Source organism: Psammomys obesus, unplaced genomic scaffold, assembly GCF_907164565.1.
Source record: "Psammomys obesus unplaced genomic scaffold, mPsaObe1.curated_primary_1811, whole genome shotgun sequence".
NCBI classification, from domain to species: Eukaryota; Metazoa; Chordata; class Mammalia; order Rodentia; family Muridae; genus Psammomys; species Psammomys obesus.
The window spans coordinates 306,179-450,357 of record NW_026596225.1 but is presented as its reverse complement, the minus strand read 5'-3'; the positions used below and the strand labels follow the sequence as shown (position 1 = coordinate 450,357).

The 144,179-nt window shown below is 41.0% G+C and overlaps 1 protein-coding gene across 5 annotated transcripts; it reads right to left on the bottom strand.

The window, feature by feature from the left end:
- Nucleotides 1-48,167: 48,167 nt before the first annotated feature.
- Nucleotides 48,168-137,682, bottom strand: Nnt (nicotinamide nucleotide transhydrogenase). Of its 5 annotated transcripts, none has more exons than XM_055595766.1 (22): nucleotides 137,441-137,682; nucleotides 132,471-132,673; nucleotides 126,131-126,360; nucleotides 123,797-124,014; nucleotides 118,344-118,431; nucleotides 114,796-114,884; nucleotides 110,000-110,187; nucleotides 94,253-94,386; nucleotides 93,501-93,692; nucleotides 92,686-92,839; nucleotides 89,847-90,008; nucleotides 88,694-88,804; nucleotides 87,698-87,843; nucleotides 84,985-85,180; nucleotides 83,415-83,648; nucleotides 82,204-82,364; nucleotides 80,090-80,269; nucleotides 69,212-69,371; nucleotides 66,140-66,221; nucleotides 52,474-52,592; nucleotides 51,145-51,260; nucleotides 48,168-49,088 (listed from the first exon to the last, which is right to left on the bottom strand). In XM_055595766.1, the coding sequence occupies exons 2-22, from the start codon at nucleotides 132,619-132,621 to the stop codon at nucleotides 48,939-48,941; spliced, it is 3,261 nt and encodes a 1,086-aa protein (XP_055451741.1). In that variant the 5' UTR covers nucleotides 132,622-132,673; nucleotides 137,441-137,682; the 3' UTR covers nucleotides 48,168-48,938. The 5 variants fall into 5 exon arrangements, with proteins under 5 accessions (XP_055451741.1, XP_055451739.1, XP_055451740.1 ...); XM_055595764.1 differs by having other exon boundaries at nucleotides 137,455-137,682; XM_055595765.1 differs by lacking the exon at nucleotides 137,441-137,682 and adding an exon at nucleotides 137,224-137,318.
- Nucleotides 137,683-144,179: the final 6,497 nt, after the last annotated feature.

The window sequence follows — 144,179 nt, the reverse complement described above, 5'->3', positions numbered from 1 at the left end:
ATTGAAGAAAAGATGGCCCCTTAAATGAACAGTGCTGGCAAAATTAGACGTCCACATATAGAAAAATTAAACTTGACCTCTATATTCCACCTGACGCAATTGATTAAAAAAAGATCAGAGACATTAACAAAAAACCTGAATCCCTGAGAATATCGGGACACAGACTGACTTTCTCTCTCCCAGCAACTGTCAATTGTCAGTGGCTTCTTAAGTAGGGCTAAAACTTTGTGCCTCTCGATCTCTCTCTCTGAAAATGAGATGCCAGTGGAAGACATCGGAGAATTCACCCACTAATCTATCCATTTATTGATGAAATGATAAGCTTAGAAATAGTTTCCATATCAAGCAGAAAAATAGAATCCAATTGATCCTTTCAAACAAGACTTACATACAGTTAAAGAGATTTGAAGACAGCATCGACTGAACAACTACTTTATATTTGATAAGTTTACGAGTTTGCAAAGTTGGAGGGTTTTAGTGATTGAAAGCTGATATTCTAGCCACCCATGCAGAAACACACTTGTTAGAGTTGTGATGCCATTGTTTTTTTCACTGTAAAGTGTAGCTTTTACAAGAAAAAAAAAAAATGTTGATCCCTCTGGGGAATCAAAATACATAACCATCACATATTTCATTCTTCCAGATATGTTAAGATAACTTTAAAATCTTTCTACATTCTTTCATGGCTTTCTTCATTCCAATCTTAACATCAAAGGTGAAATTCCTCACTGTGTAAGACTCAGGTTTTTCCATCAAGTCTAGCAATACCCCTACACAACATTTCTAAATCATGTCTGTCTTAAGGTTCACCATTGGTCGTTCTTTCTGTGAACAGTGAAAGGCATGGTGTTTTTGCAGTATGTCCAGTATTCTAGTGGAACACATAGTGCTAAGCCTCATCCTGTCTGCCTCTGGTTTGTATCAAGCTGACAGTGTATGGGTCAGCTCACTCACCCGCAATACATTGTCTAAATATACGGTAAAAGCAATATTCATAGAGTAGTATAAATACCAAACCTCAAATCAGAACCCTTTTTTAAATACTTCCATCTCCTACAAAACTCATGGAGAGTTCAATGTTTCTACAACTTAAGGTCTAAACAGAACAAAAGAAATGTTGAGATGAATGATAGGAAGTCAAAACATGAAAAAAGTTTGGCTCCTTTTTATGAAGCTACTTTTCAAGCACATTTGCAACTTTGTGGTTGAGCACTAGCGAGCATATGGAGCACCCTAAGAGGTAAAGCTCACTTTCTTTAGAATTCTTCTATTTTACGATCCTTTCTCATTGGGGAAGTCATGGTAACCATAAGACTGGTTGATGGAACAAGCATACTAACTATGATCATCATTAACAAAAGATGAGTAAGACTTAAGCCTCCCCATATAGAACTAAACCATCGAGATGATTAAATTGTTATGATAATTTCACACATAGGTGAATAATATGCCATAAGACCAAAAATAGCACTATTACTAGCCTCCATCCCCAACCACTAAGGAACCCTTAGTGCCTTGACTTCTCCACAATCTAAATTCACAGACATTCTTACAGTCTGCAGTTCATGTTGGGTCTAGGAAACACTGAGAGAGGAAAAAAATCTCCATCTGTATTCCTAAGTAATTGCTAGATAATTGTGTGACCTCACTCAGAAATGAGAGAGCAGCTTTCTGAGATTCCTAAAACTCTTCTATTAGATATTTGTCAAAAACAACTTCCTAAACCCAGAAAGAACAAAGTATTTCCCTCCAACATGAAACTTCCTAAGCTCAGATTCCTCTGTTGCAAAGATTTGATTATAGCATTTAATATCTCACAGAAAGTAGATTTAACTCAGAAATACAAGAAAATTCAAGATAATTGTATATTTGGTATTTTACCTCATTTTAGCATCAGTGCTGAATAAAGTATGCCTCTTTTAGGATAGTTCAAATGAAAATGCTAAAATGTACACAATAAATGAGTTTGGCTAAACAAGTCCCATTAAAATATTTTTTCTTCTTAAAGGAATGCATATGTAGCATTACACATTGATCCATGAAGAGCTTCCCGGCATGAAAGATGGAAACAGACAGTCAATAGCACAGAGTAACCCTGAGTCATACCCCAGAGCCTCAGCTGAGAGCTTCAAAGGCTACAAGAATGACCGGTAAATAACACTTAAATCCATTGATATGAGAGGAATTTTAAGTATTTTTGAAATGCAGCAGCCTGTAAAATAATAAAATTCGGGGAAGACTTGACTTTTATTGAAGACTTCACACACACACACACACACACACACACACACACACACACACAAATGTCCACTAATAATGATTAAACCCTAAAACTTAGAGAAAGCAAAAAGTTGTCTCCCTTCTGTCTCATAGTTATGGGCAGTCACTAGAAAACATTTTCCCGTGTGCAAGCCAAAGTTCCAGCTGTTTGTCCAGCTTCAGTCTTTTCCAATTTCCTCTGACATCGTCAATCCCTTTCATAGGAAATGAGGATGAGCCGCTTGTTCACCCCCTGAGCCAGCAGTGTGCAGAAAAATCTCCTTTCTCAGTAGCACACTGTCTCCTACCTGACCAGATGCGTAGTTGAGACGCAGCTCTTGAAGGCATTTGGCAGCTGAACTAAGAGAGCAGCTTCTGCGTTTCCATTTCCATTTTCATCTACACTTTCCATGCCTGGTGCTGAAATCGTTTTTGCCATTACTCTTATCGACTCTGAGTAAATATTTTAAAAATACTTAATGAAGGGGACCACACTGACATGCCTGCCATTTGCTGGAATCTGCCAGTGGTCAGTGTACTGTTCCTATCATTCTGAAATCTACTCCCCATGCTGACAAGGGCCTGCTCTCAGTTTTAAATGATCAACTATAGAATTGTAGTATGGTGAAGACTTGCCTGACAGACAGCTCCTAAATACCATGTAAGACCGGACCTAGGCCTCAGCATGTAAGCTTTTGAAAAAGCAGGAGGGAAAGGAAAAAGAGGTTACATTTTTCTCCTCATACAAATTACCTCTGATATAATTTCCCTGCACTTGCTGGCAGTTTCAGAAGCAAATGGACTATTTGTTCTTCCATGAGAATTTTCAAAGCCAAAGTATAATAGTTTCAAAGAAAGGGAGAATGATGAAACAGCAGTGCCCTTACCCTTGCAATGAGGGAAAGAAATACCAGCATGGGTCATCTGGGTGGTCCAATTATTACTAATGAATATTTCTGCTTGTTGGTTGGTAGTATAACTTACTGTAAAAAGGATTTAAGGCAGTTTCAAAAGAAGCATATAATCCAGTAAGATACAATAACCTTAAAACATATTTGAGGGAATAAGATAAACTAAAAGGAAGAAAAAATGAGAGGAAGCCAGGATTCAGTAAATAATATTAATGCATGGGAAGTCCTCTTCCCTGCTGAAAGTGTGTCACTGATATTTTTTTCATCATTAACTAAATATAGCTAATAAATTCATCAGTCACAAAACCACGGAATGCAGCATAGGAGTGTAGGCGTGGAGAGCCTGAGAGCTGGTTTTCTGATGAAGACTGTAGCATTCTTGGTACAGCAGCCATTGCTACCACTAAGAGACTTATTATGTTGGAGACAATTAGGCATGTGCTAGCAGCGAGATGCTCCACCACAGTTCTAGTTCTCAAGGTCCTAAACATTATGGCTAACCTGAAAAAAAAATCTTTAATGGGAGCTTGTACTTATCTTTTTAGAGATCATGCCTTGAAATTTTCCCCCACATAGAAGGGCTCCTGGTTTGCATCCTGAAGCTGATTTCCCAGCATGTCATAATTGGTGCTGCCAAGCAGCACATGTAATCTGGATCTAGCTCCCTCTAATGGTTGCCTGGAAAACAGTTTCTCACATACCTAAGGACAAAAATCCTTTTGTGGCTTAAGCAATAAGAAAACTGTCATATTAGGTTCATGATCTGTCAGTATATTCCTCCATAGTTCTACATAATTCAATAAGTTGTGTTTATTCAGTCCCCATGAAGTTAAAAACTAAATCACTAGTCGCATACACACACCAAAAAACATATATACACACAGAGAGACACACAGACATATACACACATACAAACATAGACACACATTCATACACACACATACAAACATACAACTGTTCTAGTCAACAATCATGTGTGTGGTGTGTTCTGACATGGAAGGGTGATTTCCAAAGCCATCTGTATGTTCTGATGCTAAATTCATGAAACTCAATACTTTATAAAGAAAAAAAAAACTCAGTTTTGGAGCCTGAAAGGTCAAGCCTGGGCTATCCGGTCAGCCTCTGCTAAGGGCTTCCTTGGCTGTGTCACATCACTGTGGACGGTGTCTCAGTGGGGAGCACTGTAACAGGGATAGATTAGTCAGGGGATGATTGGATGATTCAGCGATCACGCTCACTCTTCGAACACACTCTCACAGGGACTAATTAAAACCACATAAAGACTACCATAATTCTTCCTGAGGACTGACCTTCAGTTACCATAGGCTAAGTCCCACCCCACTCCCTGGAAGATTCTAACTTCTCACAACATCACCACAGTCAGATCAATATTTCACTATGAAGATTCCAGATGAACCACAGGTGACGTATTTAAACAATAGCACCCACTTTTACTTTTTCAGTGAATGGCAGAGTTGAGAATGTCCCTGGCTTACTACTGCTTTCTCTGCTGCCAAACTCATTATGTAGGGGGGTGGGGAATGGGCATAACGAGAAATGAAAAATTAAAATGTCTCCTGGGGTTTCTTAATGTTACTCTATCCTTCAATGACAACAACATAGCAAAAGAATTATGGGCCTTTCCACACTGGCCAAAGCATTGGCAGCATTTTAGGTTAATGTTAAATTTTTCATCATAAGACGTACATGGTTTGTGTTGGCCCAGTCCTGTGGTCAGATGTGGTCATGTTGCAGTGACTGTCAACAACTCACTGAAGCCCTTCAAGGCAAAAGGAGGACTGAGATTTCTAAAACTTTTTCAAGGTAGAACCCAGTGAAAGTTAGAAGAATCTGAATGAAAAAATAGTCTTCTTGCTATGAGTCAAAGTCCATGGACACTGGGAAATTAAGAAGGGTCTAAACATACTCTTAGAGCCTCTTGATACCATTCCTAAAGACCCTTTTGGTGTGTGAAGAGTCAGAGTGAAATAACCTGTATTTCTTTCATTTTCATGCAAATTCATTCCCCTATCCCTTGCATCCACAGAAATAGCCAATATCGTCATAGTCAAAGCAAGGATAACAGCAGTAGGACTTGTTCACAGGAGGCCTGCTATGTACCTGGTATAGTCCTATGTTTTAATTTGCTATTATATTGAATCCTTGTTATAACAGGCTTCTGAATTTGAAATTATCACCCTTATTTCACAGAACAAGAAACCAAAAGACGGAGAAGTGGGCTTATTATGCAGAATCACCCAACAAGCAAGAGGTTGGGTCTCTGAAGTTTGGGGAAAAGCTGCTAAATGAGATAAACTGTCAATTACTTGAAACTTAGCAAATGCTTTCTGACACTATTTATTGACCAACAACAAGTTATTTGGAGGCACTGTCCATCGAACATACAAGTTGGCATTAGTGGCACCAGACCTGACTCCACTGCAAATTACCCAAACAGGCTAACACCATATTTTAGGGTCTGACAAAAACTGCTACTTGTTACCATCCCAAGAGACATAATGGTCAGCTAAGTGTCAGTAACTTTCTGATCATCCTGACCACATGGACTCAAGTGGCGCAGTCATTCCTCATTCGTAATTCACCCAAATGTTCAAACAGGTCCAGACTCCCCGCAAACACCCTATTTGTTTCAAAGAGGCCAAAAAAAGTCTGTCCAACTGAGACTTAGCAAAATGCCTCCAACTAATCCATGGCCTGTGGGTTCACTGGGAGCTACTTTGAGAGGTCAAAGCTTACACACAAGGGAAATAAAAACGTGCAAACATAGCTGAATCTCTCCTCCAGCAGCATGGCTGGGAAACTCATGTAAATATACAAACACACTGAGTTGTGTTGTGAAAGGAATCGTTTGTTTGACTAACACAAGTTGGTATGGTGCAAGATTTTTCTTGGCAAATAAACAGAACACAATAGAAAAATTTGTAAACAATAGGGATTTCTGGCAGTTTGTTTAAAAAAAAAAACTGAATGAACAGCCTTTCCAAAAGGTAAAAGAGAGGGGAGACCTTTTTCCCCTTCTCCCATGAGATGCTATTCACTTATAATCACTTTAAATGTCAAAGCAGATGAAGAAATATGGCCCAGTGATCAACAAGGCTTGTTAAAAGTACCATTAGGTCAGCAGTCAGCTAACCTGCCAAATGCGCAATGTGAGGAACTCTGTAGGCCAAGAGGGCTAGCCAGAATGAGCAGCCTCTAGGTGGTGGATGCCATGAGAGTTCAGAAGGTGAAGAAACCACTCCCCTTCCCAGAATTCCTCTGATGGAGGTTCACATACAAGCATTGTTCTAATTACCAAATGTTACTTTAAAGCCTGGTGTTCTTGCTTACATACATAGTTTTCTAGGAGAACTATTAGCAAAAGGTCGAAACAATTCTCAAAGATGAGGTATATAATGTTGGCTTAAGAAGTCTGAACCTGGGCTACAAGGATGACTCTGTGGTTAAAAGCAGGTATTACTCTTGTGGAAGACCCAAATTCCATGCCCAGCACCTGCACAGGGCAGCTCACAGCTGCCTGTAACTCCAGCTTCAGGGCATCCAACAGCCTTTTCTGTCCTCTGAGTACATGGCATTCATGTTCAAGTACCCACACTACAGACACACATGCATATACATAAGTACATTTCTAATTTAAAAAAATCGAAGCCTAACGACTAGACTAAATGAATTAAGCCCATCTTTAACAATGTATATGTCTCTCTTTTTTTTTTCTTGATTATTCAATGTAACTGAAAATACACTCACACGCTCTTCAGAAGTCAGTATCTGCTCATTTCACACTAGAATCCTCAGAAGTAATATGCTCACACATGTGTAAAAGATTATAAATTCAGTCTTTTCTTAGACTTGTCTAAACTGAAAAGATGTGTGGTGTGTGTGTGTGTGTGTGTGTGTGTGTGTGTGTGTGTGCTCTTACAGATGCTAATGTATGCACAAATACTTGTGCACACGAAAGTGTGGAAACCAGAGGTCAACCTCAGGTGTCATTTCTCAGAAGACACACATCTTGCCTTCAGGCTCTCTCACTGGGCACTAGACCTCACTGTCAGGCTAGTCTGGCCCTCCAGCAGCCCCATGTTCCTCCTGGCTCCTCTCTCCAGAGCTGGCTTTAGGGACCCAGCCTTTTACTTCATACTTGCAAAAATGAGCACATTCTCTTCTCAGCCTCCAACACTGAAAAGAATTCTAATTCAGTCTTATACACATTTTATCATGCAAAACATGTAGAAGATATACACTGGGTTTTGGCATCAAGCTCCAATTCCTTCTCTTTACAGAGCTCAGACAATTCTTAGTTATTGTGCCTGAAGTGGCTATTTCTCCTACAGTTACAGAATCTTTTATCTGTCTCACACTGGGCTTATTCCATCATTATGGAGATGTGTCCTTTCTCATTAATTGACATTTGTAGGTGCCACTTATCACTTTAGGTCTGTTCTCCACCAAGTTGTGAATATTAACTATTTGTTAACAACACCTTATACCCACACTAACTTCATATATACAGATATGCATACCTCAAATGTGCTGTGCTGCAGTATATTTGATCCCATTGTGATCTCTGAGATTGTGAACTGTAAAAACCTGTTTCACGTTTGGTGTGGTTGAGCCCTAACAGAAAGCCAAGAGCTTTCTGTTTATTGTAAACAGGTGATTATGGTGTGCTTCGGCTCTAATACACACTTTTAATCCTAGAGCTTTCTGTACCCAGGATTTAATAAAGTTTAACCCTACCTAGGTCAAGAGGGAGAGCAAGTACCAGCTGACAGGGGTTAACAGAAAGGAGGGGCTTTAAGAGAAGGTTATTTAAGATGGCATGGAGAAAAAGAAAAAGACTTTGAGCTTTGGCTCTTTAGCACTTTAGCTCTCCAGCTCTTGGGCTTTTGGCTGTTGGCTTTTCCTCCTGGACTGTTGGGTCAGCTAGCAGGCTTTTTCTTCCTGGGCTGTCAGCTGAGATAGCAAGCTTTTAGCTTTGGCTTTTGGACTTTTCCTTCTGGGATGTAAGCTGAGTAGGAAGATCATCTGGGTGCTTTCTCTGCCTCTCTGAGCTAGAAGGTTTTCACCCCAGCCTCTGGCTCCTGTGTTTTCACAGATAAATCAATTTGGATTTTCTTTTTTTTCCTAACAGCAGTACTGATTATGGTGGTGATGCTTTCTTTTCAAGAGTGAGACTACAGAGAATTTTCAAGTAGTATGATGGCCTTGAAGCTTCCTGTGTGCAGGGAGAGGGTCAGAATAAGAAAACATTTCCAAGAGAAAAAGAGGAGAAAGATGAGCTTGAGAAATTCCAAAGAAGTGAAAGGTACCTGAAAATCAAATAAAACAGTAGCTTTGAAAAGGGGAGGGACAGAAAAATAATCACACAACCCCAGCCACGCAGCTCCTTGGATGGGAGAAGGGTGGTGGAGCAACCTCCAAAAGGTAAGCCAAGTGAGAAATGGGGCTTCCCCTCAGGACAAGCCACAACTCCCACAAGCCTCAGGAGCAGTTGCAGAGAGTGGTGAGACTGATTCTAAATGGCTCCGCTTTCTAATTGCAATCTGAAGTCTATGACTCAGAGGGCAGCAGACAGATACTATCTTGAAAGAGAACCTATTATAAAGAACTTTATAGCCCTGTAGACCTCAGAACAGGAAGCAAGGGCAGGTCAGGAGCCTCCATGTGGAAGGCCACAGCAGCGTCGGGGTTATGGACTATCCAGGGAGGTCGTTGTGGAGAGCAAGAGAGCATGATGAGCCCAAATGTGCAGGTTTTAGGAGGTTCAGCTCAGGCAGGGAATAGCATAGGAAAGGTTAGTCTCATCTTTGATGGCCAGGGGCAACATTTCAGAGACTGGAAGTGTCCATGGAGTCCAATGGCCTTGAGCCTGAAGTCAGTGGCTGGATCCGCCCCTGGAGTACCGATCGAGCATTCAAAGGTCGGAAACACCACCAACATACCTGCCATCTACAGATGCGTCCCGCCAAGAGTGTGATTAATATTCAGGGGGGCTTAAAAGTATGAAAACATGTCATCCACCTGAACAGATTTCAGAGTTATGGTTGCTTTCCCCACTCCCAAGGTACTTGAGAGAGACAACCCCTGGCTGGGTCATTTACCACTCCAGGAAGTGTGTCTTTAAAGGGTGGATCTACCCAGTTCACAGGCTGCAAAGGTAGATGTGGCCAGCAGGGGGGGCACGAGTGCAAAGAAGGAAAGCTCGTAAAGTGGGAACAACCAGTTGAGTCCTCAGAACCTGTTCAGTACTAGCCCAACACTGGCATAAACAGTAAGACAAGAGCTTACAACTTCAGCCTCCATGACCATAACCGACATAATCCCATTTTCAAAGACATAAAACACTTCACTCCAATATTTGAATCATTTTTTAAATTTTTTTATATTAGCCAAAAGAGATAAAGCAAGGTTATTATATGTAACTAAGAGCAACAGTTCACTGAGATGGTTTAAGAATTGCACAAATACCCCAACGTTGGAGCCCCGACTTTCACAAAATAAGCACCATGAATGTAGTCTGTCAGCTAGGTTCTGATGCAATAATAGTGGATGATTACAATAGCCAACTCCTGTCTCTACCTAGAACTTCAAGTTAAAAACCATATAACTAAAAGTATTAAAGACCACGTGTGTGTGTGTGTGTGTGTGTGTGTGCGCGCGCGCGCGCGCGCGCGCGCGCGCGCGTGTGCTGTTATATGCACATAAGTGCAATTGCTCACAGAGGCCAGATGTGTCAGAACCCACTGAAGGAGGAGTTACAGGTAAATCTGGGAGCTACCTAACGTGTGGGCTGGGCCTCAAACCTGGGTCCTCTGTGAGCACAATAAGAGCTCTTAACTGTGCTAAGCCATATTTTCAGCTTTAATGGGTGAATTTTAATATAGAAATCTGAGTCAGAAGAAAAGAAATTTAAGCAGAGGTTTGGATCACACAGGGAGGGTTTGGAGGCTTCTAGGGAAGGAGGTTTAATGTATATTCTGCATGTTGGTCTGTGTGCACAGAGGGCAGAGATGGGTGTCAGCGCTCACAGAGCTGGAGTTACAGATGATTGTTAGCCGCCGTGTGGTTGTTGGGATTTGAACCTAGATCTTCTGGAAGTGCAGCCAAAGGCTCTTAACTGCTGAGCCATCTCTCCAACCTGGTTTCTTAGTATTGTTGAGCAAGAGTAATGAAGAGAAAACAGAGAGCTGATTGGCTATGGGGTGTCAGGGGGTGATTTCAGTTATCAGTGGTCTAATTGCACAGAGCTTGGTTAAGAGAGTGGAGGGTGGGAGGACAGAGGCCTGTAGAGAAAAGAGAAACTGAGGGTGGAGGCATCTCTGTGACAAGCTCCTGGGAGGATATGAGGGGACTCAAGCAGAGACTCCTGGTAGCAGAGGCCGTAGAGACTGAAGAGGACACCTAACTAGTCTCCTAGCAGAGGGAGGGGAACACCAACCAACCCACAAAAACTTCAGCCCAAAACTTACCCTGCCTACAAGATGTGCAGGGATAAAGACAGAGCAGAGATTGGGGGAATGCCCAACCAGTGCCTGGCCCAACCTGAGCCCACCCCTGACACTATGGAAGATGCTAAACTTTCAGACAGAAGCCTGACAGAGTTGTCCTCAAAGAGGCTCTACCCAGCTCTGCCTCAAAACAGATGCTGAGACTCACAGCCAAACATAGGGCTATGCATAGCGTGTCTTGTAGAAAAGTGGGAGGAAAGAAAAAAAAAAAGGACCTGGAGGTGACAAGAACTCCACAATAAGACCAAGAGGGCCAACTAACCAAGGCCCAGAGGGACTTGCTGAGACAGAAGCATCAACCAGGGACCATGCATGAACTGGACCTAGGCCCCTACAAAGATGTAGCAGATGGGCAGCTTAGGCCTCATGTAAGGGAAGTGGGGACTGCATTGGACATGGACTCACTTGCCAGATTTTTGATCACTTCCTCCTGGAGGGACTGCCTTGCCAGGCCACAGGGAAAGAGGTCAAGTTCAGTCTTGATGCAACTTGATGAGCTGGGGTGGATGGGAAAGAGAGCTCCCCTTTTCTGAGAAAAAAATTGGGGGAGGGGAAGGAAGGAGGGAGGAACTGGGAGGGGAGGAGGTATGGACTGTAACATGGATGTAAAGTGAATAAAATAAAATAAAAAGTCACCCCTTGTCTTGGTCTATTTGTCTTTGAGTCACTGACATAATAAAAACGATGCTACGATTTGTTTTCTTTCATTAGAATGTAAGTGCGATGCCTTGTCCTCTATGTTGGCATCCCCACCGCCCCCGAACCCAGCATTGCATGGGTAGATACTACATGAATATAGGTAAATGATATTAAACAAATATGTAATGTTGGCATCCTCAAGAGAGTTCCACTTGGAGGCATTTTTGCCTGGATTGGCTATAGCACACATTTCATTTTGTATTAGTCCTTTGTGATACTAAATGCCCTTCATAAGCAGAAACTTTTTTTTTTTTTGTGAAGGCCGATAATTGCATAATGATCCTAAGGATTCTTTGTGTTACTTGTTCTAGTTCAAAGAGTTGTCTGAGCTTCCATTTAATTTGACTCTTTGGGTTCTCCCTGGACGTGAATGCACATCTCTTAGAGACCAATGACAACACTGAAAAAGAGACTTGTGTGGTGTTCATTTCACTTTATGCTGCAGTGTCAAAAGTAATGTTGGGAAAAGTGAATGTCAACTTATATAAGTTGCTTCTTATTTTCCTAAGTCCAAAATAACTGTAAAGACACCCAGTCTCATTAGCTCCTACTCATAAATTCTCAGAGTCTGCATGTAGATTTGAGTTTGAGTCAGTTGAGGTAGTTAATCAGTCTCCATAAAACAGAATTCAGTAAAGAGGTTAACACTATTATAGCCTATCTGATGGCTTGTCATGTTTTTACTTTATGTTCTGCTCCCAGGATATTTCTGAAATTCATGAAACTGAAATTATCACCTCCACCTCAAGCTTTGTGGGATCCCACTCCTTACTTTGCTCAAAATCAGAAATACTTTGTAGAAGATGAAGAGGTCTAGTTTCAGCAGATGGTGCAGAGGCCTACCATTTGCATAAGAACAGGAGGACTGTGAATCCCTTCAATACCATAGTGACAAATATAGTGAAACCTGGGTCTTTCCAGTATGGCTTCCTCCCTCTATTCTTAAGCCAATTTAAGGCCTCCTTGGTGTAGATCCTAAACTACCTTCATTTCCATCAAGAGGTGACAAAGAGTATAAATTTTAGTATGTTTGTCCTATATTATATGTATAATAACCACTTATGAGTGAGTAGATATACCATGTATGTCTTTCTCCTTCTGGGTTACCTTCCTCAAGGTGATCTTCTCTAGTTCCCACCATTTTCCTGCAAGTTTCATGATTTCTTTGTTTCTAATTGCTGAGAAATAATCCATTGCGTAAATGTACCACAATTTTTGTATCCATTCCTTTGTTGAGGGACATCTAGGTTGTTTCCAGATTCTGGCTGTTATGAATAGAGCTGCTATGCACATGGTTGGGCAAATGTCCTTGTTATATAACTGAGCATATTTTGGATATATGCCTAGAAGATAAACAACAAGGAAGACCCTAAGGAAGATGCCCAGTCCTCATTAGAAGGGCAAAAGGGATAGACATCGGAAGCAGGAGAAGACAGGAACAGGACAGGGGTCTACCACAGACAGCCTCTGAAAGACTCTACTGATAGAGATATTGAAGCAGAGGCTGAGACTCTTAGCCAAACTTTGGACAGAGTGCAGGGAATCTTATGAAAGAAGGGGGAGATAGAAAGACCTTGAGGGGACAAGAGCTCCAAAAGGAGACTAACAGAGCCAAAAGAACTGGGCCATGGGGTCCCTGCAGAGAACATGCATGGAACCTAAAACCCCTGCTCAGATGTAGCCCACAGACTCAGTCTACAAGTGGGTTCCCTAGAAAGGGGAGCAGGAATTTTCTCTGGCATGAACTCAGTGGCTGGCTCTATTATCACCTCCCCCTGGGGGGGGTGCAGCCTTGCCAGACCACAGAGGAAAACCTCCCCTATCAGTGGACTAAGGGAAGGGCATAGGGGAAAAAAACAAGGGGGGTGGGATTGGGAGGAGATGAGGGAGGGAACCACAGCCCAGATACAAAGTGAATAAATTGTAATAAATAATAAATAATTAAAAAGGAGGTGACAAGGACAGTACAATGGGGCATACAGCTTTCCTTTTAATTCATTAAATGATGTAGCCAAGTATTTGTCAAATATTGAACTAAACATTTTAAATTATTGTCTCATTTAATGCAACAGCCCTATATTGGTGTGCACAAGGATCTAAAAGACAGTCAAGCGTGGCTCACACCAGTGATCCAAGCACTGGAGAATCAGGCACAAACCGATTCCTGGAGATCAGGCACAACCAGCCTAACCAAATTTGGCAGCCCTAGATTCCGGTGGATGACACTGACCCAAAGAACAATACCCAAGGCTGCCCTCTGGCACACACACACACATGCGTACATACGTAAGTACAGAGACCGCCACACACCTACACAGAGAGAGAGAGATTGTTTTGTTTTGTTTGTTTTTAAAAAATGAACTAACAAGCACTAACAAACCCTTGCTGTATTAATGCAAAACTACCACATCAGCAAAATTCAGCTCAAGGAAAAAAGACAGAGATCAAAGGGAGAAAAAAAAAAAAAAAGAGTGAAATATTAGCGCTTAATACTGTAGGTTATGTTACAGCGCAACTATGTGCCCGTGATAATTTCACTTGCTCCAGAGAGTGGTTCTTATTTTAAAAAGAAAGAGTGCTCCAGAAAGTGCTCTACGCCAGAGAAATGCACACTCATAAGCCTTGTAATCTGTGGTTATGTCCCATAGCGTGTCAGTTACCCTGACTTGTCCAAACAAAATTAGGTTAGTTTTGTACAGCATACATTTGATTGTATGAAATTAAGAATGCATAAGCTCAACCTTCCTATTACATCTAATCCTTTCTAACAGTTTTTGGAATGCTTTGATTATGAAGAATTTGTTTCATGCAATGCACCGTGAGGCTGAAACTAAAAAGGACTGTGTGCTTTCTGAGAGGAAAATGTTAAGGAAAAAAACAGTTTTTAAAATACATAAACTAAAGATGATGTGTTGAAGAATTTCATCCAACCAGCTTTCATTTTATAATTCCTCTCATCCTAGGATCTGAGATCTCAGACAAAACTCTGACACTTTATTCCAAGAGAGAAATTTTGGTCACTGGTTAGTGAGCAGTGAAGTAAGGTGTAGAGTCAGTCAGCAAAAGAAAATTGCCTGCTTTGTCCAAATCTTTCACTTTCTTACAAAATCAATTTTAAAAATACTCTTGCATGGTCAGGACTGTGGAGAGCTGTGGGACACAGCTACAGACAAAGCCAGCCTGAGAGACAGTCCCGGATGCTCCAGGTATCCTCCTGCACCTGTATGCAAATGGCCTCTTGCTAAAGCAACACACCTGTGGCCAAGCTTGATGAGCTGAGCTGGATCACCAGGACTCACACTGTGGTGTGGAGAGCTGCTTGTTAAGCTGCTTTGTTAGGCTTTCACCTGGGGGAGTAGTTTTTGAAAAGAAGTTAGGCATTTCCACACCTTTTTCTTTTTGTATTGATGTGACTTGTTTTTGCTTTGCCTATAAACAATGAACCCTGGAATAAACCCTCGCTGCTTCAGTCAGACTGACAGCCCTCTCAAGCCGATCCTGTGTGAAGTGTGATTTGTCCTCATTCCCCGCTCAGGTACTGTTCGACTCTGCTGGCGGGCTCCAGCACAGAACAATATTACACAGCAAACAGCTGAAAATAACACTAGGCCTTATTCTACAACCTAAAAAACCTAGTTATAAAGTTTGAGAATAAGATAGAAGCAACAACAATAAACAATAACATAAAATCAAAATGACAAAAATAATCAAAGCTACATCAAGGTATATGTCATATATAAAATAAAATTGGCACATCAAAAATATAAATTGTAAGGGAAGATAAGAAGCTCTATTTTCCTATGTATCTGAAGGTTTTGTCAGCTTAAAATTACCTGTTAACACTGTGAGAATTTTTCTATAAATATCAAGAAAATCTCAAAGCAAACACACACACACACACACACACATACATATCAGCAAATACACAAATAATAAAAAAAATGAAAGTTTATCACCATAGAAAATGAAAACATCAGTAAAGCATATAATTAGCAAAAGGACCTTTGTTCTATAAAACAATCAAAAATACATTACAAAAGAGCAGGAGTAATTCCTCATGTGTCGATGAAACTTGTACTATGAATACAATAAATTCTCCATCAGAAGATTGACTAAATAAATAAGACCCAAATATGAAATGTCTATTACATTTAAGAAAAACTATATACTCTGCCTGCTCTTCCAGGGCTCAGCTCCGCAGCAGAGTTCCCTCCTTGAAAGCTTTTTTGGCTTCGGAACATGGCAGCACCCAACTATGCAGGGTATCTGAACAGCAGCTCAGCAGGGTGCCCGGTAGGCTGTACTGTGGACCCCAAAATCCTGAAGTCTGTGTTTCTCAGGTGAGAGCAGAATCCACGGGATATTTGAGGTCCATCTTCAGGCTACCTGGCTAATACTGGAAAAAATTCCCGGGCTCCTGCCCAGCACTGCCACAGCCCTAGGCCACTCGCCCAATCCCACCATCTGTGGCTACCTTCAGGGACAGGCAGCGGCGGGGCACGTATGGTTCTGACCCCTCAGCCTTAGGCCACCCACCTCCCAAGCCCACTTTCTGTGGATGTCTTCCTGAGACCAGCGCCTCGCGCCTCAGACCTTGGGTGCTCACTCTCACTGCCTGTAGAGTGGAGGGTGAGACTCCAAGCCGGGCTCCCACTCTCACAGTCCTGTGGACACCTTCTGGGTACTAGAGGCTCCTGTTTCCAAATCCGGAAGACCACACTCAACATCCTGTGGACACCTTTCTGGTCGCAGCTGCTAGTGGCACATGCTCTCACCGCCCAGTGGAGAGGATAGATTCTGGTACTGTGGGGGAGGCTAGGCTCCATTCTGCCTACTCCCCTCCTCCGGGGCTCACCCAGGTCAGAATCAGCGAGCACAGCACAGACAGTTAACACAGCAGAACTAGGCTTGGGACCCAGGTTCCATTCCCCACCATCTAAAGGAAGCCTGTGGGACTGGAGCAGCTCCAGACAGAGAGATCTATCTGCCAGCACCCCATCAGCCTAGCTCACATAGGCCAAAATCAGGGAGCCCAGCACAGACAGCGAACCCAGCTGAGCTCAGCTAGCACCTGACCCAAGTTCCATTGTCCTCCTCCCCAAGGAGGCCTGCAGTGCACTGGAGCAGCTCTAGGCTCAGAGATCTTTCTGCCTGCTCCCTAGCAGCTTAGACCACCTGGATCATAAACAAGGAAGCCAGCACAGCCAGTGAACCCAGCAAAGCTGAGTCAGGCGTGGGACCCAAATCCCATCCTCCACCATCTTAAGACAGCCTGTGGGACACTGGAGCAGCTCTTGACGCAGAGATCTTTCCACCTGTGCCCCAGCTACCTGGTATACCTGAGTAACAAAAAGTGAGTCAGCAGAGACAGTGAATCCAGGGGAGACTACCCAAGACCCCAGAGACGGTCAGCAGTACAGGCTCAGGGTAAAGGGCTGAAAAAAGGTTTTCCAAGCAAATGAACACAAGAAGCAAGCTGGAGTATCCATCCTAATACCTAACAAAACAGTCTTTCGACCAAAATTAATCAAAAGAGATGGAGCTTCATTCTCATCAAAGGAAAAATGCACCAGGAAGACATCACAATCCTGAACATCTATGCACCAAACATAAGGGCTCCTGCATTTGTCAAAAAACATTATTAAAGCTTGAATCACACATTGGTCCCAACACCTTCATAGTGAAAGACTTCAACACCCCACTCTCACCAAGGGACAGATCATTGAAACAGAAGCTAAACAGAGAAATAATGACACTTACAGAGGTATTAAATCAAATAGTAGATGTCTACAGGACTTTTTACCCAAACACAAAAGAGAATACTTTTTTCTCAGCAACTCGCAGAACCTTCTCCAAAATTGACCATATAGTTGGGCACAAAGCAAGTTTCAATAGATAAGAGAAGATTTAAATAATTCCTTGTATCATATCAGACCTAAAACTAACCTAAACAATAGGGCTAAAACTAGACCTCAACAATAACAGAAATATCAACAAGCCTATATACATGTGGAAACTGACCAATTCTCTACTCAATGACAACTGGGTCAGAGAAGAAATTAAAGACTTCCTAGAATTCAATGAAAATTCAAGTACAACTTACCTTAACTTATGGAACACAATGAAAGCAGTGCTAAGAGGAAAGTTCATAGTGCCAAGTGCCTTCAGAAAGAAATTTGAGGCATCTCATACAAGCAAATTAATAGCACAGCTGAAAACACTAGAAAAAAAGGAGACACATCCAAGAGGAGAAGACGATTGGAAATAATCAAACTCAGGGCTGACATTAGAAACAAAGAGAACAATTCAAAACAATCAACAAAACAAAGAGCTGGTTCTTTGAAAAAAATCAACAAGATAGACAAACCCTTAGCCAAACTAACTAAAAGGCAGAGGGACACACTGTCCAAATCAACAAAATCAGAAATAAAAGGGGGGTAATAACAACAGACACTGAGAAAATCCAAAGGTTAGGTCCTACTTCAAAAGCCTATGTGCAACAAAATTTGAAAATGTAAATGAAATGGACAAAATTCTTGATAGATTCCATTTACTAAAGCTGAATCAAGATCAGGTAAATAAATAGTCCTATATTTCCTAAGGAAAGAAAAGCTGTCATCAAAAGCCTCCCGTCCAAATAAAGTCCAGGGCCAGGTGGTGTCAGTGCAGAATTTTACCAGACCTTCTAAGAAGAGCTAATGCCAATACTCTTCAAAGAGTTTCATAAAATAGAAACAGAAGAAACACTACCAAACTCATTCTATGAGACCACAGTCACCTTGATACCTAAACCATACAAAGACCCTACAAAGAAAGAGAATTTCAGAACTATCTTGCTTATGAACATTGACACAAAAATACTCAATAAAACACTCACAAACCAAATCCAAGAACACATAAAAGATATCATCCACCATGAGCAAGTAGGCTTCATCCCAGGCATGCAGGGGTGGTTCAACATACAGAAATCCATCAATGTAAACCACCCCATAAACAAACTGAAAGAAAAAAAAAAAACACATGATCATCTCCCTAGATGCCAAAAAAGCATTTGACAAAATTCAACACTCATTCATGTTTAAAGTTTTGGAGAGATCAGGGATACAAGGCACATACCTAAACATAGTGAAAGCAATATACAGCAAGCCTATCAAACTAAACGGAAAGAAACTAAAATCAATCCCACTAAAATCAGGCCAAAGGAAAGGCTGCCCACTCTCTCCTTATATCTTCAAAATAGTACTTGAAGTCCTAGATAGAGCAATAAGACAACTAAAGGAGATCAAAGGTAAACAAATTGGAAAGGAAGAGGTCAAAGTGTCACTATTCACAGATGATGTGCTAGTATACATGAGTGACCCCAAAAACTCTACCAGAGAACTCCTCCAGCTGATAAGCACCTTCAGCCAAGTGTCTGGATACAAAATTAACTCAAAAAAAAAAAATCTGAAGCCTTCCTGTATACAAAAGATAAATGGGCTGAGAAAGAAATTAGGGAAACAACACCCTTCACAATAGTCACAAATAACATAAAGTACCTTGGTGTGACTCTAACCAAGCAAGTCAAAGACCTGTATAAAAAAATTTCAAGTCTCTGAAGAAAAAAATTGAAGAAGATATCAGAAGATGGAAAGATCTCCCATGCTCAAGGATCAGTAGGATTGATATACTGAAAATGGCCATCCTGCCAAAAGCAATCTACAAATTCAATGCAATTCCTATGAAAATAGCAACACAATTCTTTACAGACCTTGAAAGAATAATTCTCAATTTCATATGGAAAAACAAAAACCCAGAATTGCTAAAACTATCCTGTACAACAACAGATCGTCTGGAGGTATCTCCAGCCCTGATCTCAAGCTGTACTCTAGAGGAACAGTGAATAAAAACGCATGGTACTGGCATAGAAACAGACTGGTAGATCACTGGAATCAAATTGAAGACCCAGTAATAAACCCATGGAATAAACCTATGGAAACTAATTTTTGACAGAAAAAAAAAAGCCAAAACCATTCAATGGAAAAAAGACAGACAGCATCTTCAACAAATGGTACTGTTCTAACTGGATGTCTACATGTAGAAAAATGCTAATAGAGCCATACTTATCACACTGCACAAAAGTAAAGTCCAAGTGAATCAAAGATCTCAACATAAAACCATACACAATAAATCTTTTCAAAGAAAAATTGGTGAAGAGTCTTGACCTCATTGGCACAGGAGATAACTTCCTGAGCAGAACACCAACAGCACAGGCTCTAAGAGCAACAATCAATAAATGGGACTTCATGAAACTGAAAAGCTTCTGTAAAGCAAAGGACACTGTCATCAGAACAAAACCACAGCATACAGATTGGAACAGAACCTTCACCAACCCTATATCTGACAGAGGGCTAATATCCACAATATATAAAGAACTCAAGAAGTTAAACTCCAACAAACCAAGTAATCCAATTAAAAATGGGGTACAGAGCTAAACAAAGAATTCTCAACAGAGGAATATGGAAAGGCAGAGAAACACTTAAAGAAATGTTCAGTGTCTTTAGTCATCAGGAAAATGCAAATCAAAATGACCCTGAGATTCCACCTCACAGCCCATAGCCTGCTCAGTTTCCAAATGAGTACCGTAGTAAGAGGAACAGGGACTGTCTCTGACATGAACTCAATGGCTGGCTCTTTGATCACCTCCCCCTGATGAGGGGGAGGTACAACGTTGCCAAGCCAGCCCTGATGAGACCTGATAGGCTAAGGTCAAGGAAAAGGGGAGGAGGTCCTCTCCTATCAGTGGACTAAGGAAGAGGCACAGGAGGAGAAGAGGGAGGGTGGAGGGAGAGGACTACACCAGGGAGACAAAGTCAATAAATTGTAATAAATAACTACATTAATTAATTTAAAAAAGAGTTTCTGTAGTCATGGTGTTTCCTCACAGCAATAGAACATTGGCTAAGACAACATATTAAAAAGGAACATTTTAATGAATGAAAATGGAACCTTTGCATAATGTTGGTGTGAATGCAAATTAGTACAGTCATTGTGCAAAACAGTTTCTTAAAAATTTTAAAATAGAACTACCATATGATTCAGAAATACCACCCCAGGTTATTCATATTCAAAAGAAATGAAATCAGTATATTAATAAGACATCTGCATTTTTATGTTTATTTCAATACAATTAAAAACAGTAAAGGAAAAGAAAAACATTTATGTGTCTGTCAACTGATAAATAGATAAAGAAAGGGAGGATGAGTAGGGTTGGGAGAAGGCAAGGGAGGGGTCTGCAGCAGGGATACAAAGTGAATAGATTGTAATAAATAAATATATAAATAAAATCAAATTTAAAATACATAAAGAAAATATATGAAAATAAACATAACCAACCCCTTCATACACTCCAGCAGTTCATTGATAGGGTAGGTATTGGGGTGGGCCAACTCAAAGACTTGAGAGGTATCTGAGCTGGTCAGCCCACCATCTCTCTCGAACCCACACCATCAGGGTGAGATCAGCAGTCCTGACCCACAGCTAGGTCATCCAGTGCTGCAGCCAGACAAGGGCAGAGCCAGCTCTCCTACTCTCATGCCCTCAGGTTCAGCTCGTTTGCACCCCAACATCAGGGCCAGCTTTCCTGCCTGCCACAGATGCAAAGGACAAGACAAACCGGATATCAGGCATCTGTGAAGCCACCTATGGACCACCTGGAACCACCTGCGCATGCCCTGGGTCACCTTATAAGAACTCGAAGCTCCTCCTCTCTCTTTCTCTCCTGCCATGTCCAGAGACGGTCTCTGTGACTCCTTTTCCCTTCCCTTCCCTTCCCCTTCCCCTAATAAACCTCCCACATGGAGCCAGTCGTGTGGCGTAATTTGTGAACCTGCCCTGTAACTCTCATCCTGCACAATTTCTAACATTGGTGCATGGGCCGGGAATAGGTTCACTGGCACCCCACTGGGAATGCTGGAGACCTATTTTGTTCCAAATCCTCCTGTGACCCCCACGGTCTGGCAACCAGATCGCTACTGAGACATCCAACACTGGCTAAATTGGTAAGTTTCACTGTTGGTCAGCATAAACGTTTTTCTGGGCAAGGGAGGAGTGACCGTTGAGAGTCCAGCACCCTCCCACTGCCCTTTGAAGTGGATCAGGTAGGACCTATCATTTGAGTCAAACCTTGCCTCTGGGATGCCTCTGGAAGCTCACTGACTTCCCTGCCTGCCAATGGGAAACGCCCAGATGTCCATTCCTCCAGCATCAACACTGGGATGTCTTCTGGAGAATTTTAAAACCTTATACATGGAGCCTGAGTTAAAGGCTTCTAAACTCATACTCCTCTGTAATAAGACTTGGCCTACATACTCTTTAGGTAAGGGTTCAAATTGGCCGATTAACGGCACATTAAATCCCAATATTTTATGGGATCTTCTTAATTACTGCCAGCTATCTGGTAAATGGAAGGAGGTACCCTATGTTCCAGCTTTCTCTCTTCTCCGCTCTAAACCTCCTCTCTGCTCTTCCTGTCCTCCTACCCAACTTCTTCTATAAAGTCTCAACCCCAGGAGTTCTCTACCTTTGACCCTGCAGATGAACCCCCACCCCGCTGCTCTCAACCTCCAGCTTCTCCAGAATCCCCACAAACTCTGATGCCTTCTCCTTCCTCTCCTACCCAAGCCTCTCCCCCTCCAGCTCCTCCGGAATCCTCACAACCTCTGGAGCCTTCCCCCTCCCCTTCTACCCCCTCCTCTTCTCCTTCGGTTTCTCCAAAATCCTCACTCCCTCCCCTGGCAACAGACTGTCCTAGTCGACTCACTCTGGCACCCACTTTCACCTCACCAGCAACTATTAGCCCCCTGCTACCCATTCTCACTCTATAGCAAAGTCCACTCCCTCTACTCAGCAGAAGCCAGCCTCCTTGGGAAGTAGCTGGTGTAGACGGCTTAATTAGGGTGCACATTCCCTTCTCATTAACTGATCTTTCTCAAGTAGAAAATAGATTAGGATCCTATACCTTTAATCCATCTACTTTATTAAAGAATTTCAATATCTCACTCAATCTTATAGTCTCACCTTCCATGATATATATATGATTCTTACCAATAACCTATTACCTGAGGAATGCAGGCAAGTTTGGGAACAGGCTAGAATGCATGCAAATGAGGTTCACCAAACAAATACTTCACACCCTATCGGGGCTGAGGCGGTACCCGACCAGGATCCACAGTGGAATTACAATACTCTGGGAGGCATTTTAGCCAGAGATCAGTTCACGACCTGCCTCCTGGCTGGTCTCCGCAAGGCTGCCCTTAATCCAGTTAATTACGAAAAGCTCCAGGAGGTCATTCAGGACAGAAAAGAAAACCTGTCTCAATTCCTAGAGCACCTTACAAAGGCCCTTTTGTAACACATTAATCTAGACCCTGAAAGTACAGAGGGAAGACAACTCCTAATGACCTATTTTTTCTCCCAAAGTTACCCCGACATCAGGGCTAAGCTTAAATCCTTGGAGAAGGGACCTCGGACTACACAGGCAGAAGTCTTACCACTGACCTTAAGGTGTACCATGGGAGAGATTAAAAAGCCCAAAAGCAAAAATACCCAATGCTGGCTGAGGCCATCTGACCGGCCTCAGCCACTACCCAGGCTCCCTTGCCTTCTAAGGCACAAGGACCACCGGATCCCTGTCTCAAATGTGGTCAAAAGGTCATTGGGCCTGGGCTTGTCCTATGCGGGGACCACCAAGCCCCTGCCCCAAATGTGGTCAGAAGGGTCACTGGGCCTGGGCTTGTCCTAACCCTTGCAAGCCATCAGGGCCATGTCCAAATTGCCACCAAGAGGGACATTGGGGTGTCGAATGCCACCATTTCTCCCATGATTTGGGGGCATCACTCCCAGATCGCCCCCCAGCCGATATCCTAGGCCTGGCTACAGACAACTGAAGGTGCCTAGGTTCCCTCGACCTGACCACTGCCATCACTAACAGGGAGCCACGGGTAATCATCATGGTATTGGGGTGGGCCATCTCCTTCCTTGTGAACACCGGAGCCACTTACTCAGTCCTAACGGAGTACTGGGGACCAACCTCTCCTTGCAGTTCCTCTATTGTCGGGGTAAGAGGACAGCCTTGCCAGCCTTGCCGGACTCCACCACTTAATTGAATTTTTAGGGGTGTTCCCTTGACTCATTCCATTTTAGTAATGCCAGCCTGTCCAGCTCCCCTAATGGGAAGGAAGTTTTTAGTCAAAGTAGGAGCCTCTATTTCCTTTACTCCACCCATTTGCTTGACCCCAAGCTCGCCAGAGTCCTCTCTCCTCCTCCTTCTAGCTACCCTACCTACCAGTTGTGACACGTCGGTTCCTTCACCAGCCTCTCAAGTGGACCCCCAAGTCTGGGATGTCCAAAATCCCTCTGTTGCTAGGCACCATTCCCCTGTGGTCATTCAGCTACAGGGTCCCACCTGGTATATTACCCAATCCCTGGGGATGGAAGAAGTAGAGAAGGTAATTAAACACTCCTCTAAGTGTGGAGAACTGCTTGTTTATCAAGCTGCTTTGTTATTTATCGAAAAACGTTTTCACCCTGGTTTTTACCTTGAGACAGAAAAGAGGAAGTTCCTTAAAACTTGTTTGTGTGACTTGTTTTTGCTTTGCCTATAAAAATAAGTCGTGAAATAAGCCCATGCTGAGGATTTTGATGGGAATTTTTATGTTGTCTGAAAAGTAAGAGAGAGAGCAAGATACTGGGATATTAAAAGAATAGCTTTTCTAAAATAAGAATGTCTGGTTAAACCAAAAGAACAGAGCTAGGAAAAGCTAACCTGAAGGTACATAGAATGTTATGGAAGGTCAGTGTCTGAATGGAAAGCCAGAGGGCATATAAAGTGTATTTGCTTTGGTTCTTTATACCTGCTACAGGGAAGTAGTTTTAGAAAACAAGTTTGGCAGTCCCAGGAATGTCTTTCTTGTATTAATGTGACTTGCTTTAATTATTTCAATCCTCACTCCCCACCCAGGAACTGTTTGACTCTGCTGGCGGGCTCCAGCTTCTAAGGTCATAGCCTAACTAACATCCCCTCTCCTAAATAATACAAACCTGTCATTTCATCTCCTACTTCAGACTCTGACCTCAGCCTACAAGCTCCTTAATGTGACCCAACCGGGCCATTTTAAAGCTTGCTGGCTGTGTGTTCCACAGGGGACCAACTCAGAGGTACCGCTGACAGCCTCTGCAGTGACTGCCAAGCAACCTCACCTCACCATTTACTAACTGCCCCGACTCTACTGTTGCCACAACCCCCTACCTTTCTCATATCACCCTCTTTGGTGTGGCAAGCTGTTTCAAGGCATCTGGGACACACTCTGTAGGAATGCTAAGTTCCCTAGACTGTAATAAAACTGTAATCCTTGAATCCTCCTCTCAACCCCAATGCCCTACTACTAATAATACCTCGATTCTTTGTGGCACTCAGGTCTACCACCGTCTGCCTGCTCATTGGTCAGGAGTTTGCACTCTGGTACTCCTCTTCCCTGAGGGGTGATAAACGAAAGAGAGCCCCTACCAATCCCAGTCATGGATTCAATAGCTGCCCAGCAGGATAAGAGGGCAATTCAAATCTTGCCCCTCTTGGCTGTTGCAGGAATCACGGCTGCTCTCGGGACCAGGACAGCAGGACTAGCCACTTCCCTAACTTTGTATTATCAGCTTTCTTCCCAGTTCATCCAGGACCTTCAGCAAGTGGCTCAGACAATACCAACCCTCCAAGGACAGATTGACTCGCTGGCAGCAGTAGTACTTCAAAACCTATTCGGATTGGATCTCCTCACAGCTAAAGAAGGTGGCCTCTGCCTCTTCCTCCAGGAGGAATGCTGTTTTTATGTCAACCATTCCAGTATAGTAAAAGACAAAATCCAACAACTCCAGACAGATTTACAAAAACGAAGGGAACAGCTTGAGGCCTCCAGCTCTTGGGCCTCTGAGAGTCCCATATGGAAATGGATTCTGCCCCTTGTCACACCTCCTCTGCTCATCTTTCTGCTTTTGCTTTTTGCACCCTGCTTAATTAACTTCCTCTCTACATTCCTCCAACAACAAATGCAAAAATTCTCTAACCCAACCATTAATCAGTTACTCCTATAGGATTATCAACCTCTGCCCACAGAATCAGATGACAATGACCCTGATGGTGGGGACCAGCTGTACCCCGAGAATGATAACGTCCCTAACCAGAAGGAAGTAGTTTGAAGAGCAAAAGTCGCCCCTATGCCCTCCCCCCACCATCACCCCTTCCTAGCTCCTCACTTTTTAATAAAACAGACAGGGAGGAATGTTGGGATCTGTAAGCAGGCATCTCTATGGCCAGCCCCAAGGGACCTGACAAACCAGATATCAGGCATCTGTGAAGCCACCTATGGACCACCTGGAACCACCTGCACATGCTCTGGGTCACCTTGTAAGAACTCGAAGCTCCTCCTCGCTTGCTGCGTCCAAAGACGGTCTCTGTGACCCCTTCCCTCCCCTTCCCCTTCCCCTAATAAACCTCCCACGTGGAACCGGTCATGTGACGTGATTTGTGAACCCACCATGTAACTCTCATCCCGCATGATTTCTAACACTGGTCTTCCACCACCAGCTCTTCTGTGCTGCCCAGGCACCCACTCTCCTGAGTGCTGCAGCTGCTGAGGGACAGGGACAGCTCTCCTGCTCTCCTGACCCTGGGCCAGCTCTACCACCACAGGTGGCAAGGGGTGAGGGTGGCTGCTTTTTGCTCCAGTGATATTACCATTGCCATTTGCTCCTGCCAAGATACCACCATTGGATCTTCTTTGATGTAACCACCTCAGTTACAGGTACTTCCTATTATACATACAAATTAGTTGCAAGTAATTAGAAAATAATTACAAACTAGGAGGCTTCAAAAGGGAAGCTGAACACCAAACCGAACCAAAGTTTTATGAAGATAGGAGGGGTGAGTTACAAAACTTCTTGGAACTGCAGTGCATGGCCACTGTGTCATATTTTATGATTATCTTAAATGTGATGATAAGAAATAAAAAAACACAGGACCATGCATGGAGATAACCTACACCCCTGCTCAGATGTAGCCCATGGCAGCTCAGTCTCCAAGTGGGTTCCCTAGCAAGGGTAACAGGACTATCTCTGACATGAACTCAGTGTCTGGATCTTTGATCACTAACCCCTGAAGAGGGGCTACCTTATGATGCCACAGAAGAAGACAATGCAGCCAGTGCTGATGAGACCTGATAGGCTAGGATCAGAGGCTAGGGGAGGAGGACCTTCCCCATCAGTGGACTTGGAGAGGGGCATGGGAAGAGATGAGGGAGAGAGGATGGGACTGGGAGAGAATGAGGGAGGGATCAGCAGCTAGGATACAAAGTGATTAAACTGTAATTAATAAAAAAAAAAAAACTAAAAATTAAAAAAATGAAAAACATAATAGTTATACATGAAGAACTGGTAGTTCATACATGTTGTGTTTTAATGAACAAGTATGTGTTAAAAATGGACTGTCAAGGAATCTTGTACAAGAGGGGAATGAAGGATTGAAGGAACCAGAGAGGTCAAGGTCACCATAAGAAAACCTACAGGATCATCTAAACTGGGCCTAGGCGCTCAAGACACTAAACAACCAACCAGAGAGCATGCATGGGATGGGCCCCTACACATATGTAATGGATGGAGCTTGGTCTTCATGTGGGTCCCCTAACAACTGGAGCAGACACTGTCACTGACTGTTGCCTGTCCTTGGCTCCCTTTTCCCTAACTGGGCTGTCTTTCTAGCCTCAATAGGCGGGTTGGTATCTGTGAGAGGCTGCCCCTTCTCTGAGGTGGGGAAGGGTGGAGGAGAGTTGAGAGAGAGGGACTGGTAGAAGAAGGGGGAGAAGAAGCTGTAACTGGGATGTAAATTAATTAATTGTGAAAAATTACAAAGGCAAAAAGTGGACTGTCACATGCTATAATCTCAGCAATCAGGAAACCAGGCTATCACAAATTAAAAAAAAAAAAAATCAGTCTAGGCTACATAGGGAAAAGACTTTGTCTCAAAAGAAAAAAAGAAGAAGGAAGGGATAGAGGGAGAGTGAGGAAAGAGTGGGGGAAGGAAAAAAGAAGGGAAGGAGGGAGATAAAGAGGGAAGGAACTAAGAAAACAAAGAGGAAAGAGGGAAGAAAGGAGGAAAGAAGAAAGGAAGGAGAAACGAAAGGGAAGAAAGAAAAGAGGGAGAGAGAGATGAAAGAAGTGAAAAGAGATAAGAAGTAAGGAAGCAGGGAGAGAGGAGGAAAGAAGGAAAGGGGGGAGGAATGACCACAATACACTAAAAGTTCTCACACAGAAAACTTGGTAGAAGTGGGGAAAAGAGCTCTGAAGAGCCTGTAATCCAGAAGACCGTACTAACAAGCCAAGAATTGTTGGGGACAAGAACCAAGTGCACCCCAGTGTGTCTACAGGATCAGGGGCAGTGTAGCCTTCTTCAAAGCCCCCCATCAACCACACTTTAGCAGAACAAAACACAGAAGCAAGGCTCTGCCAACAGAAGCTTGCGCCACAAACCAGAGAGCAATCGCATGTGTACACGATGTGGAAGGAGCCACTTGTCAGGGCGGGTTTTCCCAGCCACAGGCTCATATGTGGTAGTATCATCTTCAAATTATGACGGACAGCTTGATTCTATAACTACCCAGGCATGCAGAACACCAAAGAGGGATGATAACCTGTGTCATTTAGGATGATGCTGCCTATACTTGCCAAATCAACTCAGGTTTCCTGTTTGAACTGTCACCTCAAGAAAGTAGGTAAGTGCTGTAGTGAGACAAAATTGTGGTTTCAATACAAGCCTCACCATACACAGCCTCTTCAGTCTAGAAAAAGCTTTTTAAGTGTCTTTAAACCTCATTTTACTTAATGCTGCAACCGGGTGTTAAATGCCACTCTGTAAAGCTGTGGTAAGGATTAGAAGAGATGGTTCAGGTAGAATTCCCACCACCACGTCGCACCAAAGTAACGCTGGGTAAAGACTGGCAGACTGGCCATCATTGGTGCTCAAAAAAGGAAATAGTTTATTATGCTTTCACATACCTTCCCCTCTGTTCAAAGTCAACAGAGCACAGGATTTGTCAATCATACTACGAGACCATGGTAAGGTGCAGGAGCCCACGAAACAGTGTAGCTCATGAATTACTCTTAGATGCAGGTGTAAGAATTCTTTATTCTATATCTATTAAGATGTTCCTTTTTCCCCTCATATGCTTTTTACCAACATTGTGAGAAGTGTTTTGTTTTGTTTGGTTTGTTTTGTTTTGTTTTGTTTTCTGAGAGGAAAAGTCTCACCCCGCAGTCCAGGCTAGCATCAAACCAGTAGCAAGCCTTCTACCTCAGCCTCCTAGATATTTTCTTTCAAAAAATTTACCTCTTATACCTCTCTCTCTCTCTCTCTCTCTCTCTCTCTCTCTCTCTCTCTCATGAGTAATGATGTACTTATTTATTTATGATTGATTCTCTCATGTATTATCTCCCAACTGGCCACAGTTTCCACCCCCTCCCCTCTCCCCAACCTCTCCTCACTCCCTCCCCTTTGCAACCTCTCCCCACTCCCTCCCATGTCCCCAACCCCCCATTCCCTCCCCTCAGCCCCAGAACCACACCACCACCACCTCCTCCTCCCAGAAGAGAGCAGGCTTCCCAGTGATGTAAACCAAACACTGCACGACAAACTCCACTAAGACTAGACCCATATCATCACAGCAATGCAACTCAGCAGGAGGAAAAGAGTCCCACAGATAGGCAAGTCAGAGACAGCCCCTTCCCTCCACAAGAACACTAAGCTAATCAGCCACATCATATATGCAGAGGACCTAGGTCCGACCCCTACAGGCTCCCTATCTCTCCAAGTTCCCATGAGTCCTAGTCAGTTGATTCTAATCTGGGCCATGTTCTCCTGGTGTCCCTGACCCCCATGATTCCTCCAACCCTTCCTTCCCCTCCTCTGGAGCATCTCCAAGTCCACCTAATGTTTGGCTGTGGTGCTCTGTACCCACTCCCATCAGCTGTAGAATGAAGTCTCTCTGATCTCTCTGATGATGGTTCTGCTCTGCCAGCCATCAGTGTTAGCAACAGCAGCGCCCTGGCAGAGGCTTCCTGTCAGTCAACAATGGCTCCATTTCAGTAACTACAGCACAAAAATAAACCCATCCCTTTTAGCTGAGAAGTTAAGTCATCCCTAAATCTACGATTAGAACATAACTGCTTTAATGAAAACTGTGCTTAGTAAAACACAAGTGAATTTTATATGAGTAGGGAGAGTGGTCACAGTTTCAAACACTGAAGAAAGGGGAAATAAAGAAACATGAAATTGCATTTTGCTACTTTTGATTTATGACTTGAGGTGTGCCAGTGTCCCTTAGTCGGTGGAACAGCAAGATATGTCATTACCATTAATATCATTTTGGGAAGCTTGTGCTGTCCTAAGTATTTCACATGCATTAAAGTGTAGCAATTTTATGAGGTGGAAATCAATAACACTTTTATTTTGTAAACAAGAAAAAGAAAATGTACGTAGGCAAAGTACCAGACTTGCCTGTGTATATAGACAGTTAGTTGACACGGAGGTTCAGAAGCAGGTCTATGGTTTAAACTCGAGCAAAGTGGGTTCAGAGACTTCTTCCACTATGTAGTGTCCCTGGATACAAGCAAGAGAATGTTGCCTCTCACACAGCACTAAAAATCTGGACATCAACCTACTTCACAAAATATCTTAGGAAATGGATGGCTCTCTGCTAGGAACAGTTTAAATATGTTTGCTTCCAGGGAATACAATGCTGTACTGTAAAGAGAGAAAAGAGTAAAGAAATCTTTTCATTCACTATGCTCAGACAGCCCATATCCAGAATTTGATGATTGCAGTTGTCTTAATGAGTAATTTTTTTCTTCCAAGAGTTTGACATTTGTACCAGGAAAGTAGAAGAGGTTCTGTCCAAGCAGTTGAACTTAACTATAAAGGGCTCTCTTAAATTGCTCTAATTTTTCATTGCCTTGTTTTATTTAATTCACAAATTTCTCATTTCCTCTTGCGTGAACAAAATTTAATTTTTCTTCTCTTAGCCCATAAGCACCATCTAGTGGAGAAATGGGATAACTGCAGGATGATTCTCTGCAAAGGTCCCTCCCTGTTTTATTGTAGTAACAAAGCCTACCGCAGAGAGCCATTTCGATCCTGGCATGCTAAAAAGTACTATATGTTTTGGGTTTTCATTGTTTTAAGGTTGTGGAAACTGGCATAAACCTGATTTCTATTCTCATCCCTACAGGTCTTTCTACTTCCAGTGAATACAAATGCTCCAATACTACACAGCACCAACATCTCAGGATGGTTTTTTATGATTCTTTTGGTTTTACATTACCCTAAATTCTACTTTCTCCCTCTTTTCTTCAGTTATCTCACTATGAGTTTTTTATTAGATGTTTGAGAATTCCTTACAATTCTTTTTTCTCATGTTCACTCTCCTCTGCCATCTCCTCTTAGGTCATCTTGTCTTTACTGAGGATAAGATCTCCCTCAAAGCCCTTGTTCCAGTAGATGTAGACTTTGGGGAAATAATTTACGTCAAGTGTTATGGTGGGGTTTAGAGTAAAATTAATCATTTATGGCTGGAAGGCGCAAAGGAAATTGGATTCTATTTTGTAGTTTCAATGAAAGTGGATGGCATCTGTTCTAGAGTAAAATTTCTCTTAGTTAACTCTCCCCTAGCTGGCTTTCATCACTGATGAACTCCACTGTGTCTGTAAAATATACAACAACACACTGAGTACTAGGGATAATGGACTAATCTGAATACCCATGAATCATTGTCCCTATTGGCTGACCTACACTCCTCTCAGGAGATACTGAAGGGTGGAGTGAAGGACGAGTGTCTCAGTGGCTGAGCCCTTCCCTAGCTGTACAAGGCTCTGCAGTCAGTCACCAGCACTGCAGAGATGAAAATAAGACAAAGGGTCATTTATATTTCCTTCCTAAATACAACCATGCCATGTCTATAGTTACATAATATTAATTGCACAATTGAAGTAATTAAGACATTAACCAAAAACTATGTATAAGAATTGATGTTAAGTCAAGCAGAATTTAATCAACCAGAAAAGATGAAAGAAAAATCAAAAATAATTCTGTATTTAAACAAAGTTAAAGAATCTTTTAGGCCTTGCTACAATTTATAAAGGTGCCTGAGAACTTTAGCTAATACTTACAAATACATTTTATGCAAAAGAGACTACCTATAGCATTTCTAAGACCTTAAGTTTTAAAGTGGCATGATATTTTAAAAGTAACATACAGCTATATAAATTGTGTAAAAAAAAAAAAAAAAAGCAAAGCACAAAATGAGTTCAACATTATGGAAAAATAAAAACAATAAACTTAGCTCTTTAGTTTGTATTTAGAGAAAAATGAGAGTATGGCACATGTACTTCTTCACAGACCATGCCATAAAAACGAGAAGAAAGCAGAAAAATGTTCCCAAATCCCATATTCCTTTGTTTATTGTAAAATATCACTTTAAAAACTACTCTAAAATAGAAGACTTTAGCTGGAAAAATACAAAACAGAGGGCTTTGTAAAAGACCTACTCACCTCCAAAACCGTGCTCAGAACACGCTGCATCTGTAACCAGCCATTGTTCAGACAATAGGAAGAACAAAAGAACTGCTAAAACTTTGGAGGTGGGAAACATACACCATATCAACCATAACAAAGAAGAGACATCACAAACACTGCTCCAATTATGCTCAGCGCCATTTCTAAGCACATTGTTGAAAGCTCAGACCATGAAATACGAAAGGAGAGAACCCTGTTTAGTGTGTATCAGTTTAGCCCACAAGAAACAAGTGCTAGCAGAATTGAGTCATTTAGGTTTCGATATGTGTATTATTTAAGTAACTTTTCGATATCTGTGATTTTTAGAAGACACTTGACAAAGTTTCTGAAAGCCTCTACCTAGGGACTAGTTGGAAAGAGGAGGATCGGTGGGAGGAAAAGAGACAAGAGCGGTGATAAGGACCATGACTATGATAAAAATGGATGTATACATGTGTAAAATGTCATGGTGAAACCATTGTTGTTCATACCTACTACACACTAATTTTTGAAAGTATCTTCTCTTTAAGAGGTATCCACCTGAAAATGTGAAGGAATGATAGTCTGATAAACTGTATTTATCACTCTTTCTACCTAATTGTCTCAACAGAACAAAGTCCTCATCTCTACTCTATGAGGTTGGCTTTTTTGGCCTCAGGGAATGCAATGAGATGGTTGATGCCACACTTGCAGTAGAAACAAAACTAATAGGATAGTCCATTCAGTGGATGCCAAACCCAGGAACTGGATGTCAAAAATTAGAAAACTGGTCCAAACGGTTAAGACTTTGAAAATTACAGAAGCATAAAAGAAAAAAAAAAAAAGTCAGCAATCTGTGTAAAACAGTTTAGAGTTTTAGTTAAGTTCAATATGAGAAAAATAAATATCAAAAGAGTTAATATGCCTATAGACATATTAGTAAGAGCTATTCCTAAGAAGGAGATGTTTTCCAGAGTATCTGGTCACTGGTAACTCTTACAGGAATGTCCAAAAAGAAAGTATTCTTATATTTATACTTAGTAAAAAAGAGGGTCATGGCGACTTTCAAGAGGGATTCCCCTTAAATAATTAAGATGAAAACCAACAGCAAAAGCGTTCAAGGTCTTAAGAGAACATGAGCAAAAAGTGAATCACCCTTTTGGAGCTTTGACTCATAAACAAAATAAAATATGTGGTTGAGCAGATCTGAGCAATTACTTGCTGACCTTCAGGTTGGGTAACTCACAATGGCTGGAACTCCAGTTCCCAGAACTCTGATGTTCTCCTCAGGCTTCCGCAGGTGGGCGCATGAGTGTGCACACACGCGCACACAAATTAAAAATAAATCTTTTTTAAAAAAAGAATTTTGAGTGCGGAATATTAACTAGAATTAGATTAATGTTGAGTTTTTCTGATTAAGCACTGAGAACACTGTCATTCAGAGGGGGGAAACTATAGTTAAACTCAAGCGCTATATGCTTGCTAACCCAAGATTACCATCCAGCTTCCATTATGCACTGCTTCTAACAGTCAACAATTTTTGGAATTTATTTTTGTTTTACTTTTATTTTATCCAGAAGCCTGTCAGAGAGAGAATGTTTTTTTTTTTTCAAAACCTCTATCATTTCTGTATTAAATAAAAATCCTATGTAGGGAACATGGAAAAAAATGGGACAGAAAAGATGATCAAAGAATGGTGGAGAACATAGAGATTAAAGAAGGACAAGGCACAGGAGAAAAGCGATCTTGACCAAGCCAGGTGACACTAGGCTTTTAAATTTCCTGCTGAGATCAGCAGCTAGCCAAAGAGCAACACAGTGGTTTTGTAGTTTGGAAGTGTTTGTAACTTGCGGAGTGCTGTGTATGCTTAATTACATAATAAGAGTTAGCATGAAAAGAAAGGGGAAGATGGATAAAAGAGGGAAGAGAGAAAGAGAGTCAAGAACCCAAGAGCTGCTTGCACTTCAAAATGAGTAGCTCTGATCCTAGAAATAAAGCTTGTGATCCTTCTGTCGGAAAACAGATTCTGTTTTCTACAAGTTATTAAAAAAAAAAAGTCTTCTGGGAGAAATCGGCTCAGCAGAGTGCATGGATAAAGTTAGCAAGTGTCAAATGGGAACGTTGATCTGTACTTTGCTTCCATGTTTAGGATCCCAAGGACTTCCCAAATTACATGTGGTTCCCACCTCAGCAAGAAAGTGTTTCCTTAGAAAATCTATTCTGATACGGCAGTGTCGTGGTTTCAAATGCAGCCAGATGGCCCAGGTTCAAATTCTGATTCTATAAACTGCTTCATTCACTGGACCCATGTCTGAAAATAGGACACCTGCGGTAACATGGAAACCTTTCCAGACAATGGCCAGTGCTTAGTGAATGCTTCATAAACCCAGCAGTTGTGACCATATGAACCGGGACTGGAACACGGGAAGTGATTCCATAGAGGGAGACCATAGGGCTGTGGTGATGGGAAGGGGCAGAGAAACACCACATCACCAGGGGTTGAGTCGCGAGCATACCTCTCTATATGAATAAGACGACGCAGCTCTAGATTATTTCAAAACCAAGTGGCTGCCAAAAAACTCACTAAACCAAGCCAGAATAGTAATAATAAATAAAAAGTTTTAAAGTTCCATGATCAGATGATAATAGGAAATTCAGTTCGATTTATCTTTCCTTCTTGATGATTCAGATGGGCAATTGTTAATCAAGTGACTTTACAAAGAAAAGCGTACCACTTTAATGTAACATTTTCAAAATTTATGTGACCCATAAGAACCATTTGTTTTCTTACCTGCCATTAATGCTGCACTTTGGGAAAGACTCCTGTCAGTCTCTTCCCAGATATTCTGAAGTGAACAAACAGAAGCCACCTCTATGCAAATAAAAGCAAAGACAACTGCTAGGAGAATTATAGAAATGTTACTTATAATTTGAATATTGGTTAAGCCATGATTGTCATTCTTACTCAAAGTCAGAATAGCAATGTTAAAATGAAATCTAAAGCTTCATCACTTCCTTTTCTCAGCTCGTATTAGTAAACCCACTATAAATAATTTTGCATTTAACTGACTTACTGATTTTAATGAAGATTAATTTGAGAACGGCAAAGTGTAGTAGAGCTCTTCAGTTCTTTAATGAAGCTGAAATTATTTAATTATAAAAGAAAGGGAAGCTTTTAAGTATTATTGTGTGGAAATGGGAGTAATATTTGTGGCACCCAGTGATGCTTTTACAGTGCAGGCCAGCACAACGCAGGCCAACTTGTCTTACTCCTGCTTCTGGGAAGCGTTGTCCATGGGCTAGAGTCTAAATGGATGAGGCATTGTAGAAGAGCCTCATTATCCCATCTTTATTTCAGTACTTTTTGCTTTGATTTCCGTTCTTAAAACATCATAGAGCTTTAGAAGATCAAGCCTTCTTATTCCCAATAAAACATCAAGTTCAGTACAAGAATTTCTGAAATATGTGTACACACGTATGAAATTAGGAAAGAACAAAATTTATTAACGTAACGTGATTTCTAAAATAAGAAGGCGGAAGGGGAGACATAATTGCTCACAATTTTTGCCCACGCCTTCATTCACTCCTTTAGCTCATTCTGAACGCACTCCATGGGCAGCCTCCCCAACCTCCATGCAGTAGGTCCCCTGAGCGTTTGATTCCCCATGGTTTCAGTTACACTCTCCTAGGCACAATCCAAAGTTATTAATATTTTTCCTGATTCTTCCACTTTTGTTGCTATTGCTTGTGGGTTGTTTTGGTTCATTTCAGACAGTGTTCTGTCCTGTAGCATAAGTTTGTCTGAAACTGGGTGAAGCCTAGGGTGGTCTCTAACTTCCCACCTCCTCTTCTCTGCTCCCCACGGGCTGAACAAACAGGTGCACACCACCACGTCAGGTTTGTGTCGAGTCTTTCAAGAGAGGGAGGGAGACTACGTGCACATAACTTTTATTATAGTTTATTTTTAATTATCATATTTTATTGTTAGTTTTTAATATCTTCGTGGGCCTAATTTATAAATGTTATCATGTATGTTTAGCATATCTGTAAATATATATGATAGAAGAAATGTGTGTCTGTGTGTGGTTTGGTATCATGGTTTCGGACACCCCCTGGGGTCTTAGAGTGTACTCTCTATAGATAGGTGTGGTTAGGTAGCACCATAAGCAAAGCATGTGAGAGCTCTGTCTTCTTGGAGTTCTTACTACTTCACAGATAAATACATACAAAGATGGTTGATCTAGAGCAATTAGGATTCTGAAGGTGGGACATTTGGTATTATGAGCATCTATAAAGAATTTGACTCAGGGATCATGAAGGTCAGGGGCCATTCCTATAAGGAAATATTAATGAGTCAACAGGCCAAAGGAGCCAAGCGCAGATAAGCATTCATGTAGTTCTAGCTACTTGGGAAGCTGAAGGAGGCCTGAGTACAAAAGCTCAGCATCAGCCCAGGCAAGCAATGTACCAATCCTGCCTACCCTCTGTCTCCGTCTCTGTTTCTCTTTCTGTGTGTCTCTGTCTCTCTGTCTCCCTTACATGCTGTTATTAAAATTAAAGAAAAGTTTAAAAATAACTGTATTTAAAAAAAAAAGAAGAAGAAGAAGAGGAGCCTGGCAAGGAGAAATAAAAAAAGCCAATGCTTCTTATCAATGGGGTCCTGGGTAGGTGGCTGTTCTCAGTTGTTTCCTGAAAATTTTAAATGACCAACTAATTGTAGCCCAATTACAGCTGACAGAGAATAGTGTTCTGTGTCCAAGTATATTTGTACATTCTTTCTTTAACCTAAAAATTCTTAGGCAGAGAGGAAAATGTTGTGTTTGTATAATGTGGACATTTTCAAGTCGTACAGGCTGTAAAAAAAAAAAAATATCTGTGGTAAGAAGGGCTTGCCCAGCATCCCCCACCCACCCTGCCCACAGGATCAGTCATCTATTCTTCCATGGGAAGATGGAAATGGATGCAATAGAAAGAAATTTTAAAAATTAAATAGAAAGAAGGAGAATTGTCACAACTAAAGTAGTGGACAGTTTTGTTGGAGTTTTTTGTTGTTTTGTTATATTTTTTGTTTTGAAGAATTAAATTTATTGTTAAGATATACAAGCCATAGCTTGTTCTTCACTGCTTCTTAACAAATTCCTCTAAACATAGTGTGTCAGGGACTCTGACAGGCTATTCCCAGGGTTACCCTGCTCTGTGTGCAGTGGCCTTGTGGAGCTCTTTCAGCAGAAATGCCCAAAATCAAGACCAATCTCCAAAGCCTCAACAAGCGTAACATTAACGTGACACAATACAACACATGACATGACAACATAAAACAATATAGCATAACATAAGATAACATAACATCAATTTGTTCCCAAGAAGGGACTTTCATAAAGACCTAGTCTCAATATACAAAGACTAATGAAGTCTCTTTGCATGTCACATGCCTATGTCTCATGGGCCAACTTAAGGCCATTCAAAAATGGTGAATTGGCTGCATTGTCTTCTTCTGTGGCCTGGTAATGCTGCTTCCCCTTCAGGGGGAGGTAATTAAAGAGCAGGCCAATCAGTTCATGTCAGAGACAGTCCATGTTCCCATTACTATGGAACCCACTTGGATACTGAACTGCCATGGGCTACATCTGTGCAGGGGTCTTAGGTTATCTCCATGCATGGTCCTTGGTTGAAGAATCAGTCTCAGGAAAGACCCCTGTGCTCAGACTTTTTGGTTCTGTTGCTCTCCTTGTAGAGTTACCAGGCCACAGAGGAGGACAATGCAGCCACTCCTGATGAGACCTAATTGACTAGGATCAGAAGGAAGGAAAAGAAGACCTCCTCTATCAGTGGACTTGGGGAGGAGCATGTATGCAGAGGGTGGAAGAAGGGAGGGATTGGGACGAGAGGAGGGAGGGAACCACAGGGGGGATACAAAGTGAATAAAGTGTAATTAATAAAGAATTTAAAAAAGAAAAAAAATTAAAGATATAAAAAATACAACATGCAAAAAATGTTGAATTGACCATTTATGAAAAGAAGCATTCTTAAGATATATACATGAACTGTCACAAAAATGTCATTAAAAACATTTAGAATCATTTCCTTGTATCTATTAATGTGTACTCCTGTGTTCTGCCAAACAGAGAAAAAAAATGCTGTGTTAAAGTGTCCATGGAGGATTCAATGCAATTCCCATCAAATTACCAACACAATTCTTTACAGAACTTAAAAGAACAATTCTCAACTTCATATGGAATAACAAGAAACCCAGAATTGCTAAAAAAAAAAAAAAAAAAAAATCTCTACAATAAAAGATCTTCTGGAGGTATCTCCATCCCTGATCTCAAGCTGTACAATAGAGCAACAGTAATAAAAACTGCATGGTACTGGCATAGAAACAGAATGGTGTGGATCAATGGAACCGAATAAAAGACCCAGAAATAAACCCACACATTTATGGACACCCAGTTTTTTACAAAGATGCCAAAACCATACAATGGAAACAAGACAGCATCTTCAACAAATGGTGCTGGTCTAACCGGATGTCCACATGTAGAAAAATGCAAATAGATCCATACTTATCACCCTGCACAAAACTAAAGTCCAAGTGGATCGAAGACCTCAATATAAAACCAGACACACTAAACCCGTCAGAAGAAAAATTGGGGAAAGAGCCTTGACCTCATTGGCACAGGAGACAACTTCCTGAACAGAATACCAACAGCACAGGCTCTGAGAGCAACAATCAGTAAATGGGACCTCATGAAACTGAAAATCTTCTGTAAAGGAAAGGACACTGTCATCAAAACAAAACAACTGCCTACAGATTGGGAAAGGATCTTCACCAACCCTATATCTGACAGAGGGCTAATATCCAGTATATATAAAGAACTCAAGAAGTTAGACCCCAACAAAACAAGTAATCCAGTTAAAAAATGGAGTACAGAGCTAAACAGAGAATTCTCAATAGAGGAACATCGAATAGCAGAGAAACACTTAAAGAAATGTTCAATGTCCTTAGTCATCAGGGAAATGCAAATCAAAACGACCCTGAGAGTTCACCTTACACCCATCATAATGGCTAAGGTGAATAACTCAAGTGACAACACATGCTGGAGAGGATGTAGAGAAAGGGGAACCCTCCTCCACTGCTGGTGGGAATCTAAAATTATACAACCACTTTGGAAATCAATCTGAAGCTATCTCAGACAATTAGGAATAGTGCTACCTCAAGATCCAGGTATACCACTCCTAGGCATATATCTAAAAGATGCTCAAGTACAAGGACATTTGCTCAACCATGTTTGTAGCAGCTTTATTTGTAATAGCCAGAAGCTGGAAACAGCCCAGATGCCCCTCAGTTGATGAATGAATACAGAAATTGTGGTACATCTACACAATGTAATATTACTCAGCAATAAAAAAGAAGGAAATCATGAAATTTGCAGGTAAATGGTGGGAAATGGAAAAGATCATCCTGAGTGACTTATCCCAGAAGCAGAAATACACACAGGGGATATACTCACTCATAAGTGGATATTAGACATAATATAGGATAAGCATACTAAAATCTATACACCTAAGGAAGCTAATCAGGAAGGAGAACTCTGGCTAGGATGCTCAATCCCCATTCAGAAAGACAAAGAGGATGGACATCAGAGGAGGGAGAAAACAGGGAACAGGACAGGAGCCTACCACAGAGGGCCTCTGAAAGGCTCTGCAGGATATGGAGGCAGATGCTGAGACTCATAGCCAACCTTTGGGCAGAGTGCAGGGAATCTTATGAAAGAAGTGGGAGATAATAAGACCTGGAGAGGACAGGAACTCCACAAGGAGAGCAACAGATCCGAAAAGTCTGGGCACAGGGGTCTTTTCTAAAACTTATACTCCAGCCAAAGACCACTCATGGAGATGGCCTGGAACACCTGCATGGAGGTAGTCAATGGCAGCTCAGTGTCCAAGTGGGCTCCATAGTAATGGGAACAGGGACTGTCTGACAGGAACTGATTGGCCTGCTCTTTGATCACCTCCCCCTGATAGGGGAGCAGCCTTACCAGGTCACAAGAAGACAATGCAGCCAATCCTATGAGACCTGATAGACTAGGATCAGAGGGAAGAAGAGGAGGATCTCCCTTATCAATGGACGGGGAGAGGGTCACAGGTGGAGAAGAGGGAGGGTGAGATTGGGAGGAAATGCGGGAAGTACAGGGGGGATACAAAGTGAATAAACTATAGTTAAAAAATAAAAATATAAAAAAAGTGTTCATGAAGTTGAATTATTCTTTTGAAAAAGATCCCACTACTTTGTTAGAAGTGGTTGAAATTATTAAATGATATGTTTTGATTAGGTGAATTTCCCACTGTTAATCTGTTATAAGGGAACTGTATCAAAATAAGTTTCAATCCAAGAACTGTAAGTAACAGGAATGAAGATACTTACTAAGAATGAGACTTCACACAACTCTGAGTGTCGGTGTCTACGAAAAGTTCTCAACTATTTTGTGGTCGCTCTGAAGGACTACCATGGGGCAGGATGGTCAGCTGGTCATTAATCAAGAGAAGCAAGGATGAATCGAAACCCTTCCTGGTACAGATACAGAGGGGACTTGTGGTCCCGCCACACACGTTGCCTTTGTCACGAGGGGGAAAAGCTAAGCAAAGACACTCAGCAGGAGCTTGGGAAGCCGTGGCCCCAGGTGCTACGCCAGGCAGCCCACAAGGCTCAAGGTTGGCCACACTGCACACAGAGCTGTAGGTACGCCTGGGACTTGAGCAACCCTTCATGACAAAATGGTCACCGTTTTCACATCATGCTCCCCATCTCATACAACTTCTGCTGGAACTGAGCTAAAATTGAATGAGGAAGGAAATTCTGACTAAACTGACCCCAAACTACATAACCAGACCCACTGGCAATCAGAAACGAGGCTGCTTATTGCCTAATAGGCTGATCTTCTGAGTTCAAAGCTAGCAGGCAAACAAGACCCCAGAAGACACACAAGCTGGTACAACTGAATTGCTGGTGCCTGGTTTCAATTGACTCAGTGTTTTCTCGGTAAATTGAGCAGTCCGTAAGGCAGAGAACATGATGTTCTTCCTTCACTCTGACAAAGGCTGGGTAAAAAACAGATTTAGAGAAATACTGGGATTGTTTTTTGCCTGAAAACAGTTTGAAAAATGGGAATGTAGTCACTGTCAAAGTCGACAGATGAGGACCTACAAGACACCTCTGCAGGTAAAGGCCCTGGCCACCAAGCTTGACAGCCTGAGATGGATCCCTTGAAACTGTGTTGAAAGGAAAGAGCCAAGTCTCATGGGTCATCCTCTGTTATTCACACATGCACTGTGGCATACACAAGCATGCACACACACTAAAACAAACAAATAAGTAGAAGTTAAGAAGCCTTGTAGATATCTCCTAGCTTACAAACCACTTTTGAAATACGCAGTCTTAGGGCTGGAAAGAAGGCTCAGCAGCTATGAATACAATTCTTGTTCTTGCAGACCTGAATTTGCGTCCCAGTACCCATCTCAGACGGCTCACAGCCAGGTGGGATCCCACTGCTAGGAGTCTAACGCTCTGTTCTGAACCCCAAGAACATCTGCACTCACATGTACACACACATACATCCGATCATGGTACTGTGCATGGATGGGCAATACTGCTCCCAGAAACATGTTATTTATGAAAATCTAATTGCCAGACATGGGATCCCTCCCTTTGTGTTATTGTTCAAGGAGGTCCCAAAACATCGCTATTGCCATGGCTCTCAGGCACCGTTAACTACATGGTAAGACCCTAATGCTGAACACACCACACATTTTGGTTGCAGGCCATCAAAGATCAATCACAAACTGACCGAGAATCTCTTTCCCTGCTGTCTCAATTGCATAGTGCTGGGCGTGCTACGCACGCTACTGGGCAGAGAAGACATCAGTGGTCTTACTCAGCACTCTTTTCATCCATGCTGGATAAACATTCTACAAACCAAGCTGTACCCATGGCCCCAGCCTCTAGTCTGTTGCAGCTCACTACATTTCTTCCAAAAATGATACATCAAAGGTCCCTATGACATTCATATCCATATCCTCATTTTTAATCTAGAAGAACTGTGATGCATTCTCTCTCACAGGTGCTCCCCTGGTTTCTTATTTTCCTCCTCTCTATCTCACGGAAAAATGAAAGGTCCTTTATGCTTAGCAATGGCCACCTCACTCTCCCAACCTGGGTTCAGTGACAAGACCCCTCATTCTACTGGTTCAAGCCCATGCAAAACACCGACCATCCTCCTTAGTCTGTTCTAATGCCATAGTCACGTGGTATGACCATTTAAACATGTTTATCTTTGTTTCATATTACTCAACTCCATTTATGGATGGGGAAGCAATATTATTGCAGAGGAGCAAAAAAACGCTTATGCATAATATTGGAGCCATGACATTTACAGGAATGACCAAGCACTTATCATTTAAGGGGAAAATATAGTTTTTGCTCTTCTATCATCAGAGTAACTACAGGAAGCTTGCTGTATATTTTGCTCTAGTTCCTCCAGTGAAAACTGAACTGCTCATTAAAAACTGTTTCCTGAGTAATACATCGGTACAGAAAAGTTGGATGGCTAGAAATGCGAGCTTGTGTTCTTAAAACAAGAATAATTATCAGCAGAGTTGTGTTTTGACCTTTCTGTCTTTGCTTCCTGTGTGCTCCAACTACAAATTAATGATACTTCTCAAATTTTGGCTGTAGATGTAATACCAAAGCATTGCTGATAAATGACTTGAAATTAGATGATAGGGCACTTTTTAATCCTCATAGGACAAAGGAAAAATCCTTCCAAAACCAGTTCACTGTCTCACTAAATTTCCTAAAATACAGATTTCTGAAGCAATTTTGCTCATCTCAGCAGATGACTTAAATAGGTCTTCCTTAAAATTTCTCTGCTTAAAACATTTGGATGAACTTCAGGCCAAATTACCTAAATAGAATGCCTATTATTTTCCTTGTGGGAATAGCACTAGTAACAGTCTCATATGAAGGCCATTAAATTTTTCACCCCAAATATAAATTGAAGTAATAGAAAAAAAATTTTCAGACTTTTTTGAGCTTATCATACCCTCTGCCTTGTGTGGTTCCTCCACTCCAAGCCAAACTGATTTCAACATGATATAATTCCTTTATTTAAACCAAAGAAGAATAGAGGGGAAAACGGGCAAAATACATCTCAAATTGGACTCCCTCCACCCTAACAGGGACAGTAAGTCACTGGCTTTTCCATGCCACTTGCTTCCAATATGTCCCCAGAAGAAAGACCCGGACAAAGAAAAAACAAACAAACAAAAAACTATCTTTATGGAAAATTCATGATTCAAAAGTCATGAATTAAGTTCATTTGTGTGAAAAGAAAGCCATATTTTGGCACATCTGAGTTTGTGGGCTTAGGGGAAAAAATTTAGCAAAAAGCTGGGCTGGAGTAGATGATTCAGGAAATTTTACGGGTCAAGCCAAGGCATAGGTGTTATAGGGTGGATCATGCAATGAAACCCAGAAAGCTGGACATTCTGCTCTTAAAGGTGAAGCATTCTCAAGGTTCAGGTTTTTTGTGTATAGGGCAAAATGGCAGCCGCTGGGGGGAGGTGTGATGGATCAGTGAGTGAAGGCACATGCTACCAAGCCTGACCTCTTGAGTTCCATCCCATCAAGAGAAGCACCTCCTGTAAGTTGTCATGACCTACACACACACACACACACACACACACGTTGAAAATAATAAGAAAAAAGTTTCCTATGTTTTATTGGAGTTTGCTTTGTGTTTGTTTGTTTGTTTGTTTGTTTTTTCAAACAGGATCTCACTACATATGCAGTTCTGACTGTCCTGAAACTCGATACATAGACCAGGTTGGCCTCAAACTCACAGAGATTTCTCTGCTTCTGCCTCCCAAGTGCTGGATTAAAAGCATGCATCACTATGCCTTTAAAAGTTCTTTTTTTTTTTTTTTTTTTTTGTAAGCTGTAAAGTAATTGTTGTATCTTCTTGACCAAAGAATGGATGAGACCACAGATGACTCCATACCAATAACCTTCCTCAAGTCACAGAAACACTGTAAGTGCTCTGGAAATCAGCTAATGTTATTAAGTTAAGCCAAAACCCTGACTTAAAGTCAAATTTCTGTCTTTAGGGAAAATTCGTGACTCAAAAGAGGAATTAAGTTCAGTTGTGAGGGGAGAAAGCAGCTACTGCTGTACAGTGATGGTAGCCTGGATGAGCTGGCTGGCTCTCGAGCCCGTTCACAGGCTCATGCAGTTTATTTACTTACCTGGCAGGAGAGACACTGCGACCAGGAAGGCGGTTCTCCCGGGGGCGAGACTCAGCCATTGCACTTGGTGTTCTTACAACCCAGAACCACCTGCCTAGACTGGGGTGCTCTCCTTCATCTATTAATATGAGACAATCTCCCAGAGCCACGCTCACAGGCCAGTCTAACCCAGGCAATTCCTCAAGTGAGGCTGCCCTCTCAGGGGACTTTAGGCTACGTCGAGTTACAATTACAGCTAACTAAAAGCCTTTTTCTCCCTCACATGGTCTTAGATATAAATGTTCTGGTGCTTACTTTATTGAGAGGTAGCATTCTGGACATGAAAACATGGCCAAAAGTGACTCATTATGTAGAAGACATACGAGTCTGCCTCTGCCCCTGCCACCCTTTGCTTCAGAACCTGGCTCCTCCAGCCTGTCATTCACACTAAAGATCCTGAGGCTTCCCAGGAAATCCCTTAGGCTTTCAGGACCAGGCTGAACCCCTTGACTATTACACCATGCTTATTTTTCTACCTCTATCATAATCATCTTATTTAATACCTCTCAGATCTATTTTCTTCAACCACCTTATATTTAAAACCTTCAAATATTAGCTATTTCAATTACTGTCTCATACATCACTATATCCAAACTTGTTTAAATACATAGGAAAAATGAGTCTTTGGCTCAAGACATGATTTCTAAGAGATAAAGTTTAAGAACAAGAGTTTTGAGTGCTTTGACATTCGTTTGAGACCATTTTGCTGCTATGTTGATCCAATATTTTTAAAAAGTTTTGCCTAAGAAAGTCTTGTGACTCTTCTTTTGAGAATCCAACAAGCAGCTAGACTGTGCAAGCTTCTACTACCAGAGTGAAGGACTTTGGTTTGGGACTTCTGTGTGTGAAGGGGCTACATGTGTTTCTGACCATTTCTTATATTCTGACCCAACACTTCCTGGCAAAGCACTCAAAAGCTTGCAAGAGCTATAAACTAGGTGTTTGAACTACTCTCCTTAGCCATACTAAAGAACTATTCATCTCTCCAACATTAAAATTCTTCAGTTCACACACCTTATGCCTTGGGGAACTACAAAGTTTGCCTCTAAGTCAGATGAACATACGAGTTATGAGTTATTAATTACAGAACAAAACCCTAAAGCTGAGTGATGCCTAATGTACCCCACGTTGTGCTGGGTGAGAGAGCACGCTGAAACATAAAGCGCAGCGTCATGACGAGTGGAATAAGAAAACGAAGGCATCTTCTACTGCTCACCAGACACTTACTGATACTCCAAGGCTCGGTGGGACGCTGACACCTACTGCGCAAACGACCTAGAGCTGCCTGCCCTCTCTCTCTCAGCCTGTGGCGTGAGAAAGAACATCTATACTCAGGAACGGTCCAGATGTGCAGCGACACAAACGTGTGTGTGTGTAAAGGCTTGTGCAATTTTTACTTAGATGAGCAACCTAAAAACAAACTCCCAAATGAAAACAGATGGGAGAAAAACAAAGATGGTCAATAAGACAAACAATTACTGGTAGCATTTCAGTTATTTGGAGAACAGAACAACTGTGGACACAGTGGGCAATACACTACCGGGACATGTACACACACACACACACACACACACACACACATATACCGTTGTCACTGTGGCTTGACTGTGAGTTATCTTCCAGAGGTTCCATTGTACAGTCCACCAAGCCTTTTAGGATGGATACCTAGTAAAGGTAATGAAGTCCATTCTGAGGAATGGATTGCTGCTGTGTTAGGAAGTGCATCAAGTCTCCGAAGGTTAGATTCATTTACTCAAGAATTTATAAAAGTATGAACCTGCTGGGCACAGTGGTGCACACCTGTAATCCCAGCACTTGGAAGGCAGAGGCAGGCGGATCTCTGTGAGTTCAAGGACAGCCTGGTCTACAAAGTGAGTCCAGGACAACCAGGGCTACACAGAGAAACTCGTTTCAAAAAACAAAACAACAACAACAAAAAAGTATAAACCTGACTTCTCCCCTTTTGCTAGCTTTCTACCTCCCATTTGGGCTCTGCCTAAGGCCAGTCATTGTATTTCTCTGCCATTAGAGGTCAGGGAAAATTGTTCCAGCTTTCTGGACACCAGTATTGAGCCAACTTTTGTTCTTTATAAAGTATTTAATTAAATACTTAGGAATGAATACTTTATGTTTTATATTAGGAATGAATACTTTATAAATACGAAACAGATCTAAGAGAGTTCACTATAAAAAGATATAAAAGAATGATATGGAATGACTCATATCTATCAGTTATATGACTTATCAGAAACAAAGAAATGAAATGATATTTTATAAAAAGTCTCCATTTTTTTATTTAAAATAAAACATTTTTGTGGTTTTTAGATCTTGCCACAAATAATAATCCAAGATCATCAAACTTTTGAAAATATTTTTGTTCTTATTGGGGAGTTGCTTTGGTTTGGGTTTTGAGATACAGTTTTATGTAGTCTGGGCTGATTTCAATGGCCCAACCTGGCCTCCAGCCCCTGCTCCTCATGCCTCTACCTCCCCAGTGCTAACACTGCAGGCATGAGCCACTACTCCTCTTGGCGGATTAACTTAAAGAATTAAATGCTTGAAAATCTTTTAAATGAACCTTTTAAATATCTTGTGTCTCCCGCTCAGGGAAAACAGAGGTGCACTAACCACTGATAGATTCAGGTGAAAACCAAGTGCTCTCTGCTGAGTTACAGTTCCTCATTTACCCCAGCTTTGGAAAAACAAAAGGCTTAGCCTTCCACTTACAAATACCTTTTTTTCCCTCATATAAATACTATGTGCCATAAACCAAAATAGCCCTGCTTTAAATACTATTACTAGTATTTAAGCTACCGAGAAAGATATCCGATTAGAGAAGACCAAGGTTTCTCAACCCTGGCATTATTGACATTTGGGGATAGATCCTACTGTGTGCTGCACAGTGTGGGGACTGGTCCTGTGCACATAGGAGGATAATTCAGCAGCATCCCTGACCTTTTACCCATTGCGTGCCAGCAAGATCTGCCAGTTCCGATAAACAAAAATGTCTCCAGACACCACAGAAAGGCATCTGGAGAAAAAGGCAAAATCCCCCTCAATTATTCTTAGATTTAAATTAGATTTTGGAGCTACTTTTCTAAAGATACCAGTTAATTTCTCCTGATAGAACCTTTACGATAAACTCCAACCTTGACATTACTAGTGACTTCAGGTTAAATTCAAGTAAATTGCAGTTATTTATTAGACATTTAAAAGGCATCTTTGCTGCTCTACTATCTCCTCCTTCCCTCCTCCCCCTCCGTCCTCTTCCTCCTTCTTCTACTCCCTCCCTCCTTCCTCTCCATCCTTTGTCTCAGGCACAACAAAACAGAACTTGTTCATCAAACCAACAGATCTCGTGCATTATAAACTTGGTAAAGAGAAGCAAAGTTTTTACCAGTAGTCTTGAGATTTAGAAATAGTTTTGTGTCCGTTTTTCTGCACTAAACCAAGTAAGCCATCTCCCCAGGCCTTGTGAGTTAATAACTGTTTTTGAGAGGCCTGGCACCAAGTTGAGTACATAGAGAGACAGAATCCTTATAATGTACCACATTCCTCTCTACTTAAGAGCTTTTGAAATAAAGGTAAAGTCACAAAGAAAATCTAGACTTCTATAAAGGATTTTTTTTTTTTACTGGTCCTTACAGATATGACTGAAAGTACTGATACGACTTTTGAGTATCATCAAATTACATTTGACCTCAAAAATCACTGTAGTTTTGAAAACAATACAGTCTTCTAAACAGTGAAGAGAGATTGAGTAAAAAGTAGTCTTCCTCAATGTTAATGAGTTTAGCTCTGTCATCTGAGACAAGTCTACACCACTTTGAAAACATGATGAACTCATTTATTCCTCAAATGGTTGCAATCCACTCAAAAGCACTTAATACAGCATTTGATACAGCACACTCAAGAGCACTTAATCACCGAAATTAAAGAGACCTCCAATTGGCAAGAAGGCTTTCAAAAATACAACTAATTATTTTTAAGTTATGTTTTACTGACCCTATCAAGCAGATAGTTCCTAGCATCTCTGAAAGGCTATCTAGTCCTTTTACATATTAAAATAGAAGTGAGAAAATATATCTTTGAAATCTAGAATCTAAAGTAAAGCCTGCTAACCTGAAACAGATTTGGTATGGTCAATCCAGGCTATGGCTACAATGCAAAAGGACAGGCAGGAGTTGATAAAAAGCTGCAAATTAGTCACATTTGGTGAAGAAGAAGAAAAAAAAAAAAAAACTAAATGCAGGTGCCTGCGATATTCGTACTGTGTAATACTTTTCAGACCAAAGTACATCCTGAAATCCTGAACATTCAACTCCTCAACTCATTTCTAGCTGCCAAAAGAGAATTTTAAAAATCCAATAGGATTATATCTAAAATGATGCTGTTCTTCACAGCTTACAAAATACTTCTGCTTTTTGGCAACGGCAACTAGAAATAGGTAGATGAAATTTTCAAATGTTTTCTGAGAATCAAGGGTTTCTGGTCTTGAATATCTCTGTTGTTTTGCTAGGCTTCTTTTGGGCCTTGAAAGCTTTGCTCATCTACTCATGCCTTATTTCTCTGTTCCTCCAGCTTGATCTCTAACATTCACTTCTGATAGGATTCTCGAACTTTGGCCTGCAGAGCATCACATGTCTTCTTGGCATCACCCAGAAGCATGGCTGTGTTAGGTTTGTAGAAGATTGGATTGTCCACCGCAGCATAGCCGACACCCAGGGACCTCTTCATGACAATGACCTAAGAACCCAAGACAGAAAGAATTATATTCAACACGGCCTATTGGGCGTAAAGCACTGCCTTTTCCTAGTTTTGATGTTGTTTTAATTTGTACTTTACTTTTTTACTTTTATTTATTGATATGATATATGAACATATAAATGCACAGTTATAGGGTACAGGTGATACCTCAAGACATATGGCTATTATTCAATACTTAGATCAGGTTAAACATGTCTGTCTCCTCTGACATTTATCCATTTATGGTGACAAAAGTTAAACTGCTTCGTTTCAGCTTTGCACATTATACAGGACATTGCCCTTAGAACCCAACTGCACAAGAGCACACAGGATTTCTTCCCCAAGAGTGAACAAGGCCCCTTCCCACTATCAATTATTTAGTACAGAGATTTTTAAAATATACATGGAGTATTTTTAAATGTATGTTTATATTACAGTAATGTTCATTTTTAATTATACTCTTATGCCTATTACAGGGAAACTCATGCTAACAGTTTATCTTTAAGTGATAAAATTACAGGGATATTTTTTATCATCCCATTCATCTCTACAAAGTCTGTGAGTAACACTTTCTAATCAAAAAGATAATGCTGTGAGCTTATACACTTTTCTATGAATAAGCTAAAGAAAACACACTTTGTGCATTCACTCACATTTGCAAATTCTAACATAAACACAACTGAATGTGAGGAAATGGTATGATCCTGTCTATCACTTCAGAGTAAACTAAAGCAGAACGTTCTAGGACAAAGACATGTCAAAAAACAAAGTAGCTTCTCTCAGGGATGGAGCTAAACACTAACAGAATGTATCGACTAGGCACAATGATGGAGGTTGGTTGACCTAGAAACACTGAAGTTACATAGATACACATTACTGACATTAGTTACAGATTTTGTTATCCTGAAAATTTCAAGTTGGTTCCAAAGAAATTAAAAACCTGTATGGTCTTCTAGAACATATGATCTATTAAAAAATGATAGCATTGGGAATGTGTCCACGCATTTATATGACATTAGTACAATAACGGGACTCCGAAGACTTTCAAATAGTGATTACCAGTATGATAATAGCCAGTATGATATATACATCAGCAAGGACATTTTGCATCTACTCACTCATCTCAAACAGTACATTTTAAATTCATTTTAAACTCACGTTAAACAAAATGAACAGGGAATGTACATTATGCTACTATCACCCCTTTTCGTGTTTTATTTTACTTTAACTATGTGCATGGGTTATGTTATGTGTACGTATGGCCATTTTGTTGTCTGGAAGGTGCTGGGTCTCTGGGTGCTGAAGTTACAGGTGAGCCTCGCAGTGGTGGTGCTGGGCTCTGAACTGTGGTCCTCTGCAAGATTAGTGTGCACTTCAACTGGCAAGCGCCCCTCCAGCCCAATACTGCTATAAGTTTTACAGTATGTACATAGTCAGGAACAGCAAAGAATTGCCCCTCTTCAGGATCAGAGGAGAATCTAGGAACCTTTGAATACTCTAAAATCTAGCAGTTAGCTTTACGCAGGAGCCATATGCATGAGCAAAGTTTCCTTTCCTGTGCCATGTTACTGTTTGGATTTTTAAATTGCCTCTCTGTTAGACAGTCCATAACAATATACAAATACCCCATAAAAAATAAATCAGAAAAAATGTGCTCGCCTTCATACATGAAGGCAATGATACTGACTCACTGTCTCAGAGGGAAGCCATCTGCTTCACTGGACTCAGTTTGGAATTTGGCCAGACAAATTCCAATTGCTTACAGCCATTTTTTTTTTTCAGCTGTGGTTAGATTTTGTTAATCCATCCACATAATCTCACATGGTTCCACTCACAATGTGGTATTCACTCAGATTCTATGGTGAGCAGAGAACAGAAGGAAACTGGGCATGGGGGCCCAACCCTAAGCTGAGCCTCCTAAAAATCATCACCAATTCTCACTAAGTAACCAAAAAGAGTTCTCTGTGTGTGTGTGTGTCTCTCTGTGTGTGTATGTGTGTGTGTGTGTTTCGAGTGACCTTCGATGATGAGAATGAAGGGTAGGTTTAAAATGTACCTGTTTGGACTTCCAGACCTCAAGGACTGGCATGCCTGCAATAATAGAGTTGGGGTCTTCCTGAGCCGCTGAATTCACAGTGTCATTAGCTCCAATGACAAGAACCAGGTCAGTGTCTATATTGAAAACAGAGGGAGGGAGGGAAAAGTATATAACACAATGGGTTGCTCACACTTCTTTTTAGGCAAATTATAGTGATACCAAATTCTTATAAGAGGCTAATCTGTGCCAGATACCACATACTTTACCAGAAAATGTCATAGACCTTGAAGTGGGGCGTGCACAGAACTTTACCATCCTGACTAAAGCCTGCTTCATGATGCTTACTCTCCCGGAGGACCTGTCTGATCTGACTCTGTATTTCTTTTATTGTCCCCAAATTATCTTGCTATTCACATGATTTTATAAGATCTGAATCCATTTTCAACCCTTAAAATGACCAATTAAGATGCGATCTAATGTCAAAAAGCTAAGTCTAAAAGCCTGTACCGTGTTAAAGCTGTGTCCATAATTCCTGGAACTGGCTGGTTTTACACATAATTTAACAACAGTTAAATTTAAAAAAGAGCATAAAATTAAAATGGGCTAAATTCCCTCTTTGAGAACTATAATTTAAATAACCTAAGGATGTTGCCAAAAATGCCATGTGCAGCTAGACATACACACAATATTGTTGTTGCTTTTTTTCTAATAAACAGTGTTTTTTTTTTTTTTTCAAGTTTACAGTGGAGATTTGCCAGAGAGAATAGGTCTAATTTTAACAAACATGATCTTGGGCCAAATGTCATTACCACCCCACATCTACATAACGACAGCTATAAAGTATAGCACCTTATCTTATGAAGTCCTAGTTCTTCTAAATGAAGTCGGGGAGGGAGGACGGGCAAGAGACGGACAGGAAGAACACACCAGCTACTTCACTGATCATAACTTGGTACAGAGGAAAACAGTGAAACTGCAGGCACCAAGAACTCATCCCCAGAAGCAGTTTATAAATGAGGAGTCTGTGGTGGGCATGTAGTTCAAGTCTACAAACTACTGAGAGTGGAGACCTGGATTCAAAAGCCAGATCTGACCAGGATTCAGACTCACGTCTGCACTGTCACCCACTCAGCACCACTCAGTTCTCACAGAAAAATAAAGTTTAACTCTGCTTCTGACACATCTGCTGCGGCTCCCTTATCTACCTGTGGCCACATATCTATTATATTCACTCTTTACCAAACTTGTCAGTCTTCGCTAATGCCACAACCATATTACAAACATAGTTCCACTTTGTGCACAACATTTAAAGGGTATTTAAAGTGCACCATCTTCTCTGTCACCTACCTGGGAAATCGCTGTTGATCTCATCCATCTCCAGCACAATATCATAGGGCACTCCCGCCTCAGCCAGGAGTACATTAAGCTGACCAGGCATTCGGCCTGCAACTGGGTGGATTCCAAACCTGGACAGAAGACAAATGAGCAGCTGGCCTTACTTGATAGGCCAAGTATACAGAGGTTCCAGTATCCCCTCCAAACCTGCACGCCTTGTTCTTGGCACCTTTGCTTTCTCCTAGCTCTATCTGATCTCCGCAAGCAGAAGGGGAGTTCAGCGAGATATACAGTCATTCTCCAAATGCTGAAGCTGGAAAATCCAAGGCCCTAGGACTTACAAACTATAACTTCCTTCATAAAAAATAACACTGTAGCTTTGGAACCTTACTCTTCCATACATGTCTTAGGTGCCATGAAATTTCAATAGTCCAAATAAATAATACTCTCTCACATTTAAAGCCATTATATTCTCTCATGATACTTTCTGATAAGTCCTAATCCCTTAAACAGTCAGTCTGGAATTGTTTTCAATTTAAAAGTCAACATTATTCCATCAAATAAATGTTGCCTCCACGTTCAATTTTAGCCCCTATGGTAAAAGGTGGAGAAAAAAAACTATGCATGTGGTGTTGAAGATGCACAGTCTCTCAGGGATTGATAGTAAACATCGCAAAAGAAAAGCAATAGTGGCACACTGGAGTGTTTAAAAGACAGAAGACATAACACACAGAGTTCTGCAGTTAAAGCAAAGAGACGGAAGCATCAAGCAGTTTCTTCCAAGTAGACATTGTGTCTTTTGTATAGTAATACCATTTCTTGGCCACCATATTTATCTTTCAACACAAGGCACCATGCTTGTACATAGGAAGAGTTCAGAAAAAAAATGAATGATTTCAGAGAAGAAGTGCCATTTGTAGAATCTCTTAGTAGGTATTCATCCAACCTCAGCTTTAACGAAACTGAGAGAAGACAGAAAGGCAGGAAAGAGGATGTGAGAAGGGAAAGCAATCCCCCATTCCAAAGTTTGACTGGATCTTCTCACCAGCTCAGAGCCAGGAATTCCAGCACAACTAACACCTGCTGTGAAGATTGACTATACAGAGACAATGTTCCTTTTTTATGCAGATACTGATAATTGAAACGTTAAAATAGCAATGAGTTATCCTTAAGACCTAGCATATAGATCAACCCTCATCAGAGAAGCTTTTCCTTGCAGTAGAAATTAGTACAGAGACCCACAGCTTAACAACACACAGATAATGGGAGACTTCGGAGTACTCAGCCCTAAGTGGGCTGTCTATATCACACCCCTCCCCCCAAGGCTCAGGGATATACCAAAGCTCAGGGATATATATGGGAAAAGGGGAAGGAAAAATTCTAAGAGACAGAGGTAGTGGGTGACTTCAAAGAAACAGCATTTTCCAGACACAAGAGGACAGGTACACATACAAACTCAGAGACTATTACAGAGCAGACAAGAACTGTAACTGTTCAAGCCAGAAAAAAAAAATCTCAGCACAGGAGAGGGAAAACAGACATATATTCCCAGCCCTCTCCAAGAAGCTGTTTGTAGCTGATAGCTGGTTGGAGAGGGAAAGGTAATTTTCTCTGATGGAATGACACTGAGTGTACCAACCACATTCCAGGGCAGGCCTTGTGCCTAGGAGTGGCTGGCCAACACAAACCAAACTCCACGAGGTTCTTCAGTAGTTTTTGTTGTTGTTTTGGTTTGGTTTTTTGTTTTTAAAGAGGAAAAAAAAACAAAGTTGGGTGGGTGGCAAGGTGGGAGAGGATGTTGGAAAAAGGGAAAAATACTATCTCTATATTGTATAAAACTGTCAATGAATAAATTAAAACACTGAGTGGGGAGACACTTATGTATATAAGGCCTCACTCTTTTTCCAGCCACAAACCACAGTTCTTTAGAAATCCCACAGGAACCCCTACTCATGGCAGTAAAAGATATGTAAAGGCATTATATTCTCTCATGATACTTTCTGATAAGTCCTAATCCCTTAAAACACTGAGTCAGTCTGAAATTGTTTCCAATTTAAAAGTCAACATCATTCCATCAAATAAATGTTGCAGTAAACGACACGTAAACACACACACACACCCTTATGCAACCCTTGTCACCTACATGTATATTTTACCAGATTAAAATCCTATCCAAGTGATTACCAGAGCCACCATACAGTCTCACTCAATCAAAAGGGAAGACAGGACTCTACAGAGATAGCACCGCAGTGAAGAGCACTTGCTGCTCTTCCCAAGGACCAGAGGCCCAGCTTGCCATACCCGGTTCTTCACAGCCACCACTAACTCCAAGGCCAAGAGGTCTGCTGCCCTGCTCTGGCCTCTGTGCATACTGAGCTCATGTGTACAGACTCCCACAGGGCCTTCGTGTCTATCTTAAACCAAAACAAATGACCCAGGGTAATCATAAGATAGTCCCTAAGCCTTTAGGATCAGTACATGGTCATGGGGGGGGATGTATTAGTAAGTCCATCACAGTAATATTAAAAGTCCACAATCTAGGGTTTTTATTTTAGCTGACATACCAATACACATTCTGCTTTTTGTTTTTGTTTTGTTTTGTTTTTGTTTTTGTTTCTTTAGAATTCAATGTTGTGTGCCTCTTCGGTTCCAAATTTTTCTTTAATTTTAATTTACTTTTTGTTTTTAATACTGCCTTTGTTATCTTTAAATTTCTCTGTCTACCATTTTTATGCTTTCATAGTGATGTCTTGGACCAAGTTTAAAAAAAAAAATCGAGACTCTCGGAATATATTAGCTCTTATTCTAACATCTTGATTAGCTACAAACTGAATAAAGACAGTATTTCTCCTTGGCAAGTTGTGAAGGGTAAATAATCACCAAGCTAACCATCATGTTACAATGACTATCCCAAAGGGAAGATCATTTTATATATCTGTTTGCATAATAATTTATTACCCTAAGCTTTGGGGCTTTGTGTTTGGAGCAAACTACATGTAAGATTATTAAAAGAGAATGCCAATGTTTTGAGAGAAATAACAGAACACACTCGAATTTGTAGAAATATATATATATATATATATATATATATATATATATATATATACATATATATGTGCAAGCTGATGAGTCAACATGGGTTTATAACAATTCTGGCCCGTGTCACTGGCTAATCTCCAAAGCATGTATTAAAATTAATTGTATTAGACACAGGTTGGCCATAACCAGCAAGTTCCACAAGCTGACTGGCCAAAGCTCATCAGTGATCTGTCATCACATGAAGGCATCCAGAATTCTAATGCGGAAAGACTACCAGCCTTTCAGTTCTTCCCTTTGCACCATGAAAATGATGCTTTATTATGCCCATACTTCAAAAACTGAGTCAGCGATCCTTGACCACAACAGGGGTCTACAAAAGAAAAATAACTGCTACTATGGAACCAAAGAGAGATCATGCACACACCCGGAGCATCTCCTCCTTCTGCACCGTCATCACAAGTGGGCGTCACTGTGATCCTCCCAGCAGGAGCTCCTTGAACACAGGGGCCATGTCTTCTAGTCGGTCCCAACAGTCCTCTCCTTCAGCCCCTCAATAAAAGTAAAAGGATCTAGACAGCATATCCCAAGAAGAAACTTTGGTTGATGAAACCCTAAGTGTCTCTTTCTTTAGGATTCAGGTAGCAGAAGAACCAGCCTTTGGACAATTGACTTCTACACCCCTGGTTTTCTTAAGCAGATAATGGAACTGAAAGAAAAACCTTAATGGAGGGTTGTGAGATTTAAATAAGAAAATTAACATAGAAATTTACCTATCAAGTACTTTATAGCAGCACCAAACAAATGAAGGCCTTCATAACTTTGGTCCTTTGAATAAGAACTATAGGCTCGCATATTTTAATGGAGTGACACTATTTGAGAGGGATTAGGAGGTGTGGCCTTGTTGGAGGAAGTGTGAAGTGTGTGTCACTAGGGGTAGGCTTTGAGCTTTCAAAAGCCCAAGCCAGGCCTAGTCTCTCTCTCTCTCTCTCTCTCTCTCTCTCTCTCTCTCTCTCCTTGCTGCCTGTGGATCTGGATGTAGAAGCCTCAACTACTTCTTTAGCATCACGTCTGCCTGCTTGCTGCCATGTTCCCCATTATGACAAAAAAAGAGAAAAATGGACATTTAAAACCTCTGAAACTATAAGCAAGTCCCAATTAAATGTTTTCTTTAATAAGAGTTGCTGTGGTCATGGTGTCTCTTCACAGTAATAGAACACTGGCTAAGACAGTAACAGCACAGCAATTACAGTATTCTGTTCAAATGTCTTGGCAATATGTTCATCACACTCATCAATTAAGCATAATTTCCTATTGTTCATGCACTTCGAACCACCACATATAGCCAAGCATGGTGGCACACGCCTGTAATCCCAGCACTCAAGGAGGCAGAGGCAGGCAGATCTCTGTGAGTTCAAGGCCAACCTGGTCTCCAATGTGAGTCTAGGACAGCCAAGGCTGTACAGAGAAACCCTGTCTTGAACACACCCCCTCAAAACATACACAAACACATTTTTACCTTACAACAAATGTATTTTAGCAACACTCTAGGTTATTTTTCTAACTTTTACCTTGAAATGCTGAAATGCTGATACAGTATAATAGTAAATATTGATATAGTTGCCCAAAAACAGTCTTTGTACTTGCAACAATATGGAAAAAAAACTAGAAAAATAATACAGTCAATATAGATCAAAGGCAATAATTATGAACATTAGATTCGCTGGAAACTCGGTCATAACTAACATTGAGATGCATGTCTATTGCTAAAGGGGTTAAATTTTAAAAGTCCGCAGTTCATCAGTCAACAGATACCAGTAAGCAAAACAGTGTTACTGCTTTACTTGAGAGGCACATAAACATCATCACTGAATTCAGACATCTCTGCAAATATCTCCCAGCACTTTTGTTATTTTTGTCTTTCAACTACAAAAATTATAGTCTTCGATGGAACCTTATATAACAAAGAAGCTTAGCCCTCAGTTACCAATTAAAAATAGACCCAAGTCCTTTGGGGGGAAAATGGAGCAATATACTCTAATGGAACAACCCAATCTGCTGGGCCTTTTTAATTAGCCAAGAAAGAATAAAAACAAGCAAGAATGTACATGAACTATTCATGAATATCAAGTAACTGGATAAAATCTGGGAAGGGAACAATTCAAAAGTATCCTTTTTTAAAGCCTCTTTTATAATCCAGGATGACATAAGCCCCATTGTTGAAGCTTTTTGAAACCTCACATTAGGTTTTAAATGCCGCATGTTTTAAAGGAAACACAGCAACATGAATTTCCATGATCACAGACTCTGAAGACTGTCCCAACCAGGGTTCACTGTAGTGGTTGTCCTTGGGCCTATTAAATACTTTAAAAACATTCCCCACATGGGTCCTGCCACAACTGTCCAAATGAACCCGATTTTCCTTTTGACATTATAGGAATGTTCATCTAGTTTGGCTATGAATCACGAAGAATGGTTTACTGAATTGAACATTCTAATTCAACAATTAGACAAATAAGATCAGCCCCTTCCTAAAGCTTCCATTATTTTCTCCAGCTTGTACACTCTGAAATTTCAAATGCTGAAAGGCTCCCTATACGTTTTTTTTTTTTTTTTTTTTTAAGGTGTACCCTATAACCTTCAACTACTTGGTCTTAAGTCTTTTTAGTTCATGTGCAAAATTATTTCCATATTTAGGGCAAACTTTCCCTACTTTATGGTGATTTTCATTTTAAAAACAAACTGTATAATGGAGACAATGCATATTGACAATATCCTGGAATTCTGCCTTCCCAAATCTACCGCCTCAAAACTTTCTTAAGTATTTTGGAGACTAGTAAACTAAGAAAAGGACAAAGAGCAAAGTAAGAAGAGGATTCACTTGCTGGAAACCTATTTCTGTTTTAAAACCATAGATATTTCTAAAATTATTAAAGCATTTGTCATGACTCCTAACAGTGGGGTAGGGGACCTGACTCTTTTGCCAGCTTTGGGGACCCTTTTCCTCCTACTGGGTTGCCTCATCCAGCCTTGATATGAGGGGAGGTGCCTAAATTTACACTAACTTGGCATGCCATTTTGAGTTTATATCCCTGAGAGCCCTGCTCTTTTCTGAAGGGAAGTGTAGGAGGAGTGGGAAGGAGGAGAGGGGGTGGTAGACAGGGACTGGGAGAAGTGGAGGGGGTGAAATTACAGTCAGGATATACATAAAGAATTAACTAATTAATTAATTAATTTTTAAAACCTGTTGGCATGAATACTTGTAATTTTATGTTGCTTCGGTATCCATTTGGAAGTCAGGGCTGTCACATTCAAGAAACAAAGCTTAGTCATCCTCGACATTTTCCGGACTTCTGTCTCCTCTTCCTGAGGCTGATGGAGATTCGTCCCTACACAACTGGGTTATGCTGCAGTCTCACTGTAGCCCGTAGATTCCTATCCACTCTCTCTAAGCTCATGAAATAGAACTCCTCACAGAGAAATTGTTCAGGTACTTGGACCTGAACCCATTAAAGACCTGAGCTTATAGGCATCTATTTTTATCCTCAGCTATAGACTCTTCCCAATTGGCCTTCTATAGAAGAAGGCTACACTCCTCTTCTCTCTGGGATTTGTTGGTAATAAACTGTCTCTGTGACATCACACAGTTTGTTAGAGTTCCTCTTCTGTCTGACCCAGCCAACACTCCCGCTTCATGGAAGGCCTCTCTAGGCACTGGTCATCATGACACAAATATCCCATGACACAGCGTCTATGTCAATCAAGAGACACAAGCGCACCAACGTTTTATGAAAAGTGTCAGAAACTGGCCACTCAGGGTTAGATCACCCACCAGGAAAACAACATCTTGTGAAAGGCAACTATGAACATCCATTGCTGCCTGTTAGGGATCTCATCAGGGCATGGCTAGATTTAAAAGCACCCTTCTAAAAGAGACTCTAAATACAAATTAGAGGACTACTACCCTTAGTAGTAAAATTAGACTTTAAAGATCTTCCTAGGACCTTACAGCCATCCTATGAGAGGAAACAGTTATTTGGAGTTACATCAGCTATGTATGCATGATGCTCTGTCACAGAATGTGGTAAAAATCCCACTCACTGTAAATGCAATCAATGGTCCTTCGAGGACCTCTGTATTTCACATTTGCATATGACAATAACCTATTCAGAGCAGGGTCCCTGTAAGTAGTAAAAAAATTTGTTACTAGAGTCAGTAGTTTTACATTTTAGTTAGACATTTCTCCTGTGGAAAATATAGCAGACTAAAAAGAAAAAGTCTTTCGGTCTATCAAATATCTGTCAGAATTTTTGATTGCCCATCATAAGTCCCTTAAAAAACACAACAAAAGGGAGGTTTTTTAGTAATATTCTAGTTAATTGTTTTAAAATAGAAACCTTCTAAAATATGAGGTCAACATAGTAAATGTTACCCAAATTGTCTTTGCTCACTCCAGGACCAGCTGGGTGAGACTAGTCTTTTCATCAGAAGAGAACCATGGTACTGTGGAGATAAAAATCTTCATGATGAGGCAGCTGCTGTCCATAAAAAATCAATCACTGAGAAAGACCATGCTGCCACTCTCTCTGTAGAGGTTTCTTAAGCTAAACACAAATACTGTGTTCTCTAAAACGCTGAGCATTATTAGAAGTTCAGACAAAGTCACTCATACAATTCCAAATGAAAAGAAACACTTCATTCAACTTCCCATGGCTTTCCAGCATTGGGATTATGCTTTGTACCTTTCTTTCTTTCTTCATTTGAAGGCAATTAAGGGCTAAACTGCTCCTCTGGTTCTGAAATCTGGTATTTATCCATATTCTTTCCTTACTCAGGAGGAGGGAAAAATGTTATGCAAGTCAAAGAGCTTATGAAAGTGTCTCAGGGACACAGTTTTTCTAACAAAGAATAATGGACCCAGTTCTGCAAATGTGATTGAAGACATACTGGACAGTCTGAAGCCATGTCTTCCCTCTGAGCCACGTGGCACACATCAGGCTACTGAGGTCCCAGCACTGTTGTGTTGCGGCTGCAGCCGTCCTCTGCAGCACCCTCTTGCCCACACCAGCTCGTGACACAGCCTGGCCTTTCAGGAACTGAACTGAACCCAGCACTCTAGCCCAGAATGGAAACCTCATGACTACTGACACTCTTCCCATTTCCAAAATAACTAACAAGAGGTGCATGGTGACACCAGAGTGAAAAGTAAATTTTCGTTTCTGACTAACGTTCTAGAATTAATTATATTCTGGCATATTGTAGAGTTTAGTTAAAAAATAAGCATAATTTTATCGTTTTGTCTGGACATTAATCCCGTTGAATGCTCTTGTAATGCAATAGCTAAGGAGCCCCATAAAATGAAAATTAAAAGCAAGATACAGAAGAATCTGAAGATGAAATAAGAGGACTTGTATTTACATTGTTCTGTCCACACGAATCTCATCAAAGAATTATCATGAATGGAGTTTATTATAACTACTATTGGACCAGATGTCAAAAATCACCCCAATGGTCAGAAACACTGACTTCATGTGATGGAAGAATTTATCCTCAAATTGCTGGGAAACATGGGGGTGGAGTGGGGTGGTGTGACGCTTCTGAGAAATGAGTTCAAGAGAAGACATTCCAAAGTGTCAGGGATTCTCGTGTTAACACAGTCTCTGCTACACAGGTCTGGAGACAGTGAGGATAGTAAAACGCCAAATGACCTGGAAAGAAGGCTGCGATTTTCCACACTCTTCACTGACACCCTTGACTGGGGTATCACTGGGGGATTGCTGACGATCCTACATGAAGGGTTCAAATCCACATGAGTGAATGCATGTGCTTGCTTTACTTCTCCTCTCTGCTGCCAAAGGTTTACTGATTTGTGCAACTACACAAATAACTTCCTTCCCACCCTCCTCCTACTGTGTTTTTCAAGCAGGCAAGCCGGGCACAAAGTAGCAGAAGCATTAGTTAATTCCTCATTACCTGTTGTAGCTAGAACTGACACCATAATCTATGGCATCACTCATCTTCCTCTTTTCAGTTAACAGCTGAATTTGGCAGTTAAGAATTAATGGCCAATTAAGAAGCGAATTCTCAAATCCTACTTCCTAACCTCTCAAGTGAACGTAAGCCCTGGTGGTTTGAATGAGAACGGCCCCCAAAGGCTCATATATTTGAATGCTTAGTCCCCACTTAGTGGAACTGTTTGGGAAGGATTAGGAGGTGTGGCCTTTCTGGAGTACAGGTGGCCTTCTTGGAGTGTGTCACTGGGGGTGGGTATTGATGTTTTCAAAAACCCATACCAGGCCCAATCTCAGTATCTCTCTGTCCTCACCTTTCCTCTCTTCTCCTCTCCTCTCCTCTCTTACCCTCTCCCATCTCCCCTTTCTCCCTCTCCTTCCCCCCCCCCTCTCTCTCCTCCCTCCCCCCCTCTCCCTCTCCCTTCCCCTTCTCTTTGCCTGTTGCCTATGGATCAGGATGCAAGGCTCTCAGCTACTGCTGCTCTACTGCCATGCCTGTCTGTTTCCTGCCATTATGATCATGGGCTAATCCTCTGAAACTGTAAGCAATCCCCCAAATAAATACTTTTATGAGAGCTGCCTTGGTCATGGTGTTTCTTCACAGCACTAGAACAGTAAGAAATTAGATAAGAAATAAGAAATTAGATGTCTTATTCACTGACATATCTGCAGGACCTAGAATAGGACCTGGAACAATTATTTGTTCCATATAAATAACTACGTTATCATTTGTTCAGTGACTGAGCATTAATATGAATAGTCATGTCCTTAAGAAAAGAGTGCTACAGAACTATCATGAAACTGTCAGGTAATGTTGATTGTTATTCAAATACTATACTAGATTGTTCACCTGGCCCATTTTCCATTCCTTTTAGAAGCATGTGCCTTCATAACATCATAAATCTGCATGGGACGGCTCCTTCTGTACCCTAAACATAACACATCATAGAAAGCAGACCTCTACCTATTTGAATCTAGTTAGAGATACAAAATATTTAATCTTTAGGCATGTTGAGGAACTGATTTCTTCGAAGAAGAACATACATTTAAGCCTATAGCCACACTACCTAAGATTGTAAAACAATATTAAGATTCAAATGAAATGACACACACACACACACACTTTAGTGTAAGCCTGAAAACAATTCATATTATTAGTACATATTACTGAAAACATTCCCTCGGCAGTATCCTGCTTTAAACTCCAGCCCTACTCACCTGACTATGACATACTCAATGGAATTCACTCATTTATTTACAGATATTTTTCTTTATAACTATGAGACTGGGAACTGGGCTTTATAGCTTTGCATTTTCAATACATAGCAAATAAAAAGCTATTGATAAGCTGTAAATAGATACAGCTGAATATTAACCTAAATGTAAGAAGGGCTGGGGAGCTGGAAAGATAGCTTAGCAGTTAAGAGCAGTTGCTGCTCTTCAAGAGGACTAGAGTTGGATTCCCAACCATCTGTAACTCCAGCTCAAGGGCATCTGATACCCACTTCTGACCTTCACAGGCACCAGAAATGCATGTAGTATTAAGTATACATGCAGGCAAAACACTTATACAAGTAAAATAGAATTCAATCAAATTTAAAAGTAACATGTAACATCAATTAGTCAAAGAAGTTGAAAAGTATTTCCACAAATTCAAAAGGACTTCTGCAATTATGCAAGGGGTAATACTTTAGAAAAAGAAAATCAAGTAATTATTAATTACAAATGAGAAAAAACACAACTTTCCAGGACTTACTCATTAGAAATGCTATTCCTATCTTATATTGAAAATTATAAAATTATATTTTATTATAATCAGTCCAAAATTTAAGAAGTAAAAGGGAAAGAAAATGTGGTCTTATTCTCTAAGATTTCTGTCTTTAAAAGGTTTTGTAAGCTGACTGAACAACTGAGAATCAAATGATAGCTTAAGCACTAAATTTTCATGACACTGTCAACCCAAAATGAGTTCTTGTCATGAAATGCCATGTGCTTCGTTATAATCTCAAGCCTTTGTGAGCATGTTATGACTGTGGCCAAAGTAGTGGAAAACAATAGTGTCTCTAAATCAATCATGGGCCATGAAGCCAGACAGACTGTATGACAGATGCAATTTCTCTTGGCACCAGTTGGGCGTAACTAATTGATGACAATCGTATGTCCATATTGGCATGTTTCCATGGGGGATGTGTGTGGATATGTCACCACATCTGGATGCAGGCATGTGGGGGTCCAGAGGCACAAAGACCTACTAAACCAGAGGCCCGGCAGCTGCACTCAATGAACACCGTGGGAGCTGCACAGAGTGATGAAAGGACCAAATCACCACAAACTGTAAATACAGACTTATTTCATTAAAGCGCGAGGTAACTGCTGCAGCCACCTCTCATGCAGACAGACATGTGCCTCCTTATAAAAAAAGAAGCTACAGCATCTATGTGTGTGTGTATACTTTGTCAGTAAAATCTTCAATTCTCCCATAAAAAGATAATGACACACACATAAAGCAAAATTAAAGTTTCCCTGATTTCCTTTAAATAAGGAAAATCCACACAGAAACTAAGCTGCATCTGACAGGCCCCTGCCAGCGTCTACTAGGGTTCCCTTCCACTTCATTCAAATTCAAATGCCTCGTCACAAAGCCTATGCTGAAAATCAACACATAACAGTAAGATGTACAATATATCATGTAACTCCATCTTTAATACAAAAGAAAGATGAATATAAACTAGTATTCTTTATAACTCACAACTATAGAAATCAGGCTGAGCAATAATTTTATTCCAATTCTACATTATGACTTATCAATAGCAAGTGTTTTTTAATAATCATGCAAAACCATGAGGTATTTTTATGAAAAGCTTTCTATTATGTCCACAAAGTCCCTTCAATAAAATAAAACTTATAGCTAAGAATCCCCTTATAGATGTATAACTAAATCTCTCATAAACCTTAAATAATTACTGTTCATATGCAGAAATCATTCTCTACAGCGGAAGACCAAAATGAGTCATTTTATGCTCTGATGAAAAACTAAAGTAACTTTTCTTGTCTTCAATTTACTTAGCATCATCACCAAATATGAAAATCCTCCACAAGAGAACACTGCTGGTCCCTCCGACCAGAAAACAGTGTTTCAACTCTTTATGTATTTAAATGCACAAACTATAGATTTTAGAAATGGATGGGGCAGCAGTGAGAGAGAAAAGGGGAAGAAATAAAGTTAAGCTGACAAAGACCACATAAGTCACCTTATTTATGCCTCTTTTATAATCATCAATGGCCCAGGACATTCAAAGAGCAGTATTGATTCTACATCCAGTTTGGCACGGATACTCTGACAAGTTCTAGGTCCACTGTTGGGATTTATTTTCTTATCAGCTGCCCTCACAAACATCTAAGAATGACACCTTCACACTAATGCACATAAGATAAAGTTAAATAAATTATTTTTAAAAAAGGAATTATTACTAACAGACATTAACAACTAGTGAACCGACATTAGCAACTAATGAACCAACTCCATTCAATGAATTATCTTGTGTCTCTTATTTCTGGTACAAATCAATGCAACTGCTAGTGAACCCACAAAATGAATAGCAGCGTTCCTATGATGGAAGACCACAAGAGCTCACTGTCCTTCCTAGATGCTAAGAAATAATGTCCCTTAATGGGGACTCAGAGGAGAACAGAACATAAGCACAGCACTGCAATAGCCATCGAGTTCTTCATCCAAAAGCCCTGTTCTTGTGCTCTGTGCTCCTCCTCTTGAGACTCATGGAGAATGACCCAGGCATGCACAGTCCTCCACTCCCCTGCTAAACACCTTCCAAAAGAACATCCAATGCTCAAAAGGCAAGTGGCAGGAACAGCAACAGTTCGAGTTCAGATTTCAAAAAGTGCATTGCTTTAGAAGAGCATCCCAGTGGTCCTTCCCACCCTGAGAACTTCAATGCTAGATTTGCAGGGAACAGTCTATGGGCTTCTTATGAACAAAGGAAAGAAAACAAAAAAAGAAGAAAAGAGAAAGAAAGAAAGAAAGAAAAAGAGAGAAAGACAGAAAAAGAGGAAGAAAGAAAGAAAGAAAGAAAGAAAGAAAGAAAGAAAGAAAGAAAGAAAGAAAGAAAGAAAGAAAGAAAGAAAGAAGGGAGGAAGGGAGAAAGAAGAAAGAAAGAAAAGAAGGAAGGAAAGAAGGAAGGAAAGAGAAGAAAAGAGAAAGAAAGAGAAGAAAAGAAAAGAAAAGAGAAGAAAAGAAAAAAAGAGAAGAGAAGAAAAGAAAGAAAAGAAAAGAAAAGCCCTGTCATGGAGGCCTGAAAGAAAAAGAGCACAAGCTAGTGCAACTCACCTGCCTGGTATAACCTTACCCCGAATTGAAGCAGTGAGAAACATGATTTCTGGCAATTCCCATTCATAAATAATCTATATTTTGGAACAATGGAGTTTCTCTTTCTAAAACGAGTCTATTACACAGAACAGCAAAAACTAAGCAATAAAAAATTTTAGAAGCTTTTGGATGCTTCATCTCTCCTCCTAAGGTCACTTGTCTTAAGTGTCACTTGGAAGAGCAGTTATCTTTCTGTAGACTACTCTAATCCCTTCTCTTCCCACCCAAACACACACAACGCACCCACCTGACATTTTTGCCTTGCTCAGTAAGCATCTTCACCAGGTCAGCAATGGGGTACTGAGCTTTGGCTGCGCACAGGCCGTATCCTGGGAGGGAACATTCAAAACCAAAGAATGTGCTTTTGAAATCTTACAGGTTATAACCTCCCTCTTGATCAAAACATATTCCAATGTATTCCTGTACCAACACAGGCAATAAACCAGACTAAATGAGAGCAGATTTATAATCTAGACTTTATATATATATATATATATAAATGTAAAAAAAAAAAATATATATATATATATATATATATATACATTTGAAACTCAAAATCTAATGACCCCCACAACCTCCCAATAAGTCACATGCTACAAAATGTCCTTGCTCTGCTCCATGCACACACTAGTCTATGCCCACTCTCCTCTGTTTTTAAATCCTGAATAAGTGTCTTCGATCACTCCTACAATGTCAGCCCTGTAGGATCACTCCTGGCTTTGTTACTATTCTTCCTCTACCACCTTGAATAGTTTTTCTCCTTCTGTTCTCCTCCTTGAATAGCCAGATCTTTCTTGGAGGCTTTCAATGTGTTCCTCACCTCTCCTCAAATCTTAGTTAACTTGACCCCAGGACTTCAGCAACTGTGCTGAGTCCTGCTGGCTCGACCTGCAGTCTGAGCTCTAGTGCAGCATGACCGTGGTCCAAACCTAATGTCTTCAAAGAAACAGAACTGAAAAGTTTTCTCATCCAACTCTACTCCCATGCTCAGATGAATAAGAATGGTCTTTCCTACTTGAGGTTTGCATCAGTGTAACCAAGAATGTCAGCCATCTCCTTCTCCTTTCACTCTAAGACTATGTCCATAGTAGCTGCTCAGCAACTCGCATCTGTTCATTCTTTCCTAGCCCTTTTTTACAAATGCCAACTGTTTGCTCTAGCTAGCATCACCTCTGCCTTTTTCTACCCACAACACCATCCATCTTCTAAAGCTCAAAACAGATCCTAACTTCCCTTTGTTCCTTCTTAGGTTCCTCATGAGGAGAAAAAAAAATGTCTACAACACCTCAGCTTAACCACTGTCATAACACACGTGCCATTATTTATCTCCCTATCTGACTTCTAAACTGAGATACACAGTGCCTGTTTTGTTTTGCTTTTGAGACAGGGTTTGTCTGTGTAGCCCTGACGGTCCTGGAACTCGCTCTGTATATTAGGCTGGTCTCAAACTCACAAAGATCCACCTGCTTCTGCCTCCCACGTGCTGGGATTAAAGGCATGAACCATCACCACCCAGTAGCATAGCTTCTCAATAAGATGTGCAGTTGTCTTCGGCTAGGAAAATCCACTGTGCAGGTGTATCCTATACATTACACTGTGTTTCCACACACTATGCAGGTGTGTCCCGTACATTACAGTGTATTTCCTCACACTGACTGGCAGCAGTAGTCTCAGCCTGAAACAGCCAAAATCCACCATTCAAACGTCTTAAAGAGTAGCACTATCCTATATTGAAGTTCATACTGAAATATCTAGTTTGCCTTAAATTTGTTACTTCTATCATAGTATGTTCTCAACCTGTAAATTGCCCACGTATCAAGTCAGTTGTCTTCCTTCATGGAAAACTCCTATAATGGCATGACAGAGTTAAAATCCTAATCTGACATTCTGTGACAATCATGAAAAACTGAGCTAAGTCACATATATTAGAAATGGAGACCAGGATATATTAAATGAGTTAGTCTATATCACATAGACTAACTTGTTTGTCAGAGGCAAACAACAAGAGTGACATACTGGGACTCTTATGACCAGTTCATTTCAGTCCATTGCCTCAATCTCTCAGCCAAGAGTACAAGATGAGCTCTTTCTCCTAAGTCATGCTGTCTAACTTGATCAGAAACCACTTATTAAACTAGCATAACCCATGACAACAATCTAGGCATCTGTCCTTATGCCCACTACAGTCCTCACCTCTCGTCACAGAAACTTCGTTTTGCAGGAAGCAGAGACCATTACAGAAAACCACAGAGAACTTTTTAAACAGCCGATTTTTGAAAGGAGACTAACACTTACTGAGTCTAAGGAATGAGTCAAACACTTCCACATGCTATACCTAATTTAATCTTACATACCCTAACGTTGACAAAAAACAAACAAAAATAAAACCAACACTTTACAATAGCTTAACACGTGTACAGAAGCTTGAAAAGATGGCTAGAGCCACTACCTTGATTGATAGAATATTTATGTTATTCTAAAATACTAAGTAAAGGGAGGGTTCTCAGTGTTCTCACTCAGTGACCATTCAGTTGCTACTGTTTCCATTACGTTTCCATAAATAAGGAGGTTTTTATGACTAGACAGGTCATAGGCCCTACAGGAAACCCTACTGCTATTAGGCTGCTAAAGACTCCTAAAGACTTATTTTTGTTCCCATAGAGCAATGCATCTCTCAGCCCTATCTGGGAAGCTTCAACTTGCACTGTGATTAACACGCTGATTCACAACTGCTCAAGGTGTAGAGAATAAGAGACTGCACAGTCCTCAGCTAAATGGGGCGTGTTTCCTGCAGCCCCTCCTCCCAAGGCTCAGGGATCATTGTAGAAGGAGCAGAACGTGTCAGTAAGAGTCAGAATGCGTGTTTGACGACAAGGGGGCTCTATCTTCTGGGCTCAGCAGGGCAGCTGCAGCTGCACATACAAATTCACAGTGGCTGTCAAAAGCCCAGGCAAATCCTAACATGGAGGTGGGAGTCGAACACAAAGTCCCACTCCTGGAAAATACTCCGGTGGAAAACCATACGTCCACCAATATTTAGGGGGCACAAATTGGTCTTGATGAGTTAAGCAGAAAAAAAGAAAACCCACAAAGGTGGGAAAGTAGAAAAGGGAGATGAATGGAGGAACGGCTGGAGGTGAATATGATCAAAAGCTGATGACATTCTCAAAGAACTAACAAAAAGGTTTAACGAGGAGGTGTCAATTTACCTTTTTCCTATTATTCAATGTATTTCAATGTATTCAATGTAATCAATTATAACAGCAATTATAGGTTGTTCTGGGGTTTTTTAGATGTTACCTTTATTTATACTTTTTACCTGGAGTAATAACAATGCTATTAGCTTCCCGTATCATCTCAACTGCATTGTCAAGGTTGATTTCTGTATGTGTGCCAGAAATTTCCATGGGCTTTCCACCAGCTGTTGAAGTTGTACCATAGCCTCCAAGAATCACATTAGCCAGGGAGCGATTCATTGCCTGAAGAGAAAAATTGTCCCCCATGAGAGCTCACTTCATGAAATTCTTTGAAAGTAGCATGAATTTCATATACATGAACCACATCATTTTTAAGGAATTTATTTAACTAGTTAAAGAATTTTAGCCAGAGGTGACTTCTAAGTTTACTTCAAAATTTAAATAATAGAAACATCTAAAAACTGTACCAATTTTCCAATCAGGTCAATTGCACACTAATATGTTTTCAGAAAAAAAAATTTTAAACAAATATTTTAATGTAAATTATATGTAAAATGTAGAAATTAATGAAATTTTAGATGTACTATTATCCTCTAGACACTGAATAACCAGCTTCTCTCTCCATATTATTATGGACTTCACCAGAGTAAAAGAGAACAAGAGATCTGCAAGAAGAAAAAAAATTCATGAAATGACCTTATGTATCTCTCCAGTAGATTTCTGCCACTGCATCTAAGCTGTCAAAAGACAACCAAAAGGAATCCAAATGATATTTACACATTTCATTTAGAACTCCACAGCTCTTTGCATTCAAGAAAAAAAAAAAAAAACAATAACAGTGCGACTCTTACTTTCCAAGTCCATTATAGCTTCATGAAATCTTAAACCTGATTATCATAGAAGCTGAAGGATTCAGCCTTAAGATTCTAAAATGTTTCACCTGCAAGGAGGTGGACGAGCAAGGTGATGCACTCTTTTGGCTGGTGCCCACCCTTTTCACCAGTAAGATAATCTCAAGAGAGAATTCAGAGAAGGCAACTCTCACTCACTATATGTGATTATATATCATCCAAGAATAAACCTTAGAAATGCCCCAACTAGACTGTAAGACAGTGAGGCGCCTACTTTTGTAAAGAATAGCTGCAGGGGAGATGGTAAAGGGAGAGAAACTAGATGTTTTGAAAAACAAAATACTTTCTTTCTTTCTTTCTTTCTTTTTATTTATTTCTTTCTATTTATTCACTTTGGGATGCTGCAGCCCCCTCCCTCGTCTCCGCCCCGTCCCACCTACCCTCCCTCTTCTCCCCTAGTCCTCCTGACCCTAGCCTATCAAGTCTCTTCAGGGCTGGCTGCAACATCTTCCTCTGTGGCCTGGCAAGGCTGCACTCCCTGGGAGAGGGGGTGGTGAACAAAGAGCCAGCCACCGAGTTCATGTCAGAGACAGTCCCTGTTCCCTTACTAGGGTACCAACTTGGAAACTGAGCAGCCTATGGGCTTCCTCTGAGCAAGGAGTCTAGTTCCTCTCCATGCATGGTCCTTGGTTGAAGTATCAATCTCTGCAGGACCCCCTGGATCCAGGTATTTTGTCTCTGTTGGTCTCCTTGTGGAGTTCCTGTCCCATCCAGGTCTTTCTATCTCCCTCTTCTTCCATAAGGTTTCCTGCACTCTGCCCAAAGTTTGGCTGTGAGTCTCAGTATCTCCTTCAATACCCTGGTGGGTAGAGTCTTTCAGAGGTCCTCTGTGGTAGGCTCCTCTCCTGTTCCTTGTCTTCTCCTACTACCGATGTCTATCCTGTTTGCCCTTCTGAATAAGAATTAAGCCTCTTCCCTAGGGTCCTCCTTGTTGTTTAGCTTTTTTAGGACTAGCTTTTAGTATGTTTATCCTATATTATAATTATCATATTATATATATATAATTATATACTACATATATAATTATTATATTATAAGTGGCTAATATCCACTTATAAGTGAGTATATACCATATGTGTCTTTCTGCTTCTGGGTTACCTCACTCAGGATGATCTTTTCTAGTTCCCACCATTTGCCTGCAAATTTCATGATTTCTTTGGTTTTGATTGTTGAGTAGTATTTCATTGTATAAATGTACCACATTTTCTGTACCATTCCTCTGTTGAGGGACATCTGGGTTGTTACCAGATTCTGACTATTAAAAATAAAGCTGCTATGAACATAGTTGAGCAAATGTCCTTATTCAATGGTGGGGCATCTTTTAGATATATGCCTAGGAATGGTGTAGCTGCATCTTGAGGTAGCACTATTCCTAATTTTCTGAGAAAGCACCAGATGTGATTTCCAAAGTAGTTGTACAAGGTTATATTCCCATCAGCTTTGGAGAGTGTTTAAAAATTCAAATTACTTACTGTTTTAATTAGGATTTTTATTGCTGTGATAAAATACCATGACCAGAAACAACTTGCAGAGGAAAGGGTTTATTTTGCTTACACTTCCACATCACAGTCCATAACTGAGGGAGTTCAAGGCGGAAGCTGATGCAGAGGCCATGGAAGAGTGTTGCTTACTGGCTTGCTCCTCATAGCTTGCACAGTCTGCTTTTTTATAGCTCCCAGGACTATAAGCCTAAGGATAGTACCTCCCAAAGAGAGCTGGACCCTCCCACATCAAAAATTAATCAAGAGAAATGCACCACAGGCTTGCCATAGACCAGTCTGGTGGGGGCATTTTCTCAGTTGAGGGTCCCTCTTTCAAAATGACAATTGCTTGTATAAAGTTGAAATAAAACTACTCAATGCACATACTATTCATGAATCGAAGCATTTTACATGATGAGTACTTCATGGGAAGAAAAACACTCAAAAACTATTTAAAACTTTTTAATGGTTGCAATCCATTATATCACTTAAAAGCTTACAATTATCAATCTATTATCTTGATATTATCTTGTTTAAATGCAATAGTTTATTTAAAACATTTTTTTTAATTCAGAGATCTTCAATAATGCCACATCAGAATTAACAAGGTCATCCATACAACAGTAATTAGGCCAGTGGCAACCTTGTTGTGACATTTACACAGCTGGGGAGATCTAGCAATAGGAAAGAGGGGAAAAGGAATGTGGGAAACAGCCACACTTTAATAAATAACATAAATTTCAAAGATGATGGATAAGGGGATAAGAGAAATTTTGATGCTTTGAATTAACATCCTAATCCCAGCCTGGCAGGAAGTTTATAAACTCCTGATAAAAACTGAAACAGTCATAACTGGGACTCCCCAAACATTCAGTTTTTAATGTCTATAAATCTTTTCTAGTTTTTTTACAAGATGCTGGAATTTAACTCTCAAAAAATATGGTCCACTAAACTCTTGCCATTAAATATTAATTTTAAGGCTGGTGAGATGGCTCAGCAGTTAAGAGCACTGGCTGCTCTTCCAGAGGTCCTGAGTTCAATTCCTAACAACCACATGGTGGCTCACGGCCATCTATAAAGGGATCTGATGCTTTCTTATGGCATTCAGGTATACAGATAGACAGAACACTCCTACATTTAAAAAATAAATAAATAAATCTTTTAAATTAATTTTAAAAGCCTATTTTTGAGGGCTGGAGAGATGGTTCTGTGGGTGGGAGTGTTTGCTGAGCAAGCATGAGGACAGTTTAGTGCCTAGGAGCCCCTCCACCCACCCACCACCAGACCTAGGCCTGGTTTCACACTCTGCAAACTCAGCACTGAGAACAGAGTCCATACATCCCTTCCTCAGAGGATCAAGGTAGAAAATGAGAAATAAAGCCGCTTGTTGCCCTTTCTACCCTCCATACATATAGGCTCCTGCTCTCCCTACACACAGATGCGTATAAATCATACATGCATACACCTCTCTCTCTCTTTCTTTCTCTCTCTCTCTCTCTCTCTCTCTCTCTCTCACACACACACACACACACACACACACACAACTATTTGGACAGTCCTGCTACAGAGAACTTTTCTCTGATGGACAAAGAGCTCACGTCCCTTTACAACAGAAGCATATGAGGCAGAGGACAGAAGCATTATCATTCTAACTTGGCTTAAGAAAATTCACTGTTTGTCCTATAAAACTGAACAGGAGAGGAGGAAAAAAAATCTGAGGACATTTAATTAGAGTATACTCACTTGGGATGGAACTTAGAGAGAAAAAATAGTGACTTAACAATCAAGGTCTATTTCTTAAACACATAAGCAAAATTATATCACCATTATGCTAATTCAATGTGGTCTCTTAAAAATTATATTACTTTTCATCTCTTAATTTTCTATTGCAACATTGTGTTCACAACAAATGTTTAGGGTTTACAGCTTTGTGCCTCCTTTTTATTTTATTTGCTTCCTTATGTGATTCATGAGACCATCTTGTGACCACTTATCCACAGAATAAGGGGTTCCCAGATTCCAAGACCAAAAAAAAAATAATTGACACACTGTCCAAGCCTGCTTCTTTTGAGCCAATAAGCCCTAAAATGAAAGTTATGTACTACATTAAAGAGATCATTAACTCCCATAATTCCAGCTACACTAAAAGACATTAGTCTGAAGACAAAAGTAAGGTCATAAAATACCCAAAACTGAAGCAATAGTATATATACTATTTAGTGCTGTCTCTTGTCTCAATGCTCTGTCAATTAATCAATCACAAAAAAAGATAAAATAAAATTCTATTTGGCCTGGCTTTTGACTTACTTCATCCTGCTCTAATTCCATTTGCAAACAAAGAGGAGAGGGTTTTCTTTGCTGAAAAAATGCCTTCTCAGTTTGGTAAGAGCTCCCTCTCCCAGCTAATGGTACAAGCAGAGAGATTACAGAAGCACAAAGAGGTTGACTATTGTAGCCTGGCATAAAGAAAATTATGGCTATGCGTTTGCTGTTTGGACAATGTCAACATTTTCAGTTGTTATTATATGGCCTGTTGTGTAACCCCAGCACAGGACTCAGAGGGTTCCCAAAGGAAGTCATTGTCAAACAAAACTTTGACTTTGGAGATTGTTGGTTAGTCCCTTGGGGAGCATTCCATTTCTTCCCACATAATGAAACCACTCTGCTTTGGTTTGGACTGACATGTTTGCTCCAGTAAACACCAAAGAAGACCAATGGCACTGGTACCATATGGACTCTAATTGCATCTGCTGCTTTAACCCATCCATACAGGACTCCAAAATAACAAGCCAACAAAACAGTCCTTTGATGTCCATTAATGAACAGGCAAGGTTCATTGACCAAGAAGCGTGTTCATTTGACTATGCCAAGTGCTAAGTCAGGCTTCATAGACAACAAAGGTGCATATCTTAAAACACATCTTCTACAAAATGAGACTATTTCCCACCTCCAAAACCACTACAGGGATTAATGACAAACATTAAGTCGATGTTTATATATTACTCAGCATAAGACTTGCAGCATTAAAATAACTTTGAGCAGCCACTTTTTTATTCTAAACTACCTTGAGCACAAATTAATTAAAAAAAAAAAAGTTTCTTCTAATAAACCAGTACATGCCACAAATCAATGAAGGTGGGGTAAAATGTCAACTATAAGAGAAATTTAGGGTGAATCAAAGGATCTACTTTAAATGCCTAAAAATATGCTGGTATGTTTTTATTGGATTCTCACTGTTTTGTAATTGCATGTGGTAATGCAGGGAATGATGGAAGATGCACTGTCAATAAGAGTTTGGTCTGTGAGGGTTCTCTGAGATAATCTCAGCAGCACCAAAAGCCAACATAAAGGGCCCACACCCTCAGACTGTTGCCTTGTACTGGTAAAAAAAAAAAAAAAAAAAAAAAAAACAACTTACAGGAGAACAGTGCAACCAGGGCAAAGCTTAAAACATCATATTATGAATTTAAAAATATGATGTAGCTATGTGTTATGCCAATGTGTTGATGTTCAAAATATAGTAGTTAGAAAATTAAGTATTAAAATAACATAATCCATTACAAAGTGGATGAACACGATGCAAAAATCCAAAATTCAGATATTAAGTGTTAATTATTAAATGATTGGAAATTATGTCATTTTATTTTCCCTCATGCTTTTCTCTTCATCCAAATTCCCTACATTAAACACTTGTACTTTTGTAACTGAGCTTTCTTTCTGAAAGAGAATCTTCACAGGTATGAGCTGGCCCTAAAGACTACATGTAATCCCAGCCACCCTCAGATAATGCTCTTCATACTTCAGGTTCCCAGATGTCGCGATTTCAGGTGTGTGCCGCAATGACTGGCCCGTGGTGTTCTCTTTGCTGGCTTTGACGTTGTTGTTGTTTGTTTTTACTGTATAGAATTGGCTGCTTAGTACTCACTATACAGACCAGCTTGGCCTCAAACTCAGCCATCTGCCTGCCTCTGTCTCTACCTCTCAGGTGCTGAGATCAAAGTCATCCACTACCACATCTCGCCTTGGAGTAGTCTTTTCAATTAAGGCTCTCACTATCCTTAAATCCAGATGAATAAAAACACACTATTATGGGGTACTAATCTAATCTAATCTATTTATAGTTCCAGACAACTATAAGGATATATTAGTATAAGAACTCAAAAAACTATAAAACATTGATGGGAATGGAATGCTTGGGGCAGTAGAAAATAGAAAAGAGACAAAGAGCAGAAAAACACCCTGACATGTGAAAGGACAGAACAAAGGGAGAAAGATAAGATCATTTCACAAGAGAACACAGAAGAAAATATGACCAACAGGCACCTCTTACAGGGTAAATCATTCTAGTCACTGTTGTAAAAAATTAAAAAATATCGTAGGAGCTACTGTGCTGCTGTCGCTACAATAACATGGAAACCGAATAGGAAGAAAAAGGCAAGAAGCAAGAAACAGGTTAGAAACTTGAAGCATAAGCTGCTAAGTCAAAAAATAATAATTAAGAATCTAAAGAAAGCCACTAAAGAAACAAGGTAAAAATGGGAAAAGTGCTCACGATGATGTCTCAAGAACTACATACAATCCCTTCCACATGTCTCCTTGCATCGATATGACACTAGCATAGATACAATTCAAATATTTTGCCAGGTGTGGTGGTGCATGCCTGTAATTCAGCATTTAGGAGGCTGAAGCAAGTGGATCCATAGTTGGAGGCCAGCCAGGGATACACAGTGAGATTCTGTCTAAAATAAAGAGAAACAATAGTAATAATAATAATATAAAATAACTCAAATCTTACAATTTGATTATAAAGCTCATTTTTCTGCCATAGCACCTTTAAATAATCATGAAAATCTGCTGCCCCCTCCTGGTCATTCATATTCTCCAAAAGCAACAATAAAATTCTTTAAAGGTTTATTTTTCAAGAAAGCAGTATTTGTAAAAACCTAAATATAACTTTTCTTTGAAGGTATTTGTAATTTAAACACCCCAGAGCCTTGAGGTGTTTAAACAGTATATAAAATTTACAAATTCCAAGTTTTTCCAACTACTTAGGTAACATAATAATCCGGGTTGTTTTAAACTTGGGCTGTCAAGCCCTGTGTTTTACAAGAGGAGCAAACACAACAAAACATTTATTATGAAAAGATAACTTTAGCATTTTAACTGACATGGTATCTCTCAATCACAGCAAGTTAAATGCTGAGATGCAAAGATGAAGATTTTCTGTAACCTGCGGTAACCAAAGAAGCCAGCTTAGGTGGAACTCTTATCCCATCAAAAAAGCTTTTTGTGCAACAGGAGACTATTACAGAGATTCAGGACTAGTCAAAATACATAGATTAAGTGACTATTTGGTGTCCTATACCAAATAAAACATTTGCAATGTAAGCCCTACACCCAAGACTCAGGGAGAACAGGAAGGAGAGGGTTGGGGTGGGGGACAGACACATTGTAAGACCCGGGAGATGGTGCCTGCTGCTACACAGTGTCCCCTGGACATGACAAGGAGAAGCACCGTGAAATCTCACCAATATGACTTCCTGAACAAGACCAGCATAAGGACAACACCAGCTGAGTGCCAGTGTGGAAGGTGCCACCCTAGATAAAGGAAGCCAACGGCTACTGAGAAAGGGAGATCTGGTTAGCGCTGGACAGACATCTATACAAGCAACATTGAATGAACTTCATATGTTGTCTGTACATTTAAGTACATACATTACAGAAGAAAAGGTCTTAAATTTGGGGGAAATGGGAGATGTTGGTGTGGGGGAGGAAGGGTGAGAGTGACATAAATACAATGTTCATGCATAATGTTCTTAAAAATATTACATTAAAAAAAAAAACAACCTAGGTGGCCGGAGAGATGGCTCGGCAGGTAAGAGTACTGGTTGCTCTTCCAGAGGACCCAGATTTGAGTCTCAGCACCTTCATGGTGGCTCATAACCATCTGTCACTACAATTCCAGCCTTCTCCTGGTCTCTGCAGGCACCAGGCAAGCAAGTGGTGCACAGACATACATGCAGACAAACATCCATACACATAAAAATAATTGTAATTTTAAAAAACTACAGGAAAGATGTTCAATCCTCATTCAGAAGGGCAAACATGATGGACATGAGAAGCAGGAGAAGACAGGGAACAGGACAGGAGCCTACCACAGACGGCCTCTGAAAGACTCTACTGGTTGAGGTATCAAAGCAGAGGCTGAGACTCATAGCCAACCTTTGGGCAGAGTGCAGGGAATCTTACGAAAGAAGGGGGAGATAGAAAGACCTGGAGGGTAGAGGAACTCCAAAAGGAGAACAACACAGCCAAAAAAAAAACTGGGCCCTGGGGGCCCTACACAGCCAAAAAAAAAACTGGGCCCTGGGGGCCCTACAGAGCCTGATACCCCAACCAAGAACCACACATGGGGAGGACCTAAAACCCCTGCACAGATGTAGCCCATGGCAGTTCAGTGTCCAAGTGGGTTCCCTAGTAAGGGGAACAGGGGCTGTCTCTGACATGAACTTGGTGGCCAGCTCTTTGTTCACCTCCCCCTGATGGGGGAGCAGCCTTACCAGGCCACAGAGGAAGACAATGCAGCCAGTCCTGATGACACCTGATAGGCCAGGGTCAGATGGAAGGGAAGGAGGACCTCTCCTATCAGACGACTAGGGGAAAGCATTGGGAGAAAAGAGGGAGGGAAGGTGGAGTTGGGAAGAGATGAGGGAGGGGCTACAGCTGGGATACAAAGTGAATAACTGTAATAAATAATAATAATTAATAAAAAAAACTGCAGCCATGTGGTGATGGCATATGCCTTTAATACCAGCACTCTAGACGCAGAGGCAGGTGGACCTCTGAGTTCTAGACCAGCTTGGTCTACAAGTGAGTTCCAGGACAGCGAAGGCAACACAGAGAAACCCTTTCTCTAAGGAAAAAAAAAAAAAAAATCCTATAAGCACAGGAGTGTATAATTGTCCTAAACCTACTATTAAGCTATAACCCATTAAGGTTATCTGTAAACCCAGGATGGCTTTGTAAGCCTTGGAGTAAGTTTTTTAAGTGACCATTTTTTAATTCAAACATTTGGAGTTATATCTTACATAGTCTTGGTAAAGATACAGACACAGGTTTGGGTTTTCTTTTCTTTTTTTTTTTTTTTTTTTTTTGTAACTTGTTTGTTATAAAGAAATGCAAGTGAGCTTCAACTATAATCCAAAACTATTCTGAAGAGAATAATAACTAGAATTTAAGCAAAGTTTTCAGTCAGATTTATAGTGATTTGCAAAATACTTTTGCTATCAAGAAAAGAAATAGGTACAAAAAGGAAGCTGGGAGATGTTTGTGTTGCTACTTTTCTGTTCTGGTTTCTTCATTAAAATAAAAAAAATAATCATATTGACCATAAATCTTCATGATGGGCATTCTCATAGATACCCGGGGGCGCGCTGGTAGAACAAGCTGCCTGGAGACACACAGTAAGTACAGAAAGCCTCCCACAGTGAGTGCATTCTCTCTTGAGAACCGTATCTTAGAGACAGAAAGGGGAAAGTGTGCAGGTTGGGGGTCACGATATTCCACCGCTAGCTGAGGGACTACTGGAAAAGATGGCCTCTGGAGGACTAGGAGAAGAACATGCAGTCCCAGAGGCCACCCAGGGTCTGGCAGATTGTCCTACAGCCGTGCACAGTAAGTGGACTTAGTGGCAAAAGGAAAAAAAAACAACACATGGGAAGGAAGAGTGGTTAGTGTGTAGGAGGAGAAGCAAGGCGGATTTTGTGATTCTGCTGGGAACAAGGTCTCACTGTGTAACCCAACCGTGCTGGCCTCAAACCAACATAGAGACACATGCCTTGGTCTCTGACTCCTCCCAAGTAGTTGGATCAAAGGCATGTGTCACCATACCCATGGGGGGTGGATTTGATCAAAACACAGTACATAGATAGGTAAAGGTACAAACAATAAAATAAAACACATGAAAAATGTCAAAGATGTACCATACACAAAGATAAATAAAAGAAATCAAATAACTGTGAGATACTAGGGAATATTAAATGACTTTGTATACCCACCCCCATAATAAGATTTTAAAGGCAGAGTCTTTCCTGATTAAAAGACAAGACTATCGTGTGTAATATTTTAAAACTTAAGTGAAAGCTAGGCACAACGTATTATCCCTCACTCCTGTAATCCCAGCACTTGGTGGACTGAGGCAGGAAAGTCCGCGGTTCCAACACCAAGTTCAAGGCCAGCACAGGCTATGCAACAGAAGCCTATCTCAAGCTACAGAAAGAAAAAAGGATTCTGCACTGAAAAATTAGAGTAAGGTCAGACAAGTAAACACACAGCGCTATGCAAACAGAAAGAATGGTAAAAATAACCTAAACAGTGTGTGTTGCTCTCCAGATGGAGAGAGGCATTAGAAGAGTTTTACATTTTAAGCTTCCCTCATTCTTTGTAGTATCATTTAAACGGCCTTAGGAATTTGCTCCAATACTCCCCATATTCTGCTGAAAATAATTAAAAACGATAGATTTATTTTCACTACAAATAGAAGAGATGACAAGCACACCCATGTTCCCAGGAGCCCCATCTCTTTCTCGTTCACACATGCATTTCTTACCACACACATGATGTACGACAAGATAGCACCGGAGGAGCCAATGAGCGCACCCACAATGGTCAGCAGGCTGTTGTTGAGCAGGAAGCCCTCGGCACACAGAGCCCAGCCCGAGTAGCTGTTGAGCACAGTGATGACAACAGGCATGTCAGCACCCCCAATGGCGGCTGTCAAAGTCACACCCTAATGAGGAAACCAGAGAACCGCAAGTGAGCGTATACAATCAAACCTCCAACATTCAACATCTTGGTTCTTCATCAATCCAACTCTCTAAGTAATATATTGCCATAGAAATTCTACTTTTGGTGATGACCAACTCTCTCCACTACGACCAACTCTCTCATAGACAGAGCAACTATAAACATTTAGTCACCACCACCACCCCCAACATTCAATAAAAGTGATAAAAAGTGGCAGAAACCGGAAGACTCTGCCTGGGAAGATACAATGACGCCAAGTGAGCGTCCCAGCAACTGGTGGCTGGAGACTGAATTCAGGCCCTTCTGCTATCAAGTGGAGGAGATAAACTAAGCTACCAGTCCACAGTCTGAACTTGTTTGACGATCCAGAGGGCATGGTTTGGATGACAAAGACAGCTGGAAAATGAAAAAGAAAATCCTACAGAGGAGCAGGCTACAATTATTTGAAAGAGCTCTATATGCTATATCTAAACACTACCCAAAATCTCTAGCTGATACATAAACTGTGGGTCAGGTGCCAAGCAATTCTGTGAGGGATGAAATAATAACAGGTTTCAGTTGCTGTACCACAGGAGCAGAATTTGAAACTCCAGTCTAACCAAGTCGGCTGCCCCAAAACAAAAATAATATGAAAAATTAAATTAAATTATGAAATCTTTAAAAAATTAAATTATAAATGGTTATCATTCTAGATGAATACAACAGAATCCAGTGTGTCTAAAAAATCACTAATAATGTCCTTGATTATTAAAGTTATTAAATACAAGAAAATAAAAAGGATGGGGGCATATTTTTCTATTCATTCTATAGACCCCTCCATTTTTTGCACTTTGTTTCTCTGTGAGTATATAAACCAAAAGAAATTAAAAATATCTTTTGTGTTATGGGGATATTTTCATACTGGCTATAAGTTCATTTTAAATATACTCATCATTTCTCAAAAATAACAATTCTTTACATTTTTACATTTTAAAGATTATAGGGACTTTTTAAAACTTCTGCTTGGTTAGGTTAAAAATACAAAAATTATTTTCTTTAATTTAAAATAAAACAAAAGAATCATCACCAGATAAGACAGAAGAAAACTGGATTATAAAGCACATAAAGACAAAAGTTCAAGTCACTGTTCAGTGTTCTAAAGCATCTGTAGTGAAGCATGACCTAACTTTATGATAACTCACGAAGATGTTCCATTTGTATACTACAGATCTTGTGTTTCTGAACCAAAGAGTCAGCATTTGATAAGAAATCACTAGACAGCTAGCTACGTGCCATAAATACCTTTTTTCTCACCTTAAGATATAAAGGCTGACTACAAAGTATACACCAGGCTAGAGGCATATGAAGCAAAAGTGAACAACAGAATTCCAGGTAATAGCATCCTCTACTAATAAAACCCCAAACCAAAACACAGACATAGAATCTGTCCATATCAATATAGGATATGCAAGAATCAGACAAGAGAGGAAAGAAAACCCACCATGAAAGGATGAATTCTCTCAGTGAGTACACAGGTTTTATTACATAATTATGAAACGAGTTATGTGGATTCTAACCACATCTCTCAAGGAATGCGAGAGCAACTCATGAGTTGTGACCACCTTAGACGTATTATATAAGCTCAAAGTGTTATTTGGAGAACTTGTTATATAGTAGGTACCTACATGAACAGAGTTAAAACCTTTGGCTTTTAAAATTCCTGCTCACCAGCACACTGGAAGAGTAAAAAAGAGAGAACATGATGATCTTCTCATACTGTTTAAGCTTTCTATATTCTAAAATGGTGAGCATGTGACAAAGCCTTAGACACTGTTATTCCTGTGGGTCTTGAAGAGACTGAAACACGATCAGATTATAGTGTAACAGTAATCTCCCAGCTCTTCTCTAAGAATGTGCTTTCCATCTCCAGCTACTTACCATGAGAGTAGAGAGTGCAGACACTGATCCCAGACAGGTAATGCCAGTGGTAAAGCTGGGGTCGGCCAGAAATGGGATTATCCCAGCCGCACTGGCAGCCAGCAAGCCTGCATTGAGTGCATGCCTTCCAGGCAGCAGCAGAGGTGCTGATTTCAGAATACCTGGGCCAAAGCAGATGGTTCTCAGAACCTAGAGTATGCCGTGGGAAACCCCATACATCACTTAACCCTAAATTACCAAAATGTAATAGCAGAATAATAGCATAGGACTTCAGATATCATTTTCTAGCACCAGATATGGAACATAAAGACATGCTACGTTTCACATATAACACACATTAGCAAAGACAGGAAAATATTCCATTTAACTGCTCTGTTCCCTACTTTGACATATACTCAGTCACAGCATCTTAAAAGCTGATTTTTCCCCCTGTATGACCAACACAGAAGCCCTGAAGTGTGGTTTTGTTTATTTACAACTTCAATGTGGAGTTCTGAAACATTAGCATTTCCGATGTTATCAGCCAAGCCCGAGGGAGAAGAACCCTTTTAGCTATTTCTAAAGAAAAGGCCTGAGACAAGAATGTTTTAGACTTAAAGTTGATTTGTGAATTTGTTTTTTAAATTTCATGGAAGCTTCCCCCATTTAATAACCTTATTATTCAGAGGCAAAACCATATTTTTACAAACACGTTTCTCTAGGGACTTTTTTGTGAACACATGACACAAAGGCTCTCTAGATATTTCCCTCAGCTTCCATTTTCATGATTCCACATTGCAGAAGTAATGTTTGCCATGGCAGAGTGCTAAAACACATGCTGGTTTTTAGAATTTCTATTAACTCATCCAGTAAGCATGTTTCTATTTTAGGAAACACAAGGTCATTTCTGCAGACAATATATAGACATCTCTAAACAAAGGCCATGGAACTGTAATTTTGTTTATACATCTTATCGAACCATCAATGTCCACAGATTTCTGTGTACTGTTTCTATTATTACCTGACTGTAGAAGAAATCATCACAAAGCTCAGAACCTATAAGAATTAAAATGAATTCTCTTTTTGAGTCGAACATCTCCTATGTGTCTGGGTGCTATACAAATCCCTTTTTCTGGCAGTCTCTACTCTGAAGTGGTTTTATCAAAATGAGACAGACCTATAGATACCCTAACTAATGGATATTTACCCCTATGTTATATCAGATCACTTACCCTGTAATTTTCCATAGGCAACAAGAGAGCCACTAAAGGTGACTCCACCAATGTACGTGCCAAGGTAGGCCACGATCTTGGTGAAATTTGACGTTGCATCCATTGCGAAATGCGGATATTCTACAATGTACTCAGCCATGCACGTAAGCACTGCCGCCAAACCCACTAGACTGTGGAAAGCAGCAACCAACTGAGGTAAGTCAGAGATCTGGATGCGCTTCGCAATCGCCAATCCTGGTGGAAAACAAAGGGCAAAGAGAAATTAGGCTGGACAGGCTTCTGGAAACAACCATGAAAACAGGTTTTGCATCACTGACACAAATGAGCATTGCCTGGTTCCCAGTATGGACTAAATATTCCTACAAGGACAATATGGAAGGAAAAATACTGGCTATAAACAGTATGGTGTCAAAATAGCTCAATTTCTCACCTCATCTAAGCAACATAAAAAAGCAGTGTATGGCATCAATGCACAAACTCCAAATACACTCCGAGACAAAAGCTTCGGAAGGCTACTAAGAGCTCCTGTTAGCCTCCTTAGCGTCTCCCCACTGAGTGAATATTCCAGGTTCTCTTCTCTAAAGCCAGTGTTTACACCTATGTATATAATTAACAGATGGAATTTTGAAGAAAACAAAATTAACCTTAGTTTTTCAGATAAGCAGAACTAAAGCCAAAACCAAAGAAAAATTCTGAGCAATAAATTCTCTAATTCTCAAGAATTTTCACAGATGTACTAAGGAGAAGGCATGGGGATTTTAACCCTTGTTTAACATCATGTATAAGCACACATGCAGGCAGAACACTGTATAAATAATAAATAAAAAGTCTAGGAAGTTAGTTATAAAGGGGAATAAGTTATTAGTATTACCTTTGCTTCTGGTATAATGTAAGTTTTTATTGTTATTGTTCTGTTTGGTTGGTTGGTTTAGACAGGGTTTCTCTGTGTAGCCCTGGCTGTCCCGGAACTCACTCTGTAGACCAGGCTGACCTGCCTCTGCCTCCGGAGTGCTGGGATTAAAGGTGTGCATCACCACCACCTGGCTTATTTAATTTTTAGTAATGGTTCTATTTTAAAACCAGCTCACAAAATTCTGAAAAAATGACAAGAGCTCTAGCATAACACTAGAGAAAATTAAGAGTGGGTTTTTTTCTACTCAGTCACAATTATTAGAATGTTTAACACTTAAGAACAGAGTCGGCTACTGCTGTTTATAATCAGCAGGACAGAAAATGAGCCTACGTGTTAAGTATCCCAACCCCTTATCCTATAATAAATAAAGCTGGATGCAGTCAGTGAGAGGGAAAGAGAACTTCATGCCATATGGGATGTTTTTTTTAAATTCCACTCTTAACTCTGTTGACACACTTTCCCACGTTTTAAAATGTTGGTATTTGAGTGAGAATAAGCTATGTAGTATTTACCCAAGGAGGACTCTTCCTAACAATGCACCCCTTAAAATAAATCCCGTGTTTAAGCACTCGCTAATCTTAAGTCTCTAAGCCTAACGTGCTTCAGGCATATGAAGGACATGAGTGTGTATGAAGACAGAAGCCCACAAGTGCTTACCAATGGTGCCACCCATAGCCATGGCTCCAGACATCTGAGCCAACAACTGTGGATCTGGTTTCAGGCCTCCGAGTGTGGCCGCCAGGCCCCCTGCAACCCCGATCATACCCAGGGCATTGCCAAGTCTTGCTGTTCCCTGAGTGGAAAGGCCGCCCAGGGCTCCGACACAGCACAAGCCCGAGCCCAAGTACATGAGCTTTGCAAAGGAAAGAAGAGAAAGAAATTATTAAAAACTTCAGACACACATGGCATATACTCACTTATAAGCGGATATTAGACATATAATATAGGATAAGCATACTAAAATCTGTACACCTAAAGAAGCTAAGCAAGAAGGAGGACCCCGGGTAAGATGATCAATCCTCACTCAGAAAGGCAAACAGGATGGACATCAGAAGAAGGAGAAAACAGGGAACAGGACAGGAGGCTACAACAGAGGGACTCTGAAAGACTCTACCCAGTAGGGTATCAAAGAAGATGCTGAAACTCATAGCCAAACTTTGGGCAGAGTGCAGGGAATAAAGACCTGGAGGGGACAGGAGCTCCACAAGGAGAGCAACAGAACCAAAAAATCTGGGCACAGGGGTCTTTTCTGAGACTGATACTCCAACCAAGGACCATTCATGGCTATAACCTAGAACCCCTGCACAGATGTAGCCCATGGCAGCTCAGTGTCCAAGTAGGTTCCCTAGTAATGGAAACAGGGACTGTCTCTGACATGAACTCAGTGGCTGGCTCTTTGATCACCTCCCCCTGAGGTGGGAAAAGCCTTACCAGACCACAGAGGAAGACAATGCAGCCAGTCCTGATGAGACCTGATAGTCTAGGGACGGAGGGGAGGAGGACCTCCCCTACCAGTGGACTTGAGAAGGGGCATGGGAGGAGATGAGGGAGGGAGCATGGGATTGGGAGGGGATGAGGAAGGGGGCTACAGCTGGGATACAAAGTAAATAAACTGCAATTTATTTTAAAAAATAAATTTTAAAAAAAGAATAAAATAATTCTAAAATAATCAATAAAATCGAGATCAATGTCAATTCAAAAAACAGTGAATAATTGTAATAAATAAAATTAAAAAAAAAAAGCCTTCAGCCTGTTGGCTCAGGGAGAGGAACACAGCTTTCTAAGGATAGTTGAAATTCAGACAGTTCTAATTAGACCTTAACTCTACTGTTAACATTTTAAAATATTTTTCCATCCCTTAGGAATGTAAATGCATTGCATACTTTAAATATTATAATTATGCCATTTATATATATTGGCCTCCTTCTGTATTTGACAGCATACACAACTATATAAAAACACCTAGACTTAAATGGGGTTATTATTAGATTTTGAAACAGTAAACGTGTCTAAACACTATAAAATAGCCAAACTATGCCACCGGTACATGAATTGTGTATGTGCCTTACTTGAACCACAACAGTCTCATGAAAGCCACATGAGAAAGGACCCATTCTCCTCACTTTATAAAAGGGAAACATGAAGATTTACGAGGGCAAGATCAGTAAGCAGAGAACAGTTCAGGCTCGACTCTCTCAACTCCCTGCTTCAACTCTTCTCTAAAAGAGGTGTTGTCACTCCAGTAACACTGCGTATTGGGGACACAGAAGAAACCAAGAGAGATATGGTTTCTCTGCTGCCAGAGAAGTTGCAATCCAGTGGCAATCAATGGAAAGAAACATAAAATAGGCAACTCACAGAAAAGCCTCAGCTCTTTTTATATTTCACCTAGAAACTTTCTAAGTTCAAATCCGGTTATTCCTTTATCATACAGCATAAAGCTGTGTGTGTGTGCATGTTCGTTTATGTGTGTAGGTCAGAGGACAAGCTCAGGTGCCATTCCACCTTGTTCTTTGAAACAGGGTGTCTCAGTTTCCTGGAACTCACCACATAAGCTATCCCTCCCAGGGACACGCCTGTCTCTGACTCTGTAGTATTAGGATTACAAGCTCACACAGTACCACACCCAGGTTCTTTACACACGTTTTGGGGATCAAATTCATGTCCTCATGCTCATGTAGCAAGCATTTTACCGGTGCTTTACTGTCTCCCTAGTCCCTCCAACAGCAGTTCTCAAACTGTGGGTCTCGACCCTCCGGGAGTATAATGTCTTTTTCACGGGGTCATCTAAGACCACCAGAAAACACAGATATTTTCATTATGATTCATAACAGTAGCAAAATTACAGTTATGAAGTAGTAACAAAAATAATTTTGTAGTTGGGGAGGTTACCACAACATGAGAAACTATCTTAAAAGGTTGAAGCATTAGCAAGGTTGAGAACCACTGCCCTATGGCATACAAATTTTAAATTCTATGTTTTCTTCATACTTGCATTGCATAGTATATTTTGTTCACAAGAGGTGATTGTGATATATTTGCAGAGGAGGAAAGTATAAACATTTTCAAATTGATTATTGGTTAATCTACTGTCTCCTTACAACAATCTAGCCAGGCACATAAGGGAGCCACTAATGCCTTTTCAGCTCTTTCTACATGTAAAAAAAATTAAAAATTAACAAGTAACCCCACATCAGCTCCTCATCCTTAGGATGTTGGGGTGGTCTGTTTGAACATGGTGTTTCCAGGTTATTACTGTATTTGCTGATAGAGGTGCATATTCACAATAGTTTGAATTCTATTAGTGACATTAATTCTGAAAGGTAGAAAGATACAGTAGTAGAAATGAAAACTTTCAAAGGTCTCTTACTTCTTCGATGTTATAACCACTGTAGAGAGTAGCTAAATATCCACCCACAAAAGTACAACCAGGAAGCAGATACAGGTAGTTGTATTCTGGAGGATCTGTGGGTCGCTTGAACATGTCCAGCATTCTCTGAGTCACCAGAAAGCCACCTCACGGAAGCAAGAGAAACATAAAACAGTAAGAGGTGTCATGTCAGACAGTGTAACTTTTCTCTATATGCTGCAATATCTTTGTTTTAAGTATACTTTTATCACCAAGTATCCCAAAGTGACAACTATTATTTCAAGTTATTGAACCTCAAAGGCAAAAGTCATTCTATGATTAAAGCCAGTTCCCTTGGGGTGGATGAGGAAGAAAACTTGCTATCAGAATGCAGGGCCAACTGTTTCTGCATGACTAAAAGTAAAGAGCCATTTAAAAGCATGAAATGCAAAGGATCAAAAGTCAGTATTTTTCTCTGATAGGTTACCCTGTCAAAGTCTGTAACAAACCATAAAAGGAAAGATACTGTATCAACAGACACCAGGTCTCTTGGACACATTAAGGAATTTTTAACTATAAAATAGCATGAAATGAGTGTCATACACATGTGATGTGCTAGCCTTTTAGTTTCCAGGAACAGACAACAGTTGTGATAAGGCAAAGACTAAAATTTTGTCTGTAGCTATACTCATTTACAGATGTCACGGTGATGGCAAAAGTCAACGGAAGTCCGAGCTATGCATTCCATGACTTCCCAGTTATCGTCTAGCGAGACATCATTACGTGGCTGAGGGTATAGAAGGATTGGTATCAAGTGGCATCAATACAGTTTCAAACCATTACTGATAGGCAAAATATTTGACTCTCCTTCAAAAAGGAACACTCGTGGCCTAAGAGAAGTCATTTTTAAGGGGACAGTTAAATGTTTCAACTAGAAAGTCTACTTTATACGATTTGGTATTTGCTTCCTGTGTTTTCATGAGAAACAGCATCTGAACTCTGTCCTCTTCCTCCTACCTGCAATGTTCACTGACGATATGAATGTGGCAAGAGCAGCAAGACTCTGGGAGGTTGTAGAAGGATAAAAATGCCCTCCCATCAACGCCAACCCACCGACTGCAGTCAAACCTAGAAAAAAAGCATCACCATGGTGAGTAAGTACAGTAATCTCTCCAAACCTGATGTAAGAACCAAAACTCTTGTCATATCAGGATCCAATATCAAAAGACAATACAGCCTTCTTCCACCTTCATTAAAATGGAAAGAACAGTCTTCCTGATCAAAACCGTTGACAACATGCCTGCACATCTTTCTTACTTAAAGTACTATCCTGGCCAAAAGGTCAACACGCTTTGCTTCCTTTGGCATAAGGATCTGTGTTCTCATCAAGTGACCAGTCAGCAATGTGACTAGGACACTGCTTACAGGAAAATGTGGCTGTGGATAGCTACCTTGCAACCAAACTAGAAGGAACTAATTATGATCTATTGATATTGATCAGGTTGCAACCAATTTGAGCTTTCCTATATACAGCATGTTTTAAAACTGCATGCACTCCCTGAAGTAATCCTAGGAGATGTGCCTAGGACATTCCAAAAGATAATCATACCCTCGATCATGTCGGCTAATCAGACGGGTCTCACATCCCCTCACATTTAAGCCACTGCTGGAGATCGAAGAGAATAGCTTCTTGCAGTCATGTGTATTGCTATGGAAATTCTCCCCAGAGAAAGACGCGTGGTACCATTCCCTGGCAAGCTGGTTCCTTGCTGCTAACCATCACGGTCATATACAGTCAAAGTCATATACAGCCTACTATAGCCTTGCTAGACTGAATGTTTAGTTGATTCTAAGAAGAAACTCTAGAGGGTGTTGCAACTAATTCTGTGAAACACTCTCTGGCAGGATCCTTTTCTTAAAGTACATAATAATTGGAAGAAATATTAATGGATCCACACTGTTGGAAATGGGACACAGGAAGGGCTGACACATTCTATGACATCCTACCTGACAAGCCTACTCACCCTTGGGAATCCCCAAGCCATTACAATAACTGCCACAGACACCAGGAGTCATGAATTGAAAAGAGGCTTTACAAAATTCACTGAAATGCTCCTAAAGCTGAAGAGCCTATGACAGCCTAAGAGGAGAAAAGAAGCAAAGAACAAACCTGAGATCGCATTAGTCACAGACATCAGTGGTGAGTGGAGAGCAGGGGTCACTCCCCAGACTGTGTGGTAACCAATAATGCCAGCCAGGCCAAAAGTGGTCACCATTTGAGAGAAGGCTAGATTGGGGGACACAATGCCCAAGCCCAGCATCCCGGTGAGACCTAGAGAAAGAGAGAGAATGTGAGATGGGCTGCAATGATCTCAGTAAAATTAAAAGTACATGCTCATACACATACACACAAAACAATAGTCAATGTCTTAAATTCTCTTCCTCTACTAATAATGAACAGATTTTTAAGACATTTGATCATTAAGAGGCAAAGGAGACTACAGACAAAAATCTGCCTTTCAGACCACTCTCCCAAAGTGAAATGCAAAGATCTCATAGTATTTATGAGTCACCTTCATAAAAATTTGCACATTTCCCTGTGCCTAACTTTGACTTCTTTTTGTTTTACCATTTACTGACAGTGTCACATGTGTTTATACAAGCATTTTTATTCCAGAATTACAGGCCTACAGAAGATCTACAAAGCACTTTCTACTCAGGCAGGACATAACCTTTACAAGACAGAACTCTTATGAGGCCAGTTTTATGTCACTCTCAGTTGTAGCTGAGCAAGAGAGGTTTTCAAAGACCAGGCAGGATTTCATTCACTCCAGCACCTCCCTGAAACATATGGCTTCCACCCACCCAGGACAGAAATTTTGCAATTGCTCCTGAATCTGGTCTGGACTGCTGGCCAAGGAAGTCAGCTCCAGCCTCAACACCAACTCAGCAAACAGAGTTTTACAAAGAAAAGAAAAGAAAAAAAAAAAAAAAAACCCTACAAATTAAATTAAGAATGTGCAGAATACAAACAGTCCACTCTGAACATACATCTTCAATTATCGCCTTCCTTAATAACAAACATGTGGATGGCTGTTCTGCAACAGAAGAAAGGGTTACCTAGTGGTCAGTAAAGAGAGAGACACTGGGCTATGCAGGAGCTGAAAGTGCCCTTTCCTGAACAAGAGGCCTTGGTTTCTCAGCAGGAACTAATGCTTTATCACTGGCATAGATAAAGGAACAGCTACAAATTGACATTAATTTTACTTTGAGTTGGCTTTTTTTTTTTTTTTTTTTTTTTGGTTTGGTTTTTCAAGGCAGGGTTTCTCTGTATAGCCCCGCTATCCTAGAACTCACTTTGTTGACCAGGCTGGCCTCGAACTCAGAGATCTACCTGCGTCTGCCTCCAGCACCTCCCGGCAAGTTGATATTCTTAATGTAGATTTTCCTACTCATATTCAGTATTTCAAAAGTTCTAACACATGGTTTGTTAAACCTCTGGGGATGGAGTCAGATAAATATTTTGGCTTTCCAGTTAATGAGAAAACACTCTGTTATATAGGGTTATGATCTGTCATATTTTCTTAGGTCAGATTGCATAACGTAAATCCTCATTCTGCTGCTTGCTAATACCCTGCTGGTAGACAAGCCATGTACCTCACTGTGCTTCAATGTCCTCATCCATAATATTATTAACCCTCTGTGTCTTTATCTAAAAACAAACAAACAAAAAGAGATATGCCAGTACTACCACGTTCCTGAGCTTTTATAAGTGAGCTAAAGTAGATGAAGCACGTAGCTGTAGCAAAATTCCTGGTGCTCATTAAATGCTAGTCTCTATTCTGAAATTATTAGTCAGAAAGTACTAACTCAGCAAAATCTATAGTGCCTCATGTTGGGCAAAGACACAGAGTGTATAACAGATAGGAAAGTTTTCTTATCAACTTAGTTATCTAGAAATGCCTCACCTCGATAAGCATGACGGAAACCTAAAAAGAGATCATCACAGAGTCCCTGCACCATTTTCTTCTGCATCTCAAAGAGAAGTGGAAATCCACAGTCCTGCAGTCTAAACAGCCCATGAACAGTGCAATCATCTTACCCCTTTTTTTAAACAAGTGAGTGCATGTAGGGACACTGCCCCGTTTACACACAATGTGCAGCAGACGTTCTTCACACATCTTGCTGAGCCTTGCTCTTTATTCAAGGAGAGCTACACATTTAGCTTTAAAACATCTGGGCTCACATGGGAGCCCAGGGAATGCGGAGCCTACAAGAATCATGTGTGCCTGATGCTGCTCCCTTAATTCATTATAGTTTGCTTTTGTTTTGTTTTTGCTTTGACACTAAGCAGATCTAAGCGTGTTAAATTCCTCCTATGAGGAAGAAAGTAATTTCCAATCAAATACCCACATTTCAGCCCCTTGAATATGTCTCACTGTTTTACGGTAATTCTTTAGTTTCACAAAGATAAATCTTAAAAAAAAAAAAAAAAAAAAAAGCTTGTGACCACTTACAGAGAAAGAAATCCAAATTAAAATCTTAAAGTCTCTTGGAAGGTAACTTAGAATGCTAGTCTAACATGCAGGCTCTCCCTTACCTCATACTGTTTTTATTTCAAACAAGTGTTTGGCTCCTCAGTCTAACCCGTAATACAGATGTTTACATACATTTACCACCACACACTCTGACCCTCACTGTTACTCAATAGCTTTTTTGTAGGTAGTATTGATGACCATACTGAAGACGTTTTATGTAAAACATATCAGTATGTTATTTTACATGCCTTCAGTTCAGTACTTAGCACAGTGCCTGGGTTACTCTGGGTAATCACTGTGGTCTCCCCGTCCACAGAGGAGGGCCAGGGAACATGTGGTAAAGTCAGACATACTCGGCCCAGGACAATAGCATCCAAAGAGTAACAACAGCATTCCATTCACCAGCCATGATAACCAACACGCTGCATACAAAACCCAGTAAGTGTTAAGCCTTATAGATGCAACGCTCACCTGCCGCGTACACAGACGCTGTGGTCAGCGTCTTCGTGTACATTGAGACCGTGCCTGCTTTCTCTGCTTCCAGTTCAGCCACTGTCTTCTGTTTTACTGGGGCTTCTGCAGGAATATTTTTTGGTGTGGGAGCTGGGAAAATCACATTGCCGTCCTAAGCAATATTAGAGAAATAATATTTTGGAAGTCAAATTGGCATTTCAAAACGATTCACAGGAGAGAGCTCATACTGAAAAAAAAAACTGTTTTGTTTGTGTATATAAATTCATATAATTTATAAAATAGGTATGTTTTATGTGTATAGTGTTTATGTTATACATATATAATTTTTATGTGTCTGGTGCATTAAAAGGATGCTGCTCAAACCTGAAAACAATTCATTTTTGCTTTATTAAACTTCTGTTTCTGGTTTCCAAAAATGCTGTATATTTTTCAGTGACCGCTACATACTTGAGTCTTTGAAATGCTTCCTCAAATCATTCTCTACTTTTAAACAACTTCCATTGGCATGCCAATGCTTTATCAAAATATATCTCTATCCCAAAATGAAATTCTTCCATGAACAGAAATCCTAAACCCAAGCTAACAAGAAAAATACAGGAAGAGGGCTGGAGAGACGCTCAGTGGTTGGGGGCTAACTGTCCTTGCAGAGGACCCAGGTTCAGTTCACAGCCCCCACAAGGCAGCTCACGACTGTCTGTACGTCCAGGGTCAGACACCCTCCCACAGACACATGTGCAGGCAAAACACAACGTACATAAAAATAAAAATAAATTTTAAAAAATAAAGAATGCAGGAAGAAAGGGACCTCCTACCTTCATCACCACAGTTCCTCGAATGACATGACTCATTGTACCAAAGTCAAAATCATCCTTCACTTCAAAATAAAAATTGTCCTTGTCAGGGCTGATGGCCTTCAGGAGCTTGGTAATGTTGTTGGAGTACAGGGTGCTGGCCTGGGTGGCCATCCGGCTGGGGAGGTCTGTGTAGCCGATATGAGTAATCCCCTAAACGAAAGAGCACATTGTCACAAAGGTTAATTCCCTACAGTTATGCTCCCTCTTCAACGAGTCTCAGGCACAGTTGTGGCTCAGTTTAGAAAGTACCTATCTTGGTAGATATAAAAACATATATACTTACAAACATAAAAATCAGCTTTAATTATGGCCATTTTTTACATCTCTTTCCAAGATTTCGTTTTTTTTTTTAATTTTTAAAACTTTTAGACTTTAATTTCTCCAAATACTTAAAGAAACAAACCCTTTACAGAGGACTTGGGGTACAACTCTGTACAGGAATACTTGCCTAGCATGTGTGAGGCCCTCGGTGTGATTCCCAGCACTATAAAAGAAATTTTAAAAGAAGGGGGAGAAAAAAAAAAAAGAGCCTCAATTGGGGGACGGGGATAGGACCCAGAAAGCACTGGGGAAAGAGTGTAGAGTCAATATGACCTAAATACATTGTACATGTGTGTTAAATTCTCAAAGAAGTCGTAAAAATATTTTTTTAAACCTCACAAATCACTGGCTATCAGAATATCAAGGCAGAAGACGCTTTCCTGCTATACCTTATGAACATACAGTTCTCCTGGCCTCGTGGTTTCAAAGTTCCCGCCAGCCTCAGCAGCTAAATCCACAACAACGGAGCCTTCCTTCATTGATTCGATCATCTCCTTACTAAACAAAACAGGAGCTTTCTTACCTGTTGAAATCAAAGACAACAGTACAAATTGGCATGTCTCTCTTCTCTCCTCACAACTGCAGTCTCTGGGTATCGCCACAATGGTCGTTGGGTTTTCAAGGCTTGATTATGTGAAAATTCAGTTCTTTACAAGACATTCCTAAGACTGGAGAACAAGTGAGACCAGCCATCCTCTTTGGGAAGAGATGTATGTGCGGGCCGCAAAGAGGGCATCATTCACCGCACCCAGGCCTCACCATAGGCTTCGCCTGAGCTGTCTCGGCCATGCCCTTCCCAGCTGCCTTACATGTAAGAGACTGGGAGATTTTACTTGTTCAAAAAGAATATGTAAAATAAGCCATTAGAAAATGTTCACCCAAACTGAACATTTCACAAAGGGCACACATGTCAAGACTACATTCAGTACTAATTTATGAATTACAAAACAGAATATTTCCATTCCTCTTCGCAAATGTCAACAGATTTTTCCAACTCAGTACCCACCTTAACACAGGATAGCGATGACAAGAGACCAGAAAGAAAACACTGTAGCCATGAAACAAAGACCATGAAACAAACACTGTAGCCCTGCCCAGCAACAAAAGGTTTGCAAGGACTCCTCTACAGTTATTCCCAACTATTGATCCTTGGCCTGGGAAGTCAGTCCTGTCTATACCGGGAGCTGGGAGTACAGAAGTCAATAAACAGCAACCTTCCCTCTTCTGCTCATGCCCATTCTGCTCATGCCATATTTCACAGTTTAAGTTCACAACGTGTTTTGAGAGGCTCATTAGGTCTTATTTAGTACTGGTTCTCACCTGTGAGTCATGACCACCTTGGGGGTCAAACAGCCCTTTCACAGGGGCCGTTGCCTATCAGATATTCACATTCCGATTCATAACAGGAGCAAACTTAGTTAGGAAGTAGCAACAAGGGTGGTTTTATGGTTGGGGAAGGGTGGCAGCATTAGGAAAGTGGAGACCCACTGCTATATAAATCCCCAGCAAATACCGGAGCCCAAAGAGAAGGGGAATGTGCTTGCAGCATTGATAGAACAAAGATGAGCATCAACCACCTCGTTTCTAACCCTCTTTAATTTTCAATTTTATATTTACAGGTTTTTAGTAAGAATAGTGTTTTACACACAGATATAAATTAAATATTACATTTGTATTAAAATCATCTCATTATCTAAATGCTTGACTGAAATACATCCCAAAAGGAAAAATATTATCTATTTGTAGTACATATGAAAACAATTATAAAGATCTATGTGGGCGTTTGGGGATTACCTCAATCTTTTTGGTGCAAACTTCAAATAAGATAAAGTCCAGATCCTTATTCCTGAAGGCTTTTCCTCCTGGGTGGACAGTTCTAACACTCCCACTCGCTGCTTCCCCTCTGGGCCATCCACTTCAGCAACACTGGGCTAGCTACCAGAGGATTCCTTCAATGGTATGGTCCCTTCTAAGTCTCCATAAACAAGACTCAAGAGGCATTTTTCCCCCAAAGTTCTCATAGGCTACAGTGATTTTCCAAACTCCTTGGCAATATCTCTTTCTCCTTCTCTCCCAGATAGTAAACAAAGGCACCTTGAACACTTTCCTGAACCTTGAGAGTCTGAGACAGCAAATGATGAAGGGATCCAGTGCCTTTCCCATAAGAAACCCCACGCTTCCCCGCTCCCTGGAGGCTGGCGACTGTGACTCACGCTGGCTGCAGCCACACAGCGCATGTCTCAAGGGCTCGCCTGTACTTTCCACATGTGTACTGTCATCCCCTCCCCCTCCCTCCAGAGCTGCTGCTGCAGCCGGCCATCTCATTTACACCCTCCAGACTTGGGCCCATCGACCTAAAATAACTGTTTAAGGTGCAGGATGACCCTCTCTGGCTTCTGAATAAACAGAAATTGTGGCTACTGTTGTCAAAGTTTTTATTCCGCATCCAATTAATTTGTTCTGCCATGGTAATGCTAGATTCTTTTTTATCTCCCAAGAACCTGAAAGCTACACTGTGCAAGGCTTCACGTGGCCTAAGCTTTCAGGCTCCTTAGAAAACGTGAAGGGTACAATCCATCTTCTCCAATTTATTTATCCAACCTTTCCATTTGGCAACCGCTGACACAACCTTTAAAAAACACCCATGTACATTGGTGCCCTGATATAACTTAGGGGGTTGGTTTTTATTATTCTGAAAATCATTCACTTTTGAGACAATAGCATATTATTTCACAGCAAGTTCTTACTTAGAATAAAGATCATAGGGTACCATCAGAACTGTTTGAAACCCTATTCAGATACGAGGACTCATGCCTATAAACACAGAAGGGATAGCACAGTCAGAAGCTCAAGGCCAGCTCTAGCTACATAGTGAGTTCAAAATCAGCCTGGGCTGTTTAGGACCCTCTCTCAAATCACATTCTCCCCCAACCCCCGGCCCCGCCAGAATATAACGTGTGCTATAAATAAACCACAGTGGAGTTTTTCAAACATTTGGGCTAGAAATATAGATACAGAGGTCAACTAATTGTTTAGTGTGCCTGAGACCATGGATTCAACCTCCAGCACACAAAAGACAAGAAATACTTGTAAGTCAAAAGCACACAGCAGAGTTGGTAGGACAGCTCAGTGGGTAAGAGCACTTGCCACCAAATTTGATGACCTGAGTTTGATCCCTGGAACTCACATGATAGAAGGGGACAACTGACTCCCATAAATTGTCCTCTGACCTCCACTTATACACCTTAGCAGTCAAATACTCCCTGCCCCCACACACTTAAAAGAATTAAAATGTAATTTTAAAGCACATAACAGAATATGTATGCTTAAAACACACATACCTATTTTATATATGAATATGCAAGATATTCATATACTATATAACTTGCAATAAATTCCATTATACAGTATTTGCCAATATCAGAGCATATTTAAATGGTAAGGATAATTTATTTTCTTCTCTTTCCTTTTGCCTATCTCCCAAATGTCCTACTTTTATTAAGAAATCTCAATAAGGGCTACAGGGAATACAATGAAGAAAAGAACAGTGCAGCTGCCTGCAAGCTCTCACATGTGGATTATTTTTTTTTTAATTCTGGAAACTGCAAAAATGAAAATTGAAAACAGAAGAAGTAAAAAATATAGCCAAAAGAGAAGCAGGATAGGGAAGAGCAGTCCAAATGAGCAGATCCTCAAAAGAATAGGTCAAAAGGGAAAAAGACAGGGAAGGCGATTTCAACATAGTATCTTAGTATAACAGTCTAATATGATAAAAATTTAACTGCATGATAAACACAGTATCAAAAAATAAAGGGAAGAAGAAGCAATAAATGGTTTAGTTAGATTTTGGGGGTAAGTTTTCTATTTAAACTGAACATTGTATTTTTAACTAAGACCCAGGTAGACAATAGTCTATGGGCTTAAAAAGAATTTCTTGAATTTAGAACAGTAAGGAAAATTACAAATGCAACACTAGCCGGCTTAAATAATTCCAACTCCAAAGAATCCAACTCCCTCTTCTGGCCTCTATGAGCATCTGGATGCCTGTACACAGACAGACAGGCAGGCAGACAAACACACACACACACACACACACACACACACACATTTTTTTTTTAAGGCCAGACTGGTCTACATAGAGAGTTCCAGATCAGCAAGGCATACACAGTGAAATCCTGTTTCAAATAAATCTTCAAGGAAAAAATGAGAAAAATATTTTTAATTCACAGAAAGTTTAAAAATATATATTTATATTAAGATCTTTATTTCTTTTTATTTCTTAATTATTACAATTTATTCACTTTATATCCCAGCTGTAGCACCCTCCCTCATCCCCTCCTAGTCCGACCCTCCCCCTCTTCTCCCATGCCCCTCCCCCAATCCACCGATAAGGGAGGTTCATCTCCTTCTATCTGACCCCAACCTATCAGGTCTCATCAGGACTGGCTACATTGTCTTCCTCTGGGGCCTGGTAAGGCTGCATCCCCCCAGTGAGGAGGCAGGATGGCCATTTTCATTATGTTAACCCTACTGATCCATGAGCTTGGGAGATCTTTCCATCTTCTGAGATCTTCTTCAATTTCTTTCTTCAGAGACTTAAGTTTTTTCAAACAGATCGTTCACTTGCTTGGTTAGAGTCACACCAAGGTACTCTATTTGTGGCTATTGTGAACGGTGTTGTTTCCCTAATTTCTTTCTCAGCCCTTTTGTCTTTCATATATAGGAGGGCTACTAGGTTTTTGCTTTGTTTTGTTTGGTGTGTGTGCGTGTGTGTGTGTGTGTGTGTGTGTGTGTGTGTGTGTGTGTTGAGTTAATTTTGTATCCAGCCACTTGGCTGAAGGTGTTTGTCAGCTGGACGAGTTCTCTGGTAGAATTTTGGGGGTCATTCATGTATACAATCATATCATCTGTGAAAAGTGATACTTTGACTTCTTCCTTTCCCATTTGTATCCTCTTGATCTCCTTTAGTTGTCTTATTGCTGTAGCGAGGACTTCAAATACTATGTTGAAGAGATACAGAGAAAGTAGGCAGCCTAGCCTTGTGCCCAATTTCAGAGGGATTGATTTAAGTTTCTTTCAATTGAGTTTGATGTTGGCTGTAGGCTTGCTGTATATTGCCTTTACTACGTTTAGGTATGTGTCTTGTATCCCTGAATTCTCCAAAACTTTAGACATGAATGTGTGTTGGATTTTGTCAAATGCTTTTTTCAGCATCTAAGGAAATGATCATGCGGATTTTTTTCCTTCTGTTTGTTTATGTAGTGGAATACATTGGTGGATTTCCATATATTGAACCACCCCTGCATGCCTGGGATGAAGCCTACTTGGTCATGGTGCATGATATCTTTAATGTCTTCTTGGATTCAGTTTGAGAGTAATTTATTGAGTATTTTTGCATTAATGTTCATAAGAGAGATAGGTCTGAAGTTCTCCTCTTTGTTGGGTCTTTGTGTGGTTTAGGTATCAAGGTGACTGTGGCCTCAAAAAATGAGTTTGGTAATGTTCCTTCTGTTTCTATGTTGTGGAATAGTTTTAAGAATATTGGCATTAGCTCTTCTTTGAAGGTCTGGTAGATTCTGTGCTGAAAACATCTGGCCTTGGGCTTTTTTTTGGAAGGGAGAGTTTTGATGACTGCTTCTGTTTCCTTGGGGGATATAGGACCATTTAATCTATTTACCTGATCTTGACTTAATTTTGATAAATGAAATCTATCAAGAAAACTGTCCATTTTGTTTAGATTTTCAAATATTGTGGCATATAGGCTTTTGTAGTAAGATTTAATAATTGGATTCCCTCAGTGTCTGTTGTTATGGCCCTCTTTTCATTTCTGATTTTGCTGATTTGGATAGTTTCTCTCTGCCTTTTAGTTAGTTCGGCTAAGGGTTTGTCTATCTTGCTGATTCTCTCAAAGAGCCAGCTCTTGGTTTTATTGATTCTTTGAATTGTTTTCTTTGTTTCTAATTTATTGAGTTCAGCTCTGAGTTTATTTCCAATTGTCTACTCCCCTTGGGTGTGTCTGCTTCTTTTTTTTTTCTAGGGCTTTTAGGTGTGCTGTTAAGTTGTTTGTATGAGATGTCTCGAACTTCTTTCTGAAGGCTCTTAGTGTTATGAACTTTCCTCTTAGCACTGCTTTCATTGGGTCCCATAAGTTTGGGTATGTTGTGCCTTCACTTTCATTGAATTTTAGGAAATCTCTAATTTCTTTCTTTATTTCTTCCCTGATGCCTTCCCCCATCAGTCTCCACGTTATTTTTTTATCATCTATACATATATGTGTGTGCAAGCGTATGTGTTGATGTATATATGTATATGTATATATATGTATATATATATGTATATATGTAAGTGATTGGGTCACTCACTGAAACTGGAGCTTACTGACTGGCTAGGCTGACTGGCCAGCAAGCTCTGGGAATCCCCCTGTCTCTTCTCCACCAGCACTGAGGTGATGGATGCACAAGTCTTTCTCAAATGAGTGCCAGAGAATCTGAACTCTGATCTTCATGCTTGCTTGTGTCATCTTCTCCAGCCCCATATGCTATTTTTGTTTAAAAAAATAAAAGTAAAGTATTCCTGAAAAATCACAAGCAACTCTTGCTTAAAATTAAGAACGCTTAAAAGCAAGAACACGGTTTGATGTTTATTACTTAGAAAAAAACCAATGGACTGACTCACTTACTTACCAACCGAAATGGTTCCATTTGACTTGAGCTATCCTTCCTATTACAGCAAACAGAGCTGTGCTTAGGACAACCTGACATAAGAGGACAGAGACAAAGATGGACAGGAAAATGTGTACAGACTCCTCATACTGTGGAACAGCAAAGTCCACTGTCCATAGCAAAATCTCTCAAATAGAAAGATGAAAGCAGAATGGCTAACAAAAGCACGGGTAGGAAATCTGGAAGAAGGTTTTCAGGGTTCCTTGCTTTCCAAGGTATGCTTGGGTTTTCCCATTCTGAAGCACAGTTTTATTCATTTAATCATTTATCTAAAAAAGTTAAGATTTACAAACAGGCCAGTATTGTTACATTTCCAAACACCACCCATCTAAAAAATAAATAAATAAATATTTTTTAAAAATTAACAAAGGAGAAAATCATTTCCTGGCAAGATTATGAGCTGAGTGAAAGATTTGACACAATCTTCATGAAATGTCTCTTGGCCCTTTCTGGTTCACGAACATTGAGTTCTTCTAGTAAAATTAATCAGTTTCTCCCCGTTTGGGAGTTATTTCCATTCCTCTGCCAAGACATCAGCCCTCACAGTCATCATTCAGAAGTCCGTTCATTCACGGACACAGTCAATAACCACTCAGTGCTAACCACCACATATAGGCCAAATCTGGAAGGAAATAGTCATTCAGAGCTTTTCTATTCTAAACTACTTTAAATTTTAAATTAAGACTACTTTTTTTTTCATTGATTAAAAAAAATAAGTATTTTTAAAGTCAAGGAAATGATCCCTGCTGATAATCTGCTATACTCCTAGATCAGTGCCTAGCGCAGTTGTCGTCAGGGAGGCTGTGCTTGGAGGCCCTGGGAGGCCCGCTCTCTTTGGAAGGAAAACGGAGGAGGAGTAGATCTGAGAGAGATGGGAGAGGAACAGGGGATGTAATGCATAAGAGAAGAATAAATATTTTTTTAATTTGTCATGGATTCAGAGATAACTGAGACTGGGGGGTCCTCTATGAGAAAAGCAGCAGGTGCGAAAAGCTCTCACCTGGTAAAGGCTGCAGCACCGGCCTTGCACGCAAGAAGCCCTCAGTTCAATCCTCAATCCTTAGTGACCAAATGAATAAATAAATCATCTGAAATTTTTAATTATACTACTTTCTGTTCAATTAACTGCCATGCAGAATGAATGGGAGTGTTTCCAGTTAGTGCCAGGCCACCTTGAATCTCTGTATCACACCAGACATGTGGCTGTGCAGTCTGTCAACAACCTGTCTTTGATGGAAGCACATAGGGTGTAACTCATACAGGCTGTTGTTGAGGAGAGGAGGGAAGGGGAGGGAGAGGAAGAGGGGGAGAGGGAGAGGGAGAGAGGGAGAGAGGGAGAGAGGGAGAGGGGGAGAGTGAGAGAGGGAGAGGAGAGGAGAGGAGAGGAGAGGAGAGGAGAGGAGAGGAGAGGAGAGGAGAGGAGAGGAGAGGAGAGGAATTAAAAAGAAGGCACAAAAACTATTAAGAACAAAAAGACACCAAGATGAAATGAATTAACCACAAGTTTTTATAATGATTCCAAAGAGCACAGAGAATTATTTACTGGAATTACTCAATGGCATATAATCATGGGGAAATTCCTAACTTCCTGGCCTGTAAAGCATCAAATTAGAGACTTAAGAAAAGCTTTCTGCATTGACATAGCATAATAAATTTAACTCCATACTCACAGATGCATAATATAAATTATAGAATCTGTTTACCCAAGACCAAAACAGATTTGTCACAAATAAGCACTACGAAGGGCAGAATTACATGTAATGTAATTCTATGTGTTACCTAAACATAAACTGAAAAACAGTAAAGAAAATGTACAAACATCAATCAGTGTTTCACATATTAAGAAATTTCATTGTAAACTGGGCATGGTGGCATATGCCTGTAATCCTAGCGCTTGAGAGATGAAGGCAGGAAGATCAGGAATTCAACCTAATCATCAACTACAGAGCAAGGTCAAGCAAGGCCAGCCTGCTTTATAAGAGACCATGTCAGAAGAGGAGGAGGAGAAGGTGGAAGAAAGACCCATTATAACAAGAATTTTACATTGTTATGGTGTGAATATGAACTATTCCCCATAGCCTTACATATTTGGAGTTTGATTGCTAATGGGATTTTGGGACATGACTGGATCCAGAGGGCACTGACCTAACAAATAGATTAATCCCTTGGTAGATTCATAATATGAATGGGAGAAAATAGGAGATGAAGTGGACTTCTTGGAGAAAATAGGTCACTGCAGACAGGTCTGCAGATACAGCATTTTCTCTTTCTCACTTCCCTCACTTCTCTTCCTCCTTCCTGTCCACCATGATCTAAAGCACTCTGCCACATTTGTTGGGAGAGGGGGGGGAGGGGTTCATTAGTATCCCTTTTAGAATTTGTATCTTAATGCCTAAGCCCCAGTAGTAGCTATGAACCTGACTGAATTAAGAGATAAGGCTGTTAAAATGTTAAGTTAGCCTAGGGCCTGAGCCTAACTTCCTTGGTATCCTTAATGATTAAGAAGTTAAATATCAAGAGAGACAAGAGAAATGCACACACAGAGAGAGGAAAGAGAGCAGAGGCCTGAGAAAGGTGTGATTTTCAACCAAGGATTAAAGTCTCAGGAGAGACCAACCCTGCCAATATCTTGGTCATAAACTTCCAAACTCCCAAGGAGATGAGGAGGTAGTTTCTGCTGTCTAAGCTACCAATCAGTTCTATTTTACTAGGGAAGCATACAGGTAGAAAAAACTCTTTGCTTCCTTCACAAATGGCTCTGGCCATGTGACTGGTCTTAGCAAGAGAAGTGGGAATGAGACACTCGCAGTGCGACAATCACAAGCCTCCCATGTTCAAACAGACACAGTGCCCAGAGTGACCTTCAGAGCCCCAGCATGGTGTGAGAACACTTCATCTGAACCCCAACGCAATGGGAATGAAAGCCGGTGCCTGTTAATGTTACATGGGCAAAAAGCAGATTTCTACAATATCCAAGCAGTCCCACACTCTTGGATTGTGTTGTCACGAAGATTGCGGATTTAGAGCCAGACCATTCTAATAAGAAAGAACAAGGAGGAAGGGACTGGGAATTCAGAAGTGCTATGTTATGAAGATAAGACATTAATGGTAGCTCTTCCCTAGAAGCTGTCCCACCTCCAGTTCAACTCGGGCTGGCAGGGAGAACAATGTAATACTTCGCCATTTTGCAACACACTTTTGGAGAAATAACAGACCAAACCAGAATACAACTCTGCGGCATACATTTTCCTAACAGAACATTTGTTAAACATGGCTCAGCAACCCACAAAGTGTGTCAGACACACCCAAAGAAGTCAAAGCTGACAAATGGCAAGAGAAAACTCCAGAATGCTGGCACCCTCCCTTTGATGACAAGTGGCCCTATCTGTGTTGAAAGCTACCGAGAGGTAGATAGACAGCCTGTGGTTACCAACCCTTGATATTGTGACACACAAGTATTTCTCTCTGCCTTTCAAAAATTCTCAGAACAAGTGGTAGTGTGCGGGCAATATTTTAAAATTCCATAGAGTCGTAAACTCCATGGAAAGGAAGGGAGCATGAAGGGTGCATTAGACAGTCAGAAAGAAGTAATACAAGCTCCAAAACGCTGGGAGTCACTGACCTCCATGATGTGGTTTTGACTCCTAAAAATCATAATGTGCATTGAGAAGAAAGAATGCCCGGAATAATAAACTCTTCTAGCTTTTGAAAAGCCATCCTGCAGGTGTCAAAGCAAGAGTTCCCTCAGTGAAATTCTCCTGCCTAAAAACACAGGTCTGAACCGTCATTTTTTCAGACTGTTGTTCCATTCTATGGAAGATGCATTCAAGAAAAAATGAGCAGCATCAGATGTAGAATCGAGGTGGACTTTCTAAGAAACTGTAACATCTCAGGTGGAGTCCCATCAGGGGAAAACATCGCCTTCCCAACTCTTCCCGCGCTGTGTCCTGTGACAGGGATATTTCATAAACCCCAACTGTGTGAATATAAAACATACTGCTCCCTAACTGGGATTACATCTAGAAGCAAATCCAACTGTACATGTCCTACAATACTATAATTTATAATCAGTGAGTATCTTCCTTCCTGACAAGACACTTTATAGTTCCTGGACACCCTCCACTACTTCCTGATTCCAGCGCTTGAAAGGGCTAGCTAGCCACCTCACGTTGCAGCCTGGGCATGTGTTCTAGTTTTGAGTATTTAAGGAAGCTAAGTTTCCAGTCTTAAATTAACTTCTACAATGTTCTTATTTAAAAAGTGAGCCAGAGTGTTCTGTCCAGCTTTCCTTAGATAGCCTTGAAAGAATAAAAGTGACCATGTCAACCAAGACCTGAGGAAGATTTATGAGCATGAAGCACTAGGCCAAGCATTGGCCATGACAGAGATGACTGGAACACACACTTCTCCTGTGCTCACAGGAGTTAAGGGCAACGAAGGCAGGGCGGGACCAAGCACTGCTGTGATGTGAAGCACAGGCCAGGTGCTGTGAGTGTAGAACTAGTGTCTCTCACTCAGTAGGTAGGCACTGTGGAAGAAGTAGTATCTCCCACTCAGTAGGTAGGCACTGTGGAAGAACTAGTATCTCCCACTCAGTAGGTAGGCACTGTGGAAGAACTAGTATCTCCCACTCAGTAGGTAGGCACTGTGGAAGAAGTAGAGCAAAGAGCAGGGATGGTGTGTCAAAGTGAAAAAGCGATATATGTAAAGTAATGAAAGCATCTTTGGTTATTTGAGGCGATCAGTGTCCAGCATGACTGAAAATAGATACTAGTTAGATATAAATTTAACATGAAACCCAAAATCTAAAGTTGGACTGAGAGAGAGTGGGGGGGGAGGAAAGGAAGGAAGGAAGGAAGGAAGGAAGGAAGGAAGGAAGGAAGGAAAGAAGGAAGGAAGGAAGGAAGGAAGGAAGGAAGGAAGGAAGGAAGGAAGGAAGGAAGGAAGGAAGGAAGGGAGGGAGGGAGGAAGGAAGAAAGGAAGAAATGAAGAAAAGAAAGGTAACGTACGTCACCAAGGATACAAACTTTATAGCATGGGTATCTGGAAAGAGGGCTATGATCTAACCTTGATCAATCTAGATGCCTTCAACCAATGATGCTGGGAACCCATTGGAGCAAGATACAGTCAGAATTGGTAAGTGAAATCCCAGGCCTTTCAGGAGCGACAGGCCACTAAATTAAAAAGAGCAAAACCTAAACCGGGAAATGTAGAGTGGGACAGCTGTGTGATCACAGTCTTTATGAGTTGCTATTTTTTCATTTCACGTGTGCAGCCTGTGCATGTGCACACATGTGTTTTACACATGCACTGTTCACGTGTGCCCATGCATGGGAGGAGGTCATGTGTAGAGGCCAGTGTAAACAATGGGTGTCTTTGCTGTTCTCCACTTTTTTTTTTTCTGAGATAGGGTTTCTCACTTTACCTAGAGCTGCCATTTGGCTAGACTGGTTTGCCAGCAACCCTCCAGGAAAGACCTATCTCTGACCTTCCCAAGCCTGTGCCAGGAATCTGAACTTACGTCCTCAGGCTTGGACGGCAGACACTTCACCCACTAAGCCATCTCCCCAGTCCTGATCATGAATTTTTAGTTGGGTTACTGTCAGAAGAGAGTTTCAATGCAAAAGCGGTAGTTTCTGCCACAGTAAATCTAGCAGAGATGAGACAGAGAGCTCGGTGATGCACCTCGAGACCATTCGGGCCTACCTGCAGAGCTTGTTTTAGAGTGGGTCCTGTATGGTTGTGCTCTTCCTGCTCCAGCCTCCTCTGCATTCAATGCCACTAAGACCGTAAGCTACTGTGACACGGAAAATTCTCATCTTTAACTTCTCAGCCAGCCCAGTAGAGGCAGCATATTACCTCCTCCCAGAACTCTTCCCCTCCACATACAGTCTATACTAATTAATTCTTCAAACCCCCCCCCCATTTTTTTAATTTGAAGGACTTAAGAAAGCCAGCCTCTTTTTTTTTCCCCAAGACAGGGCTTCTCTGTGTAGCCTTGGCTGTCCAAGACTCACTTCGTAGACCAGGCTGGCCTCGAATTCACAGAGATCCGCCTGCCTCTGCTCCCTGAGTACTGGGATTACAGCCAGCCTTCTGAGAGCAGACTCTGGGATGATATACTGACCACAAGCTTTCTGAAAATGTAAGGTAAAGATTATGGCTTCAGAAAAAAAGGAAATGCAGTGAGTCTTCAAGATTATCACATAATTGACCTTCTACTAAAATACACTGAGTAGAAACAACTTGCAAACAAACAAACAAATAACAGCCATCTGTCATCTTGTAATCCCAACACTTAGGAGTCTGAAGCAGGAAGAGCTTACAACCATATAAGACTCTAAAACAAGCTCTGCAGGTAGGCCCGAAAGGTCTCAAGTTGCATCACTGATAGCTTTATAATCGATAACAAAGGTATACACAGTGTCAAAATGACTATTTCTTTATTAGGAGTTTGGGTTGGTTAAAGCTAACTAGCTTCCTATCTTTATCACTCATTCAATGAGGAAATGTTTTAGCACCCTCTGCTGGCCACTTGTTACATGTTGTCTCCTAACAGTGCTTTCTCTAAGATACAGGTGTTCCTAGTTAGATGATGGCTACAGCACAGGTCTCCTAAAATTCCTTCCTAGGAGTCACTATAACAAGAGGGGAAGGGGTGTCCTGGGGTGCCCTCCTGAAAGAGTTTATGCTTGATTTCCACCTGTCTAACACCCATTCTGGATGGCTTCTAATTTGCATCCACCACAAATACTCAAGCATAAGTGTCATTTCTGCAGTCAGAGACAAGTCCATGGGCTGGGCCCACACCACCCTCCTGCCCACCTGCTTCATCAACAGCACTCGACTGGGAGGTAGCATCTGGAGACACCAGCTCATCTACCATTTGTGCAAACAGAAGTCATAACAAAAAACAAGCAAACAAACAAAAGCAAAGGAATTTGGGCCTGGAACAAGAACAGAATTGCCATCAAATTCTGAATGACCCTAAGCAAACTTTTGCTATTTTCTACTGTGTACTATGTATGCAAAGCAGTATTCTAAGAATTGGTAACTATAAAATGAGACTATCAACCAACTCTGAAAACTACTGAAAATGCTCTAGCTTCTATAGATCAAAAATTCAGCCTAAATATAATTCTTCATATAAAACAAACAAGCATATCAATTTCCTTAGTATGTAAACTTGCTTTCATCTTAATGCTAAAATTACATGTAAACTAAAAATTGCTTTAAAATAAATTTCTTTCTGTTCTATTACCAGTAAATGTTTAATTTGTATACCTATATATCTGGGTTTATGTAAAAATTTCTCAAGCAAAGCAGTCATGAGGAGAAACAGTTAAGTTTTAGTATAACGAAGAGGAGGCTCCGGCTCCTGAACAGAATCAAACACTAGCAGCTGTGGACCCTTTAAGTTCTCAATGTCTCACTTATTTTCTTTCAGGAAGCAGAGAAAAATCAAAAGTCGTTGTTCAACAACAGAAGCAAAGGATGGGAGAGACAAGAAAATACAGGGTGGAAAGCATCTTTGATCTATAATCTATATCAAACTTCTCTTTATTGATCAATAAATGTTTCTTGGTTTGATATTATGCATTCAGCACAAAGATTATATAAAAAATATTAAGATTTCTGCTGTCACAGGATTCACAACCAAACAAACACATTGGGACTGGAGAGATGGCTCAGTAGTGCCTGCTGTTCTTGGCAGGGTACCAGCACCCACTCAAAGCAATTTGTTAGGTGGCTCACAACTGCCCCTCACTCCAGATCCAGATAATTTGATGCCTTCTTCTGGCCTCCCTACAGTCACACAGTACACACACACACACACACACACAGAAACATCATACACATGTAATTAAACATAAAATAAATATTTCCCAAAAATGTCAAAAAATAGTAAGAACAAAGTGCCATATTCTTAAATAAGAATCTCTGATGGAATTTCTGACTTGTTTTTAATGCTTTAGTCTCTCAGTACTCTTATATAGTGAAAACATAATGTCTTAAAGAGAAGAAAAACGAATTAGAACTTTATCAAAAACCTAGTAATGACAGTGACGTATAAATAGAATGTTGTACTTACAGAAAATAGTCTATGATATAAACACACTTACATGAAAACACACTGAAAGAAATTAAGTGATTAATGTAACCAGAGGTACCTAGGACTACTGTGATGTTTGTTGTGTGCTTTTTCATTTTTCTAGTACTTTTATCACAAAAACGAACAAGCTTTCACTTATAGGGGTGGTGGTGATGCACGCCTTTAATCACAGCACTTGAGAGGCAGAGGCAGGCGGATCTCTTTGAATTCAAGGCCAGCCTGGTCTACAGAGAGAAGTCCAGGATAGCCAGGGATACACAGGAAAAGAAGGAAGGGAGGGAGGGAGGTAGGGAGGATGGAAGAAAAACTGTGGAGTGAAATCAAGCTTTTCAACCCTGAGTCGCAGCTTGATGAAACTGCCTTTTTGTCACTGTAGCAGTGCAAACATCAGGCAAAGTGGTTGTGTGTTCTAGGGGTCAGTACAGTCACCACATTGGTGTGGAACAGGAAGGTTCAGCTGGTGGCTCAGCCCATGACACAAACCCCATGGAGGTAGAATTTTTCCTACCAGCCCTGTGTCGAAAGACGGGGGTCCCCTACTGCATCATCAAGGGAGAGGCCAGGCTGGGGCGGCGGGTTAACTCCGGAGACAAGGCTGCTCTGGCTAAGCTGGTGGAGGCTGCTAGGACCAATTATGACAGAAATGATGAGATCTACCGCCACTGGGGAGGCAACGTCCCGGGTCCTAACTATGTGGCTCATACTGTCAAACAGGAAAAGTATACTTGTCACCTTCAACGTATACTGCTAAGTTTTCTGTATATAAATTTAAGTGTAAAATTATCTTCCAACTAAAACAACTTCCTTAAAAGAAATTCATTTTCTTTTAAATAACTAAACATTTATTGGTCCTTGAGCTGGTGATTTTGTTTGTGCGCAGGGGTGTGTGGGTGTGGATGTGGTCTGTTTTATCAGTTTGATACAGGCTACAGTTATTTGAGAAGAGGGAACCAAAATTGAGAAAATGTGCCGTAGGCAAGACTCTGGAGCATTTTCTTACTTGGTGACTGCAGTGGGAGGGCCACCCCTGTGCGCAGAAAAGCCGGCTGAGCAATCCTGAGGAGAAGCCAGGAAGCAGCACTCCTCCATGGCCTCTGCTTCAGTTCCTGCCTCCAGGTTAAATCCCTGAGTTCCTGCCCTGAATTCCATCAGTGTCACTGAGAGAAACCCTTTCTCCTCAAGCTGCTTTGGGTGAAGATGTTTATCACAGCAACTGAGAGCCTAACTAAAACAACCCAACTAAATTTCAAGATGCCGTTTGTTAAAGCGCCTTAGAGGTGAGCATTCACCGAGCATCATACCTGGAATCAGTGCTGTGCTGATGAGGATGTCCACTTCTTTGCACTGCTGAGCAAAGAGCTTCATTTCAGCTTCAATGAACTCTTTGGACATCTCTTTCGCATATCCTCCCTGGCCCTCACCAGATTCCTTCAAATCCACCTCCAAGGGTTCAGCACCAAGAGATTTGAACTGCTCCAAAGCTGCAGCTCTGGAGTGTTGAAGGGGAAACATATATCAGGGATTATATGTTAACTATATCAGGGATGCATACATAATCAAGAGACACAAACATCAAAATCAAAATCCTCACTTATGTATACCCTTTAAATCAGCAGTTCCCAACATGTCTGACACTACAACCCCTAATACAGCTCCTCATGTGGCGACCGTCCGTCCCCCCCAGACCATAAAATTATTTTTGTTGCTACTTCATATCTGTAATCTTGCTACTGCTATGAATCGTAATGTAAATATTTTTGGAGACAGAGACTTGCCAAAGGGGTTGTGACCCACAGTTTAGAACCACTGCTTTAAGTAAACTCTACATAATACAAAGTCAAGCATTTACTTCACTGTCTCTACCTGGATTGTTTCAATGACGTTTTAGACATTTAGGCAATTCTCACATATTTTCCTTAGGGGGAATAAAGAAGAATCCCAACTTCTATTTAAACTTAAAAGAAAAAAAAAAAGAATGTCACTATTGCCAATCCCAGCTTTGGCCCTTTGCTCCCAATGCTGATGATATAATATGATATCTGATAGACATTAAGATTTGCTATCACGCACATCACACAAGTTGAGTTTGTTCTCATTGTGAGATGACTTTTATTACAAATACTCTAATATTTAAATAAAGTGATTTGGAGGGTCTCAGTCCTCACAAATTCATAAAGCAAACAGACATAGTGGCACATGCCTGTAATCCCAGAATGTACAAGGTGGAGACAGGAGGAGCATTGGGATTTCAAAGAAAGTCTAGACCATACAGATGGTGTCTCAAAAGAAAACTGCAATGAATAAATGGCAAAATGTGAAGAGCCAACATATTTAGATTATACAAAACATATTCAATTTAAAGTAAATAAATGCCACCCAATCACTGTATTCTGGTTAGAAAATGAGAGCCAGCAAAGATCTCAGTGGTGGAAATCCCTAATCTCTGCACTGCAATAACCTCAAACACCCTAAGTAACATCAATCACAGCCAGTGCCTACTGCAAGTACACATGCAGTCATTAAAATTAGTTTACAGAAAGAAAGCTATTAGCCAGGTGTGGTGGTCGGAAGAGTGTCCCCACATGCTCGGCTTCCGGCTCCAGCCACCCTGCCACCCCTCTGTCTTAATGGACTTCTCCTGTAAACTCTTTCACAAGTCGCTTTGGTCAGTGTTTTATCACAGCAACACAAAAACAATGCATCAGAACTAGGGGTGCACGCACGTAACAGGGCTGAGGCAGGATGAACTCACGGAGCTCGAGGCAGCATGGCCAGGCCCGACAGCAGGACCAAACCAGTCAGGGTCCCAGTACAGATGGAGAAATGCACAAGAGCTCTCAGCTACAGCCAAGGAGCCAGCTACAATGAACAAACCCTAACAAAGCAAGAGTTCGCTCCTCCCATGGAGTCCTAGTGGGTTCACGGATCACACTTAAGGTCAGGCCCATGCCCAGCAGATGGCTGAAGCAAAATGAGCCCAACGTTATTTTTGAGATGTCTTGGCTCCTATTGCTTTGTTTAGGCATTTTATACCTTACCAGTCTTGCCTGTGTGTATGTGTGTGTGTGCGTGTGTGTGCGTGTGTGTGTGTGTGTGTGTGTGTGTGCACGTGAGCAAGTGATCATGTGTGCATTTCTCATGCTCTTTCTTTGTTCCCTTTTTTATTTTCTTTTTTAGGTGTATGTGCATTTGTTCATTTTGTGTTACTCTTGTGTGCCATTTTTATTTGCCTGTGCAATGAAGTTTTAATTTCTTTAAAAACTCAGCTGTGTTATGTGAATATGGTTTTGTTTTAACCTCAAGTGCGGGATTTCAGTTTGAGCTTTAGTTTGTCCAAAGCTGATAACTGTGTCATGGGGAGCGTGGTCTTTGCCAGCTGGTAACGGCTTGCTCCTGCAGCACACAGATGGGTGTGGTCTAGCACTCTGAGGAAGGTGAATAGGGGAGGCCTGAGAGAGAAAGTATGGCATGTGGTGGTTTGGCATGGGGCAATTGGCGAGGCCAGAGACAGGAGGCGTGATTTTTTGGAGCAGATAAACGGAGAGAGATGCTTCATGGCTCAGCAGCTTGGAGGTGACTGCTTGCTGCAACAAGACTGTTACAGCCCCAAAGGAACCCATCGACCCTAACCAGTCAAGAGAAGCATGGGGTCTGTGGCCCCTCCCCACTAACCTTCTCTCTTCTACCTAAGGTTGGAGGGTTGAAAGGGAGAGGTTTTAAGAAACCCCAAATAAAAAAGTGAAGAAGATCCAGAAAGAGATGAGAGAAGTGAAACCATGAATATACTGTATGAAAAAAAAATTATTTTCAATTAAAACAATAAAATCTGCAGGAAAATTGATGAACTTGCGATGTATAATATTAAGGTCATCCATATTAATCTCAGAAAGAAAAAAAAAACTTATGTTCTCCCTCACATTCAGACCCCAGCCTATAATGTATACATGGATAAGAATATATGAAACAAATGTACACATGGGTATAGAATAACATTTAGAAAGGAGAACAAGAATGGGCAAAGTTAGGTGATGAAGAAGGATGGAATGCAGGCAAAGAACACATGAGTAATAAAAAAGAATATAAAGCTAATTTTCTAGTCTTAACTCTATTATGGTTTCTTTATTGTGGTGCACAAAAAATGTAATTGATAATAAAATTGTAAACCTACAGCTTCAGAATTGCCATTCTAACCTTGTGGAAATTCACTGAGGTGGATGGAGTTCAGGACTGGGCAAGTGTTTGCTTGAACGGCTACATTAATCTAGCTGCATGATGTTTTTATTCCATTAAATGTAATTCATTACATTATGATTTGTTAGAAATATGGTTTTTATACTAAGTAGATAAATTACAGAAAAAATAGACTCTTAATTACTTCTCATTGGCTGTGATAAGACACCATGACCAAGGCAACTTATAAAAGTAAGATTTAATTTGGAGCTCACAGCTGCGGAGTAAGAGTCCATGACAACCACGGTGGAGAGCGTGGCAGCAGACAGGCAGACATGGTATTGAAGTGGTAGCTGAGAAATCACATCTCAAGCCACAGCAAATGGCAGAGAGAATGGTAACTGGGAACAGTGTGGGCTTTTAAAAGCTCAAAACATACCCCAAATGACACAGCAACTCCAACAAGGCCACACCTCTAAATCTTCCCAAACAGTTCCACTAGCTGGGGACCAAGTATTCAAACACTGAGCCTCGGAGGCGTTATTCTCATTCAAACCACTCCAAGTAGACTTAAATGACAGCTGTGACTCTAGCTGCCAATGCAGCTCACAGTTTGAACAAAGACATCGGTACACTATATACTCGATAGCTAACCAAGCAAGCTGCGAGTCATTTCTAGGTCAAAATAGAATATCATTATCTATTATCGTTATAACGAAACCATGACCAATCCACTTTCCAAGGCTTGAAAGTTTGGAAAACTCTGCTCATCAGCAAACATTAAAAATGAAAGGACAGAAGCAATGTCACTTTTGGTCCCAAGTCTCCTTAATAAGGCGATGTCATGGCTACTCTGGAATTGGCTTGTTTTTCTCGTTGAGGGGAAGTGGATTTTATAAGCACCTGGGTTCTCTAAGGTCAGGAAAGAACAGTTGGTCGTGTTTCATGAGCATTTACTCTGAAAAGTCTCACTCTTTACATTTTTTTTCCTATATACATAATTGGCAGTGCAAGGACATTGTTCAGTTGGGAGAGCATGTGCCAAGCATACACAAAGCCCTAGATTTAATCTCCAGCACTGAAAAATAAATAAATAAGATTGGCAGCAGTGTTACGACTCTAGTGCCCTTATTTATAATAAACACATATGTGCTTTGAACAACCCCCTAAAAATAGAAACAAAATGATCATTGGACTTACTAAGCATTTCATAAATGCTGACATAGGGCATCTCCAGCAATGAGGAAGAATCTTAACCAAATTTCTCTTTGCAAACAACATAGGAAAATGTTTTCTGACTATCTTAGAGATATACAATATACGCAGAAAAGTAGTTTCTCCTACATGGTCTATAATCTTCAGAGAAAAATAGTCAGCTCTCTCCTTACAGCAAAAGCAGATGCCTTAGCAAAAATACTACAGTTACAATTCACATGCTGCTATTCCTCGGTAAAAAGTGATTGGGTCTGTGGGTCAAAGAGAGAGCACTTACATAGCGTGTGTGCGGACTGGGTACTCAAGCCAGCCTCACCAAATAAAAAGTACTGGAGACTGTCACGCCGGTTCTATCACTTCCATCACTGAGTGCTACGCATAGGCACCTCCCAATGCACTTGTCAGCCCTGCCCTCCTAATGCCCAAAAGCGTTCTAAAGACTAAAGCAGCAGAGTAAAGCAACGTGCTACTAGCTCAGCAGAGACAACTCTGGTCCCAATGCACACAAAGAAGTGTGGCCTATCACCTTTCAATTACTTTATTATCTCTGCTTCTTTCCAGTAAATAATAAAAAAATTATATTGAGCCAAACTTTAAACAGCAAAAAAAAAAAAAAAACATTTTTAGTTGGAAAAAGCATATAGAAAAGCTTCAGTGAGCCATTAGAAACAAATGTTCTCAGTTAAATATTAATCACTAGTCAAGCACTCACCTTGTGTCAAACCCTCGGACAACCGCGCCCATTGACTTGGCTGCACCTGCAGAAGCCAGCCCAGCGACGCCACCGCCAACTATCAGGATCTGAGAACAAAGAACAAGGACTGCTTAAAGTGTGTTACAAGGTGATGGCAAAGGATCACCTCCTGGCAACTCCTGAGACCTGGTACATGGTCAGTGCTCAATGATAAGAGTGGAGGCGGGGGGGGGGGGGGGGAAGCAGCCACATGAATGCAGCAGGGGGTCTATCCTTCCACTCAATCACCAGTGTTTTTAAAATTGATCAAAGAAACAGCCTCTGCCAGTGGTCAACAACTTTCCCTAAAAAATCATACCCTGGAGGTCAGCATCTCGGAGCGGAGGTCGTACCAGCACAATCAATGGCCACACATGCTAAAGATTACCGAGTTTGTTCTCACTGTACCTACCACCAAAATGGCAGGACGGTACTCCAACTACCTCTCCCCCTCCAAAGCCAAGGGTTTCCTGGGTTCATGAAATACTGAAAAAGTGTCAAGGAGGTACGCAACTTTGACAAAACATCCAGGCCAGCTGCTGTTTTGAGCTCAGATGCTTTTGGTAACCAAATACAGAAGTGAAAGCCATCTTGAATGATCTGTATCTGACATCTGGTGCAATCTAAGTAAGTCTTCTTAGCTACGGCAGGAGCGGGGCCACAGAAACTCCAGCCTCCCCAGCCTGAACACAAGCACAGCAAAGGCAGTGTTGCTCCTAGCCTGGAGCGGCCCTTCCGGAGAAAAGGAGGCTTGTTGTGCACCCCATAACTACCACAATGAAGGCAACTCCTTGTTCCGGCAGGAACAAATGTCACCCACAGAAACAGGGAAGTTTGTAAATTCTCACCCACCCACCAGGCCCACGCTCCTTCTGCTTTTTTAAGGAGTCTGTGCTGTCAAGACTGTGTGCTCCAGTGACCCATAGGCCATTTTTCTAAACAGAAAAATAATAATAATGATAATACAAGTCTAAGATGCATACAGGACTAGGCTAATCATCATGCCAAGAAATAACACAGATTTGTGAAATTACTCTAATCATATTCTAAAGCAAGGAGGATCAGGAAGGCTAGCCAGAGCTACAGAGCAGGACAGTACTTCAAAAACAGAAAAAAAAAAAAAAAAAGAATTAAAAAGGACACACAAATGCAGTTAGGAGAAATAAAAATCCAAGAGAGACAGCTCAGTGAGTGCTTACTGTACAAACACCAGGATCTGAGTTCGAATCCCCAGCTCCCGTGTAAAAAGCCAGGCACAGGGCGGCTCATCTTTCTTTGAGTTGCACTAACAAGACCTGAAGGAATGGGTCTTTGTTATCCAGCCGGACCTGGGTTCTCAACATCATCTTGGATCACCCTCCACCTTGCTCAAAGCCACTTTAGAGCCAATAGCCTTCTTTTCCTAGTACACACTGAACTCTTTTCCATTTCAGTGTCTTATATAAGCTGCTCCCTTTGTCCAACATCTTAGAGCCCGAGTTTTGTTTTTCCGTCCTTCCCACCTCTGCTCAGATGCCAGGGGAGCCGTTCCTGTCCCCTAGCCTAGGAAGTTAGCACGTTCTCAAAATCTTATCATCTGGTTCGTTTATTATTAACTACATTTATATCCATATTTATCTGGGTTTCTTCCATCTTCATCATGACCCACACTGAAATGTAACTTTCATCCAGCAGGTGTTTCTCTTGTTATCTTCAGGCTTGTCCCTTGCTCCTACACTGAGTTCCCAAGGTATCAGAAGCATTAAAGTGATTTTAGTTCATTTCAGACGAGTTAAAAAAAAAAAAACCTCTATGTTTAAAAATAAATTTAAAATATTATACATGACAAGTCCAACTGGATCTAATGCTTCAATTTTAGAAAATTATTTCTTACAGCACACCATAGTTACTTAGGCTGAATATATTTCTTAATTGCATTTTCTTTATTTGTGTTAAGGGGCAGGGGAGGGAAAAACTCATCATGGGACACATGTGAAGGTCAGAGGATTCCAGGGATTGAACTCAGGCTACCAGGCCAGAAGGCAGAAGGAGCCTTTCTCCCTCGACCACTGAATTTACACCCTAGTGGGCACAGTCACCTTTCCACCTTTTAATAACTCACTCTCCTGCTAAGCCTCTCGTTTGTTTCACTTTTTAATCGTGTATTACAAGTTTCCTCTCAACTTCCCCACCTTTCTAAAAAGATCCTAATCAAAGCTAAGCTGTTAGCTCATATACCCATGCATCCAACCAGTGTAGGAACAACATTGAGCTTCTGCCAGTTTGGATGCCAGACATTTCCTCATGCAAGGAGATGGAGTTCCATGTTTCAGAGACAGGAAGTTTAGTGTCTGGTGCACCATACATTTATGGTGCTCACGTATACATTCTTGCTAGCAATCCGGCCTTTCTTTAAAGGACTTTTTTCCACGGTCTTTTCTTCTCAAGGCTGCTTGTTTTTTTTTTTTGTTTTTCCCCTCATAGAACTATTGGTAGAACAATTCTGAGTTTGTAAAAACAAGTATTTAAGAACAAGAAGCAAACCGATGGATGATGGCAGACATGTCCCGCTTCCTATGCCTGGACTCGGGGTTTGTACTGAGTGGACTCTGTATTGAAGGGTCACAGTGTGCTCCCTCTGCTTGTGCCCACCCTCCCTGCTCATCACTAACTGCTCTCTTTCCCTTTCTGTTCCCAATCCAGATTCAGGAAGCAGCACCCTTCCGCTGGGCCTTCATTATAGCACTTCCCATGATTTCCTGTCCTCTTGATGCCCCTCCCCAACCCAGACTGACCAGAGTGAAGAAATCAAAGAAGTGTTTTCTACAAACTGTGATGTTGCAGAAATCAGGAAACACAGATTTACTGGATAATATCTTGAAGTTTTTAAAAAGTAATAACAAACTGGCCCACAGATCAACCTAGCCAAAATCCATTTAGGAATTCAAATAAATTGTTGGGGGGGGGGTGTGCACACCTTTAATCCCAGCACTCAGGAGGCAGAGGCAGGTGGGTCTCTAAATTGGAGGCCAGCCTGGTCTACAGAGTGAGTTCCAGGACAGTCAGGGCTACACAGAAAAACCCTGTCTTGAAAAACCAAAAAGGGAGAGATGGCTTAGAGGTTAAGAGTACTAGTTGCCCTTCCAGAGGTCCTGAGTTCAATTCCCTGCAACCACATGGTAGCATAACCATCTCTTGTGAGATCTGGCGCCCTCTTCTGGTGTGCATCCATGCAGACAGAACACTGTATCCATAATAAATAAATCTTGAGGGGAAAAAAGAAGAAAAAACAAACAAACAAACAAAAAGAATTCAAATAAGCCAAAAACTTAAAAATTAGAAGAAAAAAGACTAGAACTTTCAAAACAAACAAAAAGACAAAAATTCTTTTTTTTCAAGCAATATTAAATGTTCAGCGCTAAAGCTTTATTTTAAATTTCTAAGTACTATAACAACATTGGTGAGGCTAACCCAACACATCTAAAAATAACCGTACTTTAAGACACCTTCAGTTTGTCTCATTAATAAACACTGGAAGTTGTACATACCTTAGCTGGGGGGACTTTTCCAGCAGCTGTGATCTGACCGGTAAAAAACCTTCCGAAATGATTCGCTGCTAAAACGACAGCTTTATAGCTGAAAAAAATAAGCAGACAGCTCCATAAAATAAAAGGTGAAAGGCCTGTACATACAACCTGCCAGTTACATAACCGCAGAAACATAACGCTTGGACGGCACGCTGCAGCAAGATCATTTCTGAGCCGGGTTTCTGTACTCACCCCGGCAACCTTCACAGTCAGTCTCTGAACCCATACAACACTAACACGAGGAGCTACCCAGCCTCTTCCTAAAAAATACTACAGACTAGCCAGTAGAGAAAAAGTAAACACACACAAGACACACACACAAAGACAACAGCACTTTTCTTCAGGTGTCAAGGCTCCCAGTCTTCAAACTTCCCTTTTTGATTTTACCAGTGTTGTTCAAGTTGTCTTCATGGCTATGTAGCATTTACATAACACTAAGGGGAGGCCTAGATTAGCTGTGATACTTGTATATAGTAATAGTTCAATCCCAGAGGGAAAAGGGCACAGCCGGTGAAAGCTGGGGCTCCTGAGACACACCAACTGCTCAGATCGGAGGCCTTGAACAAAGTTAATCCTCACTTTCCTCATCAGTAAAACAGGCTCAAGAAGCACATCTAGCTCTCAGAACTGCTGAGAGGACTAAATAAGTGAAGGCAGGCGAAATTTTCAGTGTGGTTCCTGTCACGACAAATGCTCAGTAAAAGTGAGGTAACTACGGAAACAAGTTATCCAATAAAAACTAACAGCAAGCTACATCTTCTCTTTAGTAGGATGTCTGGACACACCACACTATCATCTTTACTTAATTAAACACTAAGACTCATGCACTGACTTGAAGCAAAACCATTCCCTTGTAATTTGTAATACTTAATAAAACAATTAATACAAAAGCACGTGATCACCATTACTGTAAATTGATGGAAGTCGAGCAGAAAAAAGTTTTTTTTCTTTTTTGTTTGATTTTTTGTTGTTTTTTTGTTTGTTTGTTTGTTTGTTTGTTTGTTTGTTTTTTTAAAACAGGGTCTCTCTTTGTAGCCCTGGCTATCCTGAACTCACTTTGTAGACCAGGCCGGCCTCGAACTCACAGAGATCTGCCTGCCTCTGCTTCCCTGAGTGCTGGATTATATGGGTGTGCCACCACACCCAGCTGGGAAAAATCTTTTCAAGATAGAAATCAGGTGTTTCTAAACACTCTGCTCCATCTAAATGCAAGCTGCATTCTGTGGTGCTGATTGGACCTATTTATATTGTCTGGTAACATTTTGTTTGCTCAAAAGATTCTGCAGCTAAGAACACTGTTCCTGGGCTGATTTTCATATTCTTCCACCTACATGCATCTTCCATGACAAAATCAACAGCACCCTTCAAATTCTGAATGCTGTAACAGTCAGTCTTCCAACCACTAAATATGGCAACAATTTCTTTTGGCCCTGCCATTGTTTTTGTACCGCAAACAATGTTTTGAGTAAATCATTTGCCACTTCATATTAAGAATGACAAGTTATATTTCTATTTATTTATTACTTGTATGTAATATGTGTGCTAGTGTATGTGTTGCTGTGGTAGTATACGTGTCAGGGGGCAGAACTTGTGGCAATCAGAATCCAACTCAAGTGTTCCTCAGGAGCCTCGAGCCTTTTTTTTTTTTAAGACGGACTCTCTCACTGGGACCCTGGGCTTGATAATTAGACCAGGGTGGCTGTCTGATGAATCCCAGGGATGCCTCTGGCCGGAGTACAAACTTGTGCCACCTCATCTGGGTTTGTATACGGACGTTAGGGAGTGAACTGGGTCCATAGGCTTGTGCACGAAGCAACTTTGTTGAGCTATCACTGCAGCCCCCAAAATGTGTTAACTGGTCTTAATTATATATATGACAAACAATATGAATGGGATAAACAGTTGAAACACAAAATCGATTCCCAGCATATTTTAAATGTTACATCCAAAACACAAATCTTGGGCCAGTGCGATGACTCAGTGGATAAGGGTTTGCCATGCAAGCCTGACAGACTGAGTTTTATCCCAGGAACCCTCATTTAAAAAGCCGAATGGTGAGCCAGGCGTAGTGGCACAAGCCTGTACTCCTAGCACTCTGGGAGGCAGAGGCAGTCAGATCTCTGTTCAAGGTCAGCCTGGTCTACAAAGCCAGTCCAGGACAGTCTACACAGAGAAACCGTATCTCGGGGGAGGTGGGAGAAGCTGAATGGTGGCACAAATCTGTAATCCCAGCACTGCTTTGTCAGTGATGGGATGGAATGTGAAGGTGGGAGGCAAAGACAGGAGAATCACCTGAAAGATGGTGCCAGCCAGCTAGCCTGGAGGACATAGCTCAGTGCAGACAAGAGACCTTTCCCCAGTGAGACAGAAGAACCTGCTCCTGAAAACTGTCATCTGGCCACCATACATGCTTTTCCATACTCACTCATACACACACAGAGAGAACGATAGACTTACATAAACACCGAAGAACCTTCCAGCTCATGCAAGACTCTGTGAAAAGACTATACTCTTACTGTTTGTTTTCCATGCACTGTTTTTCCTTTTAAAACTTTTGTTGGTGTTTCACCCACATTAGCTTAAATTTCAATTAAATTAGTTTCTTTGAGAAGTTGGTTTCATAAGCATTATCCTATGTCCAGATCATCCCCACCCCCTCAGGCAGTCAGTGATCATCCCTGTCCCTCATGACCTGGCAGGCATGGTTATAGCCATATTCCTGCAAGCAGAGGGGACCTTAGAAGGCTTTTCCATGGAACATTCCACACGAGACCTCTGGACTCCTTCCCATTGTGTAGGCTGTCTCTTCCTCTGACTAACAATTTCCTTTGCCGTAGTAAAGAAGGTTTTTCATTTCATGAAGCCCCACATGTTGATCGTTGGCCCTGTTTCCTGAGTGACTGAGGTCCCATTCAGAGAGTCCTTACTGAGTCCCCCACCATCCTCCCTAGTCTTTCTCTTAGGAGTCTTGGAGAATCAGATCTAAGACTGAGGTCTTTGGTCCACTTGGAACTGATTTGAGTTTGGGGTGAGAAGAAAGGATCAAGTATCTACTATAGGTAGATATCCAGTTTTCCCAGCAGCATTTGTTAAAGATGCTATCATTTCTCCAATGCGTGCTTTTCTCATCTTTGTGAAAAACCAGTTGGCTGTAGGTATATGGAATCTGGGTTCTTGATGCTAGTCTATTGATCAATATGTCTATTTTTGTGCCAATGCCATATTGTTTTACTGTGGATATGTGGTATAATTTAAAATAAAAAATGGTGATGCCTCCAACAATGCTTTAATTGTCAATGATGTTTGGAAAACTACTACTTCTGTAAGCATATATAAATATATGTGCACACACATCCATACATATATGTATATATGCATACATGTGTGTGTGTGTGTGTGTGTGTGTGTGAGTTTAACTGAAGTTACTCTACACACGGGGATGCTGCTCCTCTTAGAAACCCTGAGTTGAAAAAAGAAAAAGCTCATTGTAAGGATATGACTGTGCTGCAAATGTTACGGTGGTAACCTACTGTTTTCTGATTAGATTTAAGGCCTCCTCCAAAGAAAGAAGCTAGTACCTGGCTACTTAAACTGGTACCTGGCTACTTAAACTGGTACCTGGCTACTTAAACTGGTACCTGGCTACTTAGATTTTAGGCCTCCTCCAAAGAAAGAAACTGGTACCTGGCTACTTAAATCTGGCCAAGAACCCACGGCTGGGCCATACATAAGCCCCAGGGGTGAACCTACTGCTTTTATTTTGCTAAAAGGACAGAGTATCAAACTGCCCTGTAAATTCGTGTCATTATACCCATAGATTAGTGCAGCTCTTAGACCACATTAGAGAAGAATAGTAGACAGTAGTTAATGCAAAAATTCTACCTCTACACACCTACTCCCTCCAAATCTCAGGGAGGACCAGAGCAAAACAGTGTCTTCCGAAAAAGACAAGACCACCGAACTCATGACCTCACAGCAGCTGTAGCCGCCTTCACATGACCAAGCCAATCAACACTCTAGCGTAAAGGATAAGGGGCTCCCCAACCCCAACTATGGAAGAGGGACATAGCTTCTGGAGAAATAGGACCATTCAGGTTTTTTTCTTTAACAGTGAGCTCCTGGTAGCTCAAACATGCTCCAGTAGATGGCCCTACACCCATGAGCATCTTGTCAGCACAAAAGGACTGCAAAGCTGGGAGGGGGTCAGGCACTGGGCAGTGAATCCGGATGAAATTAGGGGGAGGAGTGGGGAATAAATGTTAATGAGAATATATTATATTCATGTATGAAAGTCTCAAAGAATTTTAAAAATATACTATTTTTAAATAAAAAAATAGTTTTGTTTTGTTTTATGAAAATGGAGTTCTAACACAGAAACAAGGAAGGTGGCAGTGCTGACAGGAATATGAAATCCATTATCACTGTGGCCTCAGAAGAAGACAAGCTCTGCTAAGAACACAGACTTTCACATAAAACTCCCCTCTAATATGGAAATTTTCTTGATTCATTAAATATTTTATTAATTTTCTTAAGAAAACCCTTAGAAAGATGATCAGCGTAAGCGTAATGATATGTGCCTATAACCTCAGCCCTCAGAAGGTGGGCAAGGGATTGCCCTGAACTACAGAGAGAGGTCTAGACCAGCCTGAACTACAGTCAGACTATCATTCAGTTAGACATTATTACAAGCAGAAAGTCCATACCTAACCTCACAGAAAACATGCAATTGGTCACAGTGCAAAAGCCCAACACAGTATTTACAACATCCCAAAGGAAAAAAGACCTTCTAAAATGTACCATTTCATAAATAAAATACCAAAACAGATTTATGAAACTTCCTTCAGGTAATGTGTATAAAGTGTATATGAAACATAAATTCCATGTATGCACTTGGATCTTGTGTCCAAAACACAAATATGAATATTCCAAAATCTGAAAAAGTCTGAAATCTGAAACACTTCTGATCCCAAATTTTCAGGGGTCCTCAACCTGCATTACACTTAAAAACACATGAAACTGCCAGTATTCAATTATTTGTGGCCTATAAAAACAACTATTTCAAAAACAAAAAAAACCAAAGTGAATAAACTGTAATTAATAAAACAAATAAATTATTTTTTTTTAAAAAAGAAAAAAACAACTATTTCAATCTAATGTATGTATACACAACATAAAAATACAGCTTCCTCACATGAACACACAGCTCTTTCCTTTGGTGGATGTAAATATTGCTTCTAACTGTAAAGATAAGACATGTAACCTGTATCACTGTGACTACTGCAAAAAAAATAATAAAATGAACCACAAAGAGTAACTGAAGTTAAGGCAAGGCGAGCTGTAGAAGACCCGCAACACGACGCCTGTGTCACCTCCCTGTGCCTTTGCTCAGCTGACGTGGGAAGGAGTATACTTACCCAGAAATGTTGGCCATGGAGCTGAGAGCATCGTACCCCTGAGCAATCGTGACTCTTGGGACCTGGTCCATTGCCAGAACTGTAGTTTTTCTTTCAGAAAGTTTATTTAGCAAGTCTGGGTTTTGGGCAGGGTAAATGAAGCTAATGAGCGTCCCCGACGGCTTTAAAAAGTCGGCTTCGTGAGCACCTAATGTTGGATTCACCATGGGAGCTCTTACCTGAAATGGAAGTCAAATCACAGGTTAATGCTGTCACTGCCTTCATCAAGTTTTTTAAGTAACCACACACACACAGGACAGTCTCTTTAAGGCATGGCACTATTGTTTAAATAATACTTCTGTGATAAATCTCCCATCAATAAATGTCTGCCTGAGCGTAAGCAACTCTGCTGCGACTAATGGCCTGCGGACTGTTCTGAGTAAAGACACACATTCAGGAAAGACACACTCGGGGAAAACACACTCAGGGAACAGCCCCAGGTCAGGTGTGACGACTGCAGAGTGCCGAAATAGAATATTTACAGTGGATATTTATAGAAGATTTATAGAATATTTATAGAGGATTTTACAATGAACCTGGGACCCCTAAACATACTGCTCTGTTAAAAAAAAAAAAAAAAAAAAAACTAAGAGATATTAGGAGAAAAGATAAGCAAACATTTGTTTTATGAAGACTCAGTCCAAGAACTGGGAAGTGGTAGCATACATACTTAATCCCAGCACTGGCAAAGGCCAGCAGAGCTCTGTGAGTGGGAGGGCAGCCTCGTGTGCAAATCCAGTTAGAAGCCAGCAAGGGCTACATAGTAAAACACTGTCTCAAAACACAAAACCAAAAAAGACTCAATCCTTAGTGATGTTGGCAAATGTAACTAAATGGTGAGACATTGGGAATGTTGTCAACTGAAGACTGCATGGTATAGATGTATGTCACTTTAAATTCCAGCCCCATAAATGAAGACAAGTCAAACTAGCATCTCTACCAAACTAAGCTTACTCTAGCTTCAATATATTGTTCTAGTAAGAAGTTTCACTATACTTGTTTTGTGTGAAATAAGCATAGGAAACATAGCCTGCAGGATTTACATTTTAAATACAAACAAAAATGCTGGTTCCATCACTGCCTATCATGGCATCTTATCTTAACTTACCAAAGCACCTTCGCCTCTTATTCCTGTGCCTGGTGTTAAGCTGGTGATTCATATGAATCTAGGCTGAGAACTTTCAACTCTTTGGGCAGGAGGTGTGGTTCAGTGGAAGAGTACTAATCTGGCATATGCGAAACCAGCAACACGGGTGCGTGCGCGAACACACACCCTAAAGCCTATTCTAAATGGGGTGAACTCATTTTTTTTATTTTCCATGTTATGTTCCTACATATCAAGTATATGTAAACCTAAAACTTTTTTAAAGCTTTAGCTGAGTTATAACTTATGTTTATATCATAAAATTTCCAAATACTTTCCTATAGTCAAAACTGACTTCGAATCTTCTCAGATATTACCATCTATGATGTTGTTAGGACTGGGGAGGTCACCTAGTGGTAGAGTTCACGCTTAACATGCTTGAGGACCCGGGTTCAATCGCAGCCTCAGAAAAATAATGCCAGTATGTTATTCAGTAGAGTTGCGGGGAGGGAGCTATGTGAATGATTCTTCTTATGAATTAATAAAAAAAGCTTATTTTTATTTAAAAAAACTGTTGGCTTTAACACAGTGTTCACACTTTTGTCATCCCTACTTCTCTGCTCACATTAGTTGCAAAATATTTAATGATTTAAATTTAATGTTCCACTCTAGTTATTATCTAGGCTAAACTCTTAGTACAGCCTTATACATGATTTTATATTTATATTCATATTTTAGTTATAAAGCTCCTTAACATATAAATTTCTGCTGAATGGTACCTCAAGACCTTTTAAAGTCAGTTGGCCTACCAGTCACCCCACAACGGTCATGCTATGTCAGTGTGAATAACCGCCTTCGTTATCAGACGCTACACACAGCATCCTGGGCTGGGTTCAGCATCTTCTTGCCACCCAACCTGTATACAATCATAATCTGGAAGTCTGTATATAAGTGGACCATGTAGCACAAATTTTACACATCACTTTGCATGAGTATGAACAATTATGTGCCAATTAAAAACAAAAAAGAAGAGCACTAAGAAAATTGGAAGAATTGGGTATGGTGGCTTTGATCCCAGCATTGGAGAGGCAAACATAGATGGGTCTGTATGGCTTACAGGCCAGCTAGGGCTACAGTGAGACCATGTCTCAAAAAAAGAGAGAGAGAGAAAGAAAAGAAAGTATAAATGAGAGAGATAAAGGAGTAATTACTTTGACCACCAGATCAGAAGCCAGAACTTCCTTCGCCCCTTGGATTTGGGCCCCTGCCGCTCTGTAGAGGTCATCTGGGAATTTGGAAGCTTCACCTGCTCCTGATTCCACAACAACATTAAATCCCTGCTTGACCAGGGCCTGGACACCAGCAGGAGACAGTGCTACTCGCTTCTCATTTTGGAAAATCTCCTTGGGGACCCCAACTGTCAGCTGCTTATATGGAATTCCTAAAAACAAACAAAACCAAAGTTTAAGCAAAGCTAAAACGCATGCTTCAGAGAAGACTTCAGGAAAAAGAAACGGGCAGTCTGTTCTCCAAAACATACTATGCACAAGCTGTTACTGAAAAATTAACAATTCACAATCACAATCCATTTACCTTTTTTGAAAAGTGACAAATTTTTGTACAAACTGTCCTTAATGCACTAAATATTTTTATTTAATTGACTGTTTCTCTTTAAGGCGCATGATAAACTGAACCTAATCTTAGGAGAAAAATACCTGAGATAAGAAATCTCACAGTGTGCTAACTCCCCTCTTTCACCCTCTGGGTTACAGTCTCCTGTCCTGGCCTTTAGTAAAGACAGAAATAAATTACTGAAGAATAGCTTTACAATAGATACTTTGATGGCTGCCATATCTTACATTCCTTTCCTGTCAATTTGGCCAGAGTAAATTTCTCATAGATTTCCAAGAACGGAATCCTGAGACTCTACCAGCAACTGATCAGACAAGAGGCCAGAAACCAGGTCAAAGACATGAGGAAGCCAGCTGCCACCTCCATGATGTGACTTACAGAGGGTCCAGGACAGTCCATGTTGGCCACTGATTAACCTACTATGTTGCTGAAGTCATGTTTTATGTTTTACTAACCTACTGTGTTTTATGTCAGCTTGATGCACACTACAACATTTGGGAAGACGGGCTCTCAATTAATAAAATGCCACCATGCGATCCCTGTAGGCAGCCTGTAGTGCGCTGTCCTGGTTGGTGACTGATGTGGGCCGGTCCAGCTCGCTGGGAGTGCCACCCATGGGCACAGTGTGACAAAGCAGGCTGAGCAAGCCAGGAGGGGCAGTCAGTAAGCAGAGTTCCTCCATCACCTCTGCTTCAATTCCTGGCTCCAGGGTCTCACCTTGAGTCCCTACCCTAACTTCTTTCAATGATGGGATGTAACCTGAAGTTGTAAGCCAAAATAAACCTTTTCCTCCCCAAGCTGCTTTTGATCATCATGATTTATCACAGCCACAGAAAAGGAACTAAAACACCCAGCCACTCATGTTCTCTCCTAGGAGAGAATGGAGAAGCCAAAGAACAACTAGAAAAGTAGATGGTAGGGAAGTGACTTGTACACATCTATGGGTCCATCAGCAAAGAGACGTCCGAATAGCACTGACTGGCACAGCAACAGTGGCTGCGTAAAGAAAGACAAGCCATAACCAGGAAACCCAGAACGCATTCCACTTCTCCAAGATGGCAAGGGGTTCCTGGGGTCCCTTTCCCCAAGAATTTATACAACAAACCCTCAGCACAAAGTATAACCTGATTGTGATCTGTTGCTTACAACCCAAAAGAAAGCGTGTAACACAAGGATCTTTATACGGAGTTCAGGCTCTCTTTACCTACAGTTTCCTCTGATGCTTTAATCAACATGAACCAGTAACAGTTTCTTGTTTTGTTTTGTTTTGTTTTGTTTTTTGTTTTGTTTTGTTTTAGTGTTTTGAGACAGGATTTCTCTGTGTAGCCTTGGCTGTCCTGGAACTTGCTTTGTAAAGCAAGCTGGCCTTGAACTCACACAGATCCACCTGCCTCTGCCTCCAGAGTGTTGGGATTAAAGGCATGTACCACCGTGTTCAGTCCTTAACATATTTTTAAGCAGTATGTTTCTGAATAATTGTTTGGGTTTTTTTTTTCCGATTTATTTTTATTATTTATACAGTATTCTGCCTGCAGGCATGCTTGTAGGCCAGAAGTGGGCACCAGATCTCATAGATAGTTATGAGCCACCATGTGATTGCTGGGAATTGAACTCAGGACCTCTGGAAGAGCAGCCAGTGCTCTTAACCTCTAAGCCATCTCTCCAGCCCCTAAGCAGTATGTTTCTATATAGGCTTTACTATAGTTTAAAAATTCCATTATTGCCACTGAATATATAAATTTTTTAAAAAAATGAATCAGATTACAAATATAGAGTAACTTATGGAGACTTTAAACATATTAAGGCAACTTGAAAATATCCACATCTGATCACAGTCTTATATTTCCATACTACTTATACACTAATAATTCACAGTATACCAGAGGCAGAAAAATGCTTATTTTCTACCTCAAGCAGAAGAAAATAGGAGGTTGGCAAATATTTTGACCCATGTGTAAAACTAAGTCATAATGTGCACTTCTCTGGAGTTTACTACTCATCTGAGAATCTCAAATCTAAGCTCCAGATTTGGAAAGCTAAGGCTAAGGGTGACGGGGTAGAGCATACAGAGTCAAAAGTATTTAGAACCAGAAGTGAAGGTGCACACCTTTAATCCCAGCATTCAGGATGCAGAGGCAGGCGGATCTCTGTGAGTTCAAGGCCAACCTGGTCTACATAGCAAGTTCCAGACCAGCCAGGGCTACATGGTGAGAGCCTGTCTCAAAAAGAAAAAAGAAAAAAAAAAATATTTAAGAGCCAATTTGAAATGGCTTCCACCAGCCAAATATGGTAATTTGAGTTTGAAAAAGAATAAATAGGGGCTGGAAAGATGAACTGGCTGCTCTCCCAGAAGACCTGGGTTCAATTCCCAGCAGCTACATGGTGGTTGGATCACAATTATCTATAACTCCATTTCTAGAAGGTTCTCTTACATGAGCTTCCATGAGCACCAGGAATATATGTGTCCATAGACATACATGTAGGCATAAACAGCCATAAAAAAATGATAATTTTAAAAAGAATAATGGAGTAGTACACTTCCAAAGATAATATAATCTATGAGTTCATGTTGATTATCAGAAAAAAGTACTAGGTATTTTAAGTGGCATAGCTCAACTTAGAACAAGCAATGTGATGAGCAGAATCACAGCTTCCCAAAATATCGATATCATCCCTATCACCTCTGGATACATTACACATGGCACAGGGGAAGTATGATGGCAGGTAGACTTAAGGTTGCTAACCACTTGGCCTAAAGTAGGGAGAATATCCTGGGTTATGTGGAGAGCTACAGTGAAATCACAGAGTCCTTACATATGGAGGAGGGAAGCCAAAGCGTCCTAGGCAAAGAGCAACGTGAAGATGCAACACTGATACTGTCAAGACAGAAGCGAACAACCTGACAAGCAGAGACGCTCTCCAGTGCTGGAAAGGTTTCGGAAACAGTGTCCCCTGCAGCTCCCAGGACAAGTGCAGAACTGCCAACACTTGGATGGAGGCCCAGCGACAACTGTGGACTTCGACTTCCAGTGGGTAAAAAGCCAGGAGGCTTGTGGTTATTTATTACATCAGGAATAGGAAATCGACACACAAGGGAACCAACTGGTTATCAGCAAAACTAGAAATGGGAAAGAGCATTTATCCCACATTTCCAGTTCCATTTCAAGGCAACTAGACAACAGAGAAAAATTTGTTATCTTTATAGAAAAATTCTAGCTGATAAGGGAAGCAAGAATGATGGAGTTTCACCATTTCAAAAGTCCTAATAAAATCATGAATTTAATTAATGGCCATTAATCAAATGGCTGAAAGAACCTAGGTGGGGAAAGCTGATGGGAATTTCCTATCAGAGATCACAAGGATAACATCTCTGCTGACCACGTGGTCTTCCCAGTGTCCAATAATGCACAACACTACCAGTGGTATTCTTGCCAGAAATGTGGGGAAAAGAAACTGATTTAGCAGAACCAATCAAGGGAACTCGATCAGTCAAATTTACAACGCTGGAAATTCTACTGAGCAACAACTATAGTCTTCAACAAGGGAGAAAAGTAGGGAGAGTGGCAGAGGATGTAATCAAGTGGGAAAGTACCTGGCCAGCATGGCTGAAGCCCTAGTTCTGATTCCCAGTAATGAAGAAAAAAAAAAAGTCTCTTATATGCCTGTGGTGGTTTGTGTCATTCAAACATTGCTTGACTTGAAAGACTCATGTGTTTGAATGCTTAGCCCATAGGAAGTAGCACTATTAGGAGGTGTTGAAGTAGGTGTGGCCTTGTTGGAGGAAGTGTGTCATTACAGAGGCAGGCTTTGAGGTCTCCTATGCTCAGGTTATGCCTAGTGTGGCACACAGTCTCCTTCCACTGCCTGCAGACAAGATGTAGAACTCTCAGCTGCTTCTCCAGCACCAGGTCTGCCTGCATGCCGCCATGCTTCTCACCATAATGACAATGGACTAACCCTGTGAGCCAGCCCTAATTAAATGTTTTCTTTTATAAGAGTTGCCATGGTCATTGTTGCCGCTTCACAGCAATGAAAACCCTAACTGACGTCACAGGAGACCCAAGAGGCACAGCAAGCAAATGTAGTGCATGAACTCTAGCCCATTCTTTGAACAAGCCTACTGTAAAAATAGAGTAAAAAGCTGAGTATGGTGGCATACACACCTTTAATCCAAGCTCTAGGGAGGCAGAAGCAGGTGAATCTCTTGTGAGTTCGAGGCCAGCCTTGTCTACCTCATGAGCTCCAGGACAGGCAGGACTACATAGAGAAACCCTTTCTTAGATAGATAGATAGATAGATAGATAGATAGATAGATAGATAGATAGATAGATAGAAATAAAAATTTTTAAAAAAGAGGTGAGGGAGTAAGAGAGGAAAAAAGCAATTGAGAAAATACTGACTGAAATTACTTTTTATGCTTTTCAATATGGTAATTAAATTAATATTTTATTATAGAGAAAGTATTCTTATTTGTTGAAAAGTTTTTTTTTTTAAATAGGTGACAAAAAAATCAAAAGTTGAGCAAGAAAGACTCACATGTATTACCGAAGAGGTCTTGATGCCCATAGATTTATTTACAAGTACAGTCCTCCTGTCCTCCACACAGTCATTTGCTTCTATCTTATCAATTTTATCACTAGGTAACCTGGCTTTCCAGAGAAGATCAAGAGAAGTTTCTGAAGAAAAACTTCAGAGTGATAAGAAAAAGGTGTGGTGCCAATAGTGATTTGTCATCTGAAGCTCTGAAACCTAGTCAAGGTCACAGCTCCTTGGCGACTAGCAAACAGACCTTAAGAGGGAGAAGGAACAGTCATGCCGTTCTTTCATCTCAGGAACTAAATGCTGTTCTTAGCCTGGCATATTGCCATCTGGAAGTAAAACTAAATGTCTAAGTCTTCCTGACAAATGTCCACATGCTTAAAAGGTCTGGCCAGTGAATGACAGACAGTGTACTGGGTAGTCCTTGGAAAGACTAAGAGAGAGGTGACTCAGCTTAGAAGGTGACCTCAGGGGCCTCTCCTCCTAGTCTGTACCCATAAAGGAGTGAGACTCCCATTAGAGAAGACCTGATAGGCCGCTGGATAACGTCAGTCTTGCTCCCTAGGAGCTGAGAAGACAGTAGTAGCTTTGAAGAAAGGACTGGCATGCTCTTACAGTTTTAAAAAGGGTATTCACATTGTCACATGTGGGACAGACACTAGGAGGGCAGAGGCTGAAAGCACAGAGACCACTTAGGAAAGTAATACATCACTTCGGTGGCAGAAGATGATGGTTTGAACCAGTGTTAAAAGTGGTAACAGTGGAGCTGGAGAGATGGCTCAGCATTGTTCTTCCAAAGGATTCACATTGGGTTCCCAGCATCCATAGCAGAACATTAACAACAGATAACTCCAGCTCCAAGGGACCCAAAACCCTCTTCTGATGTTAGAGGGAACTTGCCCACATTTGTACAGACACAGAGACATACAGACATATATAAATAGATAAAAAACCAAGCTGAAGAGTAGTTACTAGCTAGCATGTAAAATGACTAACAATTCTGACCTGAACTGCAATGAGGTTGTTTTTACTGAATCAAGTAGCATTATTGTAGATCAGCCAATACACTTCCTTCCTAACTCCTGAGCAGAGGAAGCCGTATGTGGTACAATTCTCCAGTACCTTCTAGGAACAATGGAAAGCCACAAGGAGAAATGGCTACTATGAGCAAAAGGCTCCCAAACAATACAGCCAGTTAATCATTCTTTTTTCCCGTTATTTTTATCTACTCTGTTAGCAATGGCAATCTAAATTTTCTATAAGTGGAAAACATGAAAAAAAAACATTCATTTGGGTTTTTTGACTGTTTGTTTCTGTTTAAAACGAGCTCCTTGCATGTATCACCATGGACTTGAAGTGCACAGTGAAGTAAAGTCTTACCTGGTTTTACGGGGGATTTACACCACAGTGCCTGATGAGTGTGAAATGTTCGTAAAAAGCCTTTCTTCCCAGATAGACCCTTACAGGAGCCCAAGTTGCTAAGGAAAGGGCATGAGCAGCTGGTCACCACCGATTTCAGCAGATGTGCCATGTTGCTTTGAACTCCCAAGTTTCCAAATCCCCAGTTCCTCGAAGGTGAATTGCTAAAAAGAAAAGAAAATGTTTATATGTCAAGAAAAATGTACCTTGTCGTTTGAGTATAAAAAACCATATAAATTGTTCATCTCCAGGGTCTGCATCAGGAACACATTTGCCTACTGCCATCTTCAAAAACTTTACTTGTTAAGCCCCATACTTATACACAACACTTTAAAAATTTGTTTCCGATTCGGTATTTAAAATTTGAGATTCCCCTTTCCCCCCTCCCCCCCACACACAAAAAGCCAGGGCAGTGGATCCAGTTAATCCTAGCACTCAGGAGGTAGAGGCAGGTGGATCTCTGAATTCAAGGTCAGCCTGCTTTACAGGATGAGTTCCAGGACAGCCAGGGCTACACATAGAGAAACCATGTCTCAAACAAAACAAAACAAAAAACCTTGAAAGTTATTTCTATCTAAAGTTGGGATTAAAAATTCACCATTTGTTTCCAGGCCTGACTCACACAAGTGTGTGTGTGTGTGTGTGTGCAGCTGGAGAGCTGGAGAGTTTGTATATGCAGAACTATAGAGCTAAGCCACATCTTACACTAAAGTTATCTTGTAAATCAACATATTTGCAAAAAAGGTACATGTAATATTTGAATTTCCCTTATTATCTTAAATATATATATGTGTATATATATATATATATATAGGCACTAGATCATACAAAACACATTGCTATCCTATCCGATGCAGTAAAATGCTTAGCTCTGAGATTTATGTTTACTTCTCAAGAAAATAAATATGCAGGGGATAATAAAGGAAGGAAGGAAAGAAGGAAGGAAGGAAGGAAGGAAGGAAGGAAGGAAGGAAGGAAGGAAGGAAGGAAGGAAGGCCCCATAATATCTTTATTACTTCAGTCTGTGCTTACAGCCATGGGTATAACTATGAACTCTTTTGAAGTGGTTCTCAACAGTGGCCAGTGTTATATGAAAGTGTTTTATAATAGTTTATTTTACCAAAATGTGGCCACTTGTTACCAATTGTAACAGGGCAGAGTGAAGTATCACTTTGCTGTCAGCTACCTTTGCTTTGCCATCTTTGGCAAATCCCGGGGGATGCCCAGCAGGCACTCCTACATTCCCTTCTTCCTCTACATTTCTTTGCTTGAGAACAGAATGAAGCAGAGGGTCTGAAGTCTATCAGTGAATCCCGGCTAACATTACCCACTATGCCTGTAAATCCTGGCCCATGACATGGACTATCACAGGGCCAAGCATATAGCAAAGTGGGTTCCACAACCTGGTCCAGGCACCCGAAAAGTGTTTAGCTGATTTTAAATCTCAGAGCTGCTACCACAACTTCCTAAATAAACTTCTTTACAACACTGGGAAGGAACACTGGTGATAGAAATTAGCATTTGAATTTCCATTAAGTTATCTAAAAAACATTGTCAGGCACTAGGTCATTCAAAACACATTACTAGCCTAAGTGCTGTAGTTGCTTATTAATTAGATGCCCTTTAACTCAGCAAATGTAGCCAAAGGACAATCTGAGAGGCCCTTTCTCTCTTTGGGTCGTCCCAGCTCCCTGCAACCACTGTTCTGAGTGAGTTGGCAAAGATTGCTCAGACCTCCTCAGCAAATAAATGAAACTGGGCCTAATGGAGCCCTGCATTGCCCAAGTCTGCCATGTCCTGATTGTTTAATCAGAACTACTCTGAGCCTCAGTTCACTAACCTATAGCAGGGTTAGAAAACAGCAGCTTGCTCAGATCCTTCTGTCCTGCCTACTTGGAAAATAATAGTTTGATGTTCAACAGCTAGATCCCTAATGGGGCACCATATATGATCCCAATCTATAACTAAAAATAAATAAATAAATAAACACTTTATTCAGGCTTTAAACACATGCATCAAAGGTCAGGAGGTCATTTACTGGCAGAAGAGTCTACCACACTTGCCATAATTTAAATATAATGGTTCTGAAAGGTATTAAGAAAACATCTGAACCATTAGCTAGTCCATGTTTACTCCAAAAGAGCCAAATTTTCCCCCTTTTCTCCACTTCAGAATTCTCTATTATCTGATCTTCCTTGCACTTCTCAAGCCTTGAATCAATAATGGGATAATAATTTGCAACTCAAAGTTTAAAAAAATAAAATGCGTGTTTTAGCATGGCATTTGTGGAGCTGCTTAATATAAATTATAAGTGCCTCAACTGAGCGGTGCTGGTGCATGCCTTTACATCCCAGCACTCAGGCATAGGCAGAGGGACTCTCTGAGTTCAAGGCCAGCCTAGTTCACAGAGTGAGTTCCAGGACAGTAGGCTACACAAGAGAATGCTGGGGATTGGGGGAAGAGTAAATGCTCCCCAGAGACTGGTCTGTGTGGTGCTGAGGACAGGCCCCACATCCATATATTCCTGGGAGAGCATGCCACCACTTCCCCAAAGGTTAAACCCTCAAACCCTCTAGAGCAGAGGAGCCGTTCTCAATCTGTGGGTCACAACCCCTCTGGAGGCTGAATGACCCTTTCACAAAAATACCATATCAGATATCCTGCATACCAGACATTTGCATTGCCATTCATAACAGTAACAAAGTTACAGTTAAGAGGTAGCAGGAAAATAATGTTACGGTGTTACGGCTGGGGAACACCACAACATGAGGCGCTGTAGTTGGGAGGGTTGAGAACCAGTGCTCTAGAGTCTGGGGCAAGCACCTGACCTAGCAAAAGAGGACAGCAGAAAGGCTGACTAGGAACTCTGGACTGGAAGAAATTTATGATAGGTGTAGCCTCAAATCACCCTGCTTCTCTGTACCTGATTGCCTCATCTTTAAGTTCAGAACAAAAGTAAAACCTACCTCATTGAGCTGCAAGGATTAAAGTAGCAAAATGCCCTGATCATCAGGTTGTAGAGAGGATTAAGAGATCCTGGCAGGTTGCTCCATTCACTTTGTTATTATTCCTGGCCAGTGTTTTACACTAGACACAGTAAGTCAACTAATATTTTTGGACTGAATGTTTAAATGACTAGGGCTGGGTAGCCTGATGCCATTCAGCAATGAATTTCTGAAACAGTTTCAGAACTTTTTCTTTGAAAACAAAATTTCTGTGTAGCCTTGTGGAAAACTGATCCTATCAGCAGATAAGCTGTTTGCTGATACTAGAATAATTCTAAACTGCCCCTTCCATAAACAAAAAAAAAAAAAAGAAAGAAAGAAAACAGTTACAGATGCCAGCATTGCACAAGTTACGGCAAGAGGAACACAAGTTCAAAGCCACCCGTGCTACGCATAGAGTTTCAGGCCAGTCAAGGTCAAAGACCGAGATCTTCTTCGTCTCCAAACAGAAAAATATAATGAGCATAATAAAATAAGAAAGGAAAAATAGCCAACATTTGCCCAAAAAAGAGGGTGCAGTGGGCAAGGAAGCCCCATCCCTCCAGACAAAGTTCCCTGAGGACCGCGCACCGCCACAGGTCGAATAAGGGCACCAGCGGGCGTAAACACAGTTACGCTCTCAAAGGCTAAGCATACCAACAAGGACACAATACCCTATCCTGCAGGCAGCATGACCTCCCCCGGAGCCACTGGTGCCGTGGCCCTGCCACAGGTGCTGCCCCTCCCTCAGCAACTAAACTGCCACCCACTGGCACGTGCAACCAGACCACTATTTATAACCTCCTGTGGAAGCCCATTGGCTCTGGCTGCACAGCAGTCACTGTGCCTCTCAGGTTTGAACCAGCTCTGCCCAGGCCTACATCCCCACCCCACCCTCCTGCCCCACCAATCCAAACCCTTCTCCCAGTCCTTAGAGAAGTGAACGTGGCACCCCTTACCCGTCAGCCCCGACCTACACGCCCATCTTTTCCTTTTCACCCAACTGAGCACCCTGCCTGAACACTCTGAAGTGTCCAAGTGCAACTTAGAAGCGGCCCGCTCCCCTCCTAGGCACACCGCACTTCAAAGTCCTCCATGACCTCTTTTCCGATCCCGCTTAAGGCCAAAACGACGACAGCGCAACTTTTGCCGTCCTTGCCCCAACCCCCACCCCAGGGTCCAAGACCCGCACCTGCACAGCTGTCACCTCGCTCCTCGGACCCCGTTCCCACATCCACTCCCTTCCACGTCACCCCAATCGAACACACACACAAATGCGCCCCCACCTCCGGGCACCCACCGTATTCCTTCTCCGCCTGTCTCCTGCAGGAGCCTCGGCACCCCATTTGCTAGACACTGCGGACCCCGCCCCCTCTGCACCCTAACGGGCCCCCGCGGCAGGGGGACCAGGGGCCCGAGCTCGGCTGCCGCTCTTCCAGCAGCCCCCAGCCCGCAGGGCCGGCTGACTCACCTGGGCCGGCACGGGGCAGCAGGCGACCCCGCGCCGCGAGCAAACGCCACGCCGCGCTGGCAGACCCGGCCCGGCCCGCGGCGCTGCGCCTCCAACCCGGAAGAACAGCCCCAGCCCAGAGGCGACGGCGACGACCACGTGACACCCGCTGCCCCCACCCGGACCCGCGCCCCTCTTCGGCACCCCTCACGCCCTGCCTTCTGCCAAGCCCGCTTCGCCCGATCCCCAGCCCTGTCTGCAAAGGAGAAAGAGACTCCACCTAATGCACCCCTAGCGCGCAGCAGCTGGTCCCCGACGACGGTCCTCCGTCTCGGGGTGACCGCTGAAGCCCCTTTGTCTCTACCCGGCCCCGAGGCCCGCAGCTCCGCCCTCTTGCTCTTGCTCAATCAGTTTCTGTCAATCAAACCTCGTGCCAAGCTCTGCAAAGTTTTTAGGAATTCATTCCTCTGCTTCACCCTGGAGACTAAGTTACAAACCATGATTTCCTCACCGGTGTCCCAGAAGAACATATGAACGGCTGCTGTAACTTCTCTGTGCCGGACTTTCGTCTCTCTAGGAAAAAAAAATCCAAACTTCTGTAACTGGAGAGGACCTAAGCGGGAAGAAGCCGAGGGCGGGAATGGGGGCGTTGTTTTTCCATTCTGGACAGGAGGTGGGGTCAAATTCCTCAGGGACGAAGTCAAGGCCTGAAAATGAACACACGTGTGCGTATTTGGCTTCCAACAGCGAAGCCAGCCAAGAGGAAACCTGTGTTACTGTTAACATAGGCAGCGTCTGGAATGTACCCTGTAGTGGAAGTTCCTGATTAAGGAAATTCAAAACATAATGACCTAGTTAATGGTTAGGTTCTGTTATTTGCTCCGCAGGTGCTTTCTGATTAAACTTACCCAACGCTGAATCGAAAGGAAATGTCACTGTAAAATTGGTGGTGGTGGTGTCTTTTGTTTTGTTTTTAACTTAACTGAAATAGTTATTTAATAGGCAGAAGGGAAAAAAAGACAGGTATTCGGTATCTTTTAAGAAATAACCACAGAGAAAGTCCTGCATTTATGCAGCAAGAAGGGCCCTTGGGCTAACTGGCTCCCCAGTGCAAAGGAAACTCTACCGGTGGTGGAAGAACTAGAAGGCAAGAGAGGACTCAGCCCGGTGTTTGAAAATAATGACCGTAAGTCATCAGGTAGTGACACTGTGGGTACAATGAGTCAGGTACGTAGCGATTTTAAACTCTCCTTCTGTGCTGTAGTTCAGTGTGGTAGGGTGTTCGAACACGAGGCTCTTCTAAAACCGGCAAGGCATCTGTCTTCACACTATTTTATCTTTTCAATTGCTTTCTTTCTTAGTGTTCGTTCGCTTGTTTGTTTTAAATACCCCCTCCCTTCATTCTGATTAACACTCCCCTGCCCTGCTCCTTCCTCCGTCCCCCTATCTCTCTCTTGGAACTGTTCCACAAGCAACATTTCCCCTTCGTTTTAAAAAATGTTCTGTCATCCCTCCTCCTTTATGGGAACTCCCCACCCTACTGGCCCTTTTCTAGTTTCCTGGCTTCCTGAGGTACTCTAAATTAAACACACAGAACTAGTGGATTGAGTTTACCTTGCTCGGTACAATATTTCCACTTTCACCCATTTAACCAAAATTTTTTAATTTCACTTTCCTTAGTAGCTGAATAAAATTACATTCTGTTCATGCACCACATTTTCATTATCCACTCATTAGTAGGTGTACATCTAGGCTGACTCCACTTTCTAGCTATTGTGTACGGTTTGGCAATGAACACGGGCGAGCAAGTGTCCCTGTAGGCGGGATATATAGATTCTTTATTGTCTTTGCCAGTGTTCTATTGCTGTGAACAAATACCACGACCATGCACCCTTTATGAAAGAAACCACTTAATTGGGGCTGGCTTACAGTTCCAGAGGTTTAGTCCATCATCATGATGGGGAGCATGGTGGCATACAGGCAGGAGTAGCTGAGATTTACATCCAGATCCGCAGGCATCAGGAAGAGCCAAGCACTGGGCCTGGTTTGAGCTTTTGAACACCTAAAGGTCACTCCCAGTGACACACTCTCTCCAAGGCCAAACCTACTCCAAGAAGGCCACGCCTCCTAATCCCTCTCAAGTAGTGCCACTCCCAAACAGCCAGGCATTCAAATATGAGAGCCAATGGAGACCATTTCTATTCAAACCATCATGCTTAAGATATAAGGCCGGAGTGGTGTGACTGGGTCATATTCCTAGGTTTTTGTTTTGTTTGTTTGTTTTTGAGGACTCTCCAGACTGATTTCCAAAGCGGCTGTCCTTGTCTATGGCTCCATCAGTAGTATACAAGGGTTCCCCTTTCCCTACATCCACGTCAGCATTTGTTATCATTAGATACACATAAAATTTAACTCGTATGAAATTTAGGAGACTTTAATTTAGGAGACTTCTAGAAAAATGTATCAGAGTCAACAACTGTAACAAAACATTACCATCATCTTTAAAACCTAAAAACCAAAAAGGTACCTAATACTCAAAAATACCAGTGTAAACTGAAGCTGAGAAGATGTGCTATTAAACACTGAACTCTAAGCCCAGTCTGGGATACATAAGACTCTGCCTGAAAAAAGCTAATTTGAAATAAATAAATAATGAACTCCAGCGATGGCTTGTTACCATCTAGTTAAAACCTGCCATCTAGTTAAAGCCAGGCCAGAAAATAGCTAGTTTAATATTTTTCCATCACAGTTATTATGTTTTATCAGCAGTTTAAATTTCAAGCTTTCCTTTTATGAACATAGCAGTTAACTGAGTGGGCAAGATTCATGCCTGTAATCCCAGCACTTGGGAGGTGGAGGCAAACCAGTTGCCCTGAATTCAACATTAGCTTGGGCTACGTAGTTGAGTACTGGGCCAGTCAGCAAGGAAAAAAAAAAAAAAAGACAGTGATTATTATTCTTGGCTAATTGAAAGGCTCCATGAGATAAGAATCTTAGTTGGTAATATCTAACAATCATGCACTTGGCAGGTCTTAAAAAACCAAGCAGAGCTGCCTAGTTGTATCAAAATTTTCTAGTCACTGCATAAAAGAAATGCCTAAAAGTTGCCGTATCGCTTTCTGAAAACAAATTGCTATATATTTCATGTAAAAGTTGTCATACTAAATAGAACAAACTTTGGAACCTCCTTTTCACTTGTAGATTAAGTGGTGAGTAGTTAATTTGTCATTTGAATCCTAACATTATGTAACTTAACTATGTTGGGGTGATTTTGGAATGTTTCCCTAATGTCATTTTAGTTTGTTCTATTTCCTGACTCCGTCCTGTAAACAACAACGACAACAAATGGCAATGACACTTTAATCAGATTTTTTTTTTCTCTTTGGTTTATGCCTATCCTGTTCTTTTTTCTGATATCCTATTAAATGTATAAAAATGTAAAAAAAAAAAAAAAAAAAAAACCATCATTAAGGAGTGTGGCTCAAAGGCAAAGCACTTGCCAAAAGAGGCAAAATGTCGGGATTAACTCAGTCTTAGGGTGGCCAATCAAGAGTGTTTGATCTCGGGAAATAAATATATTAATGAGCTAAGTGAACCGATGCTAGTCAATATTAATTGGAAGGAAACTGACACCAAATAGGTGGCATAACGTCAACTGACAATTTGATGTGTTTAAGTAAATGTGCCTGCACTGGGGAGTACTCTGAGCATCTAACTTGCTGTTGGCATCACTCCTGGGCGAGCTGAGCTGCCCAGGAGACCAGCCAGATCAACCTAGCATGGCTGTGCCTCTTAAAATATAACACTAGCTTAGCATACTCATGTGGTAAGTGCTAATTGTAAAACCTTTATCAATATAGGGACCTGAGAAAACAATAAAGGCTAGAGAGTCCATTAGTACCATGAGGGAGCTCAAGGTAGGCCACCCCAAGATACTTCTAACATATTTAAAGACTGTTCTTCAGAGAGACTGTAGACAGAAGAGTAATAGAAAAGCTGGCCTCTGGGGCTAGTTTGAGTCTGTAGTCAGAGTAGACAGTGGATGACATGTGGGCAGGCTTTCGCTGAGCACCTTACACCAAGCACAGACCTTTTCATAGGAGGAAGAAATTGAGGACCTGATTCTGGTCCAGATATTGACAAATGCGGCTTTCTGGAGACAAGTTTGCTATCTTAGAAGCTTTATCAACCTGATAACATGACCTTTAGTTGCATTAAAGCTCAACCTTTAATGAGCTAAGGTACATTTTCTGCCTTAGCTCAAAATGCTACGTAAGCTTTGATTCTCCTACCTTCCTTCAAGAACAATGCCTTTAAAAGGCAAAGAGCCCTCAACCTGGGCATAGTAACTCACATCTGAAATCCTAGCTGCTGCAGCAGAAGAGCTCCCATGAGTTCAAGGACAGCCTGGGACTACATACTGAGTTCCAGGCCAGCCTGAATGACAGCAAAAAAGCTTGTCTCAAAAAAAAAAAAAAAAAAAAAAAGGTAGGTGAGAGACTAAACTTATAGTTCCATATGGCACAGCATTTATTCCACGGCAATAAGAATTTGTTCTCTTCCCAAAACTAAACATAAAAGTTGGTAGTAATTTAATCTAAATGTTCCTTGTGAATAGTGAATGGCTAAGTGGACTGTCAGCTTGGAGTTGTACACGGCTACCATGAAATATTACTGAACAAAGAAAAGGAAAACAACACATACAACCTGGATGAATTTCAGTTATGCTGAAAGAAAGCCAATTTCAAAGAAATTTCATTTATGCAACATTTTTTTAAAAACACAAAAACAATCTATTCTGAAAATTCAGAATAGATTCATGGCTGCCGGGGTTTTAAAGAAAGGGGGTGAGTATGCAAAAAGCAGAGGTGGCTGTAAATCAGTAATCAAGGAGTTCCTGTGGAAACAGATGCCCTGCAATTTCACTGGACCAATGACAGGCAATGCATGAGCATGAAGCTGTCCTATAACTTTGCTGACAATGACAGAGACCTGGAAATAAATACAAAGGTTTCTCCCTGTCCCCCCCCCCCCACACACACACACGCACCACCACCCCCCGTCTCTGTCGGTCTGTCTATGTAGCTAGCATATCTCTCAATGTAGAGAGAACCTCTTGCCTACTGTGTGAGAGCATCATCTGTCAGTAAGTAGCTGACGGCCAATTAGCTGGGGCAGGAAACAAGAGGTGGGAGTTCCGGGAGAAAGATAGTCAGAGGCAAGAGATTCAACCGAGACTGAGGAAGATGGATGTATGGCACTGAGAAGAGGTAACCAGCCATGCAGCACCCACCAAATAGAATAAATTTATAATGTAAGTTATGAGCTAGTCGGGAAATGAGCCAAAGCTTATGGCCTGGGCATTTATTCATAAATAATAAAGTCTCAGGATCACTATTTGGAGAACTGGGGCACAGGTGGGGAAAACCCAAGGTTCTCTGTCTTTGTCTCTGTCTCTGTCTCTGTCTCTGTCTCTGTCTCTCTCTCTCTCTCTCTTTCTGGCTTTTCCAGATAGGTTTGCCCTATGTAACCCAGGCTGTCCTGGAACTCACTTTGTAGATAAGGCTGGCCTCGAACTCACAGATCTGCTTACCTCTGCCTCCAGGTGCTGGGATTAAAGGCAGGTGTCACCACCTCATAGCCAGAGGTTTTCTCTTTTAAACTGCACAACTGAGTGGGAAGCTATACTTACCTTAAAATAAAATGTTTAAAAAGCTAAACCTGGAAGGTATAGTTAAATATTAATGGTAGAACCTACGAAGATGTATCAACCTATGATTTTTTTTAATTTGCTGAATCTTTACATTAGTAAAGTTAGAAAAATAATATATTAACACTTATAATTATTCTCAGACTAAGCTCCAAAGACTCTCTCACAATCCAAGGGGTAAATGTAACATATAACCAAATTATTTTTAATATATTTATTTATTTATGTATATGAGAGCTTTATCTACATGTACACGTGCATGACAGAACAGAGCACCAGATCTCATTATAGATGGTTGTGAGCCACCATGTGGGTGCTGGGAATTGAACTCAGGACCTCGGGAAGAGCAGCCAGTGCTCTTAATCTTTGAGCCATCTCTCCAGCCCATGGCCAAATTATTTAAAGTATTCAGAAGTGCCTCTTTACCTTGTTATTATGTGTAACAAATTGCATATAATTTGTTAAGTAATTTCTCATCAATGAGAAGAAGCAAGTGTTGCTGGTTCAGGAAGCTATCCTGAGACTGGATAAATTAACTCTTAATTATCTCTTGTTAACTCTTAACCTTAGCTTTTTAATTAAACATTTTACTTTGAGGCAGTCACAAATTCCCACCCAGTTGTATAGTTTAAAAGAGGAAACCTCTGGCAGGATTTTACAACTTTCTGCCCTATACCCTATCTTTATTAAGTCTATCCAAAGGTTTTGTTTTGTTTTGTTTTGTTTTGTTTTGTTTTGTTTTGTTTTGTTTCTAGTGATGGCCAAATTCCTCTCCAAGTTGGTCTTTTTCTCCACAGAGTGGTCAAGGTTCATTCTCTTAAGAATTGCAGAGCTCAAACATTCCCCTGCTAGATGATACAGTAGCTGCCACATCCTCCCTTGATGGAGTTTGAGGAGAGCACAAATTACAGTGACTTACGGCATTAACACAGTTGTTTTTAAACAGTTCTGGGGAATAATTACTTTAGGGGCTTAAACCTCAGCAACTTGGCATACAGACCAATACTGATTGTTAGGGATGTTATGTTTCCAAATCTTTATAATGGCTATAAGACTATAAAAGCATACTCTGTTGTTGTAGTTTAAAGATGAAGCACCACTCCTTATGTGTTGAAGGCCTAGTCCTCAGCCGGGTTGCCGTACAGGTTATGAGGTATGTTAATTCCACCAGTGGGTTAATACACTGGTAAATCTGTACTAAATGAGACGCTAAGAGGCAGGGCCTGCTCAGAAGAGGTGGACATTTGGAAGCATGTCTTTGAAGGCTATGTCCTGTCCTGGGGCTCTTTGTGTCTTTCTCTTGCTTTTGAAGGACCATAAAACAAAGAGTTCTGCTCTTGCGGATGCTTTCTGCTGCATCATGATGCACAAACAACAGAGCCAAGAACCCACAGACTGAGACCCTTCAAACTGTAATCCCAAAATAGGGCATATCTTAAGTTGATTTAGTCTTGTATCTTTGACAGTAGTGAAAAGCCTATGGGAGTCATTCTTATTCAGAGTACCACAATTACCTCATTTGATTA

What these genes read in the sequence shown, in the direction of transcription:
- Nnt (XM_055595766.1), bottom strand. Translation starts at nt 132,621, where the DNA reads ATGGCACATCTGCTGAAATCGGTGGTGACCAGCTGCTCATGCCCTTTC. An exon ending in AGCGTCTGTGTACGCGGCAG is followed by an intron (nt 90,009 to 92,685) that starts GTGAGCGTTGCA and finishes CTCTTTCTCTAG; the next exon opens with GTCTCACCGGGATGCTGGGC. An exon ending in GGCTATGGGTGGCACCATTG is followed by an intron (nt 83,649 to 84,984) that starts GTAAGCACTTGT and finishes GTTTTCCACCAG; the next exon opens with GATTGGCGATTGCGAAGCGC.